The sequence below is a fragment of the Ambystoma mexicanum genome, chromosome 6q (assembly GCF_040938575.1).
Source record: "Ambystoma mexicanum isolate Mex_15411 chromosome 6q, UKY_AmexF1_1, whole genome shotgun sequence".
Classification (NCBI taxonomy): domain Eukaryota; kingdom Metazoa; phylum Chordata; class Amphibia; order Caudata; family Ambystomatidae; genus Ambystoma; species Ambystoma mexicanum.
In genome coordinates this window covers 102,041,008-102,185,186 of record NC_090937.1, presented here as the reverse complement: position 1 = coordinate 102,185,186, position 144,179 = coordinate 102,041,008, and positions in this window count along the sequence as shown.

Sequence of the window (144,179 nt, the reverse complement as noted above, 5' to 3'; positions counted from 1 at the left end):
AAGTTTGGTGGGGTACTGTGGGGTAGGTCTGGGTGAGCGGGACTAGACTGAGTTAAGTGATAGTGGGGTCGAGCTATACAGTGTGGGTGGGAGGTGGTAATAGAATTGAGTGGTTAGAATAGGCAGGGTTGCTGAATGGTAAGGTAAGGTGATGTGTGAATGAAGGTAAAGAGGGTGAGGCAGGAAGAGAGTAAGATGCGTTGGGGCTAGAGTGGGTTGGGTTAAAATTTGGTGGTGAAGAGTGTTTGATGGAGAGTGGGGTAGAGTATTGTGGTAGGGTTAGAGTGTGATGGGGTAAACTAGACTTGTTGGTGATTAAAAGGGATTAGGTTGTGTGAGGGAATGGTAGAGAGGGTGAGGTAGGGTGTGTGGGGTAAGACTAGAGTGGGGTGAGGCTATGGAAAGAGTGGGTTAGGATAGGGTAGAGTGATGTAGAGTAAGGGTGGTTTGGAGTGGGGATGGGGCATGGTGGGGGGTGGATGGGTTGAGATGGCATAGAGCAGTTAGGAGAGAATGTGCTGAGGTGGGCAGGGTAGGTGGGGAAGAGTAGGTAGATGGTATAGAGTAGGTGGTATATAGGTGGTGGGGCACACCAGGTAGAGAAGTGGGGTGGGGTATAGAGGTGGGGTGGGATATTGGGAAGAGTAGTGGAGTGGAATGCTTGGGAGCAAGTGGAGTGGGGTGGAGAAGAGAGGATCAGCAGAATTGAGTTGTAGTGGGGTTGGGGAAGATGGGGTGGGGGTATCATGAGTTAAATTGTGGTAGATTGTGTGCAATAGGGTGTTATAGTGCAGTGAGAGTAGAGTAGCTTGAAGAGGTGACGAGGGCGGATTGATGAGATGGGGTAGATTGTTCATGTGGGTAGAATATTGGATTGGTGGTGAGGGATGTATTAGAGCAACTGGGTAGAATCGTGGGGTGGGGTAGAGTTGGTGGGAATACCTTTCGCAGAGATAGGGTGGATGGGGTAATGTGGGGTGATCTGGGGTAGAGTGCTGGACAAGAGTGGTGGGGTAGAATAGTAGGGTGCGGTAGAGTAGTGAGGGTAGAGTGTTTGGGTTAGAATGAGTAGGCAAAGTTGGCTTGTAAAATCACTGCTCTAATCTCCCTCTCCCTCTCCTCTCATGTGAAATCCCAGGCATGCTGCTTCATGGTTCAGAGCTTTTGATTGGGAAAACTGTAGTGAAACAATCCCTCATCAGATCATAAGGCACAATGTGGCAAAAAATATCATGCAGTGGTTAAACCATTTCCTGTAACAGCGTTGTGATTTGCCATGCCCTCTACCCGCAAAGATTATGTGATTTAACACCCAATTCTTCTCTCCCTTTGCTGTGGCAATGGTTCGCACCAAAACCAAAAACATGAATAGTCCTAGTCTGCTCTTTATTTATTCATTGTGTGCATCTAGAGTAAATGGTGTTTCAAGGCTTAATAAGATGGGTGGGAAACAAGTATGAAGAATAAGAAAAACGGTCCTCCTAGGCCTTGTGTCATTTGGATTGTGCAAGTGCAGTAACAAGAAGTGCGAGTGAGGAGGGGGGAAGTGCCAGTCAGAGTGGAATGCATGAATGCTATGGAGGCTAAGGAAGTGCAAGTTGGAGTGGAGAGCATGCAAGTGCAGGGGGGTGAAGAGGGCCCCTGGGCTAGGCGAGTGCTAAGAGGAGGTCAGGTGGACAAGTTCCAGAGGAGTGCCGAGCGTGCTGGGGAATGAAGGCCAAAATGCTAAGTGTGAGGATGCGACAGGATGGGCTCAATAGGGGTGCAGGCCCAGCCAGGCTACTGCAGGAGGAGGGAGTCCGGTAGGGCAAGTGCAGGTTATGGGGAGGTTCAGAGGAGGTACCTGGGTAGACTGGCAGAGGAGGGCTTGCTGCCCTGTATGAATCAGAAGGAACCATGCAGCCCAACAAATGTGGCAGAGAGGTACATTAGAAGGGGAGGGGTGGGGGAAGGAAGAAGAGAAAAGGAGGGTCTTGAGAAGCTTCCAGAACTGAAGGAGATCTGCAGGGCTCTAGCAGGGAGGACTTTCGGGAGAGAGAGTGGCTCTAGTGGGGTCCCATGCCCCAGAAAGCCTTGTAGATGATGCAGAGTGTCTTGAACCTGATCCTCTGAGCAACTGGGAGAGATGTTAAGGCTGAGGAAATGTGGTCCATGGGCCTGAGACCAAGGAAAAGTCTCACAGTCCTATTCTGGAAAGTTGAAGGGGGTGAAGGGAGGATCTAGGCAGATTGAGGAAGAGGTTGTTGCAGTAATCCAGCCTAAAGAGGACCAGAGCTCTGGAGACATTAAGTTCCTGGGGGAGGGGGAGGAAAGGGAGGATGCTTCTGAGGAGGTGTAGCTGAAAGTGGGCCTTCTTAGCAAGGCCCGTGATATGAGGAGAGAAGGAGAAAGAGGAGTCAGGGATGGTAGAGGAAAAGTGCAGACTGCAGTAGGATTGGTGATTTCCCTGCATATTTTGTACAGTTCATCTGCGCTGTTAGTGGCCCTGGAGATTCAGACCTTGATATAGGCCTTCTTCTTTGAGCATATGAAGAGTCTGTATTGCCTTTGGAGCAGGTTCAGAGAGGCTAGGTCGGAATCATACCAGGTGATGTGCTTGGAGGCAGGCTTCCTGCAGATCCTCAAGACATGGAAAAGGATGTGCAGAGTGTTGGAGATGGAAACCTGAAGGTTGACAAGGGATGTGTCAGTGTGAAAGTCATTGGCCGGAGCGGGAGGGGGGATGAAAGTGGCAGCAAAAGCAGCAACTGACACTTCATGTGTTGAATATCATAGAAGGAGATTGGAAATGTGGGCATAGGCTTAGCCATGTGGGTGAACCAACAGATCTAGGTGAGAGCAAGGTAAAGCATGATTAGACCAGGAGAGAGTTGTAGTTAGAGGGTTGGAGATGGGGATGTCTGCTGAGATGAGATCCTCGAAGGTGTGTCTGGCTGAGTGCGTTGGACCGGAGGGAACAATGGTGAGGGAAAGAGAGTAACAGAGGCGGCAGAAGAGTCCAGAAGTGTGCATCAGGTGAATCAAGGTGAATATTTAAGTCTCTGTGGAAGAGCAGCATGGCGGTGGAGGCCAGGAGAGAAGAGGGCGATGGAAACTGGACCAGAGGTCCTGTAGATGGTGGCAAGAGTCAGCAAGAGGATTGGAGAGACACCAAGCCTGCAGACGAGGCATTCAAAGGAATAGTAGGACTGAGTAGGTAGGATAGCAGCAGGGACCCATTCTGGGAAGATCAGGGCCACTCCGCCTCCAGACCTGTTATGCCTGGGTTTAGGGAGGATCTTGTAGCCCTCAGGGAGGAGAGTGTCAAAAATAGTGACATAGCTGGCCGTGAACCACATCTCGGTGACAGCAAGGACGTCAAGGTTGAAGTCTTCAAGGAGGTGGCAGATGTCAGAGGAGTGTTTAACGGCAGAACTAGAGTTGATTGTAGCTAAGTGGAGCTGGTTGCCACCTTTGAAGGTTTTCCGAGGAGGGGTACAGGAATGTGATATGCCTCTCGGTAGTGGAGAAGGGGTCATAGTTGTGGCAAAAGGAGGAGTGGCAGTAGAAGGGGGAAGTTGATCACAGATAGAAGACACCTATCAAGATGATGAGGTTGGACAGCGAGGCGTGGATCATGACAGTGCCATTCTGGTAGACATTAATGATGTCCCTAGAGGATGGGAAATATGCCAAGCATACTTCCCATCGGGTACCACCATTAATGGGTGAAGAAGAGAAAAGTAAGAGCACTCAGACCATATGGGAAATCCCATGGTCTGAAGAGGGGACGACAAATAGAATGTCAGTGGCAGTCTGCCTGGAAGAAACATTGAGATAGGTGTCAGCGATGGCCAGGCCTGGATTGGAGACCAGGAGATTTTTCTTGAAATGTTTCCTTCCAGGTTTAGAAAGTGAGATAGGATAGGTGATAGAGTAGAAGTTAGAGAAGATAGTGGAGATGGGAAGCACCATGGAGGGAGAGAGCAGAAAGAGGAAAGTGGGAGAAAGAGAGGGAGGGAAAAACTGTACAATGCATGACAAACTCACCAGGCGGCCTAGCGTCAAGTCAAGCGCACACAAATTAGGTACACAAGAAAGGAAGTCCAGACCAGTGAAGAGAGTCCTGTGGCAGGCGTAGGGAGAGTCAGGTTGATAGGGCATATAATATTCTCAGCTGTTGCTAGGAAGCTCCATCTGTACCTGTGTGAAGGGCCATTGCCGGCAGAGCCCTCCCCTAGAAACCACCCTGCTTTTAACGTCGAAGTGCCCATTCATCATATCTTCATGACAATTGTAATTGTTACTTCTTTGCTTTGTTTCTAAGAAAGTCAAAAACCTTTTTTCGATATTGTCCTTAACTGAAATCTATGATTTATCTCTTAGTTGCCAAGTATATGGTTCATCGGAAGTCAGCCCACGGGCTTTGATTATCTGCGTTATCCCAGGAAAAATGTTATATTTGCTGACACATCATTCTCAGCTTTCCTTTTTCAAAACATTTATCTGCATTCCCTTGGTTATTGGTGTTCTTCAACTGAGTGAAGGCAATTAAAATATATTAAAGGTTAAGTAGAACTCCATGTAACACATAAGCAGATGGTAGAGCAGAGGATGCCTTTCTTTCTTAAAACATATTCCAAGCTAATCCTCCCAGACACCAGTTGCGTAGACTGTCAAGCACAATGGTCATGAACAATAATCAGACCATTTAAAAATGAAACACACCGTCCATAGACTGTGTCCAAGAATGCATATAAACAATGAACTAAGACACTTGTTTTAAGAAAGATGCATTTGTGATTGCTCTGCCAGTCCCTCCCTTTCCGACATATTTCTTCTATTGTAGCTGGATATATGGACATTACAGGTGAGAGGTCAATAGCCTTTATTGGCACCTGCCGCTCTGGAATGGTAGAGTTAGTTGAACTATTCATTGAAATAGAAAATTATTATCTTAGGTGTTCCTGCATGCCCGTGTAAGGTGTGGAACCGCAATATTACCTGACTGGCTTGTGCCGATGATCTATCATCTGAGAACGTCACTTCCTGCTCTCCAGTAAGCAAGCTGGCGTTATGTTAGTTTCGATGTGAAAATAGAGCATTTAGCTCTAATGAGTGTAGCATATCACATTGCGAAGCAGTAATTCTATAGTTCCCCCTGTATTGACATGCTTGCCATGGGGCAAGAAGCACAGGACAGATCCTTGAAAAAAGTTGTAATGTTCACCACTTTCTCTGGGCTGATATTTTCCACCTAGCCTCTTACCTCTTACACACAGTAGATGTATAAAGGATGCAAAGGCCTTCTGCTTTGTGCATCCGGCCCCTTCAACCAGATAGTGTCTTCCTTGATGCACTGCAAATGAGTGCCTTCTTGCCGGGAGGATAGTTTAGGGGCGATGCGTTTGGCTTGGAAAGAAGGCGAAGCAAGTGTCAGGGGTTCAAATCCTGATCATGCGGTTGGAGTCTCGTCTCCTGTGACATAACAGCACCAATGTATGTTTTTCTCTGGTGGAAGCAGACTGATGTTTCTACCGCAAACGAGCACCCCACAACTCCTTCCTTCAGTGAGTGTATTATCTGTGGCAACACAATAACGTGGATTGTTTGTAGGGAGCTGGAAGGTTCATGGCAGAGATTTTAGATGGATGAATGGTGGGGACAATGACAGATGTCATACACTCCTGGTGGGTTTAGTCTGCAAGGCATCAACAAAGTAGAAGCTGCATATACATTGCCATTCACTGCAACATCATGGCCACACTCTAAGAATAATTCGGGCTAGGTGGCATCTGCCAATCAGGCTGAATGGCCATTCACATTTTGGTGCACAGGCTTATTTTTTTGTGGACTCATCTTTTTCATTGTTCACTCTATGATATTAGATATGTTGACGTTTCCTCGTGGTATTTGTGCAAATATCCTATTTCTGGCTTTTAGAGCCTACCTTTTAATGTGCAGGTTACATTTGTTTTTAACAGATGAAGTCTCAGGAGCTCTCAGGGGAATTGCAAGAAATTAGATATTATGTAGATTATGTCACATCGCGTTTGAAACACTGAAGCATTTGTTAGTATTACGTGAAAATCTGTCGTCTCTAAGAAATCAACTGTTTACTAGGTTTTTTGTATTTGATGTGCTGATATCTCAAGATCATGTATGGAATCAAATGAAATATCCTTATGAGTAAATGTATGTTGTGTATTAATTATGGTATTGGGTTTCCAATGTGTGTGCTAAATTAATTATGATATGATGTATTTAAGGTGTTTTGCTAAAGGTTAATCTGTTAACCATAAGACAAATAAAATAAAATAAACCAGAATCTTTCTTCACACATCAGACCATGGAACATCCTAAATCCATAGCAAGTTAATCACTCCCTGTTTATATAAATTAGTCCAAATCCTGACAAGTGAGTGAGGACTTAAGGTAAATCAGATATCAGCTCATCAGCCAAAGAGGTCCAGGATTGTGTTTTCACTGTTAAGGACAATAAAACATGTACTCGCCATCGAGCCATTGGTTGGCTCTGATAGACATTTCAGGAAGGCATACATTTTTTTAAAAAAAGGTCTTGACAGCCCATGCCTTTGTCCTCGAAGTGGTTGGGGATGTATACTAGACTCAGCAATCCTTCTTCACCTTGGAATGATTTTGATACTTTCCACATCCCAGAGTTAATTTCATCCATGTATTCTGTCAAGCTTACTTACTTGTCTTGTGTCAAGGAAAGAATTGTAGTTTCCAAAGTTTCAGGTGCGGCTGTTTACCATCCCAAACAGTTGAAGCCAAAGGCACACAGCTGCAAGTTCGAACACGAGTTTGATGCTGGTTTTCATTTTAATTTTAAAATCGTATATAGAGCAACCCTAGCCCAGAAGCAGCGGGTTGCTGTAGAACAAAATATACTTTTACAGATGTTCAATTATAAATACAGAATAAACAATATACATTTAAACCATCAACGTATTAAAACATCAAAAAAGAAAGCAGTAACAAAAGACACATAACAACATAGGATTAACAATAGATACGTTGAAATGAATTGGTCTTTGGGCCATCATAAACTCAAATACATTATTTAGAAAAGGAATTTAGGAAAGCAAAGCATTCTAGGGACAAGGACCAGCCCCTGAAATGGCTAGTGATGAAAAGTGGGAATGTCTGAAGTGGGGAATAAAAAACAAGCTAAGATCGGTGGCCTTGGCAAGCTGTCCCAGTGCCACCACTTCACGTGTGCTGCAACAGATCTTGAAAAGTGAACTGATAGCCAAGGGAGCAAGCTGCATGAGAGGTGGGTTCATATGCTGAAACGTGTGTACTCCTGAGATTAGATGGGCAGCAGAATTCAAAACAGTCTTCAGAGAGGCAAATGTCGTAAATAGAAGACCCATGAAGATAGCATTCCACCTATGCAAATGTGTAAGAACGAGGGCCTGGAAGGCAATCTGAAAGTCTAAAGGAGGAATAAAGTGCTTGATCGTTGGACTTCGAGACAACTGAAACAACAGGATTGTGAAATGCAAGGAATGTGTTATTTGAATTTCAGGTTGGAATCAAAAGTGAAACCAAGAGATATCACAGAGAACAGCGGGGTTGGTGGGAGTCATTTAAAAAGAGTGGAGCAAGCGCTCTTGAAAAAATGCAGAGGGGATAAAGCAGAAGAAACCAATAGATATTTGCTTAATAGGATTATGAAGGATATGAGCACCTCGAGGACACCAGATCTCACAGAGGTTCCTTGTAGCTATTAAACAACAAGGACAATGGGATTGAACCCCCAAGGCTCATGGCAGGCCCTACCTTTACAAACTGAGTACAACTATGCTGGAAGGAGTAGAGCCATTGTAGAGTAGGAGCTCATTCCAGTTTCGGGGCCATAAGGGTAAATGAGGACATGGAGCCCTGACTGTGTACTTAACCTTCTTAATGAGTAGCATGCCTGGAACTGTCCATGAGTGACCTCTCTCCACATGCATGTGCACCACTGGTGGGCCCTTATTGGATACTGCATTGTGACAGAGATACATAGAGCGCACTCGTACTGAATGAACTCTGTCATGCCCAGAACACAATGTCTCCCCCAGGCAATGAAACAGCTGCATGGCTACCTCTAGCTAGCAGCAGTCTCATATTTCGTAAACAAGTCCCGCAGGCCTTCGGATGCACCTACATGGTCTAGAATGTGATTCCATCAACTTACCTTCTTCTCAGGATTCTCAACCACTTAGTTCTTCCCCATTACACTGCTAATCGTGTCCTTCGTCAGCATCTCTCTCAACGTATCTCTTAAAGTCATACACATTCTGAGTGATTACTCGATCAGGTGATCAAGCCGTCACCATCGATTACATAACATGGGACACGGTCAAGGGTATTGGACCAGACCCTGAATCTTTTTCTCCTGTATGTGACAGATGAGTACCTGGTCTCCAGCTCATACCGATGATTGCACAGCATGGCTCCAATGATCAGCGTATCACTTCATATTCTTTTTGTTCACGTGATCCATGAGGGTCACTTCTTGATCAAGGACAGGAGATGAGAAAGCCTTGTTCTCCGTTTTCTTCCAAACATCAATCCTGCTGGACATTTTCCTGTGGTCCCATGCAGCAAATTCCTGTAATCTCATAGCATGTGGCACAGAGTCTGATTGAGTGACATGGAGCGTAGCTAATTTTGTTATATTACTTTCTTCAACTGCTCATTAATCTCTCCACCATACCATTGGCCAGGGGCCATAGGGGAGTTACCTTTCTATGACAAATCCACATGTATCTGCATGAATCTCGCAAAGTCCAGTCCACTGAAAGGGGTCTATTGTCAGACTTGAGCACATCTGGAATCCCCCATGCTGGAAAATGTCCAGTTCTGGGATTATTGTGCTGTCTGCAATAAAGGAAACCGTGTGTACAATGGGAAATCAAGAGCACTCGCCCATGCCTACTAGCCAGTGTTTGCCATCTGTGAAGGCATCATGAAGTAAGACACAGACAACTGACATATATGTCAAACTAAAACACTTCATTAAATCAAATGTCAGAATGGTTGAAGGTCTATCTTGTCCTATACTAAGGTGGGATTTCCCTATCGGAATAAAAAAGTCTGAATCAAATAGTCCCTATTGAAAGTCTGTCTATGTCCACAACCTATTCCTGCCCTCATCATTTAGAGCAGTGGTATTCAAACTGTGGGGCGCGACCCCCCAGGGATCCGCGGGTGCATCACTGGGGGGCCATGAGAGCTCAGCATGAAATCTAAAAAAAAAAAAAAAAACATTTGTTTATTTATTTGTTTTGTTTTAGATTGGAAGAAATGGCCAGAGTGGCTCACATGGTCGGGCTGAAGCATGAAACTCTCTCAGGCAACAGTGAAAAAGTGGCCTGCAGTTGTAAATGGATATTCATTCCTTTAGTCACAGACTGGGCATCATTACAATTATGGTGGTACGGTAGCAACGGTGCCGGTAAGCTACCTGCACCATTGCTACCGTTCCGCCATATTAAAAATGATGCTTGTGGGTGCCTGACAGCCTGCCAGGGCTGACCTGGCAGGCCGTGCGGCACCCGCAAGCACAGCTTGTCAGATGCACCGGCACCGTTATTAATGGTGCCGGTGCATCCGAGCTCCCCATTCCCATTGAGCCCTAAGGGGCTCAAATGGGAATGGGGATCTACTGGTACCGGCACCCGTGAAAGGGCAATTATCAGGTCCGCCTAACTTGGCATGACCCGGTAATTGCCCATTCGCAGGTGCCGGACCCGGATGCAACTCCGGCAGCAGCCGTGCTCGTTCTACCGGCACAGCTACCGCCAGGTTTGTAATGAGGCCCACTGTTTCAATAGTACCCAAGGGGGTGCTTTGTCTTAAAATGTAAGTAAACTGTGATATATTCAGCAACAATGGTCAAAATTACTAACTGCATAGTTCAGTAACTCATCAAACTGGTCCACATTAGCCAAAATGGTGGCCCATTTTGACTGGCCCACACTAGCAATTTACATCTTTGGTACAGGCATTGCCCTATAGGCCAGTCCGAGCCTGGCGGCTCATCCGTTATGGAGGAGCTAAGGAGCCAACCCAGTGAAACAGTGAGCACTCCCTCAGCTGCTTTTTCCAGCTGATGGAGTGTTCCTGGGCTGCCTGAACTGTCAAAGGGAAAACTGTTTCCCTTTGACAGTTCAGTTTAGTTCCCCAGCCGCACATGCTCACTGAGCCATACAAGTGCTGGGGCGTTTTGCTTCGCCAGCATTGCATAGCTCATTGAAAATGCTGGCTGGGGCACTGCATGTCTGTATGTCTGAGGAGGAGCTCCTGCCCCTCCTTGCACATACGGACAGAGCAGCCTGGAGCAGGGCGTTTCAGCACCCACACGCAGGCCAAAGCAGATGGTGCATTTATTTTCATTGTTTTTGTTTAAACATGAGTATGGATGTGTGTATGCTTATGTTATAAGTGAATGTATGGTGATGGATGCTCGTGTGAATGATAGAGTGATTGCTGTATAAATCTGCAGCGCCTTGCATACACACATAATCATGTTGATTGTGTTAGGCCCAGTGGGGCACAGGGGACAGGGATGGTATCTTTTTACTGGACATCTATTATAGATGTCCAGTAAAAAATGTCATGCCTGCCCCCTGTGCCCCCAGCACCAATTGCAAACTGTTTGGCTATTTACCCATGTTATTGTTAAAAGTATGCTCTACAATGCACATTTTAACCCATTATTTAAAAAAAACATTCACAGGGGGAACCCCGAACCCCACTTTATTGGTTCTGACTCCCTCACTATGGCATTTTTTGGGGAAATAGTTATACCCCTCCACTTAAAAAAATCACCAGCCCCCACTGGCCCTCAGACTGAAAACAGGATGGGGAGAACCCAGGTACTATGGTGGGAGCACAATGGGCGGGAACCATTCGATAGTGGTGGCACAATGGGCGGGAACCATGGGATAGTGGTGGGAGCAGAGTGGGGAGAATCCAGGGTGTGTGATGGGGTGCGAAGAGACCAGGGATTGGGTAGGAGTGGGATGAGGGAGCCCAGCGACTGTGGTGGGAGCAGGTGACGTAGCGCAATATATACTGTCCATTTGGCATTTCTGGGGGGTCCCGAACTGCCCAAATTTTGCTCAGGGGGGCCCCGGCCAAAAAAGTTTGAAAACCACTGATTTAGAGTAACAATTGGTAGGGATGTTAACTACCAAAGAAGCAATGTTCAACTCAAAGTCTGGTGTTTCTTCCAGCTCTCTGCTCTCTTTCCCCAAGTGTCTCACAAAAGTCTCAAGAATACCTCACTTTAGCGCCTAGCAACATAGTTCAAGATAATACTCAGGGTTCCCTTACCCAAGTCTCGGGCAAAAAAGTTCCAAACAAAAAGGAGCCTTGAGACTTTGCTCTTAACGAAACATGAACAGGTTATTCAGTCTCAGGACTCTGTTCCCCAAGACTTCAACTTTATTTTTTGTATTTGTCTTAGTTTTACCAGTTGGTTTGCTCAATATTCTGTGTCTTCAGTATTTAGGGCTCACTGGTCTAGGCGCAGTTGTCAGATCACATGGTCCACCCATTGCAGGCCACAATACGAGGATCCCAGGGCTCTTCAGTCCCCTGCCGGCTCCTTGGCACTTGCTCCTGTGCACCACAATGTTTATTGGCACTTGTTCCTGTGCACCAAGGTGTTCCTTGGTGCTTGCTCCTTTGCACCAAGGTACTTCTGCTTAATGATTTTTGGTTGACCTCCTGGACCTATTTACAAAGTTCCAGGGCCTCATTACAAGGTGGGCGGAATGGGTTTACCGGCACCGGTAATGGTGCCTGTGCCAGTAAGCCCATTCCGCCCTATTACGAGGTTCCCTTGCGGGACCCGCTCATAACGGCTGGTCATACCAGACATCCTTTACGGTTCCTGCAAGGGGACCAGGGAGCTAATAACGGGCCCGTTGTTAACGGGCCCGTTATTAGCTCCATCCCCATTGAGTCCTATGGGGACTCAAATGGGAATGGGGATGTTTTTTTTGAATGAGGAATTACCGGGTCCTCCAAGGTTGGAATGACCCGGTATTTCCTCATTAAACCTGACCTGGACACGATTTTGGAGGCAGCCATGGTGCTAATAGCACCATGGCTACCTTCAAACCCGTAATGAGGCCCCCACTCTTTTTGGCTTCTTCTTGTTAACCTCTTGGGTTATACTTGAATGTTCTTACTGTGCTTGACATGTAAATTACTTAATGGTTTTAATATGCTTTGAAAGTGAGTCGCTCTCGATTCAATGATTTCTTGTGTTGCTTGAGGTTTAAGTTTTCATTCTGAAAAACAACTCTTGTTATTCAAAATGAACTCTTGTAGTTTAAATATAAGTTTGCATTCAGTTTCGTATTCAGAAATGCACTTTAGTAGTTAAATGTAAGTTTGCTCTCAGTTCGGTATTCAAAATGCACTTTTGTAGTTAAATGTAAGTTGGTTCTCAGTTCGCTATTCAAAAGGCACTTTTGTGGTTAAATATAAGTTGTTCTCAGCTAGGTATTCTAAATTCATGGACCAGCACTTTCCTGCAGCCCTTTGCAGAGCCACCTGGTGTCTCTGTGCACCTCCGACACTCACAAACGGTCTGCTACTTCTCCCTGAGGCCTCCATTGTTTCCCCTCTACTTCTGGAGCCGGAAAAAGCTGCCCTGATTGCTGCTGGATGCTTCTTTCTTCGCTCCAGTTCTCTTTCTGCTTTCCAGTGGATGCGAGTGGCGTCCTCTTTATTCCTGGTCTGCCGGCGTCCTGTTTCAGCATCCAGTCCCACCACAGCTGCCTCCCTGTAGAGCGGGTCCTCTGCTTGGGAACAGACTTACAATAGCCCATAATGTCGGGGTAGGGTCAGGTTGGTAAGTGGTAGGAAAGGGGGATACCATGCCTCTCCCAAGGGCACCCTACTCATAATCCTCAAGGACCCTCCACCCAGGAGATCCTCCCTTGCTTGCCCACCCCCAGGGTCAGGACCTAAGAGTGATTGCCTTTCCCTGGCCACCTGTACAGAGGTGCCATGGGGAATAGGAGTGAGAATACCCTCAGGTTTCTCACATCACTTCCCCAATGTGGGTTGGACCGATGTGCTTCACATGGAAACTGAGAGGAGAGATTTGTCTTATCTTGTTCTTGTTCCTTTTGAGGTTCTATTATGGAGTCACTGGATTGGTGTTCCGAGAAGTGCTGTATTTCTCTACGGTTACATCCTCTTGGTTGGACTATTGACCCTGTTTCTAATGAAGTATTCTTGCCAGCTTTTTGTTTCAATTGGGGACATTCCGCCTTTGAAAGGAAAGGAGGTCCAACAACAAGAATTTTAGAATTTATTTGGGCTTTTCGTGAAACCCATTGATCAAATCGAGGTGTAACTCTCCCTAAAATTAACTGAGTTGGCAAGTTGGCAATTACTGCTACAGTCAAATGTATTTTTTCTTCCCAAAATGGAAATAGGGATTTGAGTCAATGGATATTTCTGATAATGGCCCTGTGCATAGGTTACCTGTTCTTGTTGCCCTTCTCTCCACCACTGGGGAAGTATCTCTGTTCTTATGGCACTTTCTTTACTTCTGGTGTCCAATTCTGTCCAAATCAATGTTTCCTCTATGAAAACAGTGATTTTATATGTGGTTTTCCCTTTTGTATATAAAAAGGCATCAGGACTTTTTCAAAGATGAATGTCAAGTAACTCTGATGAGGAAGATATAGCTCTACTTGATGATCCACTGGAACTCTCTGGGTTCTCCTCAAAGGGATTAATCAGAGATCTGTCTCCTTCCTCTTCCTCCCTGATGGTTTATATTCCCACACCTTCTGAGATAATAACTGAATTTGATATCCTAGTTTCCTCACAGGAGCATTGTGTCCTCTGTTTCAAAAGGGTTAATTCAAAGACTTTTACTTCTTCCTTTGACTAGGATGGTTTTCCAATTATTCTCCTTTGTACTTGGAAAGGAGGAAAGTTTCCAAAAAATTGCATACCTTGGAATTCCTATCAGCTGACCCCATTTTATCTCAATGGGGTCATCAGAAAAATTCACAAGGACAAATTTGAATTTCTCTCTCCATGAAAGTATATGCTGTATTTACACTCCTGTTTCTTTAGGTGGTAATATATAAATTGCTAATCTATGGTGAAAATCAAGCTGTAACCCCAACAAGATTATTATCTTGTCTCTCTCTGGTATTCAACAGTGATAAGGACACATACATGTCTTACACATAAATATCTTTTCAACCAGGACCCTAATTATCTGGTGTGCCGGTTCACACCCCACACCTCTTGCCACCCTCAGAGAGCTGCCCAAGCTTATTGTCTATCCAATCCTAGATTCAAGCTTCAAAAAGCTGGCAGGACCAGTTTCCCGGTCCTTGCTTCAAAATTATTGAACTCACTTCCCAACCCGCTTAGATCAGAACCCTCCTTCTACTCTTTCAAAAGTAAAGCCAAATTATGGCTTATTGATCAAGATACGCCAACCACAGGTCTCATCGGCCTTAACTCCAACACATAATGACCTCCAAGGCAGCCTCCAGCTTTCTCAATGTATATGCTAATGTAAATTCACTGCAATTTATCCTGTAAGTAATATGTATGTATTTAGCTCTATAGTATTCTGTATGCATCTCCTGTGTAGATGCCTGACTGTTTTTGATGTACACTATGTCACTGTAATATTTGGAACCTAAGATATGCGCCCAGATGCCTTTGGGCCCGGCGCGCTATACAAATAAACCAAATACAAATACAAATATAAACAAGATGATAATCATTTCCTTCTACAGATTTCCTGAAAGGAAGTATGGCCTGGGTGCTCAACCCCTACCTGATGATCCCTCTGATTGGGAATATTACTCTTTTCTTCAACACTCAGGTTTTGTGGGTTTGACCCATAAGAAAATATTTGTTTTGTTTCTATCCATTCACTAGAGGAAAAAGTATACATTAGGGAAAGTGAGGGGGGTGGGCTTACAATAGCCCATTAAGGTCAGGATAAGATCAGGTTGGTTAGTGCTAGGAAAGGGGGGATACATGTCTGTCCCAAGGGCACCCAACTCAAGTTTCTCACACATCTCTGAAAGGTCCAAAGAATTCAACTGTTATGTGATTCTACTGAGCACTTGGTAATTCCGACATTCGCTGAGGATCTGTATTGTCCAGCCGCACCGTGCTATGACACAAATGATTTGACCTGATAGTATGCTCGACATATCAATCCTGGGAAACCATACAGTGTCCCTTATATATCATTTTGGGGCTACCATCCCCCAATGGTCTTCAGGCACTAGGTCAACAATCTGCTGTCAAATCTCTGATGGAATGATCAGATAGTTACCTCTCATGACAAGCCCTTCTTTAGACACCGGAAGCATCTCCTTCACCTGCTTCACTGCACGCAGATGAGCCTTTGAAATGCCTCTCTCCTAAATTCCTCTAGGAAAAACTAACGCCCCATCTCCGGGACACTATCAGCTCCTGTACCTTCCACAAGGTGTCCTCACGCTCAGTACACTGACAGGATTTATAGGTCCAGATGGAATAATCAAAGTAAGAACATTGATGTAGTCCTCCGCCATAGAGATATTAACAGGCAAATCAGGAAGTGGATGTTGTGACATAAAGTCAGCTAGATTATATTCTTTGCCTGGTTTGTGAACAATCTTTAAGTCAAAATCCTGTAACTGTAACTATTTCTATTCTTGGGGGCATCTTGCACTGAGTGTTCCCATATATGGTGAAAAGCATTTGATGGATTGTAAATAATGTAAATGGCTAGCCAATCAGGAACATTCTGAAGTTCTTGCAGGCCCAGACTATGGCCAGTCCTCCTTTCTCTTGTTGGGAGTATTGCTGCATCAAAGAGAGTTGTTCTAGCATAGGCTATTACTGCCTACAGGGACTCTCTCCTTGGACGGTGTTGAGCTAGAATTGGCCCCAGCCCCACTGGGCTCATATCTACTGTCAACTGCGTGCAAAGCGATGGATCAAAGTAGGCCATGTGTTCCACCAATGTGATATGTGGGATATATTGACCCACTCAGCAGAATTCCCATCCATAACCAAGCTGCACTTCAGCAGAACCAGCAAAATGGCTGCACTGGCTCCTTTGAGCACCACTGCTTTGCATAAAAACAGCAGTTTGCAGCTACAAAAGGATGCCTGCACTGTTTGCCAAACACCTCTCATATATACCATTGGGCATGTTGGAACAGGGAGCACCCCGAAAAGGGCTTCCAGGGTGTGTTCTTGTGTGTACTAGAGAAGCTGTGCTGCTTTGCTGCTAGCCCAAAGTTTCCCATTGAAAAAAGGAAATATTTTACATTTAAAATGATGCCGCTCTGATGCTCTTTTCATCTGTTCTACATTACTCTGCTTTTATCAGTGAGGCCCTGTTATGCACATCCATATTCAGATTGTGCCCCAGCAGAAGAGAGCATTATTCCTGAACGGCAGGCTGTGCCAGACCAAGTCTGGGAAATCAACAGAAGCTTCACTTTCAGCTGCATGAAAAAACACTTGACTTTAGGGCTACAAAATGTCAAAAATCACTGCTTCAAAAGAAACCCTAGCTCTAAGGGCATATGTACATTTCAGTGGACCTGTGTCTTAAAAAGATTGCTGTATAAGTGAAACCAGCTAGGGCAAAACAGTGTTTGAAAGTCAGAAGGAAGAGACAACCTTTTGAAATGGTCAGCCCAGCAGACTTCAACATGGGTTAAAATGCCCTTTTGCAAATAAGGAAAAATGCCTGCTTTAAAAGTGTAATGTTGAAAGAAGGCCCCGTCTTGGCCTAGCAATGTAAAGGGGGCTTTGCTGGGAAAAATATAAGGGATGTTTTATTTTAATAGGCTTGCTTCTGATTTGGAACAAAATAAAATAAAATAAAGAATTAAATGCAGTGGCTGGATTGTGCAAGCTCCAGAACAGGTTTTTCTGCTAGCTAAACCGAGGCCTTGCCCCCAAAAGGAGCCACCATACATTTCTGGGACATGTGCATGTTAATTGCTACCTTTGAAATCTTTGAATGGACTAAGAGAAAGAAATATCACACGCTCATCAGACATCTGTCTGGGCTTCAGTTTGAGACAATAGATCTGGGACACCTACTTGTGAAGTGGGGGAAGTGACAATAAGCATTCAATCAAACTGGGAAACCCCCATGGCCACCCTGGGCTGAACGGACAGTTGGTGCTAGCCTGGAAAGACATGACCATATTTGGAGGACAAAGGCAGCCCCATCTGTCTCAAAATACTATTTGATTAATAGACTTTTATGACTGTTAATTCTGCAATCGGACAGCATGGAAATGTAAAAGTTGTACAGTTTAAGTGTAATTGTTGTGGCTTTTAAACAAGACAAGTGGCATATTGTGGACAGAAATGGCAGAGAATTGGATATCCTGTGAAAAGTGTATATGATGTAACTTTGAAATTCAATATTCATATGCCTTATGACTATATATACACATGTATAATGTTATAGAAGTTTACGTAAAGTAATTTCATAGAAAAACTGCGAAAAAATATTAGACAGATGAAACAAAGTCCTACCGATGTGAGAATTGGACTGCAATGTTCTGCGTGAAATGTGTAATCTGCCTGTGTAATTTGTTAATGTGCCACAACTGTACAAATGTGTAATTTATGCTAAAGACTGATTTTAGCAAAAGTAACTGTGGGATGATCCTATGCATTGTAAAGCAAACATCATAAATCTGACATCATGTGCCTGAAACACAACCGGCTGACAGCAAGGCAGTAACAATCACCTCTAACCAATCCAGTTATTAGAGGCATGCTCAGCCTAAACCTGCCCCATCATATAATCCTATGAAGTCACCATGCCTTATAAATAAGAGAGACTGACACAACTCTAGACAGACTCTCTCCTGAATTTCCAACGCCTGCGTATCCTGACATTCCAGATCCACCTGTACAAGATTCCAGACTCTACTGCAAGACCCAAGTATAGCTGATCCTATCCCAGCAAGGCCAAAGCATATCTATCCTATCCCAGCTGGGCCATTGATCCAGAAATTCCACTAAAATCCCAATAACAAAGCGGAAAACCTGTGGTACCCTTTTGGGGAGCATCCTGTGACCAGACCTGCCCAGCTGTTTGCTGTTAGGAGAGTCGCCTTCCTGTGACCAGAACGTTTTGAGTCCAGAATCTGGTTGGATTGCCAAATCCCCAAACTCCACTGCTGATTGTGAGTATTTCCTCATCCCATAGCAACACATAGGGGGTCATTACGAGTTGGGCGGTCAGGGTTAACGGTCACCGGTAAGGAGACCGGTGCCGTTAAACCCTTACTGCCCTATTCTGAGGTCCCTTAGCGGATCCCACCAGGAATGGCTGGTCTGACCAGCTGCTCTTTACGGGACCTGTTAAGGAACCTTGGAGCTAATAACGGGCCCGCAATTTGTGGGCCCGTTATTAGCACCTTCCCCATTCCCATTGAGCCCTATGGGGGCTCAAATGGGAATGGGGAATGGCATTTGGAATGGGGACTTACCGGATTCGCCTAGGTCGGAATGTCCTGGTAAGTCCCCATTCTGCCAGACAGGACCCGGACCCGGGTCTGGAGGCAGCCATGGTGCTAAAAGCACCATGGCTGCCTCCAAACTCCTAATGAGGCCCATAGTCTACCCATCTTGATGCCTGTTTCTTTGTTCTACTCTCCAAGAAATTCTATCCTTGCCTTGTGAACTTGTTTAACACTGTTAGAATTCTCTGTGCATCTTATCCTTGATCTCCAAGCGTTAGCACCACTTTTCTCTTTTTTTTGTCTCGCATTGATCATAAGTCCTTAGCAATATTTTGATTAAATTAATACATTTTCCCTGAAGAAAAGGGATACACTGCGGGAAGGGTTACAACTGCAATGTAACTTTTATATTCACGGGTGGCGTTCCTTTTTTCTAGCCACTAAAACTAGTGTAAGTAAAACTTTTTTCTTTTTCTTTTTCAAACCGATTTTCTCTTTTTAACTGCTCTATTTTCCTAAAATTTAACCTCATTCCACCTTCAAAATCTCTTCCAATTCTTCAGCTATAGTCACCCTTTCACTTCTATATTGTCCCTGTGATGAGCATCTGATCACCCAGCCTAAAAACCGCATTCTGATTCTGTGTTTTTACCCATTTAAAAAAAACTTTTCTGACATTTAAAGATGAAAAAGAGAAAAAATTTACATTTATATGTGTGATTTGACTGCACTGTGTTTTCAATTTTAACCTGCTTTGTGAACTGTATGCCTTTTGAGATACTTACCGTATAGTTGATAGTGATATGGCATCCCTGAGACTGTGATAACACATATGTACATCATTATTTAATTACACATTACACATATAATGAATTATTTGTTAAAATCTGAGTGTCAATTTAGGCCATTGCAAGGGAGGGAAGGTTGGATTTTGATTCTGTTTGCGGCCTTGAAACACTTGTGTATAGGCGCGTTACAAATGCCCTATCATATCATATCCCCGACTATCTGCTGCCTCTTTCTATCCACTCAGAATTCGACGTAAATTGGGTGTTATCTATCCTAATTGAAAAAGTGCTCCTATTAGTTTGTGCTTTGGATATGTTCTTGTAGAAGGTTACCCAAGCGTATTTCAGTGGTTTTCATTGTAATTATCACCCCATTGGTGATTGCTGCCCCATATAAAAATTGTGTGATCGTCCTTGAAATTAAAATAAATTAATATTGTATTCCCATCAACCGGCCTGGTTCATGGTCCATTGTGACCCGGGGTATTTGTAAAAGAGGGTGTGAGACGGGTTGGGTATCAGCTCAATTTGAATTTGTAGAAAATAAAGAGAAAGTATTCTAATTGAGCGCTACATCCCAGGCTAAGGGCAAGAGTCCTGTTCCGGTGTGTGACGCCCAGTCAGAATCCTTCACAGATGCCCACCTTGATCAGATGAAATGCAATCTCACACTCCTGGGACCAATGAAATGCAACACCTTGCTTAGTGAATTCTCTGAGTGGCATGCTCCTGGTAGCAAAATCCCTAATATATGATATGATATGATATGATAGTTTATTTATATAGCGCCTATACACAATGTGTTTCAAAGCGCTTCAAGGCAAGGAAGGGAACAAGGGAAAATACGACGACATTCTTACAGGCCATGAACAGTAAGGATGTGAAATTAACTATCGTACTCGGCCTGACGACATTTCAGATAGTGCAAGCGCTAAGACATAGATAAGGAAGGGAGGGGGAGAGTGGGAAGGAAATGGAAACAGACAGGCAACTACCGTACTAGGCCTGACGACATTTCTGGTAGAGCCGGAGGAAAACAAAAGGTGAGGGAGAGGGGTGCAGAAAGGGAGGGGAGGAACAAAACAAGTGACTATCGTACTAAGCCTGATAACATTTCAGATAGTGCTGGAGGGAGGGGGAGGGGCAACAGTAAGGGGATAGGGGAGCGACAGACGAGGTTGCTATCATAGTAGGTCCAGGGACAATTCTGATAGAGTAAGTGCATAGAAGAAAGTAAGGGGAGGAGGAGAGGAGATGGGAAAAGGGGGAGGGGAGGAGAGAACAGAGAGTAAGCAGTCAAAAAGAGTGTAGAAGCAAGAGAGGAGAGCGAATACAATTGCAGAAGTCAGTAGTAACACATAGGCCCTCATTACGACCCAGGCGTTGGACCATGGTGCTAATAGCGCCATGGTCCATGCCGGTAACTTACCGACTGCTACAATAACTGGCCATCTCAAAGAAAGATTGTAAATCACTGACATCTTCAAAGGGTGAGATTTCTGAGACAGCCGTAACCTTGCCAGACTCAGGACTCATTCATCAATCCATGTCCAAAGAACTTTAGGTGCTACTTATGAAATGCACTCTTGTCAAGATTGAGAGCTAGTCCTACAACCATCAGTGGAGTACATACCAGTCTTGATCATGTTGTTGAGTTGTGCAACCAAATACCATGATTTTGTCACTTTAGTTAAAAAGGTTTATGGCGTATCACCTTGCGAATACTCTTTTGGATTATCTCAGCAGCCGAAAATATGCCAAAGCTTTATTGTTTGTAGCAAAATAAACCCACATATATATCAAATTTTGTTATCATGACATAATGACACACAATGAGTCAACAACAACAACAACAAATAAAACATTTTATCCAAGTTATGAATAGTCAGATACAGTGCCCCTAATGCCAACTGATGTCCCTACAGGAGCACAATTTCATTTAAGACTTCTTCACCTAAACAGTTTAGGACAGCTATCACCTCACTTGCCATAATATTTAACCTGTTCGGAATTGCACTGTTTCCTTTTTCCCAAGGGGAATGTGTTTGCCCCAGTGAACACAGCCCAGTGAGGGCTGCTTTCATAGTGGGCATCTGCCATTCCCCCGTGGTGAGATCTGACATCAATCGTGGTGTTGGCTGGAGGGGGGGTGCCACCTCCTGGCAAAGCCCAATATCCTTTTCCCCACACTTGGCTCCCTAAATTCAAGTTGAACATAATCATGGGGAAATTTCCACCTGATAAGGCAGCCTGGTGCACCTTAGGGTCTTCTCCCGTGTGACAAATTGACAACAGCCTGGATCAAATGGATACACTTGTTCACAAGGGCTTCCCTGGGTTGTATTTGTATTTCACTTGGAAAATTGTTGCTGCTTGTTTTAATATATAATAGTTTCCAGATATATATTTTTGTTCATTCTGGAATTCCCCAGGTGGGTGCACAGTGTCCCTTTGTCATCAGATGTCAATTGTGTATGGTGTTTCTTGAATCCTCATCAACATTTGCAGAGTTAGGCCTTACCCTCACCAAAGCTACCAAACGCAGAGGCAAATATAGCTGAGGAGAAGGGAGAATTTTTAAGGAAGATTAGATTGTGCATAAGGTAGCATATACATATTGTAGGTATGAGCGTTATATTCCACTACTAGCATGCTATCATTGCTTACACAACCCCCTTTGCCTCCTCTTGGTTCTGAGGGATTCCGTTAGAATGCCATGGGAAAGCATGAGCCAGAAGCCCATCATTTTGCTGGGAAGCAGTCACACTTTTGACTTTTCAATAAGTGTTTCATGCTATAGATGCTCACGCATGGGAGTGACAATATGTACACCATGAATATCATTAAGGCAAGACTAAAATCAAATAAATAAAGAAGATCCCATTCACCCTGGATTAAAATATGTTATTAAGACATCACATTCTTAATGCTCACTAGCAGAAAGTATCAGTTCTCCGAATGGGGTCTGTGGACAGACATGACAACACTCTCATTAATTGCTGATAATCAATGATCCTGCAGGTCGCTGTTCTGATTTGCTTATCGCTGGATGTGCTTTGCAACCTGAAGTAAATTGCACTGAGAACGGGCGCCTGTGGCTGGCTGACATACCGTAGAGCAGAAGTTGGGGGAGGCAAGAGTTGGTGTGCTGCTGCATACTGGGACCAACTGTGCTCTCTGTCCACCTGTCGCCTCACCCTGGTGTGGTGCAGTTTTTTGCAGTGCATTGCAGTGCAAATATCTTGGAAAACGTGCATTCTTGGGCCTGGACCTCAAGTTTTGTTCCTTGTGTCAGAACCGGTCCTTCCACAACCACATTGATGTTTCGCCAATGTCAGGCAACCGTCTCATTTGTGAAATCTGGGGAAAGGGGTAGACTGTCAAAATGTCATGTAGCTAGTAATGTCTGGAAGATTCAAACAGGTAACTATGCAAAATGTGGTGCAGATTGGTGAAACGGTGAGGAATTGTATAAGGAACAACTCTTTGCTAAGCCACAAATCCACATTTGGACAGATGCTGAAATCTGGGGAATGGGGTGTGGTGTCCAAGTGTCATGTAGCCAGTATTGTCCGGAGGACCCTAACAGGTAATTATGCAACATTTGGTCTAGATTAGTAAAATGGTGTCGAATTTTATGAGGAACAACGCTTCACCAAGCCGCAAACCCACAAACAACTGTGGACTTTTTCTGAAATCCAGGGAAAGGGGTGGGGTGTCCAAATGTCATGTAGCCAGGACTGTCTGTAGGTTCCTTGTAGGCAACTGTGCAAATTGTGGTGCAGATTGGTGAAATGGTGTGGAATTGTATAAGGAACAACTCTTCGCCACAAATCCTGCTAGAATCACATTTAGACTTTTTATTTATATAGATAAGCATGGGTGAGAATTTTGTTTTCATAGATGGTGCATAAGAGAAACAAAGGACACCTGAGTGTGAATAGGGAATGTTGATCGCAGAAGACTTTTGCATCTTCTTTTTTGCTCGAAAACAATTATCTGCACAAGCTTAAAGATGTAGGCTCTATAAAGCTCATTACCGAGTTGACAGTATCCCGCTGTTAATTCTGGTGGGATACCGGCAACCCTACCTTACCATTTCTGCAGCCCAGTATCCCGGTATTACCAGGATATCACGGATGGTGGAGTGGCAGTGAGTTACCATTCCCATGGAGTCCTGGGCTTGTCCAAATCACCAGCACCGGGAGTACCGCTGCTGGTGATTCAGGAGTGAAGATATCAGGGTTTATACCGCTGCTGGTGATTCAGGAGTGAAGATATCAGGGTTTATACTAAATTTAACACCAAAAATTAGCACCAGGCGTGTGTGCAGAAGCTAATAAAGTTGCTCAGAGCTGGAACACTCTCTCATGATAAAAGCACACTTTTGAAGTAAGCTACAAGTTGAACCCGCCTGCCCTGAATCCTTTCCTGCAATGCCCCATGCTGCACGGCACGCCCCTCAGGCCCACATCCCCCCCACTCCTCCGCACATCACTCTCTTCACTCAGCCCTTACCAGGCCTGGATGCCAAAGCCTCTCTTCCTTTACTCTGCAGTGCAGCTCCGGCTTGCCACCTCCACCGTGGCCTATCCTGGAAATGGAAGGAATGCTCCATATGGCACCCTGCAGTCTAATACCATAGCGGCCAACTTGTGTGCACGTTTTCTGTGCAAAACATCAGGTCACGTAGTCTTTGGCTATAATTTCAGACACAATGTTGGCTTTGTCAGTGGTTGAAGTGGGCTGGAGCGGTTGGGAATGGTGCACCTCTACTTTTACTGTTCCTATATTTTTTATTTTAAAAAGAAACCGTTCAGGAATGGTTTCGTTTTAAAATGAAACTTCTGGAAGAAGTCAAAACTTGCTCGTCAGTGCACTGCACTGAATATTCGCTGAAACAGCAGGTGTGTTTGTTTGGGGGTTTGTATTGCGTGTGGGAGGGGGTGTGGAGATGGGGTTTGTTGGGAGCGGGAGCAGGGCAGCCGGGAATATAGTTCGACTACTTTTCGTACACTTCGACCACTGGTCTTTGTTCATTTTAGTTCAAATATCTAAATGCTAATAGTAATAACTCGGGTAGTAGCAACCTGGGGCACTGGTTACGGCCCTCAGAATAGGGTATCATTACTGCATTATTGTATCATGAAGATATGGTTGAAAAGATCCCCCACCCCCTAGCTTAGAGATAGAGAGACTGAGTCCCTAAGGTTTATGTCCACTTGCAAGTATGGAAAGTACACAAGGGGTAGCAATATCCCTGCATCTTGTTAATATGGTGTTTTATTTACTGAATCTGCACATACAAATGATTTTACATGGGCAAATTCTCACCCACCAATAGAATTTAAGAGTGAAGTTCCCATTGTGTGAATGGCTGTTGCATGGTTGTGCACATCCCTGATTCTCAGAGAGATGCACTCGGCATGGGTCAGTCTCGTCCTGTCACTGATTTCACCCACCAGAGTAAAACTAGAGAGGAAAATAATACAAATCAATATGGGAAGGGCCTTGGAAGACCTAAGTTCTATGTAATGCTCCAAACAGAAAGTCTTACATTTGACATCAGTCTAATGTTTCACATATTTCCACTTCTGAAATAAAGTTCGAAATGGAAATCTATTTTGAAATTGACAGGAAAGCCTATTACTACCAATGCATACCTATCACCTAGGTGGATGGAGGATCTCCCTACCTCTCCACCCAAGGGAACGTGTGTGGCCAATTCAGGGGTGTCAGCTGCCCACCCTACTCTTACATATGCCTTGTGTTCCATCTATGGGAATCATTTCACCATCATGCAGTGCCCACTTTTGTTTGCACGACCCTACCTTGATTTGAGGGGTGCTGATCTGCAGAGAGACGTGGGTGCAGAATGTGGTGGGAGCAAAGTAACTAGAGGGAAGCTTATGGCAAAGATGCTATCCCTTTGGTTACTTGTGGGCACATCTCCTGTCACAAGAACGCCTTTCCTGGAAACAAGGAAGAATCTTTTGTAAAAAATATTGACACATGCCTGGAAAATATACACTAGAAAGCAGTCTATAAGGCAATAAGCCCCTTGCCAGCAGGCCATTACCTTTTCAGGTAATGGCCCTGGGGCCCACAGTTACAGGCCAGAGCATAGTGAGGACCTTAATGGAGCCTCCGGAGGCATTACCAGATGTGAGGTAATGGCCTGCCGGCGAGGGGCTTATTGACATTAGTGCCTCAGCCCATTAGACTGGGGTACTAATGGTGCTTTTTTCAGTTGCAAGACGTGTTGCATTTCGTAGCCAGAAAAAAATGATTTAAAAATGGCTGCTGCAAACTGGGAAACGTGGTCTGTTTTCCCTTTCCATGCTGGCCAGAGTTAACAAAGAAAATGGCCACCATGGCAGGGGAGAGGGGACTACACGTAGTTCCTTTTCACTTTTCATGGTGGCTATTAGAGTAAATAAAAAAAAGGTAAACAAAAAGATGGCTGCCATGGAATAAGGAGAAGGGACTAAGCATAGTCCCTTCTCCCTTTCCATAGTGGCCGGTCACGGAAGAAACCTCTGAGCCGCGGCGGTGAGGGAGCCATGTCGGCTGGGAAATGCCCTGGCAGGGGCCAATGAGCGTGTTTGTTACAAGCTCATTGACCATCGCTGGGTACTAATAAAATAAAGATGAGTTGGTGTGTTTACTGCGGGCATAGAGATTGTATGCAATTTGTTCTAATCCGTATAGAAGTGCATTTAGTCCCAAACACTGTTGTGTGGAAGCACATCTAGGCTGAAATGGCACTCTATGCTTGTTAATGGATGCATTTCATAGTTTTTGGCTGTCACTTTCTTCTTTTTTCTTCATTCTTACATGCACCTGTATCCTTTGAATATTTTCTTCTTGACTTGTTTTTTTTTAATCATCATTGGTAGTATCGCTAAATTGAAATGGCAAAGTTTGGTGCAACATGGCACGTACTGAGAGGGTGGTCTAACACTCTATCCAGTGGTCGAAATGAGCAGGAACGGTCGAGAGCGGTGTTCCACTACTTTTATTTTCTACTGTTAACAGCTCCACTACATTTGTCAACCATTTTCACCATTCTGGAACTGTTCTTTGTAAAGTTAAAGCACACTTCTCCATTGTACCACTGGGCATCAGTTAGAGCAAAACTGAAATCCGTTTCAACTCAATTGGCTGTCAACCAGCATGACTGCAACCCTTGAAAAATGTGTTGCACGTTGCTCCCTTCCTTCCTACTCTGTCCCCCGCAGGAGTCACAGTTCCACTACTTTTTTGGTACAGTTCTACCACTGACTCGATCACTTCGGCAAGTCAGACCCCTTCTCACATCTCCTTGAGGGATACATGCCCTGGCACTTGGTAATCAAAGAAGGTTTGAGAGAATATGAAGCTACACTATTTACAAAGTCAAGCGATTTGCTGTAGCAGTCCCCCAAAATTGGAACTCAGCGGGGGTGCTCTCTGATCCCCCTACCATGATGTCAAAGCGTGTTCCTGCTGCCTGGGCTCCCTCGGTTCCCAGCATCTGCATGAAAAGGCACCTTTTTTTGTTTTTCTTTGCCCTGCTGGGGATTCGAACTTAAGACCTTTTGTTATTTAGTAGATTTTGTTTCAATCAAGAGATTGCTTGGCACATAAAGCCCACTTCCGGTTCTGCAATTGAATTGCTGTGGGAGCCGGAGTGTTTGCATGTGATGGGAGGGGGGTGTGAGGCTATACTTATGGGCATGTCCCTTAAAAGGCGCAAGTGGTGTGAGATTTGAAGGGGAGGCTACATAAATCTGCCTGCTGTGGGGGACAATGGCACACTATTTGTCTTCATTTAAATGCATATCCGTTCACTGTTTTATTGTGTGTTGCTAGAGCTGTTCTGTCCGCGTTGTGGGGTGGAGTGGCGGAAAGGAAGAATCCAGGTATGGGGTTTGAATTGGACAGGAGGAGGAGTGACAGGGAAGAGGAAGCAGAGAAGAGGGCTGACAGAGGGAACATCGCTCTATTTCTTTGTTCTTTTTTTGCACTCCAGTTTTTCGATGTTTCGAAATAGCATAAGGCTATTGTGTCAGTTAATTGTTAATGTGTGCAGATTGGTGATGGTGACTATAGACATTTTTAAAAATGTTTGAGTTCCACGCCTACATGCACAGCACACTTCAGGCCACGCCTACCACACAGACCACACACCCTCCACAGCCCTGTCTCACCCCACTTAAAACACAGATTTTGCTATATATAAAAGCTTAATTGTTGTGCAAATATGGTATGGCAGAAGATGCTTCGAGCATGTTGCAAGATGCAGGGTGCAGCTAAATAAATGAAATGCAAGGTTAGGCCTCGGCCTCTGGCGGGGACATGGATTTTTGCACAAATCCATGGTGGGCTACAAGGCACACACGTCACCGCTTTCCAGGTTTTCTTTCTACTGCACGCAGACAGTTCTAGTTACAGGTCTATGTGCATTAGAGTACATTACAGAATAATAGTGGTCTGACAAAAAACTACACATATGTAAAGGTTTGCATCATGGAATACTTTCAAGGGCATATTGTTTATGTGATTTTCGAAACTGTCTGAGTATTTTATTTACAAAGAACCCACATATTTGTATGAATTAAAATACGTGATTTGTATACTTTTGATGCTGAGCACGTGTTTGTAGTTCATATTGTTCACACATCCATACATGGGGCATCAAAGGATGTTGTGCTCCGATTCCTCTTCTACATTGATGTCACTGCAATCATACAGGCATGTGAAATCATAGGTCAAAGCAGAAAAATATCAGGCGATAAGGATTGCCAGGATCATACAGTCCTATGTCCTATTCCGCAAGTCGGTTTAATGTACAACCCAGTGAATACTCCTTTAAATGTCAGTGAAAACACATGAAATGAAATGACATTTGTGCTCCGAAACAAAACAATGCGTATTAAAACGTAGGAGTTTTAGTGGAATGATGTGAGAGTTCCTGGGGAGGCAGGGTAAACGTGAAATATTCCAATGATCGGGATATAATCGGATTTTGGGTTCTGCAACTGTGAATTCTTAAAAGAAGGCAAATGGAATGGCTATAAAAGACTTAACAAGACAATTAAATTTGACAATATTTCTAATGTTCCTAAGGAAATATATTGTATCAATATGCGTATACTTTATTTGAATCAAGAATGCAGTAGCGTTTGCTACACAGTGAGTGACCAATTCTGATGAATGAGTTTCACAAGTCTGCTTTGGTTGTTAAGACCCTGGAAAAGTGCATTCCCGGTTTTGGCTGATGCTGTACATGGTTGATAAAGTTTGACAATCATTTGTGTTTAAAACTGTGGTGCCCGCTCTCACTACTCTCAAGCTAATGAAAACAGAACATACAGGGGATTACTACTCTCTCTGTGGTTGCATGAGCTTGGAGACTTTGGTGTGGGTAGAGGGGATTCAAGCAGCAGATGCCAGATACGGGGGTCTCAGGCAGGACAGACAGGGGATGTCCATGTACAGGAGGCAGCGGTGGAACTGTGGAGGTGGTGCTAGAAGGGGGAGTGGAAGGAGAGGGGTTGAGGAATCATCCTCACAAATCCCTACATATTGGCGGTGGAAGGACTGAGCCTGCTGGGCTAGTAACCCAGTGAAGCCATTGCATGATTGAAATGTGGGACCTGATGCAGAAGTTGAATGAATCATGATACAAACTGCTGCATAGGGGTGGCAAGCACAGCAGCGTGGTTGAGCCTGAACGTCTGTTTTTGTGCCAAGCAAGTTGCCTCCATCTGTATTTGCTCCAGCATTCGCCCATTCCACTTTTGCACTGGTCTCTGGAGTACCTCTTGTATGTCTCTACCAAACCTACCCTCATCTGGATGGTATACAGCAATTCCTGCTGCGTTGGCACCAGGGACAGGTGCAACTCTTCTAGGATCTACATTGTCAAGGAATAGGAACCTACCTGATCCCTCTATGGCTGACAGTATCTCTGTAGTGCTCCTTATGACATGTGGAAGATTGTATAGCTAATAAAATTGAGGCCTAGAATAAGTAAAATGAGAAAGGCCTTCCTTGCAAGAGTAAGAGAATCAATACGTAGACTCAGCACATTAGTGGACATTTCTTCCTCTTGCTGTCATGATTAAAAGGGATGCCTTTCAAGCTGCATAGCAATCTCAAATGTTGTAAATTAACTTCAAACTACCTTTATTTTCAAAGATTGACCTCATAATACCAATATACAGATACCTATATTGTTTCATCAAGTGTGCAACCCACATCAAGTGTATAAAAAAAGTATTATCTATTCAATGTGCATCTTTAATATGTGTTTGGAATGCACAGATTAATATTGATAAAGCATATTTCTGGCACCCAAGATTGTATCAGCACACCCTACTTCAGATGCAATGTAATGGGTCCTAAGCTTACATTTAAAGACAATCTGTAAACTACATTATCATCCATCAAAGTCAGAGGCTTGCAAAAGATGCATTAACCATGAATGGTCGAGTAAGAGCGTATGGAAGGTTATTGAGAATATGCACATCAAGAGAATTTTGCTTTGGAAAGTGGAAACATGAAAAGGTAATATTTATGCAAGGTTTTATATCTTCCCTCTGGTGGACAACAGCTTCAATTGTGCAGCAAAGAAATACATTCTTTTAACATGAGAAGAAATTACCTAAAAGGTGCATTCAAGGCATTATGGGGTACATTGCAATGCAATATCCAGTTGACACCAACTTTAGACAGTTTTAGTTAAGAGTAAACTCTATTACATGTTATAATAAAAACTGTATTCTACCATGTTTCAAATTGTCAGAACATTGTAAAAAAGTGTACAATCAGTACATTTCATCACACAATATTTATTAACATCTCTAGATATTCACCTCGACTTGCAGAATCTGAAAATATACATTTTTTATAAGGTAACATACTGGTAAGAAATTATACAGTGTTCTTTATAAAAGATTAATTCCCTCCCTACTTTGTTAGTTATGTGGATAAAGAAACAACACCCCTCTGACAAAGAATGGGTGGGTTTAGAGGGTGATATCATGGCATAACATAGAACAGGGGGAAAAGTATCACTTATTGTCTGTGGAAGATGCAGAAGGGGAACAAACTGCAGATTAGAGAGCAGAAGGACGACCTTTACCCAGAGGGAAGATCTGTCCATTAAATGTGAAAGGCCAGAACAGCCCATATAAGGGAGACTAACCTGTGCTTGTGGATTGATTTCCAAATAATTCACCTGAATTGGCTGTTTACTTTGGGAGTAATTTCTGACTGATTGGGTTCCCTGCTGGTTCTCCCAAAACCAGAAGTTACATCTGGAAAGGTAAATCAACCCCAAACCCAAATTGCCCAATTTGATCAGGGTAAAGCATGAGAAGATGAAATCACTGGGAATGCAAGAATGTGCAATTTGAAAACAGGGACACAGTGGCTAATATCCCAATCGTATGCATTTCTTATATATATCAAATACAAATTGAGATGTGGTTTCTTTAAGGCCCAGTCCACTTTGCAGTGAAAAACTAAACACAAATCTGAAAAATGTTGGCTGCCATTTTAAAGTGGGTACACCTTTGTTAAGTATAACTTGTCAATATAGTTGGTGGCTGAAGCCAGTTTTGGCTTCATTAGATCATACTGTTTTCCAGGTATTTGGACACAAGATTGATAAATGCCTGTTAGGATGCACCTCTCTGGTACCATACTTGTTCTTATACTGAAGAAAAGCAGGTGTCAAGAGATTTTGAAACTAGAAGAAGTATAGGAAATCAGGGGATAGCAATTTGAAAACACACAGTGGCTAATATCCCAATGTGCTGTGTTCCTTATATATGTCAAATACACATTGAGATGTGGTTTCTTTAAGGTCCAGTCCACTTTGCAATGAAACGCGGAATCCAAATCTGAAAGCATTTTGGCTGCAAATTTAAAGTTAAGTATTATTAGCAAATCAAGTTAGAGGTTGAAACCAGTGTTGAGCCATTTAGATCATAGTGGAATCATGACCGACCTTTGCCTAAAGAACATCATACTGTTAATGCTGCTGGTGGAGACCATAGTATAGACTGCATGTTTGTGCAATGGGATGCATGCTTAAAGAAATTCATTATTTTCATTAGGAACTCTGTGAAGTGCAAATCCACTGAATCCCCTCCCTTGTCTTTCAATGCATAGGTAGAGTCAGGTGTAATGTGGGAGAGAAGGAGGTCTTCCACTTTGTGTCTGTTACTGGAGAATAATACTGCTTTCACACACACACACACACACACACACACACACGCGCAACCACACACATATGTACAGATTGCAAGCAGTAGTCTCAAATTGAGTGAAAGCCACTGAAAGCTGTTCAGAGCGAGTCACTCCCAGGTGTATTGATAACCCAGTATGCATGAGGGTTCAGAACAGAGTAAATAAATTACTGAAAGCAATTTTAAAATCTAGTTCATTGTAACGTATGCATGCAAGCTTTTGGTTAATACACATGGCGTGCACGTAATCTCCTCATTTATAACTTGACACTTGCATACCAGAGTTAAGTTAAATGAAAGAATTGTTCTGTTTTTAAGTAATTTGTCTCTGAAACCCTATATGTCTTGATAATGGAGGAAAGTAAGTATTTGGAAAAGTTATTGATACATGCCTGTTAGGCTGCACCTCTCTGGTACCATACATGTCTTGGTACTGAACAAAATTCAGTGCCAAGAGATTTCTCAACTAGAAAAGTTTACCCTTGTATCTTGTGAAACACAACCGTATATGTATACATATACAGTGAATGTTTGAATGGGGGCACCTTTGTGGACTTATAATATTGAGATTCATATAGGCAGATACAACTCCATTTTGTTTAAGTATTTATGCAGGATACCTACAATAATGTAGTGGTCACAAGGGTAAAGCTGAAGGCCCAGTTTGTTGATACTATACTCTTTTAAATACATTTCAATTTTTGAATACCTCAGCCTATTTTCTTTGCCCTGAATTGTGGGCTAGGGTTGTATATGGGAGAATTAGATTGGTGCGTCACATCTGTGTGAGCCAATATCAAAACATAAAACATAAAATAATGCTCAACTTAAATGGGGCTCTCAATCTGAGATCTTAGGTTAATGACAAAGCTGATGTAGATGTATTAATGTATTGTGTAACAAGGAATGTGCACAGAGAGCGCACAATTGTGAGATACTCCATTGGTTCATGGAATTAGATTGTCACTTTTGTATGGTCCCATAGAATGTGCAGACAGTGTTGGTAATTTTGTGATTTGTGAATTTAATTGTTGAAACAGATATTGTTTAGGCTGACTGAAGTTTAAAAACTATAATAGTTGATTAACATTGTACAGAGACAATACAGCCATGACATCACAGGATGTCAGTGCGGACTTGGATATAGCTATTGACCATTCAAAAACCAGATATGTCTTGCTCAGCAAATGGCTGGTGCAGGATTTAGAAACATGGAAGTCAGAAGTGAAACACATAATTGAAAGTGAGTGCCCAGATATTTGAGCAAAGCCAGGTCCTCTAGATGAGGCCCACCAAAAATTGTATCTGATCTCAACAAAAGCTGAGGAAAAGCGGAATCTTTCAAACCTTTTTGCACACCTTTTCTTTTAACTTAAAATGAAGAAGAATAGAAATCTCACACAAGTTTTATAGCACTGAACAACATACACAAGAGGCCTCTGAAGAGTTAGCATTGGCATGAAGCCAAAGAACACTTACAGGCACTTACAGGCTGAACTCACAAACCTGAATGAAGTTCACAACCAATATTCACACACACAAGGAATTAAAGGCCATAATAATCAACTGAGACATTTATACTGAATGCTTACTAAATGACATAGCGAATATACATTAGTCACTAACACTTCCTAACAAGAAGGTCTCTACTAACCCTCAATGGTGTGTCTTTCTCTAGGATGCAGTGATGTGCCACCTATTTAGGAAAGAGGATACCAGGAAAAACTCAACCTATTATTATACAAAAAGAATGTTGGCAACATGGATGGAGAGGCCAGGGAGTACTTCCAGCATTTGTTACAGATGCCTCTGAATACTCCTTCACACAAAGCAGAAAGTGGAGATTTGGGATAAGAAACGTACTCAGGTGATGGCATGGAGCTAAATCAGCACATGCTTTTTGGTGTCGTAAAATCTGAAAAACACAGATTAGGAGGGTGTTCCCAGTCCTGAGCAAAGCAGTGCAGCCACCTAGAATAGTTGAAACTGGTCGACTTGTAAAGGGGAGTAAATTAGCTATGTCTTGCCCTTTGTGTACATTTCTCATGAGAGCTGTTTTAGAAGTATAACTGTGATGCATAAGGAACACCTTGGAAATTGATAAAATGGCTGGAGGTTCCTTCCTTTTTTTAGAATTGCACTGAACTGGGTCATGATATTTTTGGGGACGCACCTTAGATTTGAATTTGTATTTTAATCAATTTTACAAGCATACAGATGGTGCTCCCATTCCTAAGATTTATAAAATAATATGGGGAGTCTCTCTTGCTATCCCCTTTCTTTGCAAGGCGGCACACCATCCCAATCTACGGACAGATGCACCATTGAGGGTTAGTAGAGAATTTCTTGTTAGGGAGAGTTATTGACTCGTTTAGAGCACATCACAACTAAAATAAGGATCCTTTCTGGTTTGTATAAACACTTCTGATAGGGTGGTTGAAAGAACTTAGAACCCGACAGGCTTTTGTGCTTGTTTTTATATTGAAAATAAAAACACAATTGAAACAGATCCATGACGAAAAAAGAATACCTATAATGAAACAGATGGACCCACAGACAGAATTTGATTAGCTGAACACGAGATTAAAATCATTAAGAAGCAAAATGATCAGTTATCTTAAGAGAAATATGCTGCTATTGTGCAAGTACACCAGCCTAACTTGCAACTGACACATGTGATAGCCCCAGATGATCAGAGTAAGGTGGCTAAAGAAGAATGTGTGCATGGAAGAGAAGAAAACATATCAATGAAATGAAGCATAGATTTTTTAGCGAGAAATCTTAATGATGCAAAGAAAGATGTAAACAGTCAGGAGCCCACAGAGGAAATAAAGGGTAAACAGCAACAACGATATGCAAGACAGGGGCACTAGACACACTCTCCCTTATTCCAAAACTCACCCAGATACATAGGAATGTCTTATGTTCCTGTCAGATACAGAACAATACAAACACATCCAGGTGAGAGGAGATGTGAGTGCACACTCAGGATGTCAGGGGCCTACACGAGAGGATGTGAGAATTCACCCAAACAGAGAATTAGTGAGTCAAGAGATGGAAATGAGTTAAGAAAGCAAGAACTACAGTGCATTATTTGACAGAGCGATCACGTGGCTGACATTGAAAGACAGAAAATGCAAACCTAAAACAAGCCTTTTAAAAGTGCCTATCTATGAAAGAACTCATAGATAGATGGGGAAATACTGAGTTTGAGGAACAATATGATGACATTCCACATTATCCAGCCCCCAAAAAAGGTTTGAGGCCCAGAACCGAGAAAAACAATGGAAAAGAGAAATGAAAGAGGGTTCCTAGTACTGTCTACATAGGCAACCTCCTTATAGTCATAGCAACAAAGGGGGTAAATATGCAAATAGCGAAGGGGATTCAAGCAGTGCCTCTGATTTTGATGAGATCCAAGTAAAGAGATGTAGAAAATGAAAACTACAATCACAGTTAGCGGAAAACAAAATTAAATAGATTAAGGCTTTAAAATGGTTTATGACCCCTCCACATAAAAATGTGAAATATTCTGTTTGGGAACATTTAGAAATATACATACAGATGATGGCATCATTTGGATTGAATAATGATCAAAATGACATGGCTCTTCTCTCCCGAATGTTATAGTTTCTTTACTATGCTGGGAGATCAAAATCATTACAAATAATCCTCTTTCAATGCACCATTTTCAACTTATAGAAATCCACAAGAAGCCCGCAAAGCAGCGTACAATTTAAAGTTTGCTGATGATCAATCTTCGAGGGAGTTTGATGAAGAGCTCAAGGGCGCATTTGCCCAGATGTCTCGACATGTCGATTCTGAATTTGAGACTTCAAAATAATTTTCTTCCATGCCCTTCCAAACTATATAATCACTCAGTTAGTACATGCTTTTGATGACTTGAGAACTCTTGAGTGGATAATCATGCAAGCTACAAGAATATGTTAAGTATCAAAAAAAGGAAAAGAACTGTAAATGCCTGTTCCAGCCACCATAAGGTTAACTGAGGTGCAGAGTGCTCCTCAGTTGAACTCAGAGAGACAAGGGAGACAAAGATAAAGAATATACCAGATGGAAAAGACCATCTGTTTAAAGCCAACTGATTAGTCCTAAATACTGAACCTACAAAACCAGAGATATGTAAGTTCTCAGTATTTAGGTTCACACCTATCCTAGGCTATACATATGTTCTCCCTATGGAGTGACATATTCAAACCCAAGGGCAAACTCACAAGGACATTTTAATCAGAATTGTTCCAGGCAGAGAAGCCAATAACCTCCATCTATAACCTACTACCAATACAATTACACTTCACCTCCTCCTAGTTTTAAGGATTACAGATCACAATACCAGGGTGAGTGGAGATCCAATAATACAGACAACTAAACTTAGAAGAACTACACCCCTAGAAGAGACAGTTACCCTTGCAGAGAAGAACAGAGATGTGAGTGGAGAAGATCATGTAGTCCGGAAAGTTGAGGGTCTCCCATCTGGAGTGATAGGCCAAGGAATTGACAGAGAGCATTGGTAAATTCCTTATATCCCTATATGGAAATCCTCATTATAATGCTCATAGAAACTTTGGTCAGAATGAATTGACAGGTTTGGGTGGATAATGACAAGAGGAGATTGTTTAAGTTCAAAATACATAAGGAGATGAGAGAAGGGGGAGGCGGCAGGAAAGATATGCCAAGCCTTAAAGGAAGCGTGTTTTACTTTCTGCAAAAATACTCCTGAGTTTGCTGAAAAATTGGCAAAGGCTGATGCTGAGAACTCTTTATTCCTTGAAATAAAATAAGACAAAAATAAAAAAGTTAAATTCAATGAGGAGAAATATATAACCATTATCATTAAAAAAGGTGCAAATTCTGTGGTGAAGAAACCCAGCATTGCTACTTTTCCAGATGAAATACATGATCCAAAAGAAAAGAGAATGTGAGTGAAAAGAAGTCTGACAAGGAACCCAAATGAAAAGAAAGAAAGTAACAAAGAAACCCCTAGACAAGTGGGACAAGTGAGACAAAATTAACAAAATCCAATACATTTAACGGAAAACCTACATAGAAAGATATAACTCCTGCTTTAGGTGTGTCTAGGCCTTGCAGTCCAAACAGTGGCAGGACCTGGAACCCACCAAAAAGGGGGAAGTCCCCATCCTTACATAATCTCAAAATGTTATTTCATTCCTACAGCCTTGATCAACCCACATGCATTTGATCCTGAGGATAGTGCCCCTTAGTGGACTGCTCAAGGTCAAGCTTACGAAATCCCAAATATTCACTGAATGACATCTGAATTATCTGTTTACTCACACTTTCTCTGTAAATTGGTGTTGAAATATGAAAGGTTTCTTGCGCTTGTCCAAGTTCAGGACATTGTAACTTATGAGCTTTCATAGATACCGGGAAACAAGCGAACTTGAGGTTTAGAGAAGTAATTGAGACTCTCAACCAAGGAAGAGGAGAAAGTCATCACATTGTTCTCAAACCTCTCCTTGGAGAGCATCACAATTTCAACAGTAACCAGATACCAGGAGATGGAGCTAATTAACTCAAAATCAAAATAGGGCGACATAGACTCACACACCTGGTAATGGTCATAGCTCCACAAAGCACACCTCTTTTAGTAGGAAACAATTCACTTCAGAGGCATTTGCAGTGCCAACTATGTCAGTTTGAATGGCACCAGTCATTTGATTGAAAACCATCCTGATTGAGTAGAAATCTATATACAAAATACTCACGTCCCAGACATCACTATCATATCTTTGAAAGAACAAGATGGAAGGGAAGGGACTTCTACTGAAACTTTGTGGTTAACTCTGCCTCCAAACAAGAGTGATTCTCCGCTCTGGAGGGAAATACCCTAAATGGTGTCCATGGCAGAAGATTACCACTTTTAATCTGAAGGAAAAATGGGAGTTTTAGACTTGATGCAATTGATTTAAATCACGGTTACCAGCAAGTGCATTAGGGAGATCCAAATTGGAAATTAAAAACAAAACCATAAATGTTGGGTTGTGAGAAATGCTATGGCTGATTTTTATATCTGCAAGTATATATACATCGATTCACAATTAATTTAAACCCTATTAATAACAAAGGGCCTCCTTGCAAGCTTGGCGGTATCTCTGCGGTAAATCTGCTGAGATACCACCAAATGGTATTACAGGTACTGGCACTTGGTCTGGTGGTATTACAGCTGGGGTACAAGTGCTGGTTGGCGGTGTTAGTCCCAATTAATTGGAGTCCACACGACTCCCTGGCAGATTTCAGCAATAATACCACTGGTGGTAATACCACCAGTTTGGCCAAGGCAAAGGAATTACCTCCAGCTTCTTGCTGGAGATTTTTCTTCCCCCATATCCACAACTCGTAGTTGAGCAATGCGGTAATGCAGCAGTATATGGTATTACCACCATATTACCACTGATTTTTACTGCACCTCCCATCTTGTAATGAGACCCACAGTATGCTCGGGAATCGGGGAAACCCCGATGGACATTAATGATTTAGAAAAGGCATTTTAGCCAAATTGCTTATTCATGCTGCTGAAGTTCAAATCAAAGAAGAGGTTCCAGGAAATATGGGAAAATACACATTACCAGTAACTATTAGACAGACCTTGTTTAATGGAGAAGATGTTATTAACTTCACCAACAAGACCTATCTCTGCATCCAAACCCATTCGTAGAACTTAAAGATGACACAGCCCGAATTCTGATGGATAATAATGATCCTCAAAACATAATTTATCTGCAGATACAACCATTGAAATGGCTGGTGATTCTAAATATTTTTTCCATAAATTTAACCAACCCTATAATTAGTCCCATACCAGAACATTGTTATGACAATACTCATTGTAGGTCAGAACTGATTCATACACGGGTGGAATTGTAGGGCATACTCCTTGTGCGCCTCTGGAGCAGAGGATGTTACCAGCGAGATGCTGTCAGATGAAACGGTAGCCAAAGTCACAAGTAAATATCTTGATGCTAAGGAATCCAAGGCTCAGGTAGACATCATAAATAAATATCTCTCCACACAGGTAGAGGACATTTCAAAACAGCAATCCCTGAAATATTGCCAGGCTTTCGCCAGATGGTTAAAGAACAGATCAGTATGGCTGATGCCTGTTAGACAGAAGAACATAAACAAAAATGGAAACAATTATTTAGCGATTTTCAGAAGGTTTTCTCTGTAGATTCATATGATTGTGGACACGCGTCTCCTCATTATACAAGCATATCTACCAACACTAATATGGCATCAGTATTTTGAAAACAATACCGGTTACCTGTAGCATCCATGGAATCACACATGGAGATTATCAGGATTTTAGAATCATGTGGGATTTTTTAACCAACCCACAGTACTTTTAATAATCCATTACAAGGAATATTGAAACCCAATGGACAATGGAGGCTCTGTGCAGATTTAAGGGAACTGAACAAGAGGGTACACATATCATGGTGGCCTCTTCCTTATATTGATCAGTGTTTTGCACAGATCCAGGGTTCAAAACAATATACTGCCCATAATTTGACTAATGGATATTGGACACTTTTTCCGCAATGTGAACACAAGTATAAACGTGCCATTATGTTTGGCAAGGCAGCAGCATGCATGGACCACAGCTTCGTTTGGTGAAATTAGTAGTGGAAATTAGTTAAATATCTTCCTACATAAGGCCAAGCATGACCTCACAGTAAGAGGGAATTTGGCTCACGTGGATGATCTATTAATCAAAAGTAAAAGTACTGAGGAAAACCTGGAGTACATAAGCAGGTGTTGACTCAGCAAAGAAATGCAGATGTGAAGTTATCACTTCAGAAAGACAGTGGTGAACTAACGTAACATTTCTAGGTCAAGAAATCTCAGCAGAGCGTCTTATTCCTCAAAAGAAGGTTGAAGCTCCACTGAAATTGAAGGACCCCTCAAATCTGTGTGAAATACATAGCCTTTTAGGACTGACTAACTATATTTGTAAATTCATAGAGGATTATGCAGAAATCACTCAATCCTTGCTCCATCTATTGAAAGGAGGGTCACAAGAGAGTGGGGTGACTCTCAAAAAGAGGCTGGGAAACAACCAACATGAAGACTTTCTCAAGCCCCTTGATTGGCTTATTCCATCAAATAAAAGAGATTCTTCCTGAAAACAGGATTTTCCAATACCTGTTTAACTGCGGTCTTGAATCAGAAGCATGGCCAGGTTAAGAAAGTTATCACATGTGCAAGAAACAGTGTATCCCTGGTGGAGATCAAATTAAATTAATGCATTTTAGGTTAATTAACCGAAATACCATCGATGGTCTACAAGAAAGTGTTTAAGATAAAAATGAACTTGAACAGCTCAGTCAAAAAGGTCCACAAATAACAGTCATTTACATTTTACCTACAATGCACAGACTAACTAAATCACCCTCATAGGCATATCGTTTCTGCATGTAATCCCTCATTTGAACCTATTAGCAAATATGTTGATTTTTTATGAAGCCATTAACTTTACCATCTAACTCAAACCTTGTTGATTTCAGAGACATTATTCATTTAGTAGAAGGTATGTCTTTTCAGGATAAATCAGAACTTTCAATTAGACTGGACATAGGGCCGGATCATGAGTTGGGCGGTTTGCCAGTGGTAATACTGCCGGGATACTGCCCAACGGTAATTGTGATAGCACCACCTGGTCTGCCGCTGTTAGCACTGGATCACGGTGGGCGATAACGGAAAATTCCCTTCCCCCATTGGGTCCAGTGTAAAGCGCTATATAAATTATAAAATACAAATACAAATCTTTGGTGCAATTACTGTATGCTAATACCGCCGGCAGTAATTGTGCCGAAACTGAGGCGCTAAATGGGATTTTCACCTCCAACAAAAAGCTTGAGGTAACACAGCCCATTTAGCGCCCAACTTGTGATCAGGCCAGCCCTTAAATGTGGCAGTATTAGCATTACCGCCAAATTTAATGGCTACCGCCCAACTTGTGATTAGGCTCTATAGAGTTTTTATATACTAATATCCAACATGATGAATGGTTACTGTTTCTTAAAAAGCATTAGATGCATGTCCATTACCATACAAGCTCCCAACATAATTGTTGTTAGAATGAGTTGAAATGGTTTTGACCAAAAATGTCATCATGTTTAGACCCCTCTGGTGTCCACCGGATTTTTAAAGATCAAGGGAACTTCGATGGGTTTTGCCTTTGCACCAAGTTTGGCCAATTTATACATACAAACTACCTATCACTGCATTTAAAATTAGCTGGTAATTATAAAAACATATAAAATCATCAAATTTAATTGTACAATATTACTTAACATCTCTAAATGTGTGTCTTGACCTGTAGAATCTGAAAATATATGTTTCATCATGCAAAGCACATGTTGTTCAGGAATTATACATAAAAACTAAATTGTCATGTTTTTAAAAACTACCTTTGTTAGTCATGTGGATAAAGAAACCAGACCTCTGTGACGAGGCATGCGTCGAGTTAGAGTGAAATATCATGGCAAATAGGACAGGGAGAGCCATATGAAATATTGGTCAAGGAGGATTGAGAAGGGGAGTGAGCTGGAGATTGGAGAGCAGAAGGATTAACTTTACCTAGAGGGCAGATCTATCCATTGAGAGAAGAAGGCCAGAACAGCACATAGAAGGTAGAACGGTAAGTTCAGGGGGATTGATTTCCAAATACACCACCCTAGCAATGATGTCTGACAAGCTGTGTTCCCTGGTGGTTCTCCCAAAACCAGTAGTTACATCTAGAAAGGTAAACCAACCTCAAATTGTCCAATTTGATCAAGGTAAAGTCTGGGAAGCTAAAAGGACTGGGAAAGCAATTGGGTGCAATATGAAACCCAGAGTAGCTAATATCCCAATGTGCGGTGCTTGTATATGTCAAATAGAATTTAAGATGTGGCTTCTTCAAGGCCCAGTCCACTTTGCAATGAAAAACAAAATCCAAATCTGAAAGCATTTTGGCTGCCAATTTAAAGTTAAGTATTATTTGTGCATATAGTTAGAGGGAAGCCGGTGTGGAGTCATTTAGATCATAGTGGATTCACGACCCCCTATTGCCTAAAACACATAATGCAGTTAATGCAGCTGGTGGAAACCGTACTATAGACTGCATGTTTGAGCAAATGTATGCATGCTGAAAGAAATTAATTCTTTTCTTTAAGAACTGTGTGAAGTGAAAATCCTCTGCACCACCTTATCTTTCATTGCATAGGCAGAGATGGATGTAATTTAGGAGAAAATGGGCTTTTAACTATGTATCTTCTTCTGGGGGAATAGTCCAGCTCTAGTCCAGAAATATAAAGACATTGAAATCATTATATGCAGACCTCTTTAAAACAGGGCATGCATTTAGATGTAAAGGAATACATTTATGTTCAAGGAAAGCCAACCCCCTCTCACACACACACACACACACATACACACACACGCACACATGTACAGATTGCAAGCAGTAATCCCATATTGCGTGAAAGCCACTTTTAGAAATTCAGAGAAAGCTGTTGCCAGGTGCACAGCTTTCTGTGTGTTCTTTGATTGTCTGTACTGTCTTGTTGTGGAGGTGTAAGGCCCAGTGTATGTCTTGCTTGTGGATTGCGGATGTCCATTGTGTTGTGTGGTTTGTGTGTAGTGTGGCACACCTTCAGGCCATGTGTGGATACTTGGGAGGTATGCAGGAGAGGAGCAGGAGCAGGGGTCTTATTACAGTCAGAAATGCAGCTAAATAAGCTGGAACGGCTGGCATCCTCGGGTATTAATCTGATGACCTTAGTTCTGCACCGACATTACGCACCGGACTCCCCCATTGACCCCTTAGCCGCGACATTATTCGCCTGGTCACACATACTAAACCCATCGCCTGGGACTTCTCCGTATTACAAGTGGCTGCCTGTCTGGGCCTTCCCGGGCCTGGAACCCACGCACGATGCGGCCTTGACCCGCCACTGGGAGGCGTTGGGATATAGGGCACTGTCTGACTTCTACCCAGAGGGCAAATTTATAGATCCCCAGACGTGGAGGCCGGGCCACACCAGATCTCCCTTAGAGACCCTTCAATACTTCAGGCTCCGCGCTTCGTTCCGTACTATGTGGCCCTCCTTCCCGAACGAACCCCCAGACGATCCTGCTTTAGCGTACATTGCCAATTCGGGCGGGGCACGGGGGGTTGTCTCATCACTTTATCACATCCTGCAGGATGCCTCCCCTGCCCCGATCCTTGGGGCGCGCAACAAATGGGCTGGTGAGTTGGGTCTAGAGATACCGGATGGGTTATGGGAAGGCATGTGCCTACACACCAAAAGAGTTTCCTTCAACTTTCGCTTCCGGGCCATGCAGTATAAACTCCTCAACAGGCTATACTACACACCTCACAGGACTTCTGGGTTTGCTCGCTCCGAGGTGCGCCTCTGCCCGCGCTGCAGGGCCACAGAGGCTGATCACCTCCATATGTTCTGGTCCTGCCACAAGCTGTCCGATTTTTGGAGTGGGGTCATGAACACACTTAGTGCTGTAACTGGAACCACTGTCGATCCCGACCCTCTAGCAGTCCTATTTGGGGTTTGGGGCACCGAGGAAACTAAACGCCAAAAAAAGTTTCTAGACATAAGTTGCATGGTTGCCAAGAAATGTATACTTCAGGCCTGGCGGTGTTCCTCTCCCCCGACCCCTCAGAGATGGTTGGGCATGCTCACATGGTCACGGAACTGCGAGGAAGACTATCTGGCTACACTGCCTGCTCGTTCTCGTCCTAAGAACATTTGGAGTGAATTCACCTCATATCTCAATGACCTGTCTGATGCCACTTCGGAGTCTTCCCCTTCCCCGGCACCCACCCATGCATTGTGATGTTACTCAGCCTCCTCTGTTGTTTGTAAAATATTGCAGTCATTATTGTAAAGATGCTATTGTGGCCCGTTGACAGCTCTGCGAGCCACTCGATTCATATGCTTGTTGTCCTGTCGTTTGTACCCTGTGAACCTCTGCCAACAAAAATAAAAGTTTAAAAAAAAAGAAATGCAGCTAAATGCACTACAGTGTCTGCACTCAGAAATCCAGTTAAATGAAATATAGTATCTACACTCAGAAATGTTTCGAAATACTATACAGTGTCTACACTCAGAGATTCAGATAACTTCAATCTAGTGTCTACATTCAGAAATTCATCTGCATGCAATACAGTTACTATCTTCAGAAATTCTGCTAAATGCAATATAATGGCTACTTAGAAATTCAGCTAAATGCAATAGAGTGGCTAACTTTGGAACACAGCAAGGTTCAACACAATGGCATGAGTTGCATGGTAGTAATAAAGTAAAAGAGTAGTGGCAGGGTTCCAGAATAACAGCAGTGTCCATGCTCCCAACTCCTGTCTAGTTGCAGCAGACAGCTGTGTAGGGTGCCTATGGCAAACAGGCAATGGGGAGGTGCCTAGGTTAGGTGCCCTTTGCTGTGTGGTAGCCCTTAGCCTGCTTCCCTCACAAGGCAGCCTTGGGGCACTCAGCCAAGAGGGCTTGTTGGAACTAGAGCAAAGGGTAGAGAAACCCTGAAGGTCCCTGCACAAGGTTGTTGCCTACGGGAAGCCGTGAAGGAGACGCAGAGAAAGCCAAATCTCAGACAAGAAGAAACGTGCATTGTCTTTCAAGGACCCCAGTGACCCTCTGGGGTGAATGACAGAGTTGGGGAGGCGAGGCCATGCCTGTGGTACTCACATTGACTCATTAATCAAAGCCGCAGAGACAAGAAAGAAACACACAACCAGTGAGTTAGTGAAAGAGAAGAAAGGCCAGTTTGTGTCAAGGAAAGATTGAAGCCGCAACAGTGTAACTCACAATTGAAGGTTGCACATATTCTGATGAGATACAAAAGAAAGCTAACCAGTGATGTACTTTTAAGTTGCTGATAATATGAAGCGAGTGATAGAGAGTAGCAGAGAAGTCCAGCAAAAGAAGTAACCCACTCGAAAGTCTCCGGAAAATGTTTGATGTCTTGCTATAAAGCAGCAAAGTGAACAAACTATGAAAAGTGCAATGGCCAAGATTAACCCCGTCGAAAGGGGAAGTGAAAAGGTCAATGCTTTAAGAGGAAGATTTCTTTGAACTTCTGTGCTTGTGGTATGGAACTATCAAGACCAAGAGACATTGGGGTAAATAAGATAAAGGGAGAGCGGAAGTGAAAGTCAAAGTGGTCCTGTGGAGGTTTATAGTAAAAGCCACGCACATTTGAATGTCTTCAACCTCAGTGAAAGGTCCGAGCCAACTGAGGGAGACCTGGAATATAAAATAAGTTAGGGGAAGGGAACCCTTAACGAAGTTGAATAAATCTTGGGGAAGGGAAACCCCTGCAAGTGCTGTGATTGCGAGGTCCGATCTATTTTGAATCAGGTACTTTTGGTTGAAAGGTCAGAGCCGGCTGAGAGAGACCTATGTGAAATGCTGATGCCTTGAGAGGTCCGAGTTCGACTAAGGGAGACCTACGTCATATTTTGTTGAACTGTTAAAGAACGTTTGAAAAGCTGGAATAAGTAACTTTAACGCGGAATCCCAAGCAGGCCACGACCCATGGTTTGACCTGCCTTTCTTGATAACCTGAGCCAGAGTGTGCCATCGTGTCTAAGGGGCCTGCCTTACTCTGTGTTGTCCAATGTGGGGCGGAGAGCTAGCTCAGCCACCTTGACCACACTTAGCCACATACCTCTGGGAAACACCACCATCAAATTGCATCCCATTGTCAGACAGAATACTGTGAGGAAAACCTTCCTGCACAAATCCGACCATCACTTCCCCAGTAGTCTCTCTCACTACCCTATACTCTGTCCTGCTAGACAATTGATCCTCCAAAACCACAATGAACTTCCCTTGACCACTTCCTAAATCCACAGGACCTAGGACATGCATGGCCAAGTCTTCCCTCACTCCCTTAGGCATCTCCGCCTTCACCAATGGCTGCTCACCAACACGTTCAACCTTCCCTATCTGTCTACTCTCCACACACCCTTTCAACCTTCTTTCCACATCTTGGTCAACACCTGGCCACCAATACTCACTTTCTAGAACAGCCTTGGTGTGGGACACCCTTAAGTGGCCCTCATGTACCAAATCAACAACCTTATTCTGTATGGATTGTGGCACAACCACCGGCTCCCATTGTTATAAAATTCCACATACCAGGCTCAATTCATAACAGACCTCCCAAAAGGTCCTTTCATCCTGCCTCTATCTCAATTTGCCTGGCCACTCTGACTTCATACAGCTCTTTACATGTACTAACGCCCCATCAATGTTTACAGCCTCCAGCCATTCCTCTTTCCCAACAACACCCTCATGATTAACACAAACCATATCTGTTATCTCCTTTTGACCAATTTCCTCTTTCTGACCTCCCAACCTTGACAAGTGATCAGCCAACACATTTTCTAGGCCAGAAATAACTTCCATGGTACATTTATGACTTTGCATCCTAGTGACCCAACTCGCAACACGCCGGGACACCTTGCTCAAACTTTAAGACTCAAATATATTCTTAAGTGGTTTATTGTCCATTCTAATAACAAACTCATCACCCCATACAAAATTGCCAAACTTTTCCACAGCCCAATTACAGGTTAATGCCTCTTTTTACAAAACAGAACAAAATCTGTGCACATATTATTATAGGGTGCCCCATAGTTACTGGGGGGTCTCTGAATTAGTGTTGGCCGACAGATTTCAGTGATACATGTGAGTGAGCACACATTTTCTTCAGGACCTTGGTACTTCGGTGAACACCAGTACACCAGTACATCTACTTTTGGATGGCTTGTGTCTGTGCCTGTGGGGAAGCAAGAGGGGAGGGAGGACACCAAATGTTTTATTTAGTTTAAGACTGGTATCTATAAAATATCTATGGATAATGGTCATTTGCCCCAAAATTAGGGTTGTAATTATAAGTGTCCTTACCCAAGAATAGGTGCCACAGGCTTTGCCCAATCAATATCAGGGTAACCTCTGTCTTCTTGTTTAATTCTTTATCAAGATGCCCTAGACACAATCAAAATAACGATTTTGTGTCAAGGTTTGTGAGAGTTAAAAATAGTTGCTTGTATTGTTTTGTAGTTATTCAGTGTCTCATATTGTTTCCAGGGCAAGAAGCCACAGCTAGGAAATTCCATCTAATACCTGCTGTAGATAGAGCCCTGCATCCTTATTTTTACCTATTACTTGTTCGTCTCCGAGAAGAATCGTTTCTGGGAAATGCTGTGCGGTTGGAAGGTGGTGCGTGCATCATTGCCCGACCTTGCTAAATGAGCATTCAATGCTTGGCTCATCGTGCGCATGTGTGTGTTGGAGCAACTGGTCTCCAGTATACTTATGCCCTCCATCTTGGAGTGTGTTAATAATGGGAGGTGACCCACGTGATATGTCGCCGGATACCTTTAGACCATTATCTATTCTTTGTTAGACATTAAAAACAGATGTCCTCTTTTTAAGTGTTTGCGGCTGATGTGTCTCGGGTATATTTCTTCTGAGTACACACACGCCAAGTTTTTGTTATTAACTTGTGGTTTCTACATGAATCATTTAAGAAACCACAATCGTAACTCCACACATTTACTGGTGCCACCACACTAATTTGTCATTGTATTTGTGGTTGGTTAGATACTGCGGCCAGCATGCCATGGAGATGAGCAAAGTGGTGTGCGAGCATTGCTGTCTGCGGCTGTCTTTCCTGGAGGTCTGTTTTCCACCATCATTTCTCGAGGCGGGGCTTATTTACAAAGTCTCACAACTACTGCAGAGCGGAGTGGTGTGTGACTGGTGCTGTCTGTGGCTGTCTTTCCTGGAGGTTTGTTTTCCACCCTCATTTCTGGAGGCAGAGCTTCTTTACAAAGTCACACAACCACCACAGAGCGGTGTGGGAGTGCTGCTGCCTGTGGCTGTATTTCCTGGAGATCTGTTTTCCACCCTCATTTCTGGAGGCAGAGCTTCTTTAAAAAGTCTCACAACCACTGCATAGCAGAATGGTGTGTGAGTGGTGCTGTCTGCGGCTGTATGAACGCGGTTGTGCGCTTTGAACTGTGTTACACAGTCCTGCCACTTATGGCTGATGGAACACATGACGGCTATGCAGAAGACAAGAGGGCAAGTACACCAAGAGGACCAGGGGAGCAGAAACAATGTGGGGGTGGGCGCTGAAATCGCGTTCCAACTTGGACTTCACGGGGGAGGGAGAGGGAACACCTGACAAATTTGAGATGAATATCATGGCCCGGTAGAGGAGGAAAGGTGCTGTATGTGGATCTCCAGCAGCACCTGAATCCTCCCTAATACTGCTGCCTCCTCTGTCCTTCTCGCCCTCTCCTCCCATCCACCCTGATTCAGGCGCAACACACATAAATCATACTAGCGGTCGCACAAATGAGCAATCGCTATAGGACTCCCTCATGTCCTCCTCTTCACAAGCTCGGTTCAGGACGATAGCTATCATGCACCAAGCTGGCACAGATATCTCTCTACCACATCCAGACGCAATACATTCTGAAACAGGTGTTCAGCTGCAGGATGCTGATTCAGTGGGTCATGGCGAAGACGAAGATGACATGCTCCCAAACTCGAGACGTAGAATAATTTCACACACACATGCAAATCACCAGTTTCATGTGATCTTAGATGGATCTTCCCTCAATATAGCTGCCTTATAGCATATATTAAAGCCTGCCCGATTTCTGCCAACAGAGGAGCTTTTTTGGAGGACAAAGAAACAACATCGGAGAGGACCTCGAACCTGTTCTTCAATGATCCCCCGGACCGCATTCTCTGTGAGAATGAACCTCTATTGGAAGCGCTGGCTGGTTCAATCGTGGCTCCAGGTCAAGGTGCTATTACACCTCTTCCACTAGAGGCAGAGTCTGAGTCAGAGGATCGATCCTGCTATGAGGAGGGTAGGGAGGGTAACATAAGTGTTTTGACACAACCATTTAGTTCAACTGTGACACAAAAAAGAAGATGTGTAGAAGATATCCAAGGTCCCTCCAGGCTAATAAGTATGGCTGATGTTCACTCGCCTAAACCCTGGTTATGTCAGGAGCAGAACTGAACTCAGAGAACGTATGCCTAATAAAGGATATCGCCTCAATCTCCTTACTAGTTGAAAAAAAAATGTTTGCGACACTCTCCAGGCCTGGCAAAATTGATACCTCCTCGGATGCTCACCAGCTAGTTCCAAGGAAGGAGCTCTGACAGGGCCCTAGAGTTGAATTTAACAGCAAGGACACCAAGTCTGGTGGATCTCTGAATGCCTCCCCTGAGTCTGATTCCAATTCTTCTTCATCGTTGGACCATCGGCAATGTCCATGCACAACGGCATTTGGAAACAAATGTGTGCCTAAAATTAAACTGGCGATCACCAATAATGAGGACCAAAACAACTTCCAAATGCAATGCCGATGTTGGCATTGACTATTACACTTGCCCCTTTAATGAAATTGTAGGAAGTGATTAATGAGAGTTACAAAGACCAACTACTCTGTTGGCCATGGCACATTCCAGGCTGATTCATATCGAAACCTTTGTCAACACTCTGGAAAAGCATCTAGATAGGGAAGGTACATCTGAAACTGTGTGAACATATGGCATAAGTGGGGCAAACAAAAAGCTGCAGCTAGAAGCAGCAAGGGAGATCCTGAAGTGGGGCAAAGAACCCCCAAGGAAATTGTCAAAGGTGCTCTCAAATAAACCCAAACATCAATCTGCGAGACCAAGATAATCCTTCCAGACACCCCAAATGGGCACAGGGGAAATGAGTCTGAAAGAATAAAGAAGATACACATCATCGATGATGTGGAAGAGTGTATCCCTTTGGTCATCTCCGCTGCCCCTGACAGGCCTTGGGTGTCTAACGTAGTAAGATCTTCACCAGAAGTGGAGAATGATGTGGTTGATAAAATAATGGACATGGACAAGACTGAGGTGAGAGACTCGACTTCGAAGGAAGATGATCTGGCAAAAGGGAAAAACTATGAGATCTTTCTCTCAAGAAAAAAGAAAAAAAGACAAACCAAGATCAAAGTTAATCCTATTCAAGTCCGCCAACAGAAAAAAACGGAAGAATATACCATCCAAAAAATTGACTAAATCTAATGGCTCACAAGGATTTATTAGAAATCTGAGAAATCCTGGGAAGAGAAGGACCAGGCAGCCCCGAAATTGACAACAAAAAGCAAAGAAACAGCAGACCTACCAAGCAAAGAGAAAGAACATAAAACGCAAATCTCATCCCCAGGCGAAGAGCCAACTGAAAACCAAACTGTCCCTAGCCATAAAGTATGGCTTCTAGCCATACTTTAGCATTTTCACTCACTGCCATTGTCATACCAGTCCCATTCAGGAGACCCTATCTTGTCCCTGTCAACAAGCTCTTAGGGAACCTATTCAGGCAGCTTCAACCACCATCATGCACATCAGCGTGCACCTTCTACTGCACCACATCCTAGCCACACACACTGTCCTATTCATTCAACCACCCAAGTCAACCACTCCTACCCTTGAGGTTAATAACCTGGCCTGCCCAAACCTACTTGACCCAGCGTCACCCACCACGACTATGACACCTTTAACGAGCCCCTCAGTAACTACAGGTGGCACTCACCACCCTAGCAACCAGATCAACAAATACCTTAATGACCCAGCTCTCTGGCTTAAACATTTTTCCATGAAACCAACGCCCAACCAACCCTGCTCCCTTATTCTCAGGAATAAGAGACTAGGCACCAGATTGCGCATTCGTCCTTCCCGCACCAACACCACTAAGCATATCCTACACACACACTACCTAGCCCACCTTCGCCCACCGCCACTGGCAAAACTAAGACCACAGGGGTCAAATTGCCTGTGTTCAAGGGCGCCCTTATCAATGCTAGATCTCTTACAGCACACGCTCTTGACATAGCCGACCTTATCACCACTGCCGACCTTGACTTCATTGCCATATCCGAAACCTGGCTACATGCCGCCTCTGGCCCTTCTCTATCCCTGGCCTTACTGCCTGACTATGGCATTACACGCTGTGTCCGCTCCTCTGCACATACTAGAGGTGGCGGCGTGGCCTTCATACATAAAAACTCCCTTGACCTAAGAGTGGTATCCGACTCCAAACTCGAATCAGCTGAACTGCTGACAATCAAATTACTACTAACACCTAACCAAACGGCCACCCTTCACCTTATCTACAGGCCCCCAGGTCCGGCACCCACCTTTGTCAGTGAAATTTCCACTCTCCTTCTTGACAAAACAAAAAACAACTCACAAACAATAATCTTAGGCGATCTTAATTTAGGTCGTGGTGACCCAAAAGATCCTTGGCCTCACCTTGTACATCCAAGAACCGACCCATATCAAAGGCAGGACCATCGATTGGTTAGCCGGCTCCAATTGCAACATCCATGTCCTCAATAACTCCCCATGCTTATGGTCTGACCATCACATCATTACATTTAACATTGAAGCTACCCCGCGAGCCCCAACACCAATGGCCCCAGCACTCCCCACCTGCAATAAAAAAAATATAACAAGAGAGCAACTCCTCCCACTGTTACTCCCCTCTCTTAATGCGGCGACCAACTCTTGCTATGGTCCCACCTCCCTAGCAGACACTTACAACCAAACGATGCTCACGGCTATTGACTCTATAGCACCAATCAAACCTAGGAAGGCCAAACCACGAGCACATCTTAACTCCTGGTTCACTCCACAGCTAATAATCCTCCGCAAAGCCAAACGCTGTGCGGAAAACCGTTGGAAAAGCCACCCGTCTGATGAGCATAAAGATGGCTTGCTCCTCGCCTCCCTCACTTATAAAGACGCCATCATCACTGCTAAAAAAGAATCGCTGAACAATCGTATCATGCAAGCCGATTCTAACTCCAAGGAACTCTTTAGAGTCCTAAAAGAGCTCGGAACCCCAGTCTCCCCGCCAGATACTTGCACAAAAGACAGCAAATGGTGTGCTAACATTCAAGCAGCCCTCCTAAACAAAATCCCTATGCTTCAATCTAAAATTAAAGAAAAGCAGGGCTGCCTGAAGCGCGACAACCGCTCACTCTCCCCTACCAGACCCACCCTTTCTAACACTGCCAACATTAAACCCTTCACCTTCGCACCGCTTTCTGTCATCGAGGTAGAAAACATCATCCTCAGGATGAAACCATCCAACTGCCAAGGTGACCCGTGCCCAGCTCCCATCATTAAGGACTCCGCCCATGACTTAGCCCCATTCATTACAGCCTTCATTAACTCCTCCTTTAAAACAGGTATTGTCCCGGACAACCTTAAGGACGCTTGGGTGATCCCGTCTCTAGACCCAAGCATACCTATGAACTTCCGACCTATTAATACAGTACCAGTTCTGCTTAAGATACTGGACCGTGCAGCTTACCTGCAGATCCAAAACTACCTTGAATCAAACAATCTTTTAGGTCTCCGACAATCCGGATTTCGGCCCAGACATGGGACCGAAACGGCTCTGTTAGACCTAAAAACTCAGATCGAAGTACTGAAGGACAAGGGCAAACTAGCAATGCTATTACTCCTCGACCTTTCCGCCGCATTTGATTTGGTTAACCACCAGATCCTTTGCAGGCACCTCCACTCTGCTGCCAACATCTCACCCTCAGCAGCGGCCTGGATCAAATCCTTCTTGAGCAACAGGTCCATGAGGGTCTTTGCACCTTCCGCTGCCGCAGATCCGTTCCCCTATTCATTGCGGAGTACCTCAGGGTTCTTGCGTGTCACCTACACTTTACAATATCTTTACGAAACCACTCTTTGATGTGCTTGATTATCTGGGTGTCTCCTACACCAACTATGCGGACGACTCCCAGATACTCATTCCCATTTCAGGTGACTATCTTGCTGACACCAAGGCCCTCAATGACGTCTACCTGGTCATCCAAGCTTGGATGGCCCAGCACCAGCTATGTCTGTACGACGATAAGACGGAGCTCCTTATCCTGGGTACCTCACAACGCCTGAGCAAACTCGGGCCATCTTATCAGTCATTCACCATAGACGGCAACTCCATACGAGTCTCGAAAGACACCAAAACACTAGGCTTCTACCTGGACTCCACCCATCCTTGTCGAGACAAACTAATGCAGTCAGGTCTGCCTCTGCCTACATGTGAAAACTCATCTCAGCTTGCAGACCATTCCTCACCACCCACAATAGCGTCACACTTGCGAGAACACCTATCATGGCTAAAATTGATTACTGCAGTGCTCTATACCTAGGCACCAGCCAAGAGAACCTATCCAAACTCCAAACCACCCAGAACAATGCTATTCGAGCGGCCCTGAACATCCCTCGCAACCAACACATCTCAGAAGCCAGAACTAGCCTAAAGTGGTTACCTGTGAAGCAGAGAATTTCCCTTAAAACCCTTAAAACAAGGCCCCGATCTATCTCTGCAGTCGGCTTTCGCGCCACTCCACTGCCTGACCACTAAGAACTGCACAGACTCATTGCCTAACAATCCCTAGGTTTAAGCTTCAAAAAGCTGGAGGCACTAGCTTCCCTGTCCTAGCCTCTAAACTATGGAAAACCCTCCCAGCTACTATCGGAGCCGAAGACTCCTTCAACACCTTCAAGACTAAAACCAAATCTTGGCTCTTTGACCAGCAATAGACATGTTCGACATCTGTCCTACTTACTCAGCCCGGTTGACCCCTGACACCATTTCCAGCCTGCTACCTATGCCAACTATTTTAGCTCACCCTGGGATACATCCTCTGCGGATCCTAGGGGCACTGTAACCATGTAATATATATGTATAATAATATATATATTGTAATATATGTAATTAGTAAGATTGTTATTATGCTAGCATTGTTAAACCTCTGAATGTAATCTATTCTCCTGTATGTATGTTCTTTTCTTGCAACCCTGTACACATTGTGTCCTGATGCCCTCGGGCCTGATGGTTTGCACGTTATAAATAAACAAATACAAATACAAATACAAATGGTGAAAGAAAGGTCGAAATTGATCAAGAACTCCTGAACCTATCAGTTTATGACTTGGAAGATGAGGCCCAAGCACCTCCCGGCCTATTAGTGCACCCGATAGAGGAGGTGCTTCGGAGTTTCCTTTATTACCACCTGAACCAGCAAAGGCCACGCAATTAGCACTCCCACAAAAGAAAGAGCTGGTTGAGTACTTTATAACCTTGGAAGAGAAACAAAATGTATTACTGGAGAGAGTGGCTATTCAGGGTAAATTTACTCTCTCGCCAGGACCCCTTGTGAAATCCCTAAGAGAACCATTATGTGGAGTAAGGGGTCTGAGAAATACTCATCAAGATCTGTCTCCAGAGAGGAGGCAAAATTTGAATATGATAACTCAAAAGACCCAAACCACAGTCACACGGGTTCCTTCATGAGTAGGGTCCCTATACCTGAAAAATAATCTATAAACTGGCTGCATAAAAATAATACGAACCCCAACTCAAATAGCCGTAGTGCCTCCCTTCACAACGACAAGGAGCCGCAAAGGCTGTATCTTGAAAGAATTCTGCCGGCTAGTGACAACTTGAGGATGTACCTCACTAATATTCTGAAACTTCTACACCATATCCCATCGCTTAGATCAATTGAATCTAGTGACATCAGAGCAGTGGAGTTTCCCATCCCACTAAAACACGACTTTGTCTCCAAATTGATTAAAAATTGATATGCAATTTATTACTCAACTCTGCGGAGCATTTATGGCCTCTGGGTTTTGATGCAAATGATAACCTGCCATCACATGATAAAACACTCCCTATGTCTAGAGTGTATGATCAACCACCCAGCACCAGCAGGGAAGACACAGCGAAGAACTTGGATGAAACAAACAGGAGTGGAGTGAGGTTTCCAGTGTGCTCAGTAGCCCCTCATTGTAAGGAAATTAATAGATTGGAAAAAAGTCCCATGCAAATAACATTTAATAACATTTAATCATCTGCAATAGGTTGCAAAAAGATCAATAATGATGCAAAAAAAACACTGGAGAGCCGGCGTTTAAAGAGGAAAGCTGGGAGTGGTTGGTTGGGACCCTAAATACCAATCAATTCTGTTAGAGAGAGGAGCCCCTCGATAGAGATCGAGTAACATTTGGGTCATTGAATGCGAGGTGCTTCAGTCACTTATTCAATATGAACCGAAGCGATCTTCAGAAATATGACATCTTAAGCCTTCAAGAGACTTGGCTTCTTGCTGCCCCAGCGGTCAAGGATTTCAACCTGCTAATAAATCCAGCACTACAGGGGGAGAAAGGGAGACCCTCATCTGGCCTTGTAACATTGATTAACAGAGATTTGGGAGTTACAATCATGACTTCATCATACCCAAACCAGTATATCCAATTAACATCTCTGAGTGGTCAAATGGGAGGTTGAATACCCAAAGAATCAGGATCATTGTAAATATTTATTGGAATCTGCAGGTGTGGAAGGAACATTCTTTTGTTGATATGGTTATGAGGGAGATAGACAAATGTGTAAAGTTTGGTAGCCAATGATTATAATCTGTGGGGATTTTAACCTAAATTGTTTGAAGACCGAGAAAAAAGGGGAACGTCAAAATATGCAACCATGGAAGCGGCAGGGGAAGAAATCAAGGACTGAGGTTTGATTGAAGGAAATGGCTGAACAAACTTTCGTATGTCAAATGGGTATACCCTGGGGGACATCCCGGCCGCTCCCACTTGGGCAGAGGAAACCAGCTCTCGACCCTTGATTACTTCTTTGTTTCAGTCAGTGTCATTCCCCTTGACAAACTGGAGGTGGTCAGCATGCAGCGCAGTGATCATGACTTAGTGGAACTGTCACTGTCCTTGTTGAAAAGTAAGGCAGGAATTAAGTGGCAATTCAAAATGGAAGTGGTTCCGGGTTGAAATCGCCTGTGCAGAAAGCGAGCAGATGTGTCTTTTTTGTGTGATCGCCATGCCACACCGATGAATATTAAGTCCATGGGCTGTAACTATCTAGCCCTCTTGATTGACATTTCGAAATCTAGAGGGTGGGGGGGTAAACCTCATTTTAAACCCAAACACATCTATGATGAAGAAAAAGAGGAGTAAAAGCGTGAGCTGAGAAGGGATATTAAATTGTTACATCACTGAGGAAAACCAGACAGTTTGCCCCTAATAAGAAAACACATGCAAAAATTCAGGAACTGGATGAAATCGCATAAGGTGATCATGGTTCAAAACAATGCAGAAAGAATGCTGGGAGCTCTTTCGAACAAAGATTCCCAGGGTTTATGGTCACTAATAAATGAAATAAGTGGCCCACAGAAAGCGCTCAGTGTAAGTGCGGTTACAGAGGAGGCATGGGATCCTTCCTTGGGGCCTTGTATGAAAGTGCACCAAACTGGGAGCCCCCCTGTTACTCCACCCCAGATAAAAATAGCTTGCGACTTAAACATAGCAAAGGGGGAAATTATAGACTTAATCAAGAACACAAGTAAATCTAGAGCCCTGGACCCTAATGGTCTTTCAAACTTAATGGTTAAGCAGGCCCCCGAAGAATGGGGGGATTTGTATGAATCGTTTTACAGTGATTGGGGCCCGGGGAGAGATCCTCGTCTCTTGGAGAAAGTGAGTGGTTATCCCCATTTTCAAGAAGGGCTCTCTGGCGGCTCTAAAGAACTACCGCCCGAATGCCCTTCTTGATGTTCTGGGCAAGATTTTTGCATCTCTGCTTTTGTCTCGATTGAAGAGCTGGGTGGCTGACTCGGGGCAATTTGAAAATAGACATTCTGGATTTGTAAAGGGGGTTGGGTTTAGCTTGAATCTCAAGGCAACTGCTCTGAATAAGGGTACAAATGTCTAAATTGCCTTTGTTGGATTTGCCCAGGCTTTTTACAGTATAGACCTACATTTTTTGTGGGCAAAACTAGCTCAATGGGAATGCCCATTGGACATTTTGTCCCTTATTATGGCTTTGTACACAGACACCTCAATTCAAGTAAAGTTAAATTGCGAGGGGCATCTCTCTAAAAAAAGGTCTAAAGCAGGATTGCCCTTTACCACCAGAACTCTTTAATCTGTTTATTTCTGATATGAAAGATGTATTGTGTGAGGAAAAGTCCTTCGCCCCCTAGATAAATAGTGAATTATTAGGGCGGATGCTGTACACAGACGATCTGATTGTATTAGATCAGACCAAGATTGGCCTGCAAAGTAAACTAAATTCACTATGTAAGTACGTGCAGTCCAATGGTCTTAAGATCAATGCCTCAAAATCGGCCATTCTGGTTCTCCAGATGGCAAGGGGGAAAAAACATTAAGTGGCACCTTGCAAATAAAGAGATCTGGCAATTGAAAGTGAAGAATTTGACAATGCATGGTAGGGTGATCCATAACAAATTTGATAAATTCTCCCTGACAGAAAATCAACTTTTATAATCAGGAAATATGCCCAATATTGACATATAGCACAGATGCTTCATTATTGTATGCCCTGGGAAATCTGGATGAAACTGGAGAGTGCCTTTTCGTTATAAATGTTACATCTCCCTCGGTGCATTCCAATTTTTCTTATAAGGCATGAACTGGGCCTCCTCTCTTTGTATGCAGATTTTGTGTGGAACTCCTTAGCACTGTAACGGAAGTTAATGATGAGGGATTCTCCAGCCCAGTTTCATATCCTCAAAGGAAAGGAAGGTAAAAGGGTGGACTGGGGCTTGGATTTGTGGTCAAACGATGGTGCAACATCCCCCCAAATTCAGGGATATCAGTGGACCTTTTAAAAGCCAACCCAGAGCCTGCTAAAAAGTGAAATTTGGCTGGGGATTGGATTTTGACCGAATACAAAAAAAAAGAAATTTGGCCTATATAGCTGCGAAGTTGCAAAAACTAGAGCCCTAAATAGGGTACCAAATTATCTGACCAAATTTCCTAGCCCAATACACAGAAATCTATTTTTGAGATTTTGATTTAACCTGTTTCCTACTAAGGAAATCCTTAACTCTTGCAAGCAAGTGCCATGAGATAACCTGGCATGTCGGCTGTGTAGTGGGCCGAGAGAAACAGTGAAGCATGTGACACTTCTCTGCCCTTTTGCCAAAGATCTAAGAACTAAGTATTCCTTTGTGGGTGCATTCCAGACAAGAAAGGCTGATGATTGATGGCTAGAATTGTGTCAGGGGAACAATTCCCATTTGATATTTGCCTTAACAAAATTGTTGTATGAAATTTTCAAACTGCCCTTGTGGGCCAGAGATAAAATTGGTCCTTTAGATTAATTACCTTCTGGGGAAAAGTGATTACAAGAATACTGTCTACATGGTCTGATATTTGTTTGCACAGTGAATGTTCTGTGAACCTCACCTTGGTTATATGGGCTGTAGCAAAAAAAGCTGAGGTGTTTAAAGTTTTGTTGTACTGTGTGCCTTTTTATTTTTACTTGGTGCAAAGAATATTTTAAGTGATTTATTGATTTTAATGTACTAAATCTGTAGTTTTCTTTTTATTCTTCATCTTTTTTTTCTCTCTTTTTCTTCTTGCTCTGTTTTTTATGGATATGTAGTAAAGGTGTGAAATAAACCAAGTGCCGAAATAAAAAAAAAAGACTTTGAACCGCTGCTTCTTCACCAAGCATCAGCATCTTCGTCTTCAACCAGTGATCAAACCTCGACCCAGCCAACCCATTTAATTAGAACGCTGCATCAAACCACATCGAGCTTCACTCCAAACCTGATTCAACACCTGCTCCCTGTCCTGATCATTGTGACTCACTGCATCCAAACCTGATTTGAACTGCTAACACAACTACTTGTGTCTACCCCTCTTGACACCATCGAACTGCCAAGAAAAGATTATAGTACTATTTGTGAGGTGCTAGCCCCCCCCAGGTTCATTTGTTGGGATGCTAAAGTCTGTCTAAGCCACCTTTTGCATGTTTTTCAACAAGATTCTTATCCTTTTTGAACATTGTGGTATTTTATTGCCTTTTTCCTCCAAACTGAGTATCCAGAGTGCTTACATATTTACATTTTGCATTCTCTGTCTTCCTTTATAGGGGTAGGTGTATAGTTGTACATTGGAGTGTTTAATTAAAGTATATATCTCCCTGGACGAATCCTCACCAACTTTGCAAAAGTATATGGGTCACTCTGAATTTGTTTGCAAAGTTTGGTGAGGTTTGGTACAGGGGGGGCAAAGTTATAGGGGGGTCCCAAAACTTATTTTTTTCCCATAGACTGAATGGGGAAAAAACTTTGCTCACGCCTACAGTCCAAACCGCTGGACACATTTTCCCCAAATTTGGACCAGAAGCAGTGGCTTGGTCCCGAAACCATGCTTTTGCAAATTTGGTGAAAATCCGTCCAGTAGTTTTTAAAAAAATGACCAAAAAGTAGGTCACAAAAAATGTGTGATATCTATGTTCGGTCCGCAGACACACTTCCCTGTTCGCTCCGCGGACAGTGTCCTGATTGGCCAATTGGCTTGCCTCATGTCTGCGGACATGCAACGTGTTCGCTGATTGGACGGTGAAGACCGTGAAGTGTGTCAGATTTTTGGAAACGCCCACCATCTTGGATTTGCGGGCGTCCGCCGACAGCGCGGTTAAACTTGGTGGAAAAATACTATTTAGTAAAGTGTTTTGGTGTGTAAGACTGTTTGTGGAGGGTGGGGGAGTAAGAGATGGGTTAAATGTTGTATTTATTTAGGTGACAGGCATCCCTGTTGTGTTCGTTCTGACCGTGGACAATACGGGTGTCCTGAAATGTTCATAAATAAACAAAATACTACGCTTGTCTGTATGGTTTGTAGGCAAAGTGAAACTGTTCTAAGAACACCTCAAGCGTCCTGAGATGTTCTAAATAAACGAAATGGGGGTGTCCTGAGGACGCTATATCTGTCCGTACTGTTCGTAGGCAAGTTGAAACTGTTCTAAGAACACATCAAGTGTTCTGGGATGTTGGTCAATAAACAAACTGGGGGTGTCCTGAGCACGCTATGCCTGTCCGTACTGTTCGCAGGAAAGTTGAAATTGTTCTAAGAACACATCAAGTGTCCTAGGATGTTCGTAAATAAACAAAATGGGGGTGTTCTGAGGACGCTAGAACTGTCCGAATTGTTCACAAGCTAGCTGAAACTGTCCTAAGAACACACGCAGTGTCCTGAAATGTTCGTAAATAAACAAAATGGGGGTGTCCTGAGGATAGTATGCCTGTCCGTTTTGTTTGCAGGCAAATTGAAACTGTTCTAAGAACACACGCGGTGTCCTGAAATGTTCGTAAATAAACAAAATAGGGTTGTCCTGAGGACGCTGTCCGTATTGTCCGTAGGCAAGTTGAAATTGTTCTAAGAACACATTATGTGTCCTGGGACATTCGTAAATAAACAAAATAGGGGTGTCCTGAGGACGCTATATCTGTCTGTACTGTTCGTAGGCAAGTTGAAACTGTTCTAAGAATACATCAAGTTTCCTGGGATGTTCATAAATAAATGAAATAGGTGTGTCTTGAGGACGTTACGCCTGTCCGTTCTGTTCGCAGGCAAGTTGAAACTGTGTTTGAAAGCCAATAACTGCACCCAGTGCTCTATTAACTAGTCCTTGATCCACGTCAAGGTTATGTTTAAGCTTTACTCTGCAATTTAAGGATAATTTTAATATTTTTTCCAATCCAGCTGTGTTGGTGATGGAATTTTCTAAACTATTTAGTCTTGTTGTGGCTTGTTCACACATGGGTAGTGTCATACCATGTATGTCTAGTTTGTCTGTGGCACTAATTTCAATTGTTGGTTGCATTTCTTTTTTTAACATTCTTTTATTGAATTTGAAACAGCTTGCAAGAGTTGGCATTAAGGCCATACAATTGACATTTCTGTGGGCTAATTGTTCCATAACATCCGTAGCACATGCATTATCGCCATAAAGTGCATGAATGTGCCGGGTTTTCATTATTGCGTGTGCTTCTTGAGATAGTGTACCAACTCTAATACTTTTTAAGATGTTGACATAAGTGAGATCTGCAGATTGCCGCATGTTTTTTGTTAAGTCTCTGTATTGGAAATGTTGCCAAAGGTTGACATTTCCAATGCTGCCAACAGTTTTACGGCAGAATTTGTGTCCTAATGTTTTAAAAATAGGCTCACCTTTTACAGGTGTCAATTGAAGAAGATCTCCGAAAACAATGATGTGTTTTCCTGCAAAGAGCTCTTCATAGTTTGTTTTGAGTACTTCTTGTAATCTGAGGTGAATCAAAGCCAACATTAGGTTGGACACCATGCTCACTTCATCTATTAGTAGCATTTTAATTTGTTTCAATACTCTGCGTACTTCCATTGCAGCTTCTGCAGAAAGTTTGTAATAGTCTAATTTGTTTTGGTGTTCTACTGGCAGGAATAGTAATCGGTGTAAAGTGACACCGCCTATGTTGTAGGCAGCTAAACCTGTGGGGGCAGTGACAACAGCTGACAGTTTGTCGTTTGTCAACTGTTGAAGGAATTTGCTGATGATTTTGATTAAGAATGTTTTGCCAGAACCAGCTTAACCACTGACGTACAGTAGTATAGGTTTGTAATTTTGGCAGGTGCACTCTTTTTTTTCATGTTGTACACCATGTGCAATTTCTTTTGTTACTTCTTGAAAAATGCTACGTTGCTCATTGTTTAGTTTTGATTGTAGTATAGTTAAGTCTTCTTTATCTTCATACTGACACTTGGTGTTTTCTACTTCGTCATAGTTAATTCTGCCTCATTTGTTGTTAGCGGCTGTCCCAGTGGTTCTTGGCTTCCTGTTACAGAAGGTTGACTACTGTCAGGAGTGTCCTTATCTAGTTGGGCCTGGAGTTCTTCTTCGTGTTGCTGTTTATTGTGCAACATTGTTTTGCAGTGTGTAAAGTTTACATTGGTTATAGTGCTTTCATTTGCTTTGAAAGCGTTTTCGTAGGAGTCATAGTTATCTAGTATTTCTTCTTCTTTTTTCTCCATGATTTAAAGAGTTTTAGCAGGGACATGTAATATAGTTCTTTATGTTGAGGAGTCTTTAATGACAATTTGGTATGATTAATTAAATTTGGTTTGGTGAGTTTTACTAAGCTGCCTTCACAATTTGACACTCTGTATCTACCTTTTTTTTCATTGGGTTTTATATTATTTTTTTATGTGAAGTTTGTGCTATGTGGTATAGACACATGGTTTCCAAAGTGATATTTCTGTCTGGGTAGTATGTGTCCAGCAAATTGTTTTTTTTAAAATGTCTTGGCTTTTGGGATCATGTTTGGCTATTGTTTCTATATCGTCGTATGATTTCAGAACTCTTTATCTAGATTTAGCAGGACCAAGACTTAGCCATACTATATTTTCAGATTTTCCATACAAAGCAGTACCAGTTAACGATCTGCTGCTTCATAGGAGCCACATTCTCTGTGGGAGAGCATTTTTATATGATAGTTTATTCATATAGCGCCTATACACAATGTGTTTCAAAGCGCTTCAAGGCAAGGGAGGGAACAAGGGCAAATACAACCACATTCTTACAGGCCATGAACAGTAAGGATGTGAAATTAACTATCGTACTCGGCCTGACGACATTTCAGATAGTGCAAGAGCTAAGACATAGATAAGGAAGGGAGGAGAAGAGTGGGAAGGACATGGAAACAGACAGGCAACTACCGTACTAGGCCTGGTGACAGTTCTGGTAGAGCTGGAGAAAAACAAAAGGTGAGGGAGAGGGGTGCAGAAAGGGAGGGGAGGAACAAAACAAGCGACTATCATACTAGGCCAGACGACATTTCAGATAGTGCTGGAGAGGTGGTGGGGAGGAAAAAAACAGTAATGGGAGGGTGGAGGAAACAGACGAGGTTGCTATCATATTAGGTCCAGGGACAATTCTGATAGAGTATGTCAAATGGGTATACCCTGGGGGACATCCCGGCCGCTCCCACTTGGGCAGAGGAAACCAGCTCTCGACCCTTGATTACTTCTTTGTTTCAGTCAGTGTCATTCCCCTTGTAAAACTGGAGGTGGTCAGCATGCAGCGCAGTGATCATGACTTAGTGGAACTGTCACTGTCCTTGTTGAAAAGTAAGGCAGGAATTAAGTGGCAATTCAAAATGGAAGTGGTTCCGGGTTGAAATCGCCTGTGCAGAAAGCGAGCAGATGTGTCTTTTTTGTGTGATCGCCATGCCACACCGATGAATATTAAGTCCATGGGCTATAACTATCTAGCCCTCTTGATTGACATTTCGAAATCTAGAGGGTGGGGGGGGTAAACCTCATTTTAAACCCAAACACATCTATGATGAAGAAACAGAGGGGTAAAAGCGTGAGCTGAGAAGGGATATTAAATTGTTACATCACTGAGGAAAACCAGACAGTTTGCCCCTAATAAGAAAACACATGCAAAAATTCAGGAACTGGATGAAATCACATAAGGTGATCATGGTTCAAAACAATGCAGAAAGAATGCTGGGAGCTCTTTCGAACAAAGATTCCCAGGGTTTATGGTCACTAATAAATGAAATAAGTGGCCCCCAGAAAGCGCTCAGTGTAGGTGCGGTTACAGAGGAGGCATGGGATCCTTCCTTGGGGCCTTGTATGAAAGTGCACCAAACTGGGAGCCCCCCTGTTACTCCACCCCAGATAAAAATAGCTTGCGACTTAAACATAGCAAAGGGGGAAATTATAGACTTAATCAAGAACACAAGTAATTCTAGAGCCCTGGACCCTAATGGTCTTTCAAACATAATGGTTAAGCAGGCCCCCGAAGAATGGGGGGATTTGTATGAATCGTTTTACAGTGATTGGGGCCCGGGGAGAGATCCTCGTCTCTTGGAGAAAGTGAGTGGTTATCCCCATTTTCAAGAAGGGCTCTCTGGCGGCTCTAAAGAACTACCGCCCGAATGCCCTTCTTGATGTTCTGGGCAAGATTTTTGCATCTCTGCTTTTGTCTCGATTGAAGAGCTGGGTGGCTGACTCGGGGCAATTTGAAAATAGACAATCTGGATTTTTAAAGGGGGTTGGGTTTAGCTTGAATCTCAAGGCAACTGCTCTGAATAAGGGTACAAATGTCTAAATTGCCTTTGTTGGATTTGCCCAGGCTTTTTACAGTATAGACCTACATGTTTTGTGGGCAAAACTAGCTCAATGGGAATGCCCATTGGACATTTTGTCCCTTATTATGGCTTTGTACACAGACACCTCAATTCAAGTAAAGTTAAATTGCGAGGGGCATCTCTCTAAAAAAAGGTCTAAAGCAGGATTGCCCTTTACCACCAGAACTCTTTAATCTGTTTATTTCTGATATGAAAGATGTATTGTGTGAGGAAAAGTCCTTCGCCCCCTAGATAAATAGTGAATTATTAGGGCGGATGCTGTACACCGACGATCTGATTGTATTAGATCAGACCAAGACTGGCCTGCAAAGTAAACTAAATTCACTATGTAAGTACGTGCAGTCCAATGGTCTTAAGATCAATGCCTCAAAATCGGCCATTCTGGTTCTCCAGATAGCAAGGGGGGAAAAAACATTAAGTGGCACCTTGCAAACAAAGAGATCTGGCAATCGAAAGTGAAGAATTTGACAATGCATGGTAGGGTGATCCATAACAAATTTGATAAATTCTCCCTGACAGAAAATCAACTTTTATAATCAGGAAATATGCCCAATATTGACATATAGCACAGATGCTTCATTATTGTATGCCCTGGGAAATCTGGATGAAACTGGAGAGTGCCTTTTGGTTATAAATGTTACATCTCCCTCGGTGCATTCCAATTTTTATTATAAGGCATGAACTGGGCCTCCTCTCTTTGTATGCAGATTTTGTGTGGAACTCCCTAGCACTGTAACGGAAGTTAATGATGAGGGATTCTCCAGCCCAGTTTCATATCCTCAAAGGAAAGGAAGGTAAAAGGGTGGACTGGGGCTTGGATTTGTGGTCAAACGATGGTGCAACATCCTCCCAAATTCAGGGATATCAGTGGACCTTTTAAAAGCCAACCCAGAGCCTGCTAAAAAGTGAAATTTGGCTGGGGATTGGATTTTGACCGAATACAAAAAAAAAGAAATTTGGCCTATATAGCTGCGAAGTTGCAAAAACTAGAGCCCTAAATAGGGTACCAAATCATCTGACCAAATTTCCTAGCCCAATACACAGAAATCTATTTTTGAGATTTTGATTTAACCCGTTTCCTACTAAGGAAATCCTTAACTCTTGCAAGCAAGTGCCATGAGATAACCTGGCATGTCGGCTGTGTAGTGGGCCGAGAGAAACAGTGAATCATGTGACACTTCTCTGCCCTTTTGCCAAAGATCTAAGAACTAAGTATTCCTTTGTGGGTGCATTCCAGACAAGAAAGGCTGATGATTGATGGCTAGAATTGTGTCAGGGGAACAATTCCCATTTGATATTTGCCTTAACAAAATTGTTGGATGAAATTTTCAAACTGCCCTTGTGGGCCAGAGATAAAATTGGTCCTTTAGATTAATTACCTTCTAGGGAAAAGTGATTACAAGAATACTGTCTACATGGTCTGATATTTGTTTGCACAGTGAATGTTCTGTGAACCTCACCTTGGTTATATGGGCTGTAGCAAAAAAGCTGAGGTGTTTAAAGTTTTGTTGTACTGTGTGCCTTTTTATTTTTACTTGGTGCAAAGAATATTTTAAGTGATTTATTGATTTTAATGTACTAAATCTGTAGTTTTCTTTTTATTCTTCATCTTTTTTTTCTCTCTTATTCTTCTTGCTCTGTTTTTTATGGATATGTAGTAAAGGTGTGAAATAAACTAAGTGCCGAAATAAAAAAAAGACTTTGAACCGCTGCTTCTTCACCAAGCATCAGCATCTTCGTCTTCAACCAGTGATCGAACCTCGACCCAGCCGACCCATTTAATTAGAACGCTGCATCAAACCACATCGAGCTTCACTCCAAACCTGATTCAACACCTGCTCCCTGTCCTGATCATTGTGGCTCACTGCATCCAAACCTGATTTGAACCGCTAACACAACTACTTGTGTCTACCCCTCTTGACACCATCGAACTGCCAAGAAAAGATTATAGTACTATTTGTGAGGTGCTAGCCCCCCAGGTTCATTTGTTGGGATGCTAAAGTCTGTCTAAGCCACCTTTTGCATGTTTTTCAACAAGATTCTTATCCTTTTTGAACATTGTGGTATTTTATTGCCTTTTTCCTCCAAACTGAGTATCCAGAGTGCTTACATATTTACATTTTGCATTCTCTGTCTTCCTTTATAGGGGTAGGTGTATAGTTGTACATTGGAGTGTTTAATTAAAGTATATATCTCCCTGGACGAATCCTCACCAACTTTGCAAAAGTATATGGGTCACTCTGAATTTTTTTGCAAAGTTTGGTGAGGTTTGGTACAGGGGGGGCAAAGTTATAGGGGGGTCCCAAAACTTATTTTTTTCCCATAGACTGAATGGGGAAAAAACTTTGCTCACGCCTACAGTCCAAACCGCTGGACACATTTTCACCAAATTTGGACCAGAATCAGTGGCTTGGTCCCGAAACCATGCTTTTGCAAATTTGGTGAAAATCCGTCCAGTAGTTTTTAAAAAAATGACCAAAAAGTAGGTCACAAAAAATGTGTGATATCTATGTTCGGTCCGCAGACACACTTCCCTGTTCGCTCCGCGGACAGTGTCCTGATTGGCCAATCGGCTTGCCTCATGTCTGCGGACATGCAACGTGTTCGCTGATTGGACGGTGAAGACCGTGAAGTGTGTCAGATTTTTGGAAACGCCCACCATCTTGGATTTGCGGGCGTCCGCCGACAGCGCGGTTAAACTTGGTGGAAAAATACTATTTAGTAAAGTGTTTTGGTGTGTAAGACTGTTTGTGGAGGGTGGGGGAGTAAGAGATGGGTTAAATGTTGTATTTATTTAGGTGACAGGCATCCCTGTTGTGTTCGTTCTGACCGCGGACAATACGGGTGTCCTGAAATGTTCATAAATAAACAAAATACTACGCCTGTCTGTATGGTTTGTAGGCAAAGTGAAACTGTTCTAAGAACACCTCAAGTGTCCTGGGATGTTCTAAATAAACGAAATGCGGATGTCCTGAGGACGCTATACCTGTCCGTACTGTTCGTAGGCAAGTTGAAACTGTTCTAAGAACACATCAAGTGTCCTAGGATGTTCGTAAATAAACAAAATGGGGGTTTTCTGAGGACGCTAGAACTGTCCGAATTGTTCGCAAGCTAGCTGAAACTGTCCTAAGAACACACGCAGTGTCCTGAAATGTTCGTAAATAAACAAAATGGGGGTGTCCTGAGGATGGTATGCCTGTCCGTTTTGTTTGCAGGCAAGTTGAAACTGTTCTAAGAACACACGCGGTGTCCTGAAATGTTCGTAAATAAACAAAATAGGGTTGTCCTGAGGACGCTGTCCGTATTGTCCGTAGGCAAGTTGAAATTGTTCTAAGAACACATTATGTGTCCTGGGACATTCGTAAATAAACAAAATAGGGGTGTCCTGAGGACGCTATATCTGTTTGTACTGTTCGTAGGCAAGTTGAAACTGTTCTAAGAATACATCAGGTTTCCTGGGATGTTCATAAATAAATGAAATAGGTGTGTCTTGAGGACGTTACGCCTGTCCGTACTGTTCGCAGGCAAGTTGAAACTGTGTTTGAAAGCCAATAACTGCACCCAGTGCTCTATTAACTAGTCCTTGATCCACGTCAAGGTTATGTTTAAGCTTTACTCTGCAATTTAAGAATAATTTTAATATTTTTTCCAATCCAGCTGTGTTGGTGATGGAATTTTCTAAACTATTTAGTCTTGGTGTGGCTTGTTCACACATGGGTAGTGTCATACCATGTATGTCTAGTTTGTCTGTGGCACTAATTTCAATTGTTGGTTGCATTTCTTTTTTTAACATTCTTTTATTGAATTTGAAACAGCTTGCAAGAGTTGGCATTAACGCCATACAATTGACATTTCTGTGGGCTAATTGTTCCATAACATCCGTAGCACATGCATTATCGCCATAAAGTGCATGAATGTGCCGGGTTTTCATTATTGCTTGTGCTTCTTGAGATAGTGTACCAACTCTAATACTTTTTAAGATGTTGACATAAGTGAGATCTGCAGATTGCCGCATGTTGTTAAGTCTATGCATTGGAAATGTTGCCAAAGGTTGACATTTCCAATGCTGCCAACAGTTTTACGGCAGAATTTGTGTCCTAATGTTTTAAAAATAGGCTCACCTTTTACAGGTGTCAATTGAAGAAGATCTCCGAAAACAATGATGTGTTTTCCTGCAAAGAGCTCTTCATAGTTTGTTGTGAGTACTTCTTGTAATCTGAGGTGAATCAAAGCCAACATTAGGTTGGACACCATGCTCACTTCATCTATTAGTAGCATTTTCATTTGTTTCAATACTCTGCGTACTTCCATTGCAGCTTCTGCAGAAAGTTTGTAATAGTCTAATTTGTTTTGGTGTTCTACTGGCAGGAATAGTAATCGGTGTAAAGTGACACCGCCTATGTTGTAGGCAGCTAAACCTGTGGGGGCAGTGACAACAGCTGACAGTTTGTCGTTTGTCAATTGTTGAAGGAATTTGCTGATGATTTTGATTAAGAATGTTTTGCCAGAACCAGCTTAACTACTGACGTACAGTAGTATAGGTTTGTAATTTTGGCAGGTGCACTCTTTTTTTTCATGTTGTACACCATGTGCAATTTCTTTTGTTACATCTTGAAAAATGCTACGTTGCTCATTGTTTAGTTTTGATTGTAGTATAGTTAAGTCTTCTTTATCTTCATACTGACACTTGGTGTTTTCTACTTCGTCATAGTTAATTCTGCCTCATTTGTTGTTAGCGGCTGTCCCAGTGGTTCTTGGCTTCCTGTTACAGAAGGTTGACTACTGTCAGGAGTGTCCTTATCTAGTTGGGCCTGGAGTTCTTCTTCGTGTTGCTGTTTATTGTGCAACATTGTTTTGCAGTGTGTAAAGTTTACATTGGTTATAGTGCTTTCATTTGCTTTGAAAGCGTTTTCGTAGGAGTCATAGTTATCTAGTATTTCTTCTTCTTTTTTCTCCATGGTTTAAAGAGTTTTAGCAGGGACATGTAATATAGTTCTTTATGTTGAGGAGTCTTTAATGACAATTTGGTATGATTAATTAAATTTGGTTTGGTGAGTTTTACTAAGCTGCCTTCACAATTTGACACTCTGTATCTACCTTTTTTTTCATTGGGTTTTATATTATTTTTTTATGTGAAGTTTGTGCTATGTGGTATAGACACATGGTTTCCAAAGTGGTACTTCTGTTTGGGTAGTATGTGTCCAGCAAATTGTTTTTTTTTAAATGTCTTGGCTGTTGGGATCATGTTTGGGTATTGTTTCTATATCGTCGTATGATTTCAGCACTCTTTATCTAGATTTAGCAGGACCAAGACTTAGCCATACTATATTTTCAGATTTTCCATACAAAGCAGTACCGGTTAACGATCTGCTGCTTCATAGGAGCCACATTCTCTGTGGGAGAGCATTTTATATGATAGTTTATTCATATAGCGCCTATACACAATGTGTTTCAAAGCGCTTCAAGGCAAGGGAGGGAACAAGGGAAAATACAACCACATTCTTACAGGCCATGAACAGTAAGGATGTGAAATTAACTATCGTACTCGGCCTGACGACATTTCAGATAGTGCAAGAGCTAAGACATAGATAAGGAAAGGAGGGGAAGAGTGGGAAGGACATGGAAACAGACAGGCAACTACCGTACTAGGCCTGGTGACAGTTCTGGTAGAGCTGGAGAAAAACAAAAGGTGAGGGAGAGGGGTGCAGAAAGGGAGGGGAGGAACAAAACAAGCGACTATCATACTAGGCCAGATGACATTTCAGATAGTGCTGGAGAGGTGGTGGGGAGGAAAAAAACAGTAATGGGAGGGTGGAGGAAACAGACGAGGTTGCTATCATATTAGGTCCATGGACAATTCTGATAGAGTAAGTGCATAGAAGAAAGTAAGGGGAGGAGATAGGAAAAGGGAGAAGGGAAAGGAGGAGAGAAAAGAGAGTAAGCAGTCAAAAAAAGAGTGGAGAAGCACGAGTGGAGAGCGAATACAATTGCAGAAGTCAGTAGTAACACATAATGTTGCAACCAAAGCTGTATAATTTCTGAGACAGTGTTTTGTCTGATGACAGGTCATTCCAGAGGTCTTGGAACTCTGTTTTCTCTACTTTGGTTAAGTATGCTGTAACATATCGTGCAACTGCAGTGGAATTGCCTGCAATGTACTGCACATCTATGTTTGCATTCCATAAGTGGGCAATGATTGCATTGTAATCATTGATATATTTTCCTTCTTCTGTTCTTTTTATGTAACATGTATTTTTAGGTGATTTACCTTTAACAATATGTCTAACTGAAGCCATGAAGTTGTTTACTTGACCTGTTTTTGTAACTGGTCTAGGGAAACCAAAGCGGCATTTCGTGTAGTATTTCCCTTTGTTTTTGTATTTGCGACGACAATATTTGCCATATTTGTGTATTTGAAATTGTAAAATTTGTGCATGAAGATCACTATTTGTTGCTTCCGATGGAATTTCACAAGTGACATATTTTTCAATAAACTGTAACACAGTGGCATCATTGTTTTGACCAAATTTAGGAGCCTCTTTAATCCATAAAAGCATGTGGATATGTGGTGCTCCTCTGGCTTGGTATTCTTTTCTCCAAAAGAATTGTTGCACTTCTCCGAGGGGAGGAACAGTTGTATTACAAATAATGTGTAGAATAGCAATGAAGCGATGGTGAAAATATCTTGAAACATTAACAGGATCTAGAGAACAAAGTTCTCTAGGTGTTAGTATATCTATGTTTGTTTTGTTTTTGTTTGATATGCCTAGGAAATCATGTACATCTTCCCATGTATATTCTGCACAACTGAATGTAACAAACCAAGTGTGTGGGCCAAGGTTTCTTATCATACAACGTACATCTCCATGATGTCAGAACCAGTACTCTTTAGTACCACGCATGTTTGCTATAGATTTGTAATATTTGATTGTAAAACCTCATCTTTTTGTTGCACTTTTTGTAATAATTGTGTAGCTGACATATTTTGAAAGTGGGTTCCTGATTTTAATGTGTGTGCAACCCCGTAACATAGAGTTGCTAGTTCACTTTCAAAGAGTAGGTGGAATATGTATTCCACATTATGTCTAAATATGGGATCTTCAGAATACATCCGTAACGAGCGGTATTCTGATGGTGTTATTTGAATAGGTCCATCATCGTACCTTCCTCCTTTGCCAGTAGGAAAGAGTAGAGGAAAAGCACGTGCTTCTATACTTTTTTCCCATATGCTGATTGGTGATCCTTTTGTTTATTGCATTTGGTAAGTTTCTAGTGCATCTTCTACGGTGTCATTATAGTGCAATGGCTGCATTTTATAATGGTCTAAAGTATTGGATACTGTAGCAGGATCTAGAAGCTCAAATTGACCAGCTTCTGGTAACTCTTGAATTATTTCAGTGGTTTCCTTCAAGTTTTCTTCAATATTAATTTCTTTGTAGTATTCATTATTGTCTTTTAGATATTGCAAGGCTTGTCTAACTTTATGTTAATCTACCAGTTGTTGCCAAATTTGTTTGTCTTTTGTTGGTACACCATTTACTTAGATAATTAAATATTGCTCCATTGATCGTTGCACTCCCAGAGTGTGCACATTTTGTTTTAGATCTAATGGTAAATACACTACTTTTCCACAAATGCCTTTCACCAATTCAGAGGGAGGTAATTTTGCTGTTTTTGGTTGAAGGTGTATTATTGCTTGAAAGGGGTGCACTGTTTGAATTATGATGCTCTCATATAAATTGAGTTGTTGTAGGGGTTTTGGTAGTGGAAATAATTCCAAATTATTTGTGATAGCACGTGAAGGAGTTTGGTTGTTGTCAAGTTTTGTAGTGCAGTAACTGCAAAGTATTAACGGGTCACTTATTACGTATTTGTTTTCTGCTATAAGGTAGAGAGATAGTTCAAAACATTTAGAATCTTCATTGTCTTCTATTTTGTATATTAGGTCTACAGTTTTTGTGTTACTTTTATAAAAAGTTCTGCGGTAACATACACACACATGGTTTGGTACTTCTGCAAATGTACTTTTAAATTTCAGTATTTCTTTTTTGTATGTGGGTAGTAGAAGGTTGCCATGTATAGAATTGTTGCTAATTTGTTTTAAAGCTATTTCATTCTGTAAGTGGCTTTCAATTCCAAAATATTTTTTCTGGATATAGTCGATTTCTTCAAGTAGGTCTTTTGCTGTACCATTTAGAATACTTTTATTTAAATTGGCTAGTTATAAAGCAGGACTTTTAGCATAGCACAGTTTATAGACGAGATTTCTTATAGTTGAATGATGTGTTGATATCATTTTGATATGATGGAAGATGGTTTTGCAAGTAGGTCCTGAAATGCAGGCCAATGAATGTCCTTGTAGTCCTGTGTACTTGCGCACTGGACAGGTATACATATTTTGCAGTAGTTTAATTTTGATTTTGTCTTTGCCTTTCACATACTGATTGAGGAATTGGCGTAAAGACTTGAAATATGTTTTGGGAATGTTACACATTGACATGCATGGCCATTTGTATACTAGACGTGGTGATTCAGTTGAATGGAGAGGTAATTCTAAGTTTTCTGGGGATATTTTTGTAAGTAGTATTTCTTGTTCCATTATGGTATTATTAACGTTTTCATAACCTCGTCCACTGCTATGTATGGCTATAGTATTTGTCTGCTTTTGTTTGTATGCTTCTTCATTAAAATATGGTTCTGTGCTTGTAGTGTGACTCCACTCACCTCCACAGATATTTAAGAAGTTATTTTTGTTGACATTTCGCTTATTGAGAAGTCTTTTTTGTAATGTAGTCATTAGTTTTGTTAGTGGTATCATTTTGTTTAACACTAAAATAAATAACTTTCTTTTGAGAAGGATTGCACTGTCTATCAACGCTTCTAAGATTAATTTCCTACAGTAGGTTTTAAGGGTTGTGCATGATTTCTCTCCTGTTTTCATAAGATTTTGAAGTACTCTGTGGTGGAACATTTTTGCTAAAATACTTTTTTGGTATGCTTACTTGGCACTATATCAAGATTTATAGGAGCAGTTTTATCAGTAGAGGTAGCTGAATTCTTGTTAATTGTTTTCTGTTTCGTTTTACATTTTGATAGAGGAGGCAAAGTTTCTGTACTTGAAGCTTGTTTTGTTTTGCTAAATGACTGTATCAGCTGTTTTGTTTGAACTTTTTTAACAAATTCTGCTAGAGATGGATGCTTATTTTGGACACTTCTATTTTCATTTGCTCTACTTCTGCGTTGCTTTCTACGGACTTGATTTTTAGTAGGCATTCTTTAGGGTCTGTTGAAAAAAATGAAGAAGGTATGGGTTGGGTTTTTCTGCAATGTATGTGTGCTGTGTGCATGAGTGTTTGAGTATGATGACAAAGATGTATGTGATGGTGTGTGATTGTGCATTGGGCAACTACAACTAGTTGGGATGGGTATTCTTGAATTTATGTGCTACTAAACTAGGGTTCAGATGACAGTAGAAAGTAAGATAGTGGTGAGGAGAAGCACAAATAGTAAATCTAATGGTATACAATTAAAACAGTTGTTTGTTCTATAATATCAAAATTCTAGGGGCTGAGTTGTGTCATTTGTGCGCCGAAAAAATGGGAATTTGTGTGCCATTCTGACTGTAAATCTCTGTTCAACAAATGGGGATTTGTGGACAGAATGAAGCACAATCTCTGTTTTTGGTGCAGAAATAGCATGAATTAACCCTACAGTGTGTTTGAGTAATAGTACAAATATTATGGTGGTATTTAACTTACTTTTATTGTGGAATGAGCAGGTTTCTTCTTAGTTGTTGTTTGTACTTCAAATTCTGCTGCTGCTTTTCAGGAGAGTGGTCTTCACTGCAATTGTAAAGGAAAAAAATAGTAATTTTGTTTGTACATAGCACTGATGTTAATTTAGACATTGATTTTTATGTTTTTGTACACGTATTATTGTTTGCTATTTGAACATAGTGTGTGCATGCAATTTTGTTTGACTATGTGCTCTCTTTATATTTTACTTTAAATATGTTAGTTCAACATGCTTTGCAAATGTGTGTGTAAAAAGAAATTGAATAGCAGATAGGTTTGGAAGTGACAGTTGATTATAGCAGATGGGAAAATGACAATAAGTACATTTTATAGGTTATACAAGCTACAAGTCAGTTAATCTGTTTATATGAATGTATAAGAATTGTACATGTACTATACAGAAAATATGCATACCTGTAGTTTGTGTTTATGCATATGGATATGCATTCAGCTGCAAGTAGAAATCTTGGAGACTTGTACAGTATTTCTTGTAGAAGGTGCTTTCCAATGATATGACACTTGTACTCAGAGTGATTAACAGTACATTTGAAGTGCTGATCTGTGATGATGGAGTTAGATGTTGAGGTCTTGGATGTGATTGGTGGATGGTTGTATAACTGCTTAGCTATATCCAATGATGGAATGGCACAGAGAGTGAAATGGAAATGGTAGAAGGACTGTCCATGTTACGATAAGTCTGCGGACATGGCGGTAGTCCGCGGACATCGCGTGTTACATCCGGGGATTTTGGGGTGGGGAGGCATGCAAATGAGAATGAGCAGAGCAAGGGATTGGTCAGTAAAGTTTAGTGGGTGTTGTGCCAGGAGAGAGTTTGTCAGATACTCTTTTTTCCTGAGAGAAGAACAGATTGCTATGGCTGTGTGTTTCAGAAAACAGATTGCATGGATTTTGGGAGACTCGTGGATACATTGGTTGAAGGTGCATGCAGAAAGCTGTGGAGTAGCTGTAGATCTTGGATTCCCACATGTGGAAGTGCACTGGCATGGAGTACGTGGAATGAAGTGGTTGGACTTGCTACCTCTCTGTGCTACTTTGGAGACAGAGCATCATCCAGACATAATTGTAATTCATTGCGGAGGGAACAGTTTAGGACATGTGTCTGGAATTTCTTTGCAATTTGCAATGAAAGAAGGACTTGGGAAGGTCATGGACATGTTTCCAAATTCTCAAGTAATTTTTTCTCGGATTGCGACAAATGTGGCTGCGTTCTTCTTCATTTGGTCCACAAATGGAGAAAACGAGGCGCAATGTCAATAAGGCTGTTTGTGCCTTTCTAAGAGATGTTGGCATGTCCTCTTTTCATAATGAAAATATTATGTTTCGTAGCAAATACATTTTTCGCAGAGATGGAGTCCATCTTACTTATGCTGGCAATCAGATTTTTCTGAGAAATGTACAAAATGCATTGTGGCCTTTTTTGGAATTATAGCATCCATTTTGTAGTAGGTGTTGAGCATTTCAAGTTTTTCAAACACAAACAAACACCACCAAAAGGCTTTTTTCAGAGCCACCACTTCCTCCCAGACAAAACTGCAATGGTTATGATAGGCCAGCACCCTAACATTTTACACAAGGCCCTGCTTCAATTATTTTCACTTCTATTTTTAAACTGTGAAAGGCAGCTCTGAAAAGAGCCTTTTTTATTTATTTTTTTAAATATTTTGTGTTTTTTTTACACATGACACACTAGGAGAGGAGGGAAAAGGAGGGTAAGAGGGGGACACCAACCATGGGGATAAGAAAGGGCGGGTGGAAAGAGGAAGATGTAGGGTGGGCCTTACTTAGGTAGTGAACAGGTCTTCACGCGCTCTGAGATCAGAGTCTCAAAAGCACTTCGAAGTCTCTCCCCCCTGCAGGGTACTGCGTCACAGTACATACACACAACTATGACGCTCGAAAGGTAAGGGTCATCAGCATTTTTGAATGGCCTGTGAGGCAGCTGGAGGAATACGCTTTCCCACAGGAGTGTTCCTTGTGGTGACAGGATCGGAAACGGAGGATGTAGTAGAGGAAGTCAACCTACTACGCTCCTCGCAAGGTACAACCTTGCGAACGGCCCCAGCATGGAGCAACTTTAGGCGTCGCTTCAAAGTAGTCGTACCAAAGCTGTACGAACCAGGCCTCCCGCGACTCAGTACCATTTTGCACTGGTTGCAGGTGACTTGGTTCGCACGCGCCTTATTTAAGTTACCATGAATGGTAAATAACCGCCACACCCAAGACTCATGACGAGTGCTGGTAGTAGGGACTTCCACTACCTCATTTTCGTCATCCTCTTCATCCTCCTCTGCATCCTCACTCCTGTTCCCCTCTTCAGGCCCTTGGGGAGGTGGTGGTGGTGGAGGGGGTGGGGTGGTGCTGAGGCAGATGTAGCACCAGGTGGCAGTAGTGCAGGTTTCAGAAATAAATCTGGAAAATTGGCAGCAGAAATCAACTGTGTTCTGTAAGATAGCCAGAAACACAATGAGGATGAGCTCTGGGGTGTGGCCTTTTATAGGGGTGCTTGTGCGCGGTTCGCGGACACGTGCGCTGTCCGCCGACAGATCGAACACCAAAAAAAGGTTCAAAAAGTCCCAAAAAGTATGTCGAAAGTCAGGATTACTGTCTGGGACTTGTGCTATGGTGATTTATTATTGAAAAATATTGTGGATTGCCTGAAAAGGTAGTTTGAAATTGTTCGGGGACACGAACAGTGTCCGCAGTCAGAACACACGTTCAGTGTGGGCGCGGTCACATGATAGCTTCCCGAACATGTCCACGAAGGGAAGCGGTGTCCGCAGGACACCAAATGCATGGGAACTGTTTTGCGCATGCGAGTTGGTGTTCTACGGACACTGTTCGGGTCTTGAAACTAATTAAAAGTGCGGCACAAGCAAAATGAACAGTTCCGAACTGGCATTTGTTCTTAGAACAGTTTCAATCTGCTTGCGAACAATACGGACAGGCATAGCGTCCTAAGGACACCCCCATTTTGTTTATTTGCGAACATGTCAGGACACCGCGTGTGTTCTTAGAACAGTTTCAACTCGCTTGCGAACAATACGGACAGCGTCCTCAGCACACCCCCATTTTGATTATTTACGAACATTTCAGGATATTGCCTGTGTTCTTAGAACAGTTTCAACTCGCCTGCGAGCAATACAGACAGCGTCCTCAGGACACCCCCATTTTGATTATTTACGAACTTTTCAGTATATTGCCTGTGTTCTTAGAACAGTTTCAACTCGCCTGTGAACAATACGGACAGACTAAGGGGCCGATTCATGGAACAAACGTGCACCGAAAATCACAGCGCAAGCTGGCGCAAGCGTGAAAAAGCAGGCGCACGCGTGCGATTCAAGGAAGGGCCTGCGTGAGTCTTCCACTGGTTGGTCACCAAATCCATGAGTGGCACACATGGGCGCACACGTCATTGCAAGAACCCAAACGCTTTGCGCGACGCACACAGGGAAAGCGCACAACGTAGGCACACACAACAAAAAGGGAGCGGGTCACGGGGCGTAACACGCGGAATGGGGAACAACACGTGAAAAAGAAGTCGTAACTGGGCAAGTACTGCAGGGAAATACACGGAATGCCTCACACGCACGCGAACAACTAGTATTCAGGGATCTGAATACGGGAAACAAGCGCTTGCTTAAAGATGCGCACAGGCATCAACACGTCCGCCACAGGAAGGCAGGCGTAAGCGTCCCCGCGCACAGTACAAAAGTGCACGCAAACAACAAACACGCATATACAGCTAAGATGAATGCCCCATTTGTCGCAGCACTGATCGTGTGACACCGCAGGAGGAGGAGAATAGCCAGGGCCCACATTTTTTCCCCCGGACTAGCCTTTTTGGGATACCTGACGACCAGGTCTACGGCAGGTATAGGTTTCCACCTCGTATCATCCTAGACCCTGTCAGGGAATGGGAAGATGACCTTACATCCCCCACCCTCTGCTCCCAAGCATTGAGCCCCTTGGAGAAGGTGCTCAATGTCCTGCATTTTTTGGCCACTGGGTCATTTCAGTGGACTACTGCCATAGTAGGGGGGTCTCACAGGCCACACAGTCACGCTGCCTACACCAGGTATTGCCAATCATGACTGCGTGCCCCTCAGTCCGCAGGCACATATACATGCCCAGAACACCCGCAGAAAGGCAGGCCGTAGTCCAGTCCTTTAAAAGGGTGGCACACTTCCCCAAAGTGCTTGGTGCCATAGATTGCACCCATGTGGCCCTACGTCCACCTAGGGCCACTTAGCACATCTATTGAAACCGCAAGCACTGGCATTCCATCAACATGCAGGTGATATGTGATGCAAAGGGAATCATCACCTCTGTCTATGCAAACTACCCAGGCTCCACCCATGACACTTTCATATACAGAATGTCTGCCCTGAGCCGGGTCTTGGAAGCTGGGCAGCATGGCGACACATGGCTCCTAAGTGAGTACAAATGCCTGTGCACATGCATGCATGTCACACACAAATACACAAACCCCAATAATCACAACCATTATCACCTCTCCAGGGGACAGTGCCTACCCTGTGAGCAACCACATGATGACGCCAATCCGGAACCCCACCACACCACCCCAGGTAAGATACAACGCTGCCCATATTGCAACCAGGGGCATAGTGGAGCGCACATTTGGAGTGCTAAAGTTATGCTTCCGCTCCCTTGACCGCTCTGGCGGGCAGCTACTCTATGCACCCCCAGTAGTGTGCAGGATAATTGTGGCAGCATGTGTCCTGCACAATGTTGCAACACGGCAGGGTGTACCGGTGGACATGGTGGTGCCCCCACATCCCCAACCATAGGCACAGGCACTGCCCATGGGAGGGGATAGGGCACGTGGCGAGGCAGCCTGGACCCAGCTTGTGGCTACATTTTTCACCTAAACTCTCACCCCTTTGGAGTGCACACAGGCCTGGCACATACCAGGTGATAATCGATGATGACAAAGAGACAGTCAACTGTCACAACCTTACCACCCTGAGAATGTTGCCATGGAAGTGCTACATTGTGTGCATCCCTAGCTACTAAAACACGAACAATCGTGTTTGACCAAAAGGAACACATGCAAGGTATACATCACACACCCCTGCAAAACAGGCCATCACAATCCCTGGAATGTCATCCAAACCCTCCTAAACCACATCACCCTTGTTTGACACACTATTACATGGCAAGCAATAGCAAAAGGCCAACACATTACCAATAATACACAAAGTGACATGTGATAAAAGGAAATTGCCTTCACACAATGACGCCTGTCATGGAATCTGATGAAATGACTGACCAACAATCTCCCACACAAAACAAGTCATACCCAAATGCATTCCAACAGTAGTAGCATGAACATATCAATCAAACCCTGTTCACATGCAAATTGCCCAAGGCAAAATCCACACTCCTGAATATATGTGCTGTGTGCATCTCCTCCAACACACTGCTCAGCACACAGCATAGTGACCAGCCATTGTGACAGAGACACACCTTGAGCATCACATGAAAAGGACAAAATAACCAAATAAACAAACAATTAACACATGTACAGAATCCACAAATGGTCATAGATCATGTGCTGCAGGGACACAGTGGTCCCCAGAAGCAAACTGTGTGCACATTTGGACATGGAAGGGTGGATGTACATGTGGTGGAGCACAGTGTGACTGTGTGTGTCAGTAGGGACATGCACTTAATACATGCATGTCCAATAAAGTGACCATCAGTGTCCTCTACACATGTGACCATTGCTCATGTGCACACCCCAGCATGGCAAAACACACCAATCCCCTCACACCTGAAAGGTAAACACCACACAGGAACAGGCATTCACCAGCAGAACACATCATGTGCATAGGACACCACAATAACAATGTCAGGGTGCCCATCACACTGCAGGCCACGACAACTGTCCAACAACCAAACACCCTCCCTCATTCACATCTCACCATGACCTACTGAACAAACGTGTCTGGGGTATGTAGCCTTCTTCCTTGAAGTCTACCTGGCCACAGGATCACCCTACCCCTTTGTCTCCATCTACCACCTTGCGTGTAAATAGTGCCCAGCACCCTCAGAGGCCACCCTGACTGGCAAAAATACCAAATTGAAGAGAACTCAAAGGAGCCAAACACACAAGCCAGCCAAAAAGCCTGTAGGCAGCAAAAATCACTTGAAGAGACTCCAGTACATGACTTAAAGTAGCAGTAAATTTCAAAGCACATGTACAAGCACAATGATGGAACAACCAAGTTATCACACTTAAACAATGCTACAACAGGTTGTGTACCATGTTTGCTACATAATATACAATGATGCAGCACAAACTGATGGGTAGTGTCACTGCTCCGGTGTTCACGCGCAGGAGTAGCATGAACTAACGACCCCCTCCATGGTCTGGGCGCCTGCAAGGTCAAACTTACACAGGCCTCTGAGACCACGGTGGGGAAGGAGGGTCAGGGATATGTTGACTGGACAGGCATTGGTATTCTGGATAACCGGAAAGAGGGGCAGGAGAGGGGAGTTGGATTGTCAAGGGAAAGTAGGGAAAAGGCAAAAATCTACTATTCACAATAACTCATACTCAATCAGAAAAACCATGTACATCATGCACCTTGTACCAAATCACTCAAATGGAAGTCAAAGAGAGACTTATCTCTGGGGTGAGTGCTGGCCTCCTGCCTGCGCACTCTCAGGTCTGGTAACAGGAGCAGTTCAATGCTGCAAAGATAGTAAGAGTTACTAATCTGTGTGTGTCCATAACACACACACATACACCACCATACATGCCCCAAAGCAAGTAACTCCTCCACAAACAAACACTCTTGCCTGCTGCTTCGTACCCATACGTAAGACTCCCCCCGTGATAGTTCATACACTGTCAATGCAGTAAGTCAGGTGCACGTGGGCGCGTGGCAAATGGAAGAGCAATGTGTAAAAATTGACACATCATGCAATGGACCCTGGGTAAGCAGCTGGACCCATATAGCGAGGTACCACTTCAGTACAAGTAGTGTCCTGGCATACCCCAAATAAAAGAGGTAGTGCATGTGTCAATATGAACATGCAAATGATATGCACTGCACACCAGTCTGTCCCTCGCTGGGTGTCCCTGTGCGCAGCTCAGTTTTTCCATGCTTTGGAGGCTAATGGGCTTATACATCTGCTTCAATGGAGCATGCTGGACTGGAGGATGTGTCCGACAGCACCTGCATGTGCCCTGACAACTTGGAAAGCAACTTGCCATGTGTCCACCAACTCATCTTAGCTGTACTGTGTGCTTCAACACCAATAACTGTCCAAGCTCACCTTCAGTGGGGCTACTTAGCATGCATGTGCAACAGGCCTAGTGGAAGGTTGGCTGTGGTGTGTGCCCCTTGTGCTGCTCACCTTGCATGGAGTTCCTGAAAACATGTCTGCTTCTGTTGGATGTATGAGCAGAACCTCTGTGGCACTGCTAGCGCACACATGCGCATGTCTGTACCACTGAACGTGGCCAGCTGCCAGACATACACTGGCCCATGTCTGCCATCAAAGGTGGTCTGGAGGCTCATTCTCCTGCAGAAAGGGCACAAAACACAAAATGAATGCAGAAAATTAGTGCTGGTTGTGACTGGACCATGTCAGAGACATACATCAGATTCCATCTCACCATCAGTGTGACTTTGACAGGCAAAGGGTGGCGGACACTCCCTACAGCATGAAGTGCATCAAGCACATGTACATTGAAGAAAATAAACATACAGCACAATGCATAGCAATTAATGGACACCTGATTCCTGAAACAACCCATTCCTAATGCTGAAATGCCGTTGATAAGAGCACTACAATCCCCACTAGGGGTGTTAACACAAGTAGTACAGCAGCAGACAGGCCACAGATATGACAGTCCAAAGCCCTTGTGAAATAGACTGTAACACTGAACCATCCTTGCAATCCCAAGGATAAGGGAAGCAGGAGTGGCCTATGTGAGACAGGACCCCAAGCTGCAAACACATACACGAGACAAACTTGAAGGTCCCAGCTGGAATAGACAGTGGATGCTTCCAAAAGCCACAAAGCACCACACCGTCACATGAAAGCACAATAGACAAGCAATTTGAAACTATATTAACTAATTACACTAACTATGAAAAACCTACATTACCTAATTAAACTAACTATCAAATGGAATGTTAACTAACTAAACTAAAAGGAAAAATCAAAAATGGCCACATAAGGCCTGGGTGGGGGAGAGGCAACTAGGAGGGTGGAGGTACAGGGTGCAGCTCAAAACCCATATGCGATGATGTTGAGTAAAAAAAAAACCTCCATGGGCTCAACGCCTGCACAGCCCGACCTGTGTGGGAGATACCTTGTCAACCGAGTCTGGCTCTTCCTGAAAAGGAGGACGTGGCACAGGAGCCTGACCACACCTAGCCGCAGCTTGCCCCTCGTCGGCAGCAAGTCTGCCGGACGGGTGAGCCTGGTTCTGTGCGGCGATGACACATAGGTCTGCATGCAGACCCTCCCGTGATACGCGTGCTTCCTCTTGCAAGGTAACACGTGTAACACAGAGTTCTTCCTGCAAGGCCTGGCTGGACAACTGATGCACCTCCCGGCAAGTATGTAGCTCAGCCGAGATGGTACGCTCAAGCTGCGCAAACCTCTCCTCTGTGAGCGCCCTCTGAGACATCAAGAGGACACTCAGAGTGGACCTGAGGGACTCATACTCAGCCCTCAGGGCCTCCATGTGTGCCTCCGCGTGAGCAGCAATTGCTTGACGCAAAGACAACATTTCAGCCCGGCGTGTTCTGTCTGAGCCTGCCATGCCCAGCCTGAGAGAGCGGGCCAAGGACTGTGCCGCCCGCTGCTGGAGAAGCACCTGCCTGGCAGGGGGGAGCCTGGATTGGGCCACACGCTCTATGCTAACAACAATGTTTTCCATTGCTGCCCCCTGGCGTTCTGAATTGGCAGTCATGTTTTGCTCTCACTCAGTATACCTCTGTGGCACTTGGCCATCACACTGCTGGGCTTGACACCTGCGGGACCCAAGGACCGGCCATCCTCATTGGGTTGGTACCACCGCGGCTGCATGACTACATGCCCCCATCGACGTGATGGCCCAGGCCCATCAGAGACTGGTGTGGAGGGTGACCCTGTGTCTTGATCCACCGCAGGCGGAGGTCGCACCACTGTCTGACCCCTCAGTGCAGGTGTCCACATCAGAATCACTCACCCCTGACGTATGGACCTGATGCACATCCAACTCGACATGGACGTCAGAGTCGTCATCTGGGCTGGACTCATTGCCAGCCAAAGACAAGATGGACTGTAGCACATGTGGGTTTTCGTGGTCTACCACCCCATGACCCCCACTTGTGGCGGGTTGCTGTAGTGGTAACAACCCTGTGCCTGGCAAGACAACACCATCCTCCGGCTCCATTGCATCATCATCTGAAAAGTAGAGAAAAAAAAGATCAATACACATGTTAGAAGAACACAACACACACACACATAGACATCACACAGACAGACAACACATGAAGCAGACATGTCACACACAAAAGAGAACCTGCCATGCATGCCGGGTCAACTTCACATTTCTACTGTGCTTAGGCATGTAGAAGGGTGTTATGCCACTCAGAAGTGGCTTGATGCAGTGCAGAACATTTTTACGTTACTCACTATCTACATGTACAAGTACTTCATGATGTGTATCAGAAAATGTGAAGGCAGTGCAAGGTCAAGTTCAGGCATCACGTGCAATGTGCATGCAATGGGTTGCATGGCTACAAGCAAAGCACCCCTCCCCCTAAGTGGAAATGCAGGGATGCCTTGCATGGTATCAAAAGGATGACCAGAGTCCTATGTATCAGCAGACAGTGTTGACTAGCATCAATTGCATAATCTGAGTCAACTGACAACACAGCAGATGATAATGGGACAGTAAGCAGGCCACATGATGAGCCCTCAGTAGTACACCCACGTGTACAGAAGACACTAAACCAGTTGGACTGAGTCAGTGGGCCTGAAACAGGCTGAGGCCTGTGACCCACACAGACTGTCACACCCTAAACGTGTGGGACGCAGGACTGAGCCACAGTGGCCATGGGAAGGCGGTTGAAATGCCATGAAATGTAGGTTACCCTGGACACGTACTACAATGATCATCCATTCAAGGACACATAGGGGCATGCATGGAATGCACATGGAGCATGAATGGGCACTCATGTCCCTGCGGAGCATCTGACATCTGCACAGTCCAAATGAGACACCCTGCATCAAGTACAAAGGATGTACCCCACTGCATGTGTCTGGCAGGTTGGATGGTGGAAGTTAGCATGTACACAGGACACATGAACAGGCCATTGCATTACGGCAAAATGATGCAGACCAGTGCAAAGGTGATATTGGGGTGCAGGGGGGGTGGACGGGCAAGGGAGAATGCCTACGTGGGGTACCCACATGCAGGGGGAGGACACATGCACGTCAGTCATGCAATGACATAGTCCCAGTGCTGAGAGGAAGGACACCCCAGGCTACATGCAGAAGGGTCAGTGAGCTGGAACATGGACCGGATGGGCATCCAGGTGACCATTATGTGAGTAGGGTGCAAGTGTGGTGATGCGGACAGTCCCCGTCTGCTCTACATGTCCACCGTCCTGCAGAGCAGCCATGCATCAGTGAAGCATTGCATTACTTGCACATCTGAACCATGTACACATGGCATGTAGTGGCAGTCATGCACAACACATCACACAAGTAAAACACACATGTCCTTGACAAACACGCAGTAACACTCATTGGACTGGGCATCAAAGTCCGGCATCCCTCCCACTCCTTTGACCGATTCAGGTGGTATGAACTCCGCAACGAGTGACTCGTGCGGAGTGAGGTCTTCCTCCTCAGGTGCCGACCCACTGCCAGTCACCAGAGTCATGTTGTAATTTGAGGCACTCTTAGCCTTAGCTCTGAGTTTGAGGTCATTCCAACACTTTTTGCACTCTTGCGCCGTGCGCACCTCAAGGCCGAATGCACTCACATGTTCCGCAACTTGCTTCCGGTGGGTATCACGGTGGGCAGCCGTAGTTTGACAATTTGGCCCCACTAGCATGTCATGGTTGTGGTCTCACAACTAGTCCACTAGGAAGTCCAGTTCCTGTGCACAGAAAGGCTTCTTCCTCGATGTGCAGGAGGTTGTGGCTGTGTGTGGGGTCCCAGTCTGTGCTGCAGGTGCAACCTTCCTCTTCTTGGATAGTGGCGCCGACCCTGGCTGGCAAATGCCGCCCTGATCAGTATGGGCAGTGGCAGCGGAGGATTGAGCCAAGGGAGTGGCAGGTGTAAGGATGACCAAAGGCCTGACTCGCGTCAGTGGCTGCTGGGTGTCCTCGAATGGACCCTGCGCAGCAACATCCGCTGTGGCAGGGTCAATGACCGTGACTGTCCTGTTTGTAGACTCACAACCAGGGTGTTGTTGGCTGCATCTGCCCCTGTACTTGCCAACACCTGGCTGGTTGGGGCAGCAGATGGCATTACTGCCCCAGGGACACGTGTCTCGGTCAGGGCAGCCCTGCGTGCACCTACGGTGTTCCTCCTGTCCTGTTGGAAATCTTCCATGGACTCTTCAAGTGCCAACGCAGCCTGTCCGGCAGACCCTGAGCCTGGGTGGTGTTGTCCACAGCTGCACCTGCAGCTACCACTACCCTTGGGCCAGTGGCAGTCGATGAAATGGACTGCCGGGTCACATGGGCGCCAGTGCCAGATGCACAAGCTGCATCTCCCAGAACCACAGGGGGTGGTGGCATGACTGCACCAACACATGGCACAACATTGTGTCGAAGTGGCGCACCCCTGCCTCTTCCCCCTCTGCGGCCACCCTGGACACCCTGGAGTCCCCCTACTCCCTGGTCACCCCAGCCACATCCCTGACCACGCCCACCATGAGGAGTATGCCCAGATGAGGCGCCCCTCACCTTTGGTGGCCTCCCAACCATGGTACAGATGGAGTAGTGCCGGCACAGATGGAGAAGTGCCATTGGGAGGTGTACACAACAATTGTCCTGGGCAATTGGGGTGAAGGGGGCGGGATGCAAGATGTTTTCCTGCCCCCAAGATCCCCGAGCATGCTCCCACCTGCCATCTGCTGCTGCCTGCCTGCCTGCTGCCCACGTGCCCTGTTATTTGGTGCCTGCACGTCAGCCATCTGCAGGGGTTCAGTTGCTGTGTCCACCCCTGCTGGAACAGAAGACTCCCGACTGGGATACCATCGCTCCACAGCCCAGCCCCAGGACCCAGTTGCCCACCCACACCTGCCTCGGGGTCGCCATTTCGGAGCAAAAACCATCCGAGACCACTGGTTTCCCCCCAGCCAGAGAGGCAGAGGGCCTCCAGCTTCAGTGAGAAGAAAGTTGGTGTCCTGGTGGAGCAAGTTCTGGGGCATTATGATGCCCTCTTCGGAACATCATCGCACGCCGACAAGGAAGGACGGGAGAGGATCTGGGAGGACGTAGTGGTTGCCATCAATGCAGAGGGGGTGGCAAACCGTGACATCAGGCATGTCTGGAAGCGCTGGGAGGACTTCAGGTCCAGGACCCTCAGCAAGGCCCGGCGCCTCATGAAGACAAAGGATGCAGAGGGGTGCCAGGTCAGCCTGAGCAACATCCAGATGAGGATCCTGGAATGCATTAACCCAGTGCTCCATGCCCAGGTCTTTGAGAGGCAGACCCGTCTGGAGTTGAGCAGTAAGTGGCCATGCATTGCTGTGTGAAACAGGGCATGTTGCAGTGTGGTGGTAGTCAGCTGCTTGCCTGTATGTGTGACATGGGCCATGTATGGATGTGTGTGTGCAGGGACATCATGGTGCTGCATGTGAGACCAGTCATGCTGGAACCACATGGATGGTGCTTGTGTTCCAATGCAACATGGCGAGCAGCATGCAGAATGCACACTTGAATGCATGCATGTCCCTGTTTTTGGCCATGGATGGGGGTGTGAGATGGGTACTGCTCTCATGTACATGTATGGTGTACATGTCTGTGTGTCTGAGAAGCGTGTGTGTGACTTTGAAACGCCATGGATGCATGACACATGTCCTTGACGATGTGTAGATTCATTTATGCAGTCTAGTCACCCTTGTATCCACTGTGTCTGTGGTGTACGAGCCATGATGCATGACCTTTCGGTGGTGTGTGTGCATGGGATCAGTATGAGCCATGATGTATGTGAGTTTTAAGGCAACATTTATGTCAATAGAGGCCCTTGTACATGGATGCTGATGTTAATTGAATGTGCCGTGCCTGTTTCTGCATGTGTGTTGCAAGCATTGACCCATGTGTTGTGGAGGAACAGGATGGAAGTGACGTTTGACAGTGCCATTCATGTGTTATTGCTTCCTGTCTAGGGGACTAATGTACAGTACCCTGATGCTTGCGTTCTATGTCTCCCTCTACGCAGTGTCGAGTGAAGAAGAGGGCAGAGATGGCGCTGTGGAGCTAAGCGGCGGGGATGCCTCCACGGACCGACGACGCAAGGCCCAGCCACACTCCCAGGAATTGCCATCATCCGGGAGCGAGGGGACTGGTGCTGCATCTGCCACTACAGCTGTAGTGGAAGGGCCCGGTGAGCCCCCACAGGGGCTTGCAATGGCGGAAGACGGTGCAGAGACATCCAGGTTGGTGGTCTCCACAGAGGAGGAGGAGCCCGCTACTGAGCCACACATGGGGCCTGGTGGGGGTAGTACCACTGGTGCAAGTGGTGCAGTCCAGGGCAAGGGTCAGGAGGCATCACAGGTCGCCGCGGAGGGGCCTGTGCATGTCGCTGTCCCTGACCCTGTGACTGCACCACCATGCACAAGCAGGGATGCCCCGTCCCAGGCCCGTCCACAGGTAGGCGGGAGGCCCACATCATCTGGCTCTCCACTACCTGCGGAAGAGGAGTCCCATAAACGTATGGGCTCTGTCCTGATTGGTGTGTCACGTTGATCACGAGTGTCATTCGTGATGACATGCGTGCTTCCTGGGGGGACCACACACGCCATCACGAAGAGCTGTGTGGCAACGTGGCACAGATGGGAGGGGCCATGGTCGGTGGGTTCCTACATGGGTCCTGCACTCTGGCGGACCTCTCCTCTGTGGAGACTATGCGGCAATCGTTCTCCCTGCCGTCTTCTGGCCCAGATTCTACCAGGGCCCCTCTGGACCTGGCCTGACCAACACAGCCAGCTAGGTGGAGATCGCATCCCTGCCACAGTCGGGAATCGGCGGGCCAGTAGGGGTGGACACCCCAACAACTGGAGACCAGCAGATGGAGGATGTGCAGGAATCATCGGACAGGGCACATGGACAGCAGCAGCAGCAGGCTGTAGGTGGGAGCAATGATGGCTCGGGGCCATCAACATCAGAGGGGCAGGCATCGGCCAGAGGGCAGGAGGACCCTGGAATCGGAGTATCTTCCGTGTGGCTATGGTTGGGCCAGCAGATAGATGCGGAGTGGCGGCGGGCGCAAGAGGTGTGGCTCACCATGGTCAGGGCGGAGTTCTCCATGCGCCGGGCATTGAGGCGGGCTGACTGCCTCGAGGCAACTCGCAGGGAGTTGGAACAGGCCATGGATGCATCCCTGCGAGACCTCGGGGCCAGGGCAGAGGCCCGCCTCCAGGAGATTGACATGGAGTTCGATGATGCCCTGGCCCACAACATCACAGAGTGAGCCGTTGGACTTGCCCACCGCCATTGTATATAGTTAGTTATTGTTAGGTTTCCTTTCTCTTTTTTTTTCTTTTGGGACGCTTGGACAATGCCCCACGTTTTTGTATATAGTTCTTAATTAGGTAGGTTTTTTTATAGGTTTCATTTAATTTGTTGGGCTCATGGACCCTGGTTTCAATATTTGTACATAGTTGGACTGTGGATTTCTGCGAAAATATTATTTTACATCACCATGGATCAATGGATTTTTAAATTTAGGTTTGGATTTGCTTTGGTGGTCATGGAGTTTTGACTAACTTTATTTTAGATTACTTTGGATTGTGACTTCATTATTTTTTTTTTCATGTTTGGATATGCATTTTTTTCTTGTCTAAAATTATTTTCATGCCTTGATTCCATTTGCTTCATTTTGTGCACAATACATTTTGATTTGTTACTTCCATGTGTGTTATTTGCTCATTGGTTTACTGCATGTCACAATGTGGGTTTACACAATCACTGTCACCCACTGTGTGTGTGTGACGGACATGTGTTGATGTGCATAGTTGACTTTTAGTTTGTGACAAGAAATAGGCCTTTGAATGTAGGGTGGATGGGAAACTTGATTGTGTCTCAAGACTGGGGTGGCGTGCAGTGGGATTCTGGTTTTCATGAGGCCCATGAATGTGCATCTTTATGACATGTTGAGTGGGGACATGAGTCAGGGCCTGCTGGCAGGTGCCCGTCAATACTGGATGGGTGGGGGTGCAGGGAGACATGTGTCGGGGCCTGCTGGCAGGTGCCCGTCAATACTGGATGGGTGGGGGTGCAGTGGGACATGTGTCGGGGCCTGCTGGCAGGTGCCTGTCAATGCTGGGGGGTGGGGTGCAGGGGGACATGAGACTGGGCCTGCTGGCAGGTGCCTGTCAATGCTGGGGGTGCAGGGGGACATGAGTCGGGGTCTGCTGGCAGGTGCCTGTCAACGCTGTGTGGGTGGGGGTTCAGGGGGACATGAGTCGGGGCCTGCTGGCAGGTGCCCGTCAATACGGGGGGGGGTGGGGGTGCAGGGGGACATGAGTCAGGGCCTGCTGGCAGGTGCCCATCAATGCTGGGTGGGTGGGGGTCCAGGGAGACATGACTCGGTGCTCACTGGTGCATGGTGACATGTGGGCTGGCTGGGGGGCATGGCCTTGGTGGATGGGCTGCCTACGGGACATGACCAGAGGTGCTGGGTAGTCCCCTGTGATGTGGGCTGGCTACAGGGGCTGGGGAGGGGGTACCTGGCACACCTGGGAGGACTCACATTGCCAATTCAGGTGTGGAACTCCCCACACACCCCTCAGAATACACGTACCCCGCGCACAAAGCCTATCGCGTGTGATTCTCCCCCGCACCCCTCAGAATACATGTACCCCGCTCGCACAGGGCCTATCGCATGTGATTTTCCATGTGCATCCCCGAAATACACGTACCCCGCTCGCACAGGGCCTATCGCGTGTGATTCTCCCTGCGCACCCCCGAAATACATATACCACGCTCGCACAGGGCCTATCGCATGTGATTCTCCACGCGCACCCCTCATAATAAACGCACCCCGCTCGCACAGGGCCTATCGCGTGTGATTCTCCATGCGCCCCCCCGAAATACATGTACCCCACTCACACAGGGCCTATTGCATGTGATTCTTCATGCTCACCCCCGAAATACACGTATCCCGCTCGCACAGGGCCTATCGCATGTGATTCTCACCGCACACCCCCGAAATACACGTACCCCGCTCGCACAGGGCATATCACGTGTGATTCTCCACGCGCACCCCTCAGAATACACACACCCCACTCACACAGGGCCTATCGCATGTGATTCTCCCTGCGCACCCCCGAAATACACGTACCCCGCTCGCACAGGGCCTATCGCGTGTGATTCTCCCTGCGCACCCCCGAAATACACATACCCCGCTCGCACAGGGCCTATCGCGTGGGATTCTCCCCGTGAACCTCCGAAATACACGTACCCCACTCGCACAGGGCCTATCGCGTGGGATTCTCCCCGTGAACCTCCGAAATACACGTACCCCACTCGCACAGGGCCTATCGCATGTGATTCTCTCCACGCACCCCTGAAATACACGTACCCTGCTCGCACAGGGCCTATCGTGTGTGATTCTCCCCACACACCCCTCAGAATGCACGCACCCCGCTCGCACTGGGCCTACCGTGTGTGATTCACCATGCGCACCACTCAGAATGCACGCACCCCGCTCGCACAGGGCCTACTTTGTGTGATTCTCCCCGCGCACCCCTCAAAATACACGCACCCCGCTCGCACAGGGCCTATCGCGTGTGATTCTCCCTGTGCATCTCCGAAATACACGTACCCCACTCGCACAGGGCCTATCGCGTGTGATTCTCCATGCCCACCCCTCAGAATACACGCACCCTGCTCGCACAGGGCCTATTGGGTGTGATTCTCACCGCGCACCCCCAAAATACACATACCCCACTCGCACAGGGCCTATCGCGTGTGATTCTCCACACGCACCCCTCAGAATACACACACTCCGCTCACACAGGGCCTATCGCGTGTGATTCTCCCCACGCACCCCTGAAATACACGTACCCCACTCGCACAGGGCCTATCGCATGTGATTCTCCACACGAACCCCACTGCGAGTGTGTTACGTGTATTCGGAGGGGTGCACGGGGAGTTTTACAGACGTTTTCGTGGTTGGGGGGCTGTATGCTGGTCCACTGGCATGTGCGCCATGTACGGGATTTGTGAGCTGTTCATGGCGCATGGGGCAGGGTTGGGGGCATAACTGGCGCTGCTGCAGGTTTGCTGCGCCACCCGGCGCCACGGCTGGTTATAGATGTTAAAATACATGAATATGCTGTGCGCGGAAACGGATTTTGGCGCACGCGGCTGGCACAGAGTGCAGCACGCGCACACTGTGCGCCAGCCGCGTGCGCCACTTGTGCACCAGATTCTATGAATTACCCCGATAGTGTCCTGAGGACACCCCTATTTTGTTTATTTACGAACATCCCAGAACACTTGATGTGTTCTTAGAACAGTTTCAACCTGCCTACGAACAGCACGGACAGGTCTAGCGTCCTCAGGACACCCCCATTTTGTTTATTTACAAACTTTTCAGGACACCCCGTGTGTTAGTTTGATTACTGACATCTCGGACACCAAATGTGTTCCTGGAACCGTTTGGACTTGTTTGCGAACATTACAGACAGGCATAATGTTCTTAGAACATGTCCATTTTGGTTAATTGCAGATATCCCGGACATCTCATGTGTTCTTAGAACAGTTTCAACTTGCTAGCGAACAGTACGGACAGGTATAGTGTTCTTAGGACACCTCCATTTTTGTTTCTTCACGGACATTCCGGACACCCGCACTGTCCACGGACACCTCAACTGCTTTTTAAAAAAAAAAGAGAAATGAATTAGGACAAAATATAATAATTTTACTTTATTATACATGGATGTTAAATTTATGACAGAGAAGGTGAAGCAGAAACTGCGACAAACACAGGAGAATTGGATGTTTCAAGAGGATTCATAAGAGGTGAAGAAGGGATGGAAGTCTCATCAAAACGTTTTTGTTCATGGAGAGGGTTTGGGGATAATTGACTGGGATATGGTGAGGGGGGACAGGTACATGTAGGACAATGGCATCTAGTTTTTTGTTTCAAGTGATCCTCCACAAAGTTTTTTAAATTGTTGAAATTTTCCATGAGTAGGTCAATTTTTTCTTCCATGTGCTGGAGAGTCTTATCCAACATTTCTTTTTATTTACTATTTTCAATGTTTGTATGGTCTGTACAAAAATAATGTATATGTTAAATGTATATAAAATAATATTTATTAATTGGTTTATGTAGAAAAGTGTCTACCATTAGGTTCACTATATTCAGACATTTCCTCACGTGGGAAATGCTCGTCTAGCCACTCCTAGACATTTCTGTGAGAGAAGAAAAAATAATATCACTTTCTTTGTATCTAATACAGACATTTTAGAAATATATGAGTAAAATTAAGTACACTTAATAGCTTCTGGTAAGGTGTGTTCTTACTGGTCTGTAGATCTGCTATTGCTCTTAGTTGTGGAGTTTCTGTGAGGTAATCATGTTGGAAGCCTATCTTTCTTCTTTTGGTATATTCCATTTTAGAACATATTGTATTTAAATGAATGGTTGATTTGTTATATATATGGGTTACACTTTTTATTTATTACTACATATAATGTGTATGTGTGCTGGTTTGTGAATTTGTGCAGTGTTCATATGTTATGATATAACAATTAAAGATACCCCCAGACGTTTTGGGTAGTGCTGCTGTTGTCCGCACATGTCCGCGGACATTAGAAGAGTTCGCAGACATAAAATTCAGTACAGGGGCTTCAGTATGTTCCATCTTACATGTACATAAAGTCAGAGATATTATAGTTAAGCTGTGCTACTAAAAACCTATGAAATTCAGTAAAAAAACTGTGTTAAAGGGACGTTATGGTTAAGTTGTGCTATTAAAAACCTATGAAATTCAGTAAAAAAACTTTGTTAAAGGGACGTTATGGTTAAGATGCGCTACTAAAAACCTATCAAATTCAGTAAAAAAACTTTATTTAAGGGACGTTATGGTTAAGTTGCGCTACTAAAAACCTATCAAATCCAGTAAAAAAATTTTGTTAAAGCGACGTTATGATTCAAAGTAAAACCGAAAAAACCCTGAAATTCGCCAGTTATGGTAAGTTAAACAACCATAACTCGCGCCAGCACTGTGCACTGCTAAGACTAACACCCAGGACATCAAAGATGACATCACAAATGTCATTGATGACATCACTGATGGCATCACATGTGCATTTACTTTTCATAAAAAGTCTGTGCAATGCATTCTTATTATAATGTTCACAAAAAAGTGTCAAGGATAATTTGCATCAATATCATGAGCTACGTAGTGCATTAATCAATACATTGATATAAATACATTCTATCATAAATTCTATCAAGTATACTAACATACGCATGTAGAAACATACGCATTGTGTGCAGCATACATGATGGAAGTGTAATATACATCATTTTGCGATATTCAATACTGAAATGATTTCTTTCTTATTACAGTTTTGCATACTGTTACACATGTAATAAGTAGCTAATAAAACCTACTTACTATAGACAAAACACAAATAAATAACAACACATGCAAATACGACCATGTACATGGAAAGTGAAATAAGCAAAAAAACAATAGGAGTAGCAGAAAGTGTTCATAACCTAACTAATGATCTTTTTGTGGAGAAATGATTATTCTGTTTCAAAGGTGCAACTTAACTTACCCTATGTATCACATAATGTGACTGCACCCTAAAGAAAGTAGTGTGAGTACAATGTATACAACTATGAATATATACAGGGAAAGTACAGTAATAAAAAAAACTATCAGAAAGTGCTGCTAACCCTACTGATTATCTTCATGCACAGAAACCATTGCTGTCTTTCAAGCCTGTGTCTTCCATTATGTATATGTTTCATAATATATGACTGGACCCTAAGAGGATTACTCTAAGAACATACTTGAGGGATAACTCTACAAATATAGTACTTTTTCAATTGTTATTTCCTGCCTGCTACTGAAGAAAACCATGTGCCCTAGATATGTCAGTAACGGAATGAAGGGGGAGCCAGATATGTGATGTCATCAGTGATGTCATCAATGACATTTGTGATGTCATCTTTGATGTCCTGGTGTCATGCCTGCGCCACGGGCGCATCCATTTACGCTCAATATGGACTATTTGTTTATCATTTATTTACAACAGACTCTTGGATCTATCTATATTTACTTTGGGAACTTTATTTCCCATTTGCGAGACTTTGGTGCTTTATTATTTTTTCCAACAAACTACGCATACCATAATGCACCTGGCTACAAGCATCGATTCCTGGCTGTTCCTATTGGTTATCAAAGGAACTACACCCCCCACCAGCCCAGGAACAGAAAGGGAGGTGGCCGATTGCCTGCAGGTGTGCTTCGCCAGGTGCAACCAATTAGCCTGCCCCTGTGCTGGGCAAGGCAGTATAAAAGCTGCTGTTCCCAGTGGCTCAGCCTCTTGCATCTGAGAGTCCTTCCTCCACCTTTTGCATCTTCCTACGGATCTTGTATGCTGCTTACCTTCACTCCTGCTTGGACCCTGCCTTGTTGCTTGCTCCACCCTGCTGCCTCCAGCCATAGCCTTCTGGGCTCCCTGCCTCAGTCGAGCTCCTCTGGGCTTCCTGCCTTGCAGCCTGTTACACTTCGCTGCCTCCTGCCATTGCCTTCCAGGCTCCCTGCCTCACAGCCCTGCTCCTTTGGGCTCTCCACATTGCAGCTGATCACGCTCTGCTGCCTTCCAGCTTCCGCCCTTGCCCTGCCCGGCTATCCACATTGCAGCCGATCACGCTCTGCTGCCTTCCAGCCTCAGCCCTTGCCCTGCGGGCTCTCTACATTTCAGCTGATCACGCTCTGCTGCTTTCCAGCCTCAGCCCTTGTCCTCTGGACTCCCCGCTCTGCAGCCTGCCTCACTCCGGCTGCCTTCAGCCCTTGTCCTCTGGGCTCCCTGCTCTGCAGCCTGCCTCACTCCGGCTGCCTTCAGCCTTTGTCCTTTGGGCTCCCTGCTCTGCAGCCTACCTCACTCCGGTTGTCTACAGCCCTTGTCCTCTGGCCTTCCTACTTTGCAGCTTATCACGCTCCGCTGCCTACTACCTATCTTTTTCCGCTGGGTTCTCGGCCTAGCAGCCCGCTACAGTCCTCTGCTACCTTCTACGGTCAACGGCCCTGCCCCTCAGGGTCCACTCCTTGCCGCCCGGCCCTTCTGGGTTCCTTACCGTGCAGCCTGCTTTACTCTGCTGCCCTAAGCCCTTTTCATCTGGGCTCTCTAACTTACAGCCCTGCTCCTGTGGGCTTGCTCATTGCTTTCCTGCTCCTCTGAGCTCTCAACCTTGTTCCTTACTGTCCTCTGCTATCCTATCCTGTTACACGACTTTCCCTTCATTTCCTTCTGCTAGTTTGCTATCACCTCCTTTCCTGGATTTGTGTGTAGTATCTTCTCTTGTACTGTATGTAGACCCTTTTGTACAGAGCTTGTCTGTTGGTTCCCATCAGTCAACCTCTGCCCCTTCCCTTGTTTCGTTTCTACATTACAGACACCCATAGCTGCTGTTCCAAGCCATGAGAAAACAGCGTGGGCCTCTGTTATAGCAAACTGTGTAGAAGGCTAGAGTATTTCCTAAGGTTCGTGGAATACTCTTTTCCTAGATCTGCATACACCCCAAGAGGGAATTCATTCTGTACCTTTTTCCCTTGCTACTCTGGCCTACTCTTTGTTCTCTTTCCTCTCTGCTGTGTGTGTACTTATCTGTCCACTTTATTTTGGCACAACCACCCAAACCCTTTCTGGGTGTCTTGTGCTACTCTTAATAGAGTGCCATCCCTGACAGAATGCAAGAGCCAAAAATGTCTTGTTCCATAGGCCGGAAAGGCACACACAGAACAAAGATGCTTTCCTTTCGGGTTAAGAAACCTTTGCATAAACCTATGGTTTCCCTAAAGACAGCAAACAAGAACCTTAGTCTAAAGGACAGCCTCGCCTTAGTAAACAAAGATTTACAAGCACGGTACTATACTCACTGGCTAGCTGACCCTTCTTCCATGTACAATTATTATGACATTTGCGACTATGACCCGCAGTCCTTATCTGTTGCAGAGCTACAGCAAGATAATGAATTCTTACAGATCTTGTTAAACCAAACAGTGAAAAACACTCCTGCGTCTTCTGACAAGCCTTCTAACACCGCAACAGACAAGGATATAGCACTCATTGTGGGAGACTCTAAACCAGAATACGCTGTTGCCAGAGTGATATGCGCAAGATCAGCTTGGCAAGCTCCCCAGAATGCTGGAAACCCTTATTTGACAGGACAAGGCAGTCATTATCCTGAGGTTTGTGCATCTGGTCCTGGGTACAAAAGACCTATACTAACCATCGGTTGTCTAAATGCTTCCACAGTATCTACTAACCACAATAACCCTAAGGTCAGTCTTCCCATTGCTGCAACAGAATTTTCTACCACACCAGCTTCTGAAGCTTTAGATCAAACAAATGATACTTACCTGCTACAAGAACAACTCCTACGCCTTAAAAGAAAGACCGAAGACCTCTATGATGACTTTGTTTATTTGCATTATCAGAATCTTATGAAGTGACACAAGTTACCAGACCATCTGACACTATGTCCAACACCTGACATCTTATCTTTAGAGATCGACATGATAAGGCCTGGAATTGCCACGCAGAAAAGGATACAGACTTATACCAAGCAGATGGAAGACCTAAATGTAGCATATGTATCCCTTCTAAAGACTGACACAGCTCTTTCATCTTCCAGCCACAGTAACTCAGGTTGTTGTACTGACAGAAAAGAATTAACTCCTCCGGTGGTTCAAATCACTCACACAGCCATAACACCACAAAACAATGGTGGTCTTCTAATTGGAGATCCCTCTGAGTCAAAGGATGGTTCCGCCCTCACCTTTGCCTATTGTCCAGTACTCACACTTACAACCTCTTCTGAAATGACAACGGCAGCTGAAGAGACTGGCGCAGTTCACACCGAGCATGCTGAGTTGGCAAGCGGGGCTTGCCAAAGTGTGGCTGTGCTATCAGACAACACTCTTGAGCAATCAACATCTTCAGTTTCTTCGATACCCCCTGAATCAGTGGTTGTGGTACCCGATCTACCAGTAGTTGCAACACCTGAACTGTCTGTAGCTGCTACAGCACCCAAACTTCCAACTGCAATTCATGATCTTCCTGCTGCTGTGGTTCCTAAACTCCCTGCCACATTTGAGACACCTGAAGTCCCTGCTGTGAATCTTGAGGTTGCTATAGCTACTGTGATTCCTGAAGCTACCGCTATTTCTGATGCTCCCGATGCCCAGATTTCTACTTCCCTCGCAGCTGTGCTCGCTGCAGCAGAATCCTCTGCTACACAACCTGATCCCGCAGCACCTTCTCTTCCTGATCCCTCATCCGCCATGCTAACTGTTGCAAAGTAGCGAAGGGTTTCCCTGTTAAGACTACTGTTCCAGTTGTTCCTGCTGGTGTATCTATAGCACTAAGACTGTCAGACTCTACTCTACCAGTCTCGGGTGCGTTCCAGCATGCTGGTTCTCTCATGGCACCCACACACCCAGTTGCTACAGCCTTGATACTCTCTACAGCCATTCAAGATCTCACTGCTGCTGTAACCTCTGAACTGTCTACTAATCATGGGAAAACCGCCGCTGTGACTCCTGAACTCTCTGCGGCTCACCCTAACGTTGTCATTGCTGCTCCGGATGTCTTGGAAAACCTTCCTAAAGCTACCAACTCTGCTGTACCTATGGCTCCACTTTCCAGCACCATACTGTTGCCGTCAAGGCAAAATCTATCATGGAGCCTGCAGCAGTTTTTCGCAGTTCCTCTCTTCATGCACACACAGTTGGGGTCTGTGTTCCAAAGACTTTGTCTATTCTGATTTCTACATCAAAAGTTCAGAACATTGGTACTGTCTCCATCATTCAAGACTCTCACCTTGCAACCTGTTTCTGGTGCTTCATGATGTGCCTTGTTGGATTAAGACTCTTGTACGGTGTGACAGACATTCTTCCTGTAGGTCGGTCTTCGGGGAGCCTGGAGAGGGGCCTGGAGAGGGGCATACTGTCATGCCTGCGCCACGGGCGCATCCATTTACGCTCAATATGGATTATTTGTTTATCATTTATTTACAACAGACTCTTGGATCCATCTATATTTACTTTGGGAACTTTATTTCCCATTTGCGAGACTTTGGTGCTTTATTATTTTTTCCAACAAACTACGCATACCATAATGCACCTGGCTACAAGCATCGAATCCTGGCTGTTCCTATTGGTTATCAAAGGAACTACACCCCCCAGAAGCCCTAGGGACTTGCCCTGCTTCCACCAGCCCAGGAACAGAAAGGGAGGTGGCCGATTGCCTGCAGGTGTGCTTCGCCAGGTGCAACCAATTAGCCTGCCCCTGTGCTGGGCAAGGCAGTATAAAAGCTGCTGTTCCCATTGGCTCAGCCTCTTGCATCTGAGAGTCCTTCCTCCACCTTTTGCATCTTCCTACGGATCTTGTATGCTGCTTACCTTCACTCCTGCTTGGACCCTGCATTGTTGCTTGCTCCACCCTGCTGCCTCCAGCCATAGCCTTCTGGGCTCCCTGCCTCAGTCGAGCTCCTCTGGGCTTCCTGCCTTGCAGCCTGTTACACTTTGCTGCCTCCTGCCATTGCCTTCCAGGCTCCCTGCCTCACAGCCCTGCTCCTTTGGGCTCTCCACATTGCAGCTGATCACGCTCTGCTGCCTTCCAGCTTCCGCCCTTGCCCTGCCGGGCTCTCCACATTGCAACCGATCATGCTCTGCTGCCTTCCAGCCTCAGCCCTTGCCCTGCGGGCTCTCTACATTTCAGCTGATCACGCTCTGCTGCTTTCCAGCCTCAGCCCTTGTCCTCTGGACTCCCTGCTCTGCAGCCTGCCTCACTCCGGCTGCCTTCAGCCCTTGTCCTCTGGGCTCCCTGCTCTGCAGCCTGCCTCACTCCGGCTGCCTTCAGCCTTTGTCCTTTGGGCTCCCTGCTCTGCAGCCTACCTCACTCCGGTTGTCTACAGCCCTTGTCCTCTGGCCTTCCTACTTTGCAGCTTATCACGCTCCGCTGCCTACTACCTATCTTTTTCCGCTGGGTTCTCGGCCTAGCAGCCCGCTACAGTCCTCTGCTACCTTCTACGGTCAACAGCCCTGCCCCTCAGGGCCCACTCCTTGCCGGCCGGCCCTTCTGGGTCCTTACCGTGCAGCCTGCTTTACTCTGCTGCCCTAAGCCCTTTTCATCTGGGCTCTCTAACTTACAGCCCTGCTCCTGTGGGCTTGCTCATTGCTTTCCTGCTCCTCTGAGCTCTCAACCTTGTTCCTTACTGTCCTCTGCTATCCTATCCTGTTACACGACTTTCCCTTCATTTCCTTCTGCTAGTTTGCTATCACCTCCTTTCCTGGATTTGTCTGTAGTATCTTCTCTTGTACTGTATGTAGACCCTTTTGTACAGAGCTTGTCTGTTGGTTCCCATCAGTCAACCTCTGCCCCTTCCCTTGTTTCGTTTCTACATTACAGACACCCATAGCTGCTGTTCCAAGCCATGAGCAAACAGCGTGGGCCTCTGTTATAGCAAACTGTGTAGAAGGCTAGAGTATTTCCTAAGGTTCGTGGAATACTCTTTTCCTAGATCTGCATACACCCCAAGAGGGAATTCATTCTGTACCTTTTTCCCTTGCTACTCTGGCCTACTCTTTGTTCTCTTTCCTCTCTGCTGTGTGTGTACTTATCTGTCCACTTTATTTTGGCACAACCACCCAAACCCCTTCTGGGTGTCTTGTGCTACTCTTAATAGAGTGCCATCCCTGACACCTGGGTGTTAGTCTTAGCAAATGCGCAGTGATGGCGCGAGTTATGGTTGTTTAACTTACTATAACTGAGGAATTTCATGGTTTTTTCAGTTTTACTTTGAACCATAACGTCCCTTTTAACAAAGCTTTTTTACTGAATTTGATAGGTTTTTAGTAGCGCAACTTAACCATAATGTCCCTTTAACAAAGTTATTTTACTGAATATATATATTACATGGCCACGGTAGTGGCCATGTAGTTATGGTTAAGTTGGTGTTTCCATAGGAAGAGCACTTTTTGGGTGGCTTATAACTTCGCTCCGCCTGGACGAATCCTCACCAACCTTTGCAAAACAAGTATATGGCCCACTCTGAATTGTTTTGCAAAGTTTGGTGAGGATTCGTCCGGGGGGGGGAAAAGTTATAGGGGGGTCCCAAAACTTTTTTTTTTCCCATAGACTGAATGGGAAAAAACTTTGAGCACGGCTACAGCCCGAACCGCTGGACGGATTTACACCAAATTTACATCAGGAGCGGCGGCCTGGTCCCGAAAGCGTGCTTTTGCAAATTTGGTGTAAATCCGTCCAGTAGTTTTTTAAAAAATGACCAAAATGTAAGGCAAAAAAATTAGTGATATCTGTGTTCGCTTCGCGGACGGACTTCCCTATTCGCTCCGCGGACAGCACCCCGATTGGCCCAGAGGCTTGCGGCATGTCCGCGGACATGCGACGTGTTCGCTGATTGGGCAGCGTGGTGCGTGATGCGCGTCAGATTTTCTGTCGCGCCCGCCATCTTGCATTTGCGGACGTCCGCAGACAGCATGGTGAAAGTTTGTTCAAAATGTGTATTTAGTAGAGTGTGTTGGTGTGTAGAAGTCTTTGGGGAGGATGGGGGAGTATGAGATAGGTTCAAAGTTGTATTTTATTTATGTGCTAGACGCTTTTGTTGTGTTCGATTTGTCTGCGGACAACACGGCTGTTCTGGAATGTTTGTAAATAAACAGAATGGATTTGGTGTCAACTTGAAAGTGTTCTAAGAACACTCGTGGGGTCTTGGAATGTTTGCAGGGGCTGTCCTGGAGACGTTGTCTGTATTGTTCGTTGGCAAGGTGAAAATGTTTTAAGAACAATCGCGGTGGGTGTCCTGAAATGTTCGTACATAAAGAAAATGGGGGTGTCCTGAGGACGCTGTTTGTATTGTCCTCTGGCAAGTTGAATGTGTCCTAGGACCTTCCCCCTGTCCACGGACATAAAAATGGTTGCAATGCTTGCATCTATGGGTGTGATATGCTGCGGTGGTTGTGGCCAGGGTATAGAATGTTGGGTGCATGGCCATTTGGCCATGCACCCAAGAGTGTATGCCCTGGCCACAACCACCGCAGCATATCACACCCATAGTGACTTTTAACTTTGGGTCAAAAACTAATTTATAAGGAACAATGTTATAAGCTTGTGTGGTTGTGATATGGTGCGATGGTTGTATTTATCTTGTTATACGTACTATTTGGTTTAGTAACGGGAGTCCATGTTTTTCTTGTTAATTTCTGTAATAAAAGAAAATAGCATGTTAGTATTAGTATTTTTATAATGACTTATTGCATTGTACAATCAACATTTTCTTCTTTTTATTGACCCTCATATTTAGTAGATTACAAACCAGAGTACTGTGCAATCTGCAAAGTTTCTTTGTTTGTTGCTAAAATCATTGTGTGTGTGGGAGAAAAAAAAATCCAGGTAGGATTAAAAAAAAAAACCTTTTTCTGTTATGCTACAGTTTATTTATTTGTTTGTTTTCCGCCTTTACTTGTTCTTTCTGCCTAATGCTTTATGCATTGGATTGTTTCAGTTTTTTGTGAGCAGTAAGATATTAGGTATTTGTTTGGATATTGTAAAATTTTGGCCCAGTTAGATACCAGTAGGCGTATTCTAACTGTTTATGTTTTGATATAATTTCGTGGTATTGATTTATCTGTTTGCATATTTGTAAATTTTGGGACAGTTAGATACTAATTGGCGTAGTCTAACTGTCTATTTTTTGCGTGGTATTAATTTATCTGATTAGTTGTTGTAGAATCTTTGGGCAGTTAGATAGGTTTTGAAATATTGGGACAGTTTATATTTTTTTACTACAAGTGTACTTAAGGTTTAAGTACAGTTCAGTTATCAAATTTTGGTTTTAAGAACATTAAATACGCGTTTGTAAGATTAGCTGGTAATCTCTGCTTTAGAGTAACGGTACTATCATTACATTCAAACCATCCACATTTTTTTTATATATGCAGTGTAGTGCCCTGAGTTGGTTGTGGCTCCTGCGTGGTAGATTATACCTATTGTTGTGAAGGTTTTCCTACCAAGTGATATTTGACCATGTGTGAATCCAGTCAGCTTGCAGTTGTTTTTCGTACCATCTGCATTGTAACGTAGAAGCATTAGTATTACGTATTTACTATGTGTTTGTATTAGTAATGTGGAGCGATTATTCGAATTGCAGGTAGAACATAATCTACCGTGGTTTGCATTTTGTACAAGTTGCTGAAATGGAACGGATTCACAATTAGGTATTGATATATAGACAAAGCGCTCATTGGGGATTTGTTCTTGTGTCACATTGTTGCAGAGAGTGCATGTATGTTTCCACATGTATGAAATCTGGAAGATTTCATTTATAGGTATGTTTTTGTTTTCCAGTACTAATAGTAAGTACATTAGAAATTCTTGTGAATCTTCCTGTGAGTTTATAGTGAATTTCACCATTCCAGCACATTAGTCCAATTCTTGTCTTATTCCATGAACAGTATACGGGGTGTCAGGATTGCTTTTTGCGTTTCTATGAAGTACTAACATTTGCATACACAATGGGTCTCTAAAGTGTAAGTAAATGTTGTCAACAATTGCTGGTATTTGAAATAGAATATTGATTGATACATTTGCGTAGCAACTTACACCTATTTCATTTATAAGTTTAAATGGACCAGGTAGTCCTGTATCTGAGTGATTTTTTTTTAGTTTGTCTTCCTTCTTTGACGAAGTACTTGGTTTACTTTCTCTAATTGGTTCTTTTTTGCTTGTGGTACTTGATGAAGTTTTAGTTTCTTTTAGTCTCTTTGGAGGATTTGCAGTGACATCCTGTTGCATTTCTGTTTGATTTAGTTTTCTTTCAGAACATTTTCCTTTTTGTGGAACAGGATATGTTTGCAGATGGGGGGGTGTATAGTGAACGAAGTCTATTGTATTCTAAAATGCAAAGAATATCGGCGTTTACTTTACTTGCATCAAAGTTCATTAGAAATAGACTGTCAATTGTACGTAGGTGTGACACTGCTACGTAGCTCATGCCTTCTTTAAAGACTGTGTTACCAATGTCTATCATTGCTTTGTCTAGAGTAAGACCTTGTGATTTATGAATGGTGACTGCGTATGCAAGAGTTGGAGAAAATTGTTCTCTGCGTACATACATGTCTTTGAAGAGAAGGAATCAAGCTGTTGAGCGCCCTATTCTTTTTACTTCTGAAAGTTTGTCAAAGAGAATATTGACAAACTGAATTTTGTTGTCACGTGGGTATGTTTGAAAGCCAACAACTGTACCTAGTGCTCCATTAACTAGTCCTTGGTCCATGTCAAGGTTACCTTTAAGCATTACTCTGCAATTTAAGGATAATTTTAATATCTTTTCCAAGCCTGCTGTGTTTGAGATTGATTTTTCCAAACTATTTAGTTTTGCTGTGGCTTGGTCACACATGGGTAGTGTCATTCCATGTACATCTAGTTTGTCTGTGGCGCTAATTTCCATAATTGGTTGCATTTCTTTGCTTAACATTATTTCATTGAATTTGAAACAGCTTGCAAGAGTTGGTATTAAGGCCATGCAATTGACATTTTTGTGGGCTAATTGTTCCATAACATCTGTAGCACATGCATTATCACCATAAAGTGCATGAATGTGCCGGGTTTTCAATATTGCTTCTGCTTCTCTAGAAAGTATACCAACTCTGATACTTTTTAAGATGTTGGCATAAGTGAGATCTGCAGATTGGCGCATGTTTTCTGTTAATTCTCTGTATTGGAAATGTTGCCAAAGGTTGACATTTCCAATGCTGCCAACAGTTTTACGGCAGAGTTTGTGTCCTAATGTTTTAAAAATAGGCTCACCTTTTACAGGTGTCACTTGAAGAAGATCTCCGAAAACAATGATGTGTTTTCCTGCAAAGAGCTCTTCATAGTTTGTTTTGAGTACTTCTTGTAATCTGAGGTGAATCAAAGCCAACATCAGGTTGGACACCATGCTCACTTCATCTATTAGTAGCATTTTCATTTGTTTCAATACTCTGCGTACTTCCATTGCAGCTTCTGCAGAAAGTTTGTAATAACCTAACTTGTTTTGGTGTTCTATTGGCAGGAGTAGTAATCGGAGTAAAGTGACACCACCTATGTTGTAGGTAGCTAACCTGTGGGGGCACTGACAACAGCTGACAGTTTGTTGTTTGTCAATTGTTGAACGAACTTACTGATGATTTTGATTAGGAATGTTTTGCCAGAACTAGCTTCACCACTGACATACAATAGTATAGGTTTGTAATTTTGGCAGGTGCATTCTTTGTTTTCATGTTGCACACCATGTGCAATTTAATTTGTTATTTCTTGAAAAATGCTACGTTGCTCTTTGTTTAGTTTTGATTGTAGTGTAGTTAAGTCTTCTTTATCTTCATAGTGACACATGGTGTTTTCTACTTCTATCATAGCTAATTCTGCCACATTTGTTATTAGTGGTTCTCCCAGTGGTTCTTGGCTTCCTGTGACAGAAGGTTGACTACTGTCAGGAGTGTCCTTATCTAGTTGGGCCTGGAGTTCCTCTTCGTGTTGCTGTTCATTGTGCAACATTGTTTTGTACTGTGCAAAGTTTACATCAGTTATACTGCTTTCATTGGCTTTGAAAGCGTCTTCATATGAGTCATAGGTATCTAGTATTTCTTCTTCTTTTCTCCATGGTTTGAAGAGTTGTAGCAGGGACATGTAATATATTTCTTTATGTTAAGGAGTCTTTAATGACAATTTGATATGATTAATTAAATTTGGTTTGGTGAGTTTTACTAAGCTGCCATCACAGTTTGTCACTTTGTATTTACGGTTTTGCTCATCAGGTTTTATATTATTTTTGTTTGTGTAGTTTTGGGCTATGTGGTATAGACACATGGTTTCCAAAGTGGTACTCCTGTTTGGGTAGGATGTGTCCAATAAATTGTTTTTTAAAATGTCTTGGCTGTTGGGATCATGTTTGGCTATTGTTTCTATATCTTCATATGATTTTAGAACTCTTTTTCTAGATTTAGCTGGACCAAGATTTAGCCATACTATATTTGCAGATTTACCATACAATGCAGTACCAGTTAATCAATCAGCTGCTTCATAGGATCCACATTCTCTATGGGACAGCATTTTTATGCCCAACCTGTATAATTTCGGTGCACTGTTTTATCGGATCACAGGTCATTCCAGAGGTCTTGGAGCTCTGTCTTTTCTGATTTGTTTAAGTATACTGTGACATATCGTGCAACTGCAGTAGAATTGTCTACAATGTACTGCACATCTATGTTTGCATTCCACAAGTGGGCAATGATTGTATTGTAATCATTGATATATTTTTCTTCTTCTTTTCTTTTTATGCAATATGTATTTTTAGGTGACTTACCTTTAACACTATGTCTAACTGAAGACATGAGGTTGTTCACTTGACCTGTATTTGTAACTGGTCTAGGGAAACCAAATCGGTATTTGGTGTAGTATTTCCCTTTGTTTTTGTATTTGCGACGACAATATTTGCCACATTTGTGTCTTTGGAATTGTAAGATTTTTGCATGAAGATCACTATTTGTGGATTCTGACGGAATTTCACAAGTGACATATTTTTCAATAAACTGTAAAACAGTGGCATCACTGTCTTGACCAAATTTAGGAGCATCTTTAATCCATAAAAGCATGTGGACATGTGGTGCTCCTCTGGCTTGGTATTCTTTTCTCCAAAAGAAGTGTTGCACTTCTCCAAGGGGAGGAACAGTTTTATTACAAATAAAATGTAGCATAGCAATGAAGCGATGGTGAAAATATCTAGAAACATTAACAGGATCCTGAGAACAAAGTTCTCCAGGTGTTAGTATATCTATGTTAGTTTTGTTTTCGTTTGATATGCGTAGGAAAGCATGTAAATCTTCCCATGCATATTCTGTGTAAAAAACCAAGTGGGTGGACCAAGGTTTCTGATCATACAACGTACATCTCCATGGCGTCGAAACCAGTACTCTTTAGTACCTCGCATATTTGCTAATAGATTTGTAAGATTTGCCTGTAAAAACCTCTTCTTTTTGTTGAACTTTTTGTAATAATTGTGTGGCTGTCATATTTTGAAAGTGTGATCCTGATTTTAATATGTGTGCAACTCTGTAACACAAAGTTGCTAGTTCACTTTCAAAGAGTAGGTGGAATATGTATTCCACATTTTGTCGAAATCTGGGATCTTCAGAATACATTCGTAATGAGCGATATTCTGATGCTGATATTTGAACAGGTCTATCATCATATTTTCCTTCTTTGCCAGTAGGAAAGAGTAGAGGAAAAGCATGTGCTTCTATACTTTTTTCCCATATGCTGATTGGTGATCTTTTTGTTTGACGCATTTGGTACGTTTCCAGTGCATCTTCTATGGTGTCATTAGAGTGCAATGGGTGAATTGTATAATGGTCTAAAGTGTTTGCTATTGTAGCAGGATCTAGGAGCTCAAATTGACCAGTTTCTTGTGTCTCTTGAGTTATTTCAGTTGTATCTTTCAAGTTTTCTTCGATATTAATTTCTTTGTAATAATCATTATTCTCTTTGAGATATTGCAGGGCTTCTCTAACTTTATGTAAATCTACCAGTTGTTGCCAAATTTTTTTGTCTTTTGTAGGTACTCCATTTACCAAGATAATTAAAGTTTCTTGCATTGGACGTTGCACTCCTAGAGTTTGTTGCACATTTTCTTTTAGATCTAATGGTAAATACACTACTTTTCCACGAATACCTTTCACTAATTCAGAGGGGGGTAATTTTGCAGTTTTTGGTTGAAGGCGTATTATTGCTTGAAATGGATGAACTGTTTGAATTATGATGCTCTCATATAAATTAAGTTGTTGAAGGAGTTTTGGTAGTGGATGTAATTCCATGTTATTTGAGATAGCACGTGAAGGAGTTTGGTTGTTGTCAAGTTTGGTAGTGCAGTAACTGCAAAGTATTATGGGGTCAGTTATTTCGTATTTGTTTTCTGCTATAAGGTAGAGAGCTAATTCAAACCATTTAGAATCTTCATTGTCTTCTATTTTGTATGAAAGGTCTATAGTTTTTGTGTTACTTTTATAACACGTTCTGCGGCAACATACACACACGTGGTTTGGTACTTTAGTATTTCTTTTTTGTATGTGTGTAGTGAAAGGTTGCCATGTGCAGATTTGTTACGAAGTTGGTTGACAGCTAATTCATGTTGTAAGTGGGTTTCATTTCCAAAATATTTTTTCTGTATATACTCGATTTCTTCTAGTAGGTCTTTTGGTGTACCATGTAGAAGAATGTTATTTAAATTGGCTAGTGCTAAAGCAGGACTTTTTGCATAATACAGTTTATAAACTAGATTTCTTATACTTGCATGATGTGTTGATATCCTTTTGATATCATGGAAGGTTGTTTTGCAAGTAGCTCCTTATATGCAGGCCAACGAATGTCCTTGCAATCCTGTGTGCTTGCGTACTGGACAAGCAACCATACTTTGCAGTGTTTTAATTTTGATTTTGTCTTTGCTTTTCACATATTAATTGAGGAATAGGCGTAAAGATTTGAACATATTTTTGGGAATGTTACACATTGACGTGCATGGCCATGTGTAAATTAGATGTTCTGATTCAGTCGAATGGAGGGGTAAATCTAAGTTTTCAGGGCATATTTTTGTAAGGAGTACTTCTTGTTCCATTATGGTATTATTAACTTTTTCATAACCTCGACCACAGCTATGTATGGCAATTGTATTTGTTTGCTTTTGTTTGTACGCTTCTTCATTAAAGTATGGTTCTGTGCGTGTAGTGTGACTCCATTCACCTCCACAGATATTTAAGAAGTTATTTCTGTTCACATTTCGTTTATTGAGAAGTCTTTTTTGAAATGTAGTTATTAGTTTTGTTAGTGGTTTAATTCTGTTTAACACAACAATAAATAAGTTTCTTTTGAGAAGAATTGCACTGTCTATCAACGCTTCTAAGATTACTTTCCTATGATAGGTTTGAAGTGTTGAACCTGGTTTCTCTCCTGTTTTTATCAGATTTTGAAGGACTTTGTGACGGAACATTTTGGCTAATATACTTTTCTTGGTATGCTTACTTTGTACTATATCAAGATTTATAGAAGACGTTTTATTTGTAGTGATAGTTGATATTCTGTTAATAGTTTTTTGGGTCGTTTTACTTTGTGATAGAGGAGGCAAAGTTTTTGCACTAGAAACTTCTTCTGTTTCACAACATGCCTGTATTAGCTGTTGTGTTTCAACGTTTTTTACAAATTCTGCTATAGATGGGTGTTTATGTTGGAGACTTTTCTTTTCATTTGCTCTACTTCTGCGTCCCTTTCTACGGAGTTGCTTTTTGGTGGGCATTCTTTGGCGTCTGTTGAAAAAAATACAGAAGGTATGGGTTGGGGTTTTCTGCAATGCATATGTGTTGTGTGCATGATTGTTTGAGTAAGATGATAAAGATGTATGTAATGGTGTGTGATTGTGAATTGGGAAGTTGAACTACTAGGGATGGGTATTCTTCAATTAATGTGTTACTAAACTGGGGTTCAGATGACAGAAAAAAGTAAGCCGGTGGTGTGGAGAAGAATAAATAATATAGGTAAAGCTATACAATTAAAACAGTTGTTTGTTCTACAACATCTACATTCTAGCGGCTGAGTTGGGTAATTTGTGTGCCGGAAAATAGGAATTTGAGGGCCATTCTGACAGGAGATCACTGTTTAAGGCGGGGGGGATTTTTGGTCAGAATGGTGCAGAATCTCTATTTTTAGGCACAGAAATACCATGAATGCACCGTACAGTGCGTGTGAGTTATAAATCAAATATTATGGTAACAATCTACTTCCTTTTTTTTAAAAAATGAGTAGTTTACTTCTTGGTGGTTCTTTGTAAATCAAAATTGGCTGCTTCTATTCAGGAGAATGGGCTTCACTGCAATTGTAAAAGAAAGAAATTAGTAATTTGGTTGCTATATAGCACTGTTTTCATTTTAGACTTCAATTTTTTTAAATTGAAATGCTCAGCGCCTTCCTGAAAACCATTAAAACTATATTATGACTAAGAGTAGGAAAGAAAATATCTTTACTATGGTTTGTGGAATTCATAATCTAACAACATATACCACTATTCTTGTAACTAAGCTTTTCCACGTAATAGTGAGTCATTTGGGGTCATTACGACCCAGGCGGTAAGTACACCAACTTTACCACCATGGTGTAAACTATGTTTACCCCATGGTGGATGGCGGATTTACCGCCCCTTTCCAAGGTGAGTGGGGCGGTAAATCCCCATTTCCCATTTACCCTTCCCCATTCCCATTTTTGCCCCATAGGGCATAATGGGAGTGGGGAAGGCGCTAATTACGGCACCGTAAATTACGGTGCCGTAATTAGCACCAAGGTGGTTTAGCGCCATGGATTTTAACGCCTGCTAAAAGCAGCCGTTAAAATTGGAATCAGGCGTTAAGGGTTAACGACGGCGTTAACCCTTAACGCCTGAGTTGTAATGAGGCCCATTGTCATCATAGCTCTCAACCATGTGTGTCGCAAAGGCGGGTGAAATCACCTGATTTTGTTTTTGAAGGGTGAGACGCCCATTGGAATGAATGGGCGTGCAGGAGGCTTGGCGGGTGAGTCAGTCCTTTACAAGGCAGGTGACACCCGCCAAAAGTGTGTGAGTTGAGAGCTTTGTGTCATAGCCTGCTTTTGCACGTAACAGTGAGTGAATGTCATAGTCTGCTTGTCCTATATAAATGTATGTAAGTACTTATATAATCGAAAAAAATTAAAACCAATTATGTGTTTGTACAAATATTATTGTTTGAGATTTCATCATAGAGTGTGTATGTTATTTTGTGTGATTATATGTCGTGTATATATTTTATTTCAAAAATGTTAGTTTAATAGTATTTGCATGTGTGTGTGTGTGTATGAAGAAATTAAACGATATAAAAGTTTGTAAGTGACAGGCCATTTTAGGACAATGAAACAATGATCGTCCATTCATTTTTGAGATTATAGAAGGTAAAAGTCGGTTAGAAAATGTGTTCATGTACTGTGTAGAAAATATGCATACCTGTACTTTCTGTTCATGTATATGGATATGGACCAAGCTGCAAGTAGAAATATTGGAGATTTGTATAGTATTTCTCGTAGATCGTGGTTGTCAATGGTATGAGACTTGTACTCCGAGAGATACACCGTACATTTGTAGTGCTGCTCTATGATGATGCAGTTACATGTAGAGTTATTGGATTTGATTGGTGGATGGTCATGTGATTGCTTAGCTACATCCAATGAGGGAATGGCACAGAGAGTGAAATCGAAATGGTAGAAGGGCTGTACATGTTACGATACGTTCGCGGACATGGCGGTAGTTCTAGGACACTGCGTATTACATCCGGGGAATTTGGGGAGGGGAGGTATGGAAATGAGATTGGATGAAGCAAGGGATTGGTCAGTAAAGTTTAGTGAGTGTGTTGTGCTAGGAGAGGTTTTCTCAGATATTGTTTTTGCAGAGAGAAGAACAGATAGCTATGGCTGAGTGTTTCAAAACACAGATTGTATGGATTTTGGGAGACTCGTGGATTCATTGATTGAAGGTGCATGCAGAAAGCTGTGGAGTATCTATAGATCTTGGATTCCCACATGTGGGAGTGCACTGGCATGGAGTGCGTGGAATGAAGTGGTTGGACTTGCTACCTCTCTGTGCAACTTTGAAGATAGAGGAACATCCAGACATAATTGTAATTCATTGTGGAGGGAACAGTTTAGGACATGTGTCTGGAATTTCTTTGCAATTTGAAATGACAGAAGGACTTCAGAAGATAATGGACATGTTTCCAAACTCTAAAATAATTTTTTCACGGATTGCGCAGAGACAAGTGTGGCTTCGTTCTTTCTCATGTGGTCCACAAATGGAGAAAGCAAGGCGTAATGTTAATAAGGCTGTTTGTGCCTTCCTAAGAGATTTTGGCATGTCCTCTTTTAACAATGAAAATATTTTGTTTCGTAGTACATACATTTTTCGCAAAGATGGAGTCCATCTTACTTATGCTGGCAATCAGATTTTTCTGAGAAATGTAGAAAATGCATTGCGACCTTTTTTAGAAATACAGCATTCGTTTTGAAGTACGTCTTACGTAGTTAAAATGTTTTACATTCAAACACCTCCCAAAGGCTCTTTTCAGAGCCACCACTTTCTGTTAGAGAAAAATGCATTGGTTTCAATAGGGTAGCAATGCAAATGTTTTTCTGTTCGCGGACCGTCCGCGGACTTTCACGAAATGGAAATGGCTATGCTTTATGTATCTTCACTTCTATTTTTTAACTGTGAAAGGCGGCTCTGAAAAGAGCCTTATTTTTTTTTTTTGATTTTTGTTATTTTGTATTTTTTTGTTCTTTTTTGTACACGACACACTAGGAGAGGAGGGAAAGGAGGGTAAAGGGAAGGGGACACCAACCAAAGGGATAAGAAAGGGCGAGCTGAGAGAGGAAGATGTAGAGAGGGTTTTATTTGGGTAGTGAGCAGGTCTTCTGGTGCTCTGAGATGATCGTCTCAAAAGCACTCCGAAGTCGCTCCCCCCTGCAGAGTACTGTGTCACAGTACACACATACAACTGTGACCCTCGAAAGGTAAGGGTCATCAGAATTCTGTATGGCCTGTGAGGCAGCTTGAGGAAGACGCTGTCCCACAGAGGTGTTCCTTGTGGTGACAGGATCAGGAACGGAGGATGAAGTAGAGGCTATCAACCTACTACGCTTCTCGCAAGGTACAACCTTGCGAATGGCCCCAGTGTGGAATGAGCGCAGGTGTCGCTTCATGGTAGTGGTCCCAAAGCTATACGAACCATGCTTCCCGCGACTGAGTACCATTTTGCACTCATTACAGGTGACACGGTTCGCATGAAACTTAGGACCGTTTCCATGACCGGTAAACAACCGCCACACCCAAGATTCACGCCGACGGCGGGTAGTAGGGATTTCCTCTACCTCATTCTCGTCATCCTCTTCTTCCTCCTCTGTATCCTCACTCCTGTTCCCCTCTTCAGGCCCTTGGGGAAATGGTGGTGGTGGAGGGGATGGGGGTGGTGCTGAGGCAGATGTAGCACCATGTGGTAATAGTCGAGCCATGGATGTCATAGGCTTGGAGATGGAAATCACAAAATCTGCAAAGTATGCAGCAAAATGCAATGTGCTCTGTGGAATAGCCAGAAACACAATGAGAATGCACTCTAGGGCGTAGTCTTATATCGGGGTGCTTGTGCGCGGGTCGCGGACATGCGCGCCGTCTGCAAGACAGATCGAACATCAAAAAAGGTTCAAAAGGTCACAAAAACTATGTGGAAAGTTAGGATTAGTATGTGGGATTTGTGGTATGGTGATTTTTTCATGAGAAATTTTGTGGATTACTTGGAAATGTACTTTTAAACTGGTCGGGGACACGAACACTGTCCGCATTTAGAGCACGAGATGAGCGTGGGCGGGGTCACATGATTGTTTTGTGAGCATGTTCGCTAAGGTAGCGGTCGTCCGCAGGACACCCAGTGTACGGACATTGTTTTGCGCATGCGTTTTGATGTTCTGAGGACAGTGTTCGGGTCCTGAACTAATTAAATGTGCGTCACATGTAAAACGAACAGTTACGGACAGCCGTTTGTTCTTAGCACAGTTTAATTTATTTGCTAACAATACGGACAGACATAGCGTTTGAAGCACACCTCTATTTTCGTTTATTTACGAACAATTCAGGACACCACAAGTGTTCTTAGAACAGTTTCTGCTTGCTATCGAACACTACGAATAGGCATAATGTTCTTAAAGACACCTCCATTTTCGTTTATTTGCGAACATTTCAGGACACTACGAGTGTTCTTAGAACATTTTCAACTTGCATGAGAACATTACGGACAGATGTAGTGCCCTCAGGACAGTTAGATTTTCGTTTCTTTACGAACATTTCCAAACAACCGCGGTGTCCGTGGACACCTAAATTGGTTTTATCACAAGGAACTGAAAGTAATTACAACACAATATAAGAAAAGTAACTTTATTTCATATATATATACAATTATGACTGGGAAGGTGGCGCGGAAACGGAAACAAAAACAGGAGAATTTGGGATTTCTAGATAACTGGGATCAGGTGAAGAAGGGAAGGAAATCTCATTGAAACGCTTTGGTCCTTAGACAAGGTTTGGGGTTAACTGCGTGGGATAGGGTGAGTGGGGACAAGTGCAGGTTGGACAATGGTGTGCTGTTGGGGGTTTCACATAATTTTCCACAAAGTTTTTCAAATCCATAACTTTTTGCATAAGGTCGTCCATTTTTTGATTAATCTGCTGTAGAGTGATATCCTCTGATTTTTGTTGTGAGATGCTTGGAATTTTTGTATGGTCTGTAATAAAAAAAATATATATGTTAAATGTATACAAAATAATATTTATTAATTGGTTTATATAGTAAAGTGTGTACCATTAGGTGGACTATTTTCTAACATTTCCTCTCGTGGGAAATGCTCCTGTAGCCAGTTGAGAGTACTACACATTTCTGTGAGAAAACAAAAAAGTAATATGTTTTTTTTTTCTAATATAGAAAGTTTATAAATATATGAGTAAAAAGAAGTGCACTTACTATGTCTGGTGAGATATGTAATCAGTAGTGTATACGTCTGGTCTTGCTGTTGGTTGTGGAGCGTCTATGAGGTAATTATGGTGGAAGCCACTTTATCTTCTTTTGGTATATTCCATTTTAAAACATATTGTATTTACATGAATGGTTAGTGTGTTACATATATGGGTAACAATTTTTAAGTATTACTACATATACTTTGTATGTGTGCTGCTTTGTGAATTTGTTAAATGTTCCTATGTTATGATATAACTATTACACATACCTCCCCAGAGTTTTTAGGTGGTGGTACTGTTGTCCAAACATGTCTGCGGACCGTCAAATTCAGTAGAAAGGGTTCAGTATGTTCCATATTATATGTACATAAAGTCAAAGTTATTATTGTTAAGTTGTGCTACTAGAAAACTATGAAATTCAGTAAAAAACTTTGTTAAAGGGACATTATGGTTAAGTTGCACTACTAAAAATCTATGAAATTCAGTAAAAAAACTTTGTTAAAGGGATGTTATGGTCAAGTTGCGCTACTAAAAACCTATGAAACATCACATGTGCATTTACCTTTTCATGAAAGGTAAATGCACATGTGATGTCATCAGTGATGTCATCAATGACATTTGTGATGTCATCTTTGATGTCCTGGGTGTTAGTGTTAGCAGTGCACGGTGGCGGCGCGAGTTATGGTTGCTTATCTTACCATAACTGCCGAATTTCAGGGATTTTTCGGTTTTACTTTGAACTATAAGGTCCCTTTAACAACGTTTTTTTCACTGAATATATATATGTATATATATATATATATAGTCTAGTGTAGTTATGGTTAAGTTGCTTTTTCCATAGGAAGAGCACTTTTTGGGCGGCTTATACCTTCGCTCCCCCTGAACAAATCCTCACCAAACTTTGCAAAAACAGCATATGGACCACTCTGATTTTTTTGCAAAGTTTGGTGATGTTTGGTCCAGGGGGGCAAAAGTTATAGGGAGGGTCCCAAAACGTCTTTTTTCCCAATAGACTGAATGGGGGAAAAACTTTGCGCATGCCTACAGCCCAAACCGCTCGACGGATGTTCACCAAATTTGCAACAGGAGCAGGAGCTTGGTCCCGAAAGCGGGCTTTTGTAAATTTGGTGACAATCCATCTGTAGTTTTCTTTAAAACTACCAAAACATATGTCTTAAATAATTAGTGATATCTACGTCCGCTCCACGGTCACACGTCCCTGTTCGCTCTGTGGACAAGATAACGATTGGCTAATGGGCTCTAGTCATGTCCACGGACATGTGACGCGTTCACTCATTGGACGGTGAAGAGCATGAAGTGCGTCAGATTGTTCCAATGCGCCCGGCATCTTTCATCCGTGTTTTGGTGTCTGCGGACATCGCTGCTAAAACATATAAAAAAACACAAAATTGCACTTGTTAAACTTATCAAATACTGTCTTGGAAGGTGAGGGTTGATGAGGCTGGGATGGGATGTGGCAGCAGGAAGAAAAAAGGGGTGGTTTTTTGTCACGAAAGTCATACAGTACATTTGAAGTTGTTGCTCAATATAATGTCCGTAAAGTAGGGGTGAAGAATTAATGTGTCTGTGTTACAATGTATTTTAAATAATATTGCAGTCAGACTGGCACCCTAGAGTTTGAAATCTGAGGCAGCCACCTGCAGTGTTTGATGGAAACAGCGGGTCTGCAAGTGTATGGGAGTACCAGTTCTCATGAATGCGTTGAGCCATGTTGTTGCAAAGTGAGAATGTATTTGGATTCTGAGTGAAGGTCACTGGCTTTGCTTTTTTGGTTGCGAGCTCAGGAGGTCCACGCATCGGACTGAACCCATAAGGGTCAATAGTTTTTTGACCATAAGCGAAAGGGAATATTCAATAGGAATGCAGGGAGTGGAAGTTTGCAATAAGGAAAATTTGATAAGGTTATGCATTCCAAACGTTTGTAAGGCACATGTAAAATCAGTTCATGAAGATTCTTTGGTGCAAGCACATTGCTGTCTGAGTTTCACGAAGAGAATGGAGGCGGTCAATATCATGTAAGTTTGCTTTTGATGACTCTACACTGGAACAAGATTTAATTTTTTATTACCTGAACATTAATTTTGGCAATGTAACTGAATTACTATTTTTCTGTGTAGTTGTCATTTTTTTGTAGTTATGGGGAGTTGTTTGACGCTAATATTTCTTTAAAATGTCATGTATGACGGCATCGATTTGTGTATCAGTTTCCACTTTCTTTTTGTCGTTTTATAAATTGTTTGCTGTGTGTAGTAATCGTTACTTTGAACTGTATGCCGAATTAAGAAATCAATAGATGTATTGTAATAAAGGGTGGGTATTGGTACATATTTTCTGTTATGTTTTCCAAATAGTTGCATGCTGCCTTACTGCGATTGCCATGGATTCCAGATGCCAAGTGATGGATTTTTTGCACGCCAGGTGCACTTACTCGTGAACGGCTGCATCACCGTGACTATTTTGTGGGACGATCGCGCAGGCCCATGTGTCCATACGCTGCACTGGCGCTTGGGAGTAACATAACATCTTTTATTGTGGTCTAGGCCCAAGCTCATGCCGACACCCTGGAATTCACTGTGCGACCGAAGCGGTTCCTTTTTCGAAAATGAATACTTTGTGTATGGGAAAAGAATAATGTGTGCTTCACGATTAATATTTTCAATCACGAGCGCAGAAACAATTTTGCAATTTGCTTGCATATGGATGTAGTCCGATGTTCTCGGACACTTTATTGTGAAATAAAAGTACTTTACAAATTGTAAAGTGTTACTGTTTTCTTTACAAAACCAGTTTATTGTTTCAAATTGTGATGTGCTACGTTGTAAGTCAATGTGTGTTCGTTTTCAGGTTCTGTGTCACGGCGTGTGGGTGTTTATGGGCGCATTTGCCTACGCTGGAGAGGAACGTCATTGAGAAAGGTGTTGAACATCACTAGGGTTGGTTATGTGAGGGTCAGGGGCGGCCCATATGATTTAGTGACGTCAGGGAAATTTATCTTAGCCAGATACGGCAATGGACAAGATTAGCACATGATGGACGCGCTCTGCTGTCATATTTCGTATGTTTCTAAAAGAGGAAAAATGAGGTAAGGTGCACTGAAAATGTTTTTGATAGATCAACGTTTGTAAAAAAAATACATGGTCGAACCCTCGGGATAAGAATATTCTCTGACCGTTGCACTTGTGAAACTTATGAAATAATGTGTGGGGAGGTGAGGGTTAATGCTGATGCTTGGAATACTTCTGACGTGATTGCGAACGAGTTTACAAAGTTTGTTGGGATTTTGTGCACACCTAATATGACAAATCATTTGTGTATTCTTTGGACAGTTGTGAAAAAAAAAAGGTGGGTAGATTTATAGTAAATTTGCGTAAGGCTTATTGGCAACGACCGAAAAGCATGGTGTTGGAGATGTGGCAGTGTTTTCATGTGTGACAAGTGTCATAATGTAGTTAAAAAAATAGCGGCACAGCTTCAGTCACTGAGGGGTAGACTGTAGCCAAGGGCAGTGGGCACAATGTCGGGGTCATGGTATAAGGTCATGATCCGGACAATGTGGCTACCAGAAAGGACAAAACATAGGATTAAATTGGCCATGTCCACCTGGGGCTGGCTTTGTGGTAAAGTCGTTGCACATTAGGATACATTTGAAAGTGAAGAAAAATGTGCTCATGGTAATATCGTCACTGGGTTTCCTTTTTGCTTTTTGCAGGCTGCAATGGAAAGTGAAGAAGGGCCCTGCATTGAACACCCGCCTTCCCTTTCTATGGTGGCCATGTTGGAAAAGGATTTTCTTTCCTAAACCGCGAAGCCAGGGGCGTCCCGGTTTAGGACAAAAAAATCATCTTTTTTAGTAGCACGGGTTACTGCTTTGGAAATCTAGATTGTTAATGGCATTCATCGCCCATTTTAGGGGTGAAAGGGGGGGTAATGATCCAGAGACCTCGTTATGCACGCTTGCATTGATTAGGCTGATAACTTGGCCTGCTGGCCCGTTATCCACCGTTCCAGTCCCTGGAATCGAGGATAAACTCTACAATATTCCCATTAGCATAACACAAACTGCAAATGGAAATGTTGGAAAATCTTATTGTGTCTATGTACGTTACTGCGAAATGTAAAATAGATGGAGTCTATGCATTTTTTTTTAGTTCCATATTTTACCTGTGAAAGGTGGATCATAAAGGAACATTTATTTTGTTTATGGATGGCTTTTTTTTGGGATGATAGCTAAGAACGAAAGTTGCGGACGGAACTGAGGAAAGAGGCACCAAACAGTAATATGGAGGGGTAATTGGACGGGAGAAAATGTTGTGCGTGTGTTATTTGTAAGCTAGGGGCAGTGTTTCTCATGCTCTTTCATTACAGCAGTGGTGCTTTTTCTTGAGGAGGAGGAAAGCCCTTAGCTGATGTTGTTTTAAGATAAATAGCAGTTTTGCTAAAAGTATGTACTGTGTACTGGATTGTTAAAGGCTGCGTATGAATAGAAGTATCCCCCAAACTGCTGGAGACAATGTGGAGGGAGAGGAGATCTATTCCACATGTGGTGGTCATGCCCCAAGGCAATTTCCTATTGGAAGGAGATACTGGGACAGATCAAAGACATTACTGGCAGGGAATTACCATTCTCACCTAAGGTGATCCTGTTAGGAGCGGAGGCAGAGGGATTATACACAGCATCGGGACACATGGCCACCCGAATAACACACTTATTATCAGCGGCACGAATGACATTGGCACAATGGTGGAAAACGCTAGAGGGCCAACAACACCATGGTGGTGGATGAAAATATGGGGAGTAATGGCAATGGAGAAGGTAACTGCCATAACAACAGGGACATACCAGAGATACTTGTCCATATGGTCCCCTTTTAGAGACTTTGTCGGAGACTGGGAAGCCCATTTCTATAAACCACGGACCCCCAGAAATATATTGATCACTTGCCAATCCAGAACAGGAAGAGAGAGAGAGACTGCACAATGAGAAAACCAGAAATAGACAACAAAGGACTCAAGAACCCAGTAAGAATGGCCATGGGGGGTGGTTCAAGGGAGGGAAGACCTAGGTGGGCAAAATGAAACAAAAAAGGGGAAAACCCTGGAGATACAGGACAATATACGATATAGCAACAAGAGTAAATAGGACTATGTTGTAGGAAATGTAAGGTTGCACTTACTAGGCTTGGAATACGCTATCACCTAAGGAAAATAAATCTGTTTAAAAAAGAGAATAATGGAAAAGAAAGGGGGAGGAATTAATGGTTTAATTGTTATACTCAAGAACTTACTTAAGAAAGAAATGAACACTGACTGTAAGAAGAATGCTTAAAATACTACACTGGTTTTCTTATGCATGGTTGTAACCTATGCTCTTGAGAAGAAAATAAAAACATAAAGTTTGTAAAAATGAATAGGTGTTGGAGTTGTGCAATGGAAATGTTGAAGTTGCAAGTTCCTACAGCAGTACAAAATGTACTTCCACACTGTCCACGAGGCACAGATCTTATTGTGAAGTGTGTACGGGTTTTCGGACACGTCACCATGCTGTGCGCCAGCATATGGTCATGTGGCATTCTTCGGAAGGTGTGCAATGAAGTCAGATGTTTGTTTACATTATGGTTACGTGCCACTACCAGAAATCTATGAAATTCAGTAAAAACATTGTGTTAAAGGGACGTTATGGTTAATTTGCGCTACTAAAAACCTATCAAATTCAGTAAAAAAAATGTTGTTAAAGGGACGTTATGGTTAAGTTGCGCTACTAAAAACCTATGAAATTCACTAAAAAACACTTTGTTAACGGGACGTTATGGTTCCAAGTAAAACCGAAAAACCCTTGAAATTCGCCAGTTATGGTAAGGTAAGCAACCATAACTTGTGCCACCATTGTACACTGCTAAGACTAACACACAGGACATGAAAGATGACATCACAAATGTCATTTATGACATCACTGATGACATCACATGTGCGTTTACTTTTCATGAAAACTCTTTAGAAGGGATTCTTATTATAATGTTCACCAAAAAATGTCAAGGATAATTGGAATAAATATGCTACTTAGTGCATTAAGCAATGCATTGATATAAATAGCACTGTATTATGAAGTTCTATCCGGTATACTAAGTTACTCATGCAGAAACATAGGCAGTGTGTGCAGCATACATGATGAAGGTGCAATATTCATAATATTGCCATGTTGAATAGTGAAATGATTACTGCTTTCTTATTAGAGTTTTGTGTACTGTGAAACATGTAACAAGTAGCTAATAAAACCCACTTAATACATAATTGCATTATTACACACAAAACACAAAGAGACAACAACACATATAAATATGAGTATATACAGGGAAATTGAAGTAAGGAAAAAAGCAGCAGTAGTAGCAGAAACTGTTCATAACCTAACTGATTATCTTTATGCAGAGAAATCATTGCTCTGTTTCAAAGCTGGTAGTTACCCTATGCATATGTATCACATGATTTTACTGGACCCTAAGGAAAGTAGTGTGAGTACAATGTATACAAATATGAGCATATACAGGGAAAGTACAATAATAAAAAAAAACAGAACTATCAGAAAGTGCTGATAACTCTACTGATTATCTTCATGCACAGAAAGGATTGCTGTCTTTCAAGCTTGTGTCTTCCCCTATGTATATGTTTCATATGGTGTGACTGGACCCTAAGGGAATCAATGTAAGAACATACTTTAAGGATAAGTCTATAAATATAGTACGTTTTCAATTTTTTGTTCCGAACTGTTAATGAAGAAAACCATGTGACCTAGATATGTCAGTAAAGGAAAAAAGGGGGAGCAAGACATGTGATGCCATCATGTTTTTCGGGTTTTACTTGGGACCATAACGTCCCATTAACAACGTTTTTTTTAGTGAATTTCATAGGTTTTTAGTAGCGCAACTTAACCATAACTTCCCATATATATATATATATATATATATATATATATATATATATATATATATATATATATATAATATATATATATATATATAAAACAAGCCACACGTTTGTGGAGAAATGCTGTGTCGGACTGCCACCCGGCATGATTGAATCTGGGAAAACAAGACTTTAACTGCAAAATGTAATTTGCAAAATAAATGTGATATTTTCACTTAACCTTTGGAAGTCTTTTCTTGGCAATCTTAAACTTGGCCAATTGGAAAACGGGAGTGCCACTTGTTGGAACGGTGTTCCTTTCACCGTTGAATATATATATATGAACACAGATACATATATATACGGTTCAATTCATTATATATGTGAATGCTATGAGGTGGCCAAGGTAAAAATGCAGCAGGTGTTCTGAATCTTTCATAATGATCCAACTATTTGTCACTGCGAAAATTCAGTATCTCATTGAAACTCTTAAAACATAATACTAACATCATTAAACATTAATACGATTATGGTTCATAAATAAGGGCTTACCCCGCATCCTTGCCTACTCTCAATGCTCATACACATACTGCCAACAGTGGCAATGCTCTGTGAGTACTAATTACTAAGCATTGCTTATTGCCATGCTCTTTGTGCATTACCTTTGTCAATCATTTGCTGTGAGTACAGGTCACAGGACACAGTGTTTGGCCATATCCTGTTAAAAGGCTTCCAATACCCATGATTTGCAAAGGCCATGAACAATATGTTCTGCACCTAGGCCCTGATTCAACACTAGATGTATATGTTTCCAGAGGCATGGGGTTTGTCCATGCCCAAAGTTCAGTACCTATCACGAGAGTACCATGAGGAATTGTCTTGTGTCCATCCCTTCTGGGTACTGTCACTGATACATTGCCTGTAACCATGCCCCAATCACACCGCCAATATTCAATTTCTCCCTAGGGCATGGGCTACAATCAGACCTGGTCTCAATCATTGCCCATTCCCACAGCCCTCGGAGAGCCTTGCCTGTGGCCATGCTCAGTGAACACTGCATCTAAATCATGGGCTACTTCTTTGACTCAGATTCTGTACATATACCCTGTGTACCCATTATGCATGGCACATGGGCATGCTTTATACATAATGATTACCTTAAACACAATAGTGATCTCAAGTACACACTTGAAATCCGTCACTGCAGAAAGGAAAGGACCAGAAAACAAGCCATCTCTGCCTACGCTCTAACACTATGGAACCTCCTCCCTGTCAGCATCAGGCTCATCCCTGCACTCTTACAATTCAGACCTGGTCTGTATCATTGCCCATTCCCACAGCCCTCAGAGAGTCTTGCCTGTGGCCATCCTCAGTGAATACTGCATCTAAATTATGTGCTACTTCTTTGACTCAGATTCTGTACATATACCCTGTGTACCCATTATGCATGGCACATGGGCATGCTTTATACATAATGATTACCCCAAACACTATAGTCATCTCATGTACAGACTTGGAATCTGTCACTGCAGAAAGGAAAGGACCAGGCAACAAGCCATCTCTGCCTACGCCCTAAGACTATGAAGCCTGGACCTCGTCAGCATCAGGCTCGTCCTCACACTCTTACAATTCAGAAAAGAACTCAAGACCCACCTCTTCAAGGAGTCTCTCCTCCTCAACAGATAGGCCATCACATCGCCCCCCATGCTGCCTGACTTGCTAGATGCCGCCTGCCCCTCTGCCTGCCGCCACCTGGTACAGCTTTACCCCTCCTCTGTGACTCTCTGTATCCTACCTCCTGCTGTATATCTGCTCTGTTGTTACCTCTGAAAGTGCTCCGTTATGCATATGTACTGTTGTATACCTCTGTCAAGCGCTCTGTTATGAATCTGTATTGCTGTATACATCTGAAAAGCACTCTGTTGTTTCTCATAGCTAGGCCCATAATAACAATAATAATAATATTTTCTTTTGAGTTGCCAAATTCTTGGAACATATTCCAGAATAAACACACATTTGCTCGAAACATGAGCTCATGGTGTATTTCTTGGTCCCAGAGAGAACCCTGTGACATAGGGTCAATTGAAGTACGCCCTCTCTGCTCTATTGCTTTTCATTTTGGCAGAAATAAGCGCAGCACTGTTTCATTAAATTGTAAACATCTTCAGGAAATATGGATTGGGCAAATACCAATAGTTTGAACTCCTGTCACACAGGAAGCAAAACTGGTGCCAAGTTCATTTGTTCAATTTTTAGGACATGTGATATCTGGATGACTTCAGCCATCTTGGATTTTGTTAATTACTCTTGTTTGTGGAAGCCCCTCACTGGGAGCTCCACCATCTTGCAGTGAGAATGTTGATGAAACACTGGTGTCTAAGTAGATATGAGTTTTATTTTCTGAGGGTGCAGGCACTTTGTGAGGATGGCAACATTATAAACTAAATAGATTTTATCAATCCCGCCCAAAAAAAGGTCACTGAAAAACCAATGAAATATGCTGGTTATTTTTATGAATGCAACCATAATTAATGGTGTTGAGACGGCCGAGCAAAGCTTCATTCATCGCTTTGGTAGTCTTGTTGCCTGGGATGTTGAAGTCTCCTAGGAAGATGTTGTTGGTGTGCGTGAGGGATATGGTGCTGACCAGGCCATTGAAGTCTATGATGAAGGCAATGTTGGGTTTGGGTGGTCGGTAGATCAGATTGAAGGTCACTGTGTCTGTCGGGGAGAGCAGGAAGTGGCAGGAGAGGACTTTGAAGGTGCCAATGTTGTCTACATCATGTCTGTTTCAGTGCCAGGAATTCTTGTGGATGACTGTGAGGCCTATGCCTGTCTTGTTCGGCCGGTCTCTGTTTTGGATGCTGTAGCCACCTGGGACAAATACGTCTAGGATGTTGGTGGAGGCAGGTGTCAGCTAGGCCTCAGTGATGAAGATGGCGTCAATGTCATGTGTAGTGAGGAGGTTGGCGATGTCTGCTGCATGGGTGATAGCTGAGCTGACGATGACGAGCATCAATTTATGTGTTGTGGACTGTGAGGGGGTGTTGATGTGCTTCGGCTGATGTGAGTGAGGTTTCTACATTGCATTACAGGAGGGGCAATGTTGTTGATGTTGGTGTTTCCTGGTGATGGTGCGGATGGCTTGTGGGGATGAAGGGAGAAAACACATGTCAGTGCATGCTTTCCTGTTGTCTGTGCAGGGGCTCGGGCCCTGGGTGCTCCTAGTCTGAACAGGTCCAACAGGGAATTGCCCTTTTCTTCATCTGCCCTTAACTTCATACGCTCGAGTGACAGGTAGACAGGATCTAAGAGTTAAAAAGCAGAAAGAAAGAGGCTGGGTTGGTGGGTAGGGGCTTGGGTCATGTGACCTAGATTGACTTGCATCTACTCACCAACTGCAAAAGAAGAGAGTGGCGGCCTGCTTAAGGAGGGAAAAAAAGGTGGCAAAACAGGAAGGCACAAACAGTTTAAAGCAATTGACAGGTGAGCAGTGCTTAGGCCACATGACCTAGATCCACTTTCACCTGCTCACCAACTGCAAAGGAAAAGAGGCTGGAGGGTTGTTTAAGTAGGGAAAAGGGCAGCAAATAAGTAAGGCAACAACAGTTTAAAGTGATTGGCAGGTGGGCGGGGCTTAGGCCATGGAAAATTGAAGCTTTCCAAATAAAACAAATGTCTGGATAGCCCTACTTAAAGGGACCAGGCCTGTTTCCCTACAGAGGACCTCCTGTTGTCCAAGATATGTTCCTCAAGGCTGAGGATCCTGGTCAATGTCCTTTTAGGCCTGTGAAGCAGTGTCCCAGTCATGCACTTCCAAAAGGAGTTACCGTACACGTTATTCACATTGCAGGATGTGCAGTGACCTTAAACCTTCTTCTTGGCCTGAACTATTTGCAGGCTTTGTGAGGACATGTACTGCATGACTAACCCTGTTATGAAGTCTAATTAGTAAACTGGTCATTGGGCGTAGGGGGTCTGGAATGGCTTGGGATTCCACCCTGTTTCTCTTGTGTCACCTGACTGATCCTACTTTAATCTCCCTGATCCTCTATCATTCCTCCTCCCAAAATCTCCTTGCTTAGGTCTGAACAGAGACGTTGAAACCTGATGCCTGACTGCCCTGGCTGTCTACATATTGATTCCTTTATTCACTGCAGTCTTTCTTTAGCCTCCTGATGTTTTTCCCCCATATCATGCTGTTTCCAGCTTATATATTTGGGGCTTTCTGTCTGCTTTTGTTATCTCCGTTAACAAGGGGGTCCTAGGAGTCCCTCTGCCAGACATTAGTCCTGGTTACAAGAGATTTACCCAGAGTCTTTAGCTCACTATCTTTCACAGAGAAGAAATATCCTAAACATATCCGTCTTTGTCCTGCCTTGGGGCAGTCCAGTACCTTAATGCTAGGCAATTCTCCTCTGAACAAGAGTACCAACAGCAACCCCAGACACGTGTTTAGGTCTGGTTGGACCTCATCAGTCGGTGGAGCTGTGCCTCTCTAAGAATAGTGAGCAAGGGGTCCACGTCTGGATTCCCCTAGTAACTTAGGCTAAGACCCAAAGTTACTTAAATATGCAAATTAACAAGGGGGATCCTGGGAGTCCCTCATTCAGACATTAGTCCTGGTTACAAGAGACTTACCCAGAGTCATTAGCTCACTATTCTTCACAGAGAAGAAATATCCCAAACATATCAGTCTTTGTCCTGCCCTGGGGCAGTCCAGCACCGAAATGCTAGGCCATTCTCCTCTGAACAAGAGTACCAACAGCAACCCCAGACACAATCAGTCTTGTTGGACCTCATCAGTAGGGTGGAGCTGTGCCTCTCTAAGAATAGTGAGGAAGGGGGTCCACGTCTGGATTCCCCTAGTAACTTAGGGTGAGACCCAAAGTTACTTAAATATGCAAATTAACAAGAAGGGTCCTGGGAGTCCCTCTTCCAGACATTAGTCCTGGTTACGAGAGACTTACCCAGAGTCTTTAGCTCACTATCTTTCATAGAGAAGAAATATCCCAAACATATCAGTCTTTGTCCTGCCCTGGGGCAGTCCAGCCCCGAAATGCTATTCAATTCTCCTCTGAACAAGAGTACCAACAGCAACCCCAGACACGTGTTTCGGTCTGGTTGAACCTCATCAGTAGGGTGGAGCTGTGCCTCTCTAAGAATAGTGAGCAGGGGGTCCACGTCTGGATTCCCCTAGTACTTAGAGTGAGACCCAAAGTTACTTAAATATGCAAATTAACAAGGGGGTTCCTGGGAGTCCCTCTGCCAGACATTAGTCCTGGTTACGAGAGACTTACCCAGAGTCTTTAGCTCACTATCTTTCACAGAGAAGAAATATCCCAAACATATCACTCTTTGTCCTGCTCTGGGGCAGTCCAGCACCAAAATGCTAGACATTTCTACTCTGAACAAGAGTACCAACAGCAGTTCCTCTGGGATCTAACTATTCCAGGAAACATACTTATTTTCCTATTGTTTCACCCCTAATCTTCTCTGTGCCATCATCAGTTACGCTTCCGCCTTGTGATGTTACTTTCGCCACCTCCTCTGTGCCACTTTAAACTTCCAATGGTATCTCCTCCTCCTTCCCCTTATGTTTCACAACCTTCTCCTCTGCCCTCATTCCTGCCTCCTACCTCTTCTCTTCCAGTCCCAAGGCTTGATGTCACCACCTACTTCTGCAACCACTCTCTTCCTGATGTCACCAATTCCAATGCCAATCTCTTAATTCACACCAACTCCTCCTGACCTCCCTCTTTGTTTGTACCACACCTCCCTTCAATGTGCTAGTTTCCACCAAGTCCTTTTTTAGACTTTTACCCTTTGATGTCACCACCTCCTCCTTGACACTCTTAGCTATCGCCGTCTCTTCCTGATCTCTGCTGCTGCCACTTCACCACTCTCCTCCCTCTCCAGCCTGTTTCTTCCACCACTCTCCAGTCTTCAGCCTTTTCCAATTATGAGCCGCCTGCTCCTACAATGCACAATGAGTGAATAGTGGGGTGGGGCACTTTTACCCTCCTTCCCCTCTTCAGAACCTTTAGTGATGGTCTGCACCTGTTGCTTGTAAATGAGTTAGGGCTGGGATTGGATTCTGTCCCTAAATGTATTCCAGACTTTTTTTTGGACTCAAGGTGCTGGACCATATCTATACTTCATCTGTCCACCATCCTTGACATGACCTCTCTTCAGCTGAATGTATAGGGTCCACCCATTGTTGTGCTGAGGCCTTCAGGGTTTCCAATGTGTAACTTAGAGGCCGAAAACACACTTGGTCATATTTTGGAAATCATTTTTGGATTTACATTGGATCAGTGGTAAACCAGCCACATTGAAACCTGGGATTTGAAATCACTTGCTGGAGCACAATACCACTGTTTCCCACCTGCACTGACTATTTGAAATTCAAGAAGTTTTGGACTGGAAAGAGTATATCTGCAGTAATGCAGAGTTCATAACAAGGCCTCTGAATGCTAAATAAAGAACCCTCTGATATGTTGGATGAAATGGAAACTATAGGAACGCATTTGGTACACTTGGCAAGTGCCAAGGGACCTTAAATGAATGCTGTCTATTTTCTTGTGGTAGCTTTGGGTCTGTTGAAAGGGATTCTTAGACACACTCAATAGGGAGGCTGTGCTCAAGACTTTCCATGTATGTTGGTAGGGCCTGAGATTTTAGGTCTATTAGTGCTAACCAGCAATTTTGGGCTGTTTGGGTGGGAGGAGTCCAGTCCTCCCAGGCCAGTCTGAAGTGTGCCACTGTAATTTGCCCTGCCATGTTATAGGGAACAAGGTGGGGTGACTAGGGCATCCTCCCCATACTACTACAGGGACCATAATCCAATGGCTCCAAGTGGCACGTGTCCCACCGAGCCACACTTTTGCATCCTCAAAATCCAGGCAGGGGAGTTCATAACTTATTTGTATTTTATTTATTTATTTATTTGTTTTGGTTATACATAACCTTTCCAAAAAAACACTTCAGCTTAAAAAAAAAAAACAGATAAATGACTAAATACATAATCAGAAATCATTTTTTCCCTAATTCATAAAATCCAATACAAAACTAAGTACATAATCACAAATCATTTTCCAATTCATAAAATTCAATAATACATCATTGATAAATATACAAAGTAGAAATAGATAAAGAAGAGAAGAAAAAAAGAAAAAAGACAGTGGAAACAACATATGTTACATATACATTCTCGGCAGCTTTGATCACTGAGCCAGCACACTGGGACGTCCACTTCAATAACGATTTTTAAATTTCAGTTCTTTTACTTAAGTCAAATGGTTTGACTGATAATCCGATCTGTCTCAAGAATCTTACTACCGCCAATTGAAGACTGAAATTTCTTCCATGTAGCATTTCAAGCCATAGTTGTACAAGATCCACATTGACCATATTCACAAATCTTAAAAAATGATGTATGCGTTCACTTCGTAGTGCTGTGCAATGTATTACGACATGCTGTAGGGTTTCAACTACCCCAGATAAACCACAGAATCTGCACAATGGTGGTATCCCATTCCTCTTTTCCCATAGGTCTGTGATTTCCCTGGTACCCAGCACGTTACATCTAAAACGCATATATTCATTGCGCCATCCTTTATCAGGAAACTTAGGCAAGTATGACTCTACTTCACCCACAATTTTATAACCAGATACCACATGCCTATATAGTTTAGTTCCGACTATCTTAGCGCATGTGGTATTCCAATCAAATTGTTCCGCATATTTTTTAGCCTTATTTAGACCAAAGATAAGCAACTCACACGTTGCACCAAAGGAAGTCAGATACGCTAGAGTTTCCCTTATTAGCTCATTCAGATATTCAGAGACACATGTGCCGGTTCGAATCCCGTTTCCTAACAATTCATACATCGTATCTTTAGAGCTCACAATTAGTTTCCTGAATAAACATGCTCGGCGCCACAATGCAATACTTCTAAGGGAAGATAAACCAAATTCATACCGCAGTACTTCAAGTGGCACACAAATCGGCAAACATTTAAAGACCAATCTCAAAATCTTATTTGTCTAACTATAGTAGAATTGAGTAATCACCTTGGATTTATAAAAGCGTAAAGTTGGCATGAAGGAGAATTTCCCATATTTAGCATCAATTTTGTTTAAATGGATAATTTGTGCACCTTTTTGTCCAAAAAATGGGCAAAAATTCTATTTTTTTTTTAGTTTCAAAGATCGGATAACCCAAATATCGCAGATTAGATTTCGCACTCAGTTTTTCGTTGTTCAAAAAACAAACACGATTACCCCTAATAGCACTAGAATGTAACCTTAAGATCACTGTTTTCTTAGCATTTATCAAAAGGGAGTTAGCAATAGTGTAATCTCGTTGAAGTCCCTGCGGAGTGGGGTTAAACAACATAAAATCATCCACATAGGCTGACCAGGATATCTTTCTTCCTTCCACTGTAGGTGGCACAAAGGCAGCTGTTTCAATGACCTTCCCAGCATCTGATACGTAAAGATTGAATATTGTTGGTGCGAATATGCACCCCTAGCGTAAACCATTTGCTGCAGAGATCGTCTGTGTCAGTGCCCCTGTTACTTAAACGTACCTCTAACTTTCAGCCTTCATGTAAGTGGTACAAAATAGACAATAAATGTGAGGGTAGCCCCAAATGTTGTAATTTCCCCCAAAGGATACTTCTGTCCACCATGTCAAAGGCCATGGTTAGGTCTATTGACGCCACGTAAACCGGGACACTACCTATTTTTCATGCTTTCTGTTGTAGTATATTCATGAGTAGTCCCCCGGCTTTTTCCTAAAACCAAATTGAAGACAGGATAGGATCTTATTTATCTCAGCCCACTCTTGGAAGTGCTTCAATACAAGTCCTGCAAAGATCTTTGAATCTGCATCCAAGAGTGCAATTGGTCTATAATTTTCAGGCGATGTCCTGTCACCTCTTTTATAGATAGGCACGACATAAGCAATGTGCCATGAATTAGGAATTGCTCAAACTCTAACTATGTCCCTAAACAGAAGGAACAGTACCTTTGCCCAAGTGATGGCATTACCCTTAAAAACGATATTCGCCAACCCATTTGGTCCTGCCGCCCTCGACGAGGAGGCCTTGTCTATCAACAGTTTAACATCAGTTATGTCAAAGTAAAAGTCTGAAGGGTGATCTAAGACCTTACTTTCCAGGGGATTTCTGATCTTGCAATTCTGATAGACTAAACCAAAGTGACCCCTCCACTCTTGCTCCGATACTGCACAGGTTTGTATCTTGGCCTGTTGGACATTACGTTAATTTATTAATGCCCAAAAAGATCTTGCAGAGGAATCCCTTAGGGCTGCCAGCATTGCTTACCCAGCCCCCTGATACAACCTTGCTCTGTGAGCTTTAATTAGATGTCTCCATTTATTTTTGTTTTTTTTCCTTAGAGCCTCTCTATCAATCTCTGATACAGTCTGCTGGCACAAATGTCGCAATTCCCTCTGACGTTGGTTTTTTAATGTTCTTATTCCAGCGTCAAAGGTGTGAAGATGGTTTGACTTCCTTACACCAATCTTAGTTCAGAGTACATTCTGATTAATGGTTGTATGTACATAGCAACCAAAGTAATTAGCACAGTACAATGAGACTTTTTTGCTCAAAACTAGCGTTTTGAAAATCTGCTTGAAATACAGCATTCAGTCGCTCAACATTATCTTTGTGCCAGATAATACGAGTTCCAGCTTGATTAATCACGTATATATCAGTACATACCTCACGATTCGCCTCACCATCCATACCTTTGAATTCAACCTCCAAAATCTTATGGTGACTACATTTAGTTTCCCTTATGCGCATTGAACTGACAAAACCACACAGTGAGACAGAGATGAACACATAGTCTATTTTTTATGAGGATTTACCATTAGACCAAGTATCCTTATCCACCATATCACCCCAAAGTTCCGTGAGTTAGTCAATCCCCAGTCCTCAAGGAAACTACCCCAAAGTTGTCCTTGGATGTTCTTATTTGTGGAGTCACCACTTGTAAGATAACCTCCCGGTCCAAGGGAGCATTTTCCTCCCATACAAACAGGGATATTGACATTGAAATCGCTTACCACTATCAGTGAAACCTCTGATTGCAACGCATGCGCTTCTTCAAACATTTCTCCAAGTAGGATTAGCGATTCATTCAAATTGTTTTTAACATTCCAATATATGTTAACGATCAAAAAGTGGGTAGGTCCCACACAGTTCACAAGTTCACAGAGAACTGAAAGACACCAATTAGACAGTCTGAACATTTTAGTTACAGTAGGTCCCAGTTTCAAATCTACTCCTATTGCCAAACCCCCAGACGGCCTACCCAGTTTCCCTTGTATTGCAGGCTCAGAAAACACAGTAAAACCATCAAGAACACAGTGTGTAGTGAACCATGTCTTCTGCAAACAGAAAAGTGCACACTAAGATAACATAGTACAAATTTCCATATAGTTTTTTTTTTAAAACTAATGGCCCCTCGTGTTCCATGACACTAGGGTAAATCTATCTTCAGTTTTAAATATTCGGTCTTAATCCCTGCAACTGGGCTATAGAATCTTGCAAGGTAGAGACCAACCACCGTAGACTAGACTCACTAGAGTCGACATCATTCTTTTTCAGAGGCATAGTTGTTGTCCTTTCAGCCTGTTCCATACCCCTGCTTTTGGGTGCCCATGGATTGAGACCTCCCTCAGTGCTTTGCAAACCTCTACTATAGTTTATAACATCGTAACCAAAATGATTGAAAGTCTCCACTTCCTCTAATACAACTTCGTAAATGGCTCTGGAGTGAAAGACTATGCGGACATAGTCATATCTTTCCGGATGTATAAAGTCGGTAAGCTGAATATCCCCGGTTGTAATAAGCTTGAGATTCGGAATCTCATCGAATAGAGCCAGGATTCTCATTCTGTTCAATGATGGAGAACCCCCTTGAGGGAACAGATAATATATTAAAAGACTTGGTAACCTATTTGCCCCTTCCGAATGGCTGCTGCTGATATGGATTTTTTTTGACAGTCAGGCCATTGTAGTGGAAACATCCTCCTCTGTCACTTAATCCTGGAGCAAGCCTTTAACTTTGGTTGGTTACCCAGCCAATCAATCAGGGCCTTTTCTGCAACAGATGGCTATTCCACTATCCATTCTTAATAAATGGTCATCAATATCAGACTCACAATGTCCAAATTACACTGTGGAATTCTCACTGAGCTTTGGGTATTCATCATGGTCGCTGATAACTGAAACTATTCAAAGTTAATTACCCTGATCTTCCAGCATTACGTCAAATGGGACAGTGTGCTGTCAGTCCCCTGTATTCAACATGGCATATACTTGTTGACCCTAAAGGCTGATTGAAATATGACAACTGCATCCTTGCCGTCCATGGTTGAGGTCTCTGTTTTCTCAGCTGTCTTGGTGGCCTGAAGTTCTATCAATAGCCACAATTTCTCATCTGGGTTTTCTGTATCACCTAGGGCACAATAGCTTGTAGCTATCAATTTTGGATTTGGTAGTGTGAGACAGACATGAACTATATGTGCATGCTGACAGAGGTATAACATGGAATGTGACATGGTCAGGTGCAGCTGGAGCTACTTTGTGGATTAATCTACTTCTGTTTAACTGCCTGGGTACACTCTTTGGAGTTGGCTTTGTTGTGTCACCGCTGGTTCTGAGTAGAATACATGATGTATCCATGCTCCAGGGTCAGGCCTACATCCAGCTGGTGTTGTGGTCCTCCCCTCACACAAGCCAATATCTCTTCTTGGCAGTACTGTGCCTGGCTTCTTGGTTGGTGGCTTGATCCTGCTGATCTCCATTGATGTGCTCAGTAGACTCTAGTGACTGTCTAGTTGTCTAGCTCATACATTGGCCTGTGAAGCAGCCTCACAAGTCTCTGGAAGGTGATATGCATGGAGGCCACAATCTGCTTCAATATCAGTTCCTCTTATATTTCTTCTAAAGCTCTTCCTACCCCATCCACATCTCCACCAGAACCTGATCCAGCATATCATTTGCCTGGGACTCTCCGTTGGCAAATTGAAGAAGATCGCTCAGGCGTTGCCTTCAATATTTGCAGTCGCTTCCCAGTCACTTTAGTATGCCACTCTGGAATGTGTCTGCAGGCCATCTTTTGGCACTTGCTAGCCTCCTCAGAGCTCTCCTGTGAGTAGTAGAGCAATTTAGTGGGGCCAGCTAGACTTCTCCCATGAGGAAGTGTCTGCTATTCTTTAGAAATTCTCAAAGAATGCCTCAGGTTCATCCCCTCACATGCACTTACATGGAATAGGCACTTGTGGGACTTGCATTCTGCTGAGGAGGGCCAGTTGGCCCATCACCAATTTGTTCAGCAGAGTGATCATCATTGGCTTCCTTCCTTGCCTTCAGCTTTACAAAGAAAACATTTTCTTGCAGCAGTTTACATCTTGGAGGAGGCCTTGCCTTTGCTGGTCAAAGGTGTGAGTGATCTGGACCATCACCACATCCCTTAGTTCACTTTGGGGTCCCTCCATTGTTGGATTATGTTGGTTAACAGACTGAATGAGTGCGTGCTGGAGTTGCTGCATCACCTGATTCACTGTCACTGCTTAAATGAAGGCCCTTGTCTAGTTTGGGATCTCATTCTCAACAGCTCCCAGTCCAGATTACTGATAGAATCGCCTGGGTTCTGAAGGTGGTTGTTGAATTCTCATCATTGGTGGATTGTTTGGTAAAGGGTTTGCAAACCTTAAATCTAAAGGAAGCCCTAGAAAATCCTTCCAGGATAAATGGGAAAATTCTTACCCTCACTGTTTAAGTAGGATGTCCCTATTTGTTGGGTTAGAATTGGTTCTAGTTCCTCTACCCGATATGGTGGATCCTGTCCTCTACTTTATGTACCCATCAAACGGGGAAAACACAGCAAAAACATGTCCTCTACTGTTAGAGTCAGAGTTAGGCATTCCAATCGTTCTTAATCCCACCTCCGTCACCACCTATCAGAGGAGCAAGAAGGGTAACATTTTTCAGTTCACCATTTTCATTAGGGTATATGTAATAAGAATTGGGAAACTCAAGCGAAAATTCAATCTCTCCAAATAAACAAAGACCAGGCTGGATCCCTTTGAAAGGGGATTTCCTCTAGTGAACCGTACCTTTTTCAAGATCGCGTTCACAAGATGCAGGTGCCTCAACCTCTCGGAACTCCGAAGCAGTGTCCCATGTCCAAATGGGATTACCACATTTTTCCTAGCATTGCAGATTTTAGGGTGACACAAACCCTACTTCTGAGTCTGAACTTGATGTGAGACTTTAGGGGACCCACAATGAATGACTCACTCTCATGTAAAGTCTTCTGTGCAGATGGGTATGTGGACTTAGCTAGAAGGGAGATCTAGGTATGTCTAACTGTGTTTTAAGGGGTACTGGTTTGCCCCTCTTGTCTCACCTGACTGATATTACACTAATCTCTCTCTCTTTCTTCCTCCACCATCTGGACCTACCTTGGAACAACCAGACACACCAGAACCTGCCTGCTCTGGCTTTCTATGTAATTCCTGCCCCTCTCATGCTGGGTCTATTATGGTATTTCTGCCCATTGTTGTTGTCTCTGAGACAACTCCTCCTCTGTGCTTTAACTCCTTTGTGGGAGGCCCTTGTGTCTCTGTTGTTATAGCTCTAAGCATGTTCACACTGCCTTCACTACCACCCTCAGCTTGAAATGTTTCTCCCTCCACCTCCGCTGCATCACTTGCAACCTCTGATCACATCACCTCCTCCTATCCCTTGGATTTCATCAGCTGCTCCTATAGTGCATTCCTGCCACACCCTCGCGACTTCCACATTTTTGTCATTTGTGTTGTGCGTTCTCCCCTGACCCTCATGGTGCAGCTCAGGCGGTAAAGAGGTATTTGGCATTTTCAAAATGCAACTTAGTGGCACACTGGCACATTCAGAACAGTGTTTCTGTTTTTGCATTGGGTGTACAGTAAACCAGTAACATAGTATCCCCACCGTGAGAATCTCTTGCTAGAGAACAATGTTTCTCAGCCTTTCTATTCCTCCTGGAACTTTCAATGTTTGGGAACCATGTCATGGAAAGGTAACTACAAATCAACAGGATGAGATCATTAGGAATGCGGGAATACTGCAAAAGTATTCCTTTTATGTGTCAGGTGAGAGAACAACTGCATCAAAACACTTTCTTCTCTTGCTGCTTAAAGGAAAAGCACTTGTCTAAAAGGGAAAGCAGACTATTTCCTTGTGGGACTTTGGGTCTGTTTAAAGGTAGCATTAGGCTCTCTCAATAAGGTGGGGTGCATAATTCTTGTCCTGCAGGATCTCACATGTGATATGGGCAGGACCCGAGCTTCCAGGTCTCTTACGGCCAACGATCACTCTTATGCTAGTAGAGTGTGGATAGTCCAGATCCCCTAAGCCAGCCTGAGGCATGTCACTATGATTATCACCTGATGTGGAAGAAAGTGGGGTAACCAGGAATTCCTTCTCATATTACCTCAGTTCCAACATTCACTGAATTAGGTGACCCACAGCCAAGCTAACTGATTCCCTCCTTGGTTGTCCCAGAACAAATCTGGGGTCTTCATCGCACCCATTAAATAACATGTTAAGGCAAGAAAACTGAGCACACAATAATTATGCAATAGGGAAGAAGAAAATAGAAGGAACATCAGCTTCTTTCATGTCACTCAGAAAACATAGAACAAACATCAGACTACTTCGTTTTTAATTACATGGAAAATTCTTTCTGCACTATGTATTGGACCACATATGTTTGCTCTAGTCCATATTAGGCAATCAGAAAAACGTTTGACAAGTGCATTTGCACAGTTTAAGCTCCAGTTAAAGTGTCATGGTTCTGGCCCCTGGTTTATAGCACCTGACCTTCCCTTGCCATATAGCAGGAGCTAGAAAGCAGGACATGATGGTAAAAGAGGTCAGACTCAAACAACCACCAGAATTCAAAGAAAAGGTAAGGAAACTCCTTACTAATCATGGCTCCAGAGGAGGGGTATCAGGTGAATACTAGTCTGGAGCAAGAGGAATACACTTTGAGCGCCTGTACCAAAAGGCTAATGCACAAAGCCTCTGAAGGCTAGTGTTGGTTGTCCTTTGGAAGGGCTACATCTTGAACATATCCTGAGAAACCCAAAAAAGCTATTAGGACCCAAGGGCATTGAGAAACCTAAAAAATAACCACAGTAGGTGAGGCATTTCTAACACTAAAAAGCATTAAACGTGAGAAGTGCTCCTAGAACCTCAGAGGGGTATTGATGTTTGATAGTGTCCCGATGGCACCTCAATGCCTCCGAGTTGCCTGTGCGCTTTATAAATGAAATACATAAATAAATGTGTGCACCAAAAGGTCCACAATATGCATCGAACCTCTGAGTGATACTGAGAAATGAAAGCACCAAGAGCCTGAGATGAGCACTGAGAAGTCGGAAAGATGCAAAGAATCAGGTGTGCTGAGATATTTTACAAAGTGCCTAATGCCTGAAGGTGAACTTAGAATTCCAAAACGGTGCCAAGCACCTGAAAGAGGCATTACAATTTTATAAAGTGGCGAGATCGTCCCAGGTCCACTGGGATGTCAACTTGATATGTATAACATAAGAATTGTGTTGAGAAGCTTTAGTAAGCATCCGCAGCATGCTAGTCATTCTAAGAAACCTGTATAATGCCTAGAACCCGAGACACTAGGAAATAATTTATGAAGGAGCCTAGAGAATAGGCGAGGTGCTGAGAAAACTGAAATTACATTTATCTGAGGAGGACTGGGATTTGTGAATGACCAGAGAAAGTTTGTGAACCTCAAGAAAAGTGTAATGGGGTGCACGATCCGACCCTGGTAGGCAAAAGTAATCCAGACAGATTGGTGAGAAGCCCAACTATAGGCAATCAGTAACATGGGTTTTGTATAATATTAAAGAATGGAACTTTGAGATCAAGCACAAATGTCCTCATTTTAGTAACATTACTATGCCACATCATGGAAGAGAAGCATGACTTTCCTTAGCAATGTATTTTTATTGAATTGGTGTCATTTTTAATAAGATATTTTAATGAAGCCAGTACTCTTCATGTTGCAATCTGTGAGCACTGTGCCCTGACTGGACCAGCTGACCATGGCCCTGGCACAACAACACCACCTACACTGCCTTGCAGCCACAAGCAGAGGGTATTGTGCTAGGTCCTGGGCTTTTGCGATTCCTTCTGCACGGTGACCATACTTGCGGGTATCCAAGTGGATTTCTGCCACTTCATGCCCCGAAAGGATTGCTTTGTCAGTGATTATGACAGCTGGACTGAATTTTTCATGGTACTCAGTTGTATTCTGCTGGTTGCAGCTCTGAAGGGAGGAGCTGGCTATTATACATTTGCTTATAAACCCCAAGGACAACTGTCTACAGTTGGGGGCTATGTTGTGCGTTACGTGCAGAACACATTCACAGTGAATAACATAGACTGTGTAAAAGGTGGAAGTGGATTTGGATGTGATATAAACGAAAGGCAGGGTGTCGTAATGTGCACGGGCGCCTGTGGAATGTTGATGCCGCTTCAGGAGTCAACATTCCACGGGGGGCGGTTGATCAGGGACGTTGGAGGAGGAGGCTGCTGTAGGGTCCATGCAATAAAGAGCACATATACTCTTACCAGTGTCAGGAGATTTTGTCATTGGCGACGAGGTTTTGTGTGGACCCCGGTTCCACGCGTTTGTTGGGCAGCTGTCCCTGTTGCTGCAAGCCCACCTCCAGCTGATCAGCGCTGCGACGCCGGCAACCGTCGCAGCCTCGGAGGCAACCACCAGGGCCGCGGTTGTGCCTGGGTGCCGGAGTGCGGCCGGGAGCCCTGTGAGAATTGGTACGGCTTGTGTTGCTGCTCCCGTCGAGCCGGGCAGTGGCGGTTGCAAGCGGGCCTCGCCTGCGTGTGAGCGGCTTTGGCTCGCCGACTCGCTGCTGCGGGGGCTGTGTGAGCCACGGACTGCTGAGGAGCGGTGGTCTCCGGCGGTTGCCCAGTGTCCAGCCGGGACACTGCTGAGGGAGCGGCCAGCGGTGAGAAACGGATGCCGGGTTCCCCTGTGTCCTTCGTTTGTGCTGCCGGCAGGGGGCGGGGCTGACCGTCTCTGGAGTCCCCACGCACGCCCACCAGGAGGAGGCGGGTGCCAGACGGGTGCCCTCTTATGCAGCAGCGGTGCACGGAGAAGGAGGAGGGGCTAAGGCGGCACAGTGTAGCGCGGCTGACAGGTCAGCTGGCCGCTGCTTGTTTCTGGTGGCACAGGGAATACAAGGCTGGCGCATACAGTTGCCAAGGAGGGGCATACAGCTACCAAGGGGCACACAGCTACCAAGGAGGGGCATAAAACTACCAAGGAGCATCGGTAGGTGTGGTGACTGGTGCATGCTGGGGCTGTCATCCCTTGCAGGATTCATGTCACGCGTGGTTTAGGATTGTTTTCTTCAAGGATTGCATCTATTTGGCCCTGTGTTGACTCACCCTGTGCCAACTGCTGTTGGGAGTACTGCATATAACGTGTGGATGCACGTGACCAAGGTGACAGTGTGGAGACGCTGGCCCATTGTTGGGAACAAGGATCCTAAAGGCTCTGAGAGTGTGGGCAGATCTTGGTTTGAGGCCTAGTGTCCAAGGCATCTCAATTTTGACATGTTGCATACAGCTGCCAGGCCTCCACCTGCCTTTTTGCCAAATAATGGTGAACCTGCTGCTCCTTGGGAGCAGTGGGTGGATGTCTTCAAAGTGTACCTGAGGGCTGCTGGTGGTGCAAAGTTCAACGATGATGAGAAGGAGGCTGCATTGCTCAATTGTATTGGTACTGAGCGGTTGAGGGTTTTTAGTCACCTGCCAGGAGAGAATGTAATGGTTCAAGGGGGCGGTGAGGGAGAGATGGTTATAAGTGCTTACGAGACTGCTTTAAGGAAACTGCAGATGCGTTTTGGTAAAAGAGTTAATGTGGTGTTAGAGCGGTATAAATTATTTTCCAGGGCGCAAGGTTCCACGGAAAGCATTGACACTTATGTTACGGCATTACATGCACTCATGACCACGTGTGGGTTTCCTGGTAACGGGGATGAACATATCAGGGACCAAATTATGATGAAGACATCAAATCAGAAAATTAGAGAAAGGTTGTGGATCGAGAGTGATCCATCATTAGAGAAGGTGTTGGAGATAGCCAGAGCAATTGAAGCTTCTAAGACGAGTGTACAAATTATTACTGAAAGAGATGTGTCTAGGGAAATAGTACATGCCGTGATGCCGAGGAACAAGAAGGGTTTGGATAAAGTGGTTGGTCAAGGGAATAAGGTGTCTAAGAGCAAGGTTGGGTGCAAAAATTGTGGCTGGTCCAGTCATACGGCTGATTCAAAGTCCTGTCCTGCTTGCAATGTTGAATACAGGAAATGTAAGCGTCTGGGCCACTTTGCACGCATGTGTAAAGGACAGGTGGTGGCTAATGTGGCTCCAGATGATCTCACCATGTTGCCAGAAGGTGCATCAGGAGGCGGATCTAGTCAGGGTGTGATACTGCATGTGGAGGGAGGTGCGCGGTAGGGTCCCTGGGTGTCAGTATTGGTGGATCAGCACCCTGTGGATATGCTGGTGGATTCAAGGTCACCTTACACACTTGTGGCTCCTGAAGTATATCAGGAAGTATTGGATAAACAGGTTTCAACTTTGTTGGCTCCGGACATCAGACCATGTGCTTATGGACAAAAGCCCATAGAACTGTTGGGATACAATTGGTCGAATTTTTCTTTCAAGGGGAGGCAAACTTTGGGTAAACTGTATGTGGCTTCAAAGGGCACTAGTGTGTTGGGTTGGGAGGAGCAGGCAGCTCTAAAAATACAAATTCATCCTGGTGAGCAAGTGCAGGTCCTCAGTGTTGGGGATGGGAGCGGGGCAGAGCGACATAATTACCCCGACTGTGCTCATGAGTGAGTTTCCTGAGGTATTTTTGGACACTCTTGGTAAGCTCAGAGGCTTTACCAATCGCATTGTCTTGAAGAAGGGTGCAGTCCCCAAGGTACAACAAGTTAGGGGAGTGCCAGTAGCAGCGAGGGAGGCATTGAAAGCAGAATTGGCCAAACTGAAGACGGCGGGAATAATTGAGCCCATCGAGTCGTCAGAGTGGTTGTTTCCTGTGGTTTTGGTCAAGAAGGGTGACAGGAGCATCAGAATGTGTGTAGACCTCCGGGAGCTAAATTCTAGCATATGGGTGGATCGACATCCTTTGCCGAATATCAAAAATTGTTGCTGACACTGGGGGATGGCAAGTATTTTTCCACTTTTGATCTGTCAACGGCATATCATCAAATTGACATGCACATTGAATCTAGGCCTCTGACTTCATTTGTGACTCCTTTTGGGGCATACCGGTTTTGTCGCATGCCATTCGGCCTTGCTTCAGCTTCTGCCGTGTTCCAGCGGTTGATGCAGCAGATGTTTGGAGGGGTGTTGGGAGTCAGTTATTTTCAAGACGATATCTTGGTGTGGGGCAGTAGCAGGGAAGAACATGATGTCAGGGTTAGGAAGGTCATGCAGATTCTTAAAGAGAGAGGTCTGACTGTAAAATTAACCAAGTGTGGGTGTGGAGGAGGTTACCTATTTAGGGCATACCCTGAATTCACAAGGTGTGAGTCCCATGTGGGAGTTGGTACAAGTATTTAGAGATACTCCAGCTCCGGTCAATAAGGATCAGCTGAGGGCTTTCCTGGGCCTGGCAGAGTACTATGTTACATTTATATCCAATTATGCTGAAAAGACTCTGGCCATGAGAGCCCTCATGAGGAAGTCTGTTAGATTTGTGTGGTCTGAGGAGTGTGGAGCAGAATTTGAGTTGGTTAAGAGGGAAGTGGAAAATGCTCCGTGCCTGAAGTCATTTGATCCAGAAAACAAGACTGTTCTCACTGTGGATGCAAGTGAGGTGGGTTTGGGTGCGGTGCTAGAACAATGGGTGAGTGGTGAATGGATGCCGGTGGCGTTTGCCTCGAGGACCTTGAGAGATGTGGAGACTAGGTACTCGGTGATTGAGAGAGAGACTTTGGCTGTGTTGTGGGCCTCAAAACATTTCAGGACATTTCTGTGGGGTATACTGTATATTGTCAGAATGGACCACAAACCGTTGGTGCAAGTGTTTTCTACCAAAGGTGTCATGGCGGTATCCCCGAGGATTGAGAGGTGGTCAGTGGAGCTACAGGATTACAATTTCGCGTTGCAATACTTTCCGATGAAGTTTAATGTTGTGGCGGACTGCTTATCCTGGTTGCCTACTGGTGGCTGTCCATGGACAAGGACGTGGAACAGGCGCTGAAAGGCTGTCAGGCATGTGCTGTCTGTGATAAAAGCAAGGTATTGCATCCCCAACCTGTACATCCAGTACACGTTCCTGAGCAAGTTTGGGCCAAATTGGCTTTGGACATCATGGGTCCTTTTGAATGCTTACAGCCTGAGTGTAGATATCTCTTGGTGTTGGTGGACTATACGTCCATGTGGATTGAAGTGGCCGCTTGTGCTAGTGTGTGTCAATACCGATGCTGTTATTGCTTTTCTGAGGAAAGCATTTGATCGTGAGGGATTACCGGCCAGTTTAGTGACTGATAATGGTGTGCAGTTCAAAGCTATGAGAGAATTTTTGGAGCAGCATGCCATTTCTCATTACCGGACAGCTTTATATAATCCATCTGCAAACGGTTTGGTTGAGAGGGCCAATGGTACTATTAAGTCGGCTATACAATTGGCTTTGGCTAATGGTTTGGGTTGGCAGGAGGTTGTGACACAGTACCTGGCTGCATATAGGAGAACCCCGTCTGTTGCCACGGGGAGATCTCCATTTGAGCTCATGAGGGGCAGGAAAGCAGGTACAATGTTGAGGACCTTGGCTTTGGGTGGTGGCGGGCCATGTAAAGTGGATCTGCAGGCTATACATCGCAGTATTCTGGCGCGCCAGGAAGCTATGGTCTCTTCCCAGAAATTCAGGAAGGAATTGAGTGTAAAGACTGGGGATGATGTGCACATAAAAAATCCCAGGATGGTTCACAAAGGCAACAGCATGTTTTTACCCTCCAGGAGAGTTGTTAAGGTTGGAAAGGGTCATGTACACTTGGAAGATGGCTCTGTGTGGAGTAAGAGACGGGTGGTGCTGGATGGCCGTAAGTGTGCTGATGATTCAGAGGCAGAGGGTAATCTGGAGTCTCAGGAAACAATGCTGGACTATGTGCCTGCGGGTTCACAAGTAATCAGGTGTGAACAGGAAGAGGTTGCTCCAGGCCCTGTTGGCCCACAAATTAATGTGGAATCCCAGAATGTTCCTGTTCAGGAACCTGATGTGGGGCAGGAATGGGGTTGCCATGCCAGGTGCTGTGGGCCTCCCATAAGGTTCAGAGATTACATTTGTTAAATGTGCAAAACATTGGGCATTTCAGATGCAATGGTTTGGATTATGATTCTGCATTATTGCTATGCATTTTATTAAGTATGAGAGTCACATATATGTTACTGTTTACATTTCCAATTGTTCATTACTATTTATATTACCAATGGTTCAATTCATGTTTTACATGTAACTGTTCTACAGGTTGTTAATACTTCCATTATGTAAGGGAAGAGGATATGTCGTAATGTGCACGGGCGCCTGTGGAATGTTGATGCCGCTTCAGGAGTCAACATTCCATGGGAGGCGGTTGATCAGGGACGCTGGAGGAGGAGGTTGCTGTGGGGTCCATGCAATAAAGAGCACGTATACTCTTACCAGTGTCAGGAGATTTTGTCACAGGGCAAGTGGTGATTTATTAAATAGACATCTTTCCTTGACACGCATAGATTCACCACGAAAGGTGCATTAACTCCACTTTCCTCTCTTCTTCATCCCAGTGCTAACCTTAATTCATGAAGACACCCAGCATTTCCGACAGGAAAAACACCAAACATTAAGAATTTTTGTTTACACTCAACCACTTTAACCCTTCCCGCCCCTGAGAGAGACAGTCCCCCATCCCACTTCCCCACTTCCTCTCTTTTTTCTGTCCTTTTGGATAGTCCTTGATTAGACTGCTGGGTGGACCATCAGTTTGTTGGAGACTCCTTATGCTGGCTAGCAAGTGTGTTGGAAGGGGTCCTGCCTCCCTATATGGGCATGTGAGGGGTAATAGAGGCACATGGTGGGTGGGGCTCTCAGGTGAGTATCTAAATCCCTATCCATTTCCATGCAGGGGAGCCTCTGGAAGGGCTCTATGGATGCCCGTACCCTGACAATCAGGCCATGTTCAAGCACCACATGGTCCGCATTGGCAGGTAAGAATACACGAGAAGGCTTGCCCCAGAACTAAGCCTGAGTCCAGCCTCTAATCCTGCGCCCAGACTCTCTTTCCTTTGCAGGGTGTGCTGTGTAGCAGATGTCCATGTGCCTGGCCTGTGCTTTAGCCCTACACACTTCAGATCACGCTCCAGTGCTCAGGTCTCCTGCTCCAGCATGTCAGATAGCAGACTTATGAATAGTGAGGCTGCTGGTGGTCTTCCTTCCAAGCAAGATGGAACTTGGATTCCTCCCACCAGCCAATCCCACTCTTGTTGTGCTTACCTGAGGGGAGGTGTGACCATTCCAGCAGCACCTCCTTTCCAGCTGATGAGCCAGGGAAATATTATTATTATTATGGTATTTATTGAGTGCGGACATAGCTTTACAGAGGTTTACTGATTGTTTTAGATTCATTGAGGCCATGAATATGCAGCCCAAATTCATATCTGAACGGGCATATGACCATTTTAGGCCGATTGTAAAGGTTCCTCTCAGGTAGAGGGATTGCGCAATTATTCAATCATCTTCTTGGTGCCCAAGTCTTCTGGAGGGTTTTCCTGGTGAACAATTTGAGGGTGGCTGATCATGTGGTTCCGAAGAGTCCCTGCAAGATAGAGACTTTGCAGCAAATGATTCCACTCATCTCAAAAGGGGGTTGTCTACGGTCGCTAGGACTCTTTGTCGCCTGACTTCACATTCCCATTCACCCCATTTGCTGGCAGGTTTTCAGTGGGCCAGGATCATTTCCAGTTTAAGGTCCAGCTTCTTGTGCCTTAACCAAAGTGTTGGGCTTGTTGGTTGGGAACATGCACGAGGAGGGGATGGGGTAGCCTTCTCTGTCTGCTTGGACAACTGGTTGCAGTTTATTCGCTCTGTATTCCACAAAGATTCAGCTGGGCCCAGCTTCCAAAGTACAGGGACCTCCCCCTGTAGGAGGGAGTTCAGAAATTATGTAAATTATGTACACAAATTACCTTCCACTTCCTTTTGTGTGGTGATTGTTACTGCCACATAATACATTGCCATATGCAGTCATTACCAGATGCAGAAATGACTGCATTCAGTTATTACCAATACCCATGGAGCTCAATGGGACGTCAAATGGGGAATGATGTAAGGGGTAGCGTGACTTTAAACTATGTGAATCTTTAAAATGTTTTCATGCCTACCATATTCAGTACCTTGTAATTACACCCATAGAGTCATTTTTTAAACCCCAAGATCGGTAAGCATTGGCTATAAAAGGGATAGTACGTTGGTGGATTGACAAGGTGGATAAGTGAGCAGGACGGACATTGCATGTCCAATTGCATTATATATCCACTTTGGAAATGAAACAGAATTACTGCCAGCATGTTTTTGTCATGCTGGTGGCAATTCAATGAATTCCCAAGGCC